Consider the following 144,179-nt stretch of genomic DNA (forward strand, 5'->3'; position numbering starts at 1 on the left):
TACCAGCACCCATTAAACGAACCCTTTTATCAGATGGGCCCTTTAGTTTTCCTGGAGCTTAGTACATGCAACATCTGAATGGATAGATTTCCCACAATAAAAGCATAAACTTTTCCATGGCTCTACACTGGAGCTTCTGAGAACTAATCCATTTCTTTCCAATCTTCTTTGGTTCCTGTTTGCTGAAATTGGAAATGAGTATCGTTAACAGAGAAAACATAAAAGGTCTAACTTGTTTTTTTCCTCCTTTATGCTCCTTATATTTAGACCCGATAATGAGCATAGTGCTAAGTACCTTTCAGGGTATCTTCCAAATCATATTTAATTAATTCATCTTAGTTTTTTCTCACTAACTTCTTCTAAAAAGGTAACTAATGTAGCATCGTTCCATCCTGAATCTGCCTCAAGTGTCTTAAAGGAAATAATACAATCTCTCTCAGACATATTACCCTTCCTAGGCTTTAAAAAAACATTGCGAGTTCCATCCAGGATGTCAAGAATTTTTGCAAACTCTGTCAATTATGTATCCAAATTAAAGATCATGGCGGATGGCTGGGGATCTTACCTGGCTCGGACACCTGCATAGTGGTAGGACTGGGGGAGAGAACTTGCACAGAGCACTCACTACCTGTCTTGGAGCGCTAGATGGCAGTCCCCCTGGGCTGCTGCAACACCCCATATTCCCACAGGACACGCTGGGACTTGGAGTTTTTGGGCTCAGCACCATTGGGTTCTGGAGGTGCTGTCAGGGGGTGCTGCAGGAATTGGCAAGCCCTATGTCATCAGGCTTCTGCCACACCCAGGAGTACTTCTCGGGTGCAAGATAAAAGAAGATTGCTGCCACTGGTACAGGCCCAAAGGTAGGAGGTGGAGGATAAAGCTTGCAGGATGAGGAGGAGTGGAGGTGAAAGGAGTGGCAGAGACTGAGAGAAGAAGGTGAAGAAATGGCCATGTGCAGCTTTATTTGTGCATACAGTTCTAGAGCCTGGGACTATGGTTTATTGTGGGGAACGATTGGGAAGAATTTCCCACAGCATAATATAAGCTGTGTTTTGTGCTGGACTTGTGTGTTGTGTCTGTCTGTGTTGGGTTTGGGTTACTGGTGCGCCCCCTGCAGGCCACAGAGTGCTTGGATGTTTATTAGAGTGCAAGGCAAAAGCCTATTCTGGAGGCTTGTCAGTGAGGAGGGGAACCATGAAGGCAATGTTTGTGTGATTGTTTGTAAAAGGGCAAGGCTGTTGACAAAAAAATAATTTACATTGTTCAACATATCCTTGAAATTTCTTATGGGTTCCCAGGGAAACATTCCAGTTGGGGAATATGCAGTTCAGCGCCATTAGCATCCTGTGTAGTAGTATTAACTGCCTGCTTTAGTGTAGTGATTTCATTGAGAAAGTGTAACACAGTGACAGTTCATTTATTTCATTGCTCTTTAATCACCTCTTGCTCCTAAAGTTGGCAGTGTATTTCTGTAACCACATTAATTATCTTGGTGTTGTTCATTAACCTTTGATATGCTAAGACTCAAAAGAATGACCAAAGATTATTATGAGATGTAAAACAACACCAGGGGCATTATGTATAAAATGTGCATACACTCGGAAATGGAGTTGAATAGAGACTTATAAAGCAACTTGGGGCAGCATGTGGCGTACATTCTGGTTTATAGATCATATTTTTTGTGTGTATGCCATTTTTGCTTTTCGAGCATGAGCAAAATTTTTGTATGGAATATAGGCAAGGTTTTTTTATATGAGGCTCCTGGAGATGAGAAATGCTGTTTGACCAGAACATGACAGACAGGGGTCAAAACAAGGAAATTGAAAATAGGAACAAGCAATCAGAGCAAAAATTAGAGTTTTGAGCCAAAGACAAAAGCAGAGTTGAAACCAGACCTAGCACTAGGTATCTACCTAACTAAGGCTTTTCAAGACATTGTTCATCCAGTGAGGAACAGGGCATATTAGAATCGGCATCATATTGATAGCATTATTTCTTTGACATTATTGACATCATAATGGTTGTGATCACACACAAATAACAAAAAGCAAGCTGGGATAGAAACAACATTTTGCCTAAATGAATCCAAGCCAACATCATATCTGTGACATGGTGTGTTACTATAGACGAGAAGGAAAGCAAAACTCCAGCATATCTGGAGATAAAAAATATCAGGGGAAGGGTCCTAGGTTTGTATTGCCAGATAAAGCCACAGTTCTGATGATCTGTCAATTCTGCAAAATTATAATTACATGCTGAGCAGGCTAATAAGATTAAATGCTTGCACCTTTGGATTCCAAAGCCTGCACTGTTTCCTGGGGTAGGAATAGCATCCTGGTAATATGGCAGTGACTCCAAGTGCCATGACAAGATACTGAGTTGAGCAACACAATATAGGAGGCTTGGCAAAGGTTTATAATGAGGGTCACGCTTGTATTTTCCTGCAAATGACTAGCAAACAGGGACGCAGTATGAACAGATAATCAGTAGCTCTAATCAGACTAAGCTAAACTAAAGTAAATTTTCAGTCTGGATTTAAATGAGGCATCCCTGACACAAGCAGACAGATCAATTCTAAAGCTTTTAGGCCCCTGAAGCTGAAAGCTTGAACTCCCACTTTTGTTTTATTAAGCCTTGGCATCCTAAAATCATACCATGTGTACTGTATGTAATGATAAGTTCTGGTAAATCAGTAAAGCCAAGGCCATTTAAAGCATAGTATGCAAAAAAAAAACAAACATTAAAGGAAATTGAAATCCGCCCTAAACATTACCAGAAGTCGTTGCTTTGTTGAAGTCTCTTATAACAATAAATAATTCGTCAGGATTCAAATGTTCACATTGTATAGATCGCTCAGTGCAATGCTGTTTTTGCTTGTGGCAGAGGTAGAAAGTAATCACAAAACCGCTGAACAACTCTCTCAGAACTTACATGGGGGCACTTAGCAGTAATTTCCCCTGTTCTCCTGTCCCTTGATGCCTCTCTTGATTGCATCGATCGATCCTATATTCATTCCTTCCAGACTCATGTCAATAACTCATTGTATCCCCATGCATCGTCCTTCAGCTCTTTTAAAAGCTCTTCTTCATATTGACAGGGTGTGATGCTCAGTTTCTGATTATTCTGCTTGATCTCTGTGATTTTGCCTTGAAGTCAGTATTACTACCTCCTCCAGTTTCATTACTTTATCATGGCTCAACTCAGATAAGTGGAATTTGCTTGAACTCTTGCAGGCCTTGTCACTCTAGTGTTTTCCCTCCCTATTCCCCATCCCTTGTTTATTCTGTTTTATTGAGTTGTTTTGCTTTATATAATATGCATGGTCCAAGTTTTCAGTTCTTACCACGTCCTTCATGTCAGTATAACCTGACTTGGAGAGTTCCTGTCTTGTGCCCCTTGTTGCCACCCTAGGTTCAGAGGGACTCCTTGAATTTTGCTATTATTTCTTATAATGTGTATATATACGAGGTGCGATCAAAAAATATGGCAAATGTAGATGCAGAGCACCATCCAAGAGCAACGCAAAACAATTCAATGTAGGTTCTGACATGTCCATCCTAGAGCCTAGTTTGTGACAAGTTTCAACTTGGTTGATACTGTCAGTCGTTTGAGAGCCACTGTTGAGTTCAAGTGTGATTTTCAAGTTTGTCGTTAATAATGGATATCGAGCAACACATTAACATGAAATTTAGTTTCAAAGATGTTAAAATTGGCTTATGATGACACTGCACCAACAGTCAAGACTGTTTACAAGTGGTTTGATCGATTTCGTAATGGATCTGACTCGGTTGAAGACGAGAAAAGATCAAGACATCCTTCAACATCAATAACCGAGGAAAATGTTGACACGGTTTCATTCTTCATCATGACAACGCTCCTTGTCACACATTCCTTCTAGTATGACAATTTCTGTCGAATAAAAACATTACGCTGTGTTTGTATCCACCTTATTTGCCAGATCTGGCACCGTGCGACTTCTGGCGGATCCCTAAATTGAAAATGACCATGAAAGGCAAATGATTTCATTCCACTGAGGACAGCCAGGCAGCCACGGTAGCCCAACTAAAGACACTCTCAAAAGAAAACTTCCAGAACTGCTTCGCAAAGTGGCAGGAGCATTGGAATAAGTGCATTCGAAGTGGAGGAAAGGGGAAGTGAAAGGGGCCAGAGAGGTGGGCAGAGTTGGCTGGAGGTCAGCAATCTTCTTCTGGGTTAGCTACTTTGTGATGAAAGCAGACCAATGGTCTCTTCCACATCCTTGTCCTCTGGCTTCATTCACTTAGCTCTGTTGAGCTCATCTGAATAAGCACATCACTGACAGCTTCAATGAAGATATTATCTCTCATAATGTTCCTACTTGAAGTGGTGCTCAGTCATAACATACTGTAATCTATCTGAAACTAGAGCATCACCATTGATAGAGATGCTATGAGAAACCAAAAAGGACCATACTTGTATGTATGTGTGCATCCTCAGCTCAATGCTGTTGAGCCACCACCCTTCTTCTGTCCTCTGTTGACTTCACTGACTCCCCTCTTGTTGTGGTGTGATCCATCATTTGTGACAGACTTGCCTTACCTTTCTCCTCTTGCACAGGATTTTCAGCCATGTGTTACTCTAACTCACCAGTCCAATGCCCAGAGTTATATGAGACAGGGTCTCTGGAATTATTGTGAGGGCTGAAAAGACCAAGAGATGATCACGTTAACCAGAACTGTAGTCATTGGCAGGGGAAAATGTCAAAACCAAAAATGAAAGTAAAAAAATTAGAAAAACCACAAAAATAACCTAGTACTTAGTTTACTTGAAAAGCATATATACAGTATATACCCTGTGTGTGTATATATATATATATATATATATATATATATATATATATATATATATATATAACACGGAGCTTTCAGGCCAGAAAGACACCTGACATGAATGGTAACGTTAAATGTCAAAAACGTTACAGCAATGGTTCTAATTACTGAAGATGTTTGGAGCTGGTTAGCCATTTTAATTTCATTAATACTTAATAAAGTCTGGGTAGACAAAATGGCAATTGGGATTACCACCTGCCTTTTTATTTCAGGGTCACCACAACCTTATCCCACCAAAAAATCCACAGACACTAATATACATTCATATACATACATATTTAAAGACATATCTATTCTCGATATATAACAATTCCATAAAATATGTCCACAGAACAAAACTAGTAAACATTGCCTCTAGTCCCACCAATCCCAGTCACACCAGTATTAAAATTCCACACAAAGGGACAGTCGCTCTGTCCACAGCTGCAAGAACTTTTAAAGAACTGTCTGCTGTTTCTTGTAATCCAGTGAGCACAAAGCATTAAACTTTCCATGTTGTTGTCCCACACCATACTTTAGGTTATACAGCGTGACAAAGTATTCCCCTTGTAAAATAAGCAGAACAAACACAGCAAAAAGGTTTGTGGTATCCACCCTGTATACTTGGTAATCAAGAAAGTGAAAAACATGGTCATTATAGAGTCGGGTGATAGGAAGAGGTGGGTTCAGAGGTCCCAGAAGTGGAAGTGAAATCTTTAGGAGGCAGGGTTGACAGGACCAGAAGCAAAAATGATGTCTCTAAGAGGTGGGCTGTTCTGTTGGTCTTCATGGGAAAAAAGGAGAAAGATTTAGAGTATAGCGCCAACCCCTGGTCTGGCGGTGGAACATAATTATTTAATCCCTTAAAATGTCGACCATGTGCACATATGTGTCACCCTATAGCAGCATAATCCTTAAAATGATAAATGGGCACAGCAAGGGCATTATGTGCAGGCCTTCTTGCTCAAACTCAAGCTCAACCTCAATCACATGCTCAACCTAAAGATAAATGTGAAGCTCAAGCTCAAGTTCAAATAAGCCCCATATTGCCCTGTTTTACACAATGAAAATAACCCTTTTATATATCCCAGTCCCTGTATCCCATTAAGCAGCAGGATTTGCTTGCTTCTTATTAATAGGCAACCCAGTCTAATCAATTATACAATCAACCACTCTCATGCAGATCACCACAATTCAATGAACTCTTTATTTTGGCCAAAAAATGTATAGGCTAAAAATTATGTAGAGCTGAAAATACAAACCTTAAAGGGCACATTTTGCAATAACACCTATTTCTTTGAAACTGGAAAACTGATGAAAACCCATCTTTTATTATGAGTATCATTTAGACCCTGGGTTGAGATCTTTCCACCCATTCTTTAAATCAGCAAGAGGGCTCCGTCCCCTACTCACTTCGCTTGCCCACCCCCGGGTTTGGTTTACCGGATGTACAATTTAAAGAGATTGTTATTTTCATGGGAATTGTTACATATGCATTATTTTCACTTACTTTAAAACTTTTGTAAAAACAATAATTGTCCTTTATTTCCAGTCCCGGGTGTGGTTAAATCTTTCTCGCAGTACATATAACGCTGCTTGTGTTGTGAAGAGGGGCGGCTGAAAACACGCTAAGGAGTTGCAGTCAGATCATCTGCTGGTTTGTTGCTCTAGCGAGCTGCGTTTTCTGCTTGTTGCACTGCGCGTCGATCATTTTAAAGCCTATACAGCAGATGTCCTTTTGCCACTTCGCGTCTCTGCTGCTCACCTTGTGAAAGGGGTGGGGGAGCTGAACACACACTAAGGAGAAGTGGTCAGATCATCTGCTAGCTTCCTGCTGCTGCTGCTGCTGGCAAGCTGCATGTTCTGCTTGTTGCTTGTCGATGTTTTAAGAGCTGGGAGCACATGATGTCTGTCTGACCAAAGTATTCCAAGGTTCCAAACTTGTTTTAAATGTTGTCTCACTGCCTTTTCTTGTGTGACGTTAAAGTGTCTTCCAAGAAGATCATATCTTGTCTCCCTAGTCTCCCTCCCAGGATTTTTTTTTTTTTTATAATAGAGAGATGAGTACTCAAAACCTATTCAGGCAACACTGGGCCCAAAGAAACAGCCATTCATGGATGGAGGGGAAAATCATAGCAGTACAACATCTAAACACAAACATACAGTACACTAGGACATTTTAAAGATGCCAGTTAACTTGACACACATATCTTCAAGAGCACAGGGGAACATGCTTATGAGAGATTATCTTAGTGAGGTGGACAAAATAAACTGGTCACTATATTTGTAAATGTATGTATTGCTGTGAAGAGATATTTGGCTTCTTTTGATGTGAGTCACAAATCTGACAGCTTAAGGTTTAAATACATATACATTTACATCAAGAGAGGTAGCAAGTTAATCTTTTGTCTTGTCTCCTTTGTCTTACCCTGTCTTGACATCATTCACAGGCTTGTTCTACAGAAGTGTAATCTACCATACATACATTCACTCCAGTGGTGCATTGGTTAATGCTGCTGTTTAACTTATCCAGAGTCTTTGATTTGATCCACAGACCAGAGCTTGAAAATTTAGCTCTCTTGCAACTTTGTTGTTTTTTCGATTTGATATTGAAATTTTCCTTCCAGATTCCAAAGACAGAAGTGTCAGTTACATTATTGACTCCTGAAATGTCCTGTTGGGAGTTTGTCCTGCCATAAAATGGTGTCCAACCTGGTATTAGCAAGTCCTGTAACAAACTGGTGCCTACTCTGGTGTAGTGTTCCATCTCTGATGTCTGGTGCTGCCCAGAGAAATGCAAGTAAGAAATTCCACATGACCGTGTATAAACTTGACCTGACTTCAGAGGCTGTGGCTCACCCAAATCCAGAATTGGATGGATGGCTATTAATGTAAAGGACATCATGGTAAGACCTGTTTCAATCTTACCCTGGCACAAACACCATCTGTGTGGAGTTGGCATATTCTCCCTGTGTCCTGTCCTATATGTCTCACCTCTAGAACCACAAGAAACTAGAAAATAAGTAAAAAATTGGTCAGGGAAGCAGACATTTACATAGAATTTCACCATTCAAGCTTCTCATTCTGTACAATTCTAAAAACATCCCCACCTTCATGCCTCGGCTCTCTCAGAATTCTGCTTGAACAAAGTCAATGCCTGTAGACGCTTTATTGTTCCTTAGGCCATGAATTTCAAGCAGGTGACTTTCTTTTGTCTTTGTGTTTACACATTCCTTTTACTGAGTGCCGCCCGTCCCCCGCACCCCCCACCTCTCTCCCCTCCCACTGCAGCAGGAATGTTAATGCATTTGCTCCAAGCTTCTTATCCCCATATTGATTTCTAGCACACAGCTCATCTCTTCAGAAATGAGACAGCCTTATCTTGTTTGGTGCTCCCTCTTAGCCTCTTGGCTCCCTTAAAGTTTTGTTTTTGTAGACAAGTCCTGTGAGATCAAGCATCTCTGAGACAATATTCTCTAGCGAAGGAATCACTGCACCCACCAGCCTCCCACAATAACCCAAGTCTGAAAAATATTTACACATTTAGAAACTTTACAAAATGATGAAATTCCTCATACGGCCATATTAGGTAGTCTTTAACGTGCAGTTACAGTTCATATTGTGAAACATTTATTAATTATTTGTAATGTGTGGTATATCTTGTAAGCTGAAGCCTGTAATTGGAAATATTGTTACTGAAAAAATAATATATATATACAGTATGTATAAAATGCTTTTTAAAAACCACACTTATATTAAGTTAAAAAGTGTACTAAAAGTAAATAATAAGTCTCTCATACATCACTCATAAAATAAAAGGGCGAGCACTTTTACTAAGATTTTAAGAAGAGTTTTTTGAATGTTGATTGATGAAAAGCGCCCACACTTTTATTTTACGAGTGATATGAGAGACTTTTTTTTTACTTTTTAGTACACTTTTTAACTTAATATAAGTGTGGTTTTTAAAAAGCATTTTTTTATATATACATTAATTTCAGCATTTTAGTATTGGGTTTGTTTTAGTATAATTTTGTAATCAATATTTTAACACTTCCTTTAATATTTGTATCCGTTACTAGCGCCATCAATGAAATCTTTAACTATTCTTCATATGAAAATTTCATTTCTTAATTAACACGGATTAATAGATCAATTAGTGGAACTGATTATTGATTCATGTATTGTCATCGGAAGTGAGTAAGTGTGCAAAATTTCAAGTAATTTGGACAATAGGAAGTGGATTAAATATTGATTACAAGATTTGTACCAGGCAACAAATAGGTGAAGTTAAAATATCCATGGTAATAATAATAATAATAATGAAGAAGTGAGTCTAAACTGAGAATGCTGGAAGTGAAACCATGAAATTCAACATGTGATCATTTAGATGTTATTTAACATGATGTGATATAGAATATTTAGAGTTAATAAATGATCATTCCTAAATAGGGCTATCATTTTTTTCATGATTTAAGTTTGGCTTATCTTTGCATCCTTGGTTCAGATCCCATGTCCAGTTTCAGTTTCTGTTGTTTGCATGTTCTCTACATGACTGTGTGAGTTTTCCTCTGTGTACTCCAACTTTCTCTTACAGCCCCATGCTAAAGAACAGTAGAAGGTGAAGAGTAAAGCTGCTACGGGGCTGATAAGAGTGCACCCTTAAACTTGTATGGATTGCATTCTCTTAAATTGACAGCTCCCATCAAAACTCCACAGGAGAAACCTTCCCACTGACACAACTAATACCATTTTGGAGCAGAGTGACACGCCCACTTGTCCACAGCTTGAACACCCCCACAACTGCCCTTTGGCCTTAGAAGCATTTTGATGTCAAGTATCCATGGACACTTCAGGCAAGCCTGCATGAACTGATAGTGCCAAGCGTGTTAAAATCTTCTTATTTGAAATGCTCCTATATAGTATGCACCACCACTGACTGCTAAAGCATTTGTATGACACGATTCAAAATATGAACATCTTAAAAAATGAAACACCCAGTTTAATGCTGGCCTTGTGTTTGTTGACTTCGCTTTTTTATCAAGATAGCAGATGGAGACTCTTTCTTTATGTAAGCTTGACATGTCCAGCTTAGGGAAAAGCCCTTTCAGAAGAAATAAAAAATACTTCAGAGAAGCTATTGAACATTAATTGTGTATTCAATAACCATTCTAATGCAAATTATATACTGTATATGAGTCTATTGGTATCTTTCCATTATTCAGCATATACCTTCAACTAGAATACCTATTGTGGAGACACAGACAAGGGAAGAATTAACCCCAGGAAAATACTGGGGAACATAAAAAATTAAATTAAACTATCCCTCTGAGTCTGGCTAACATAGTTCCAGTCTACAAGTTAGGGCATCTCCTTTCTGAATATTCAATCTGTCAAGATTCATTATACCTTTGGCATTAAACCCACTCCTGCAGTCACATCTATGGGTCTGAAATCCCTTTGATGATCTCTGGTGTTCCTGAATTCCTTATCCCTTCAAGGACAGGTCTCTTTGCAATCTTTGATTTTCTTTCTTTCTTTCTTTCTTTCTTTCTTTCTTTCTTTCTTTCTTTCTTTCTTTCTTTCATTTGCTTTCAGAATAATAATGTCTGGGGCACCCAATAGACCAACAGATGTGCACTTCCATTAGCTGTGCTGTCAAAAGCACATGAGAAAAATGTGTTCACCTAATGGGCTGCTTTTTCCATTTCAGGCAGCTATTGTGGAGAAAAGTGCATGAATTTAATTTTGTGGACACATCTAAAAATGACTTAAACATCCCCCCTGCATGTTGTAATGTTATTAGTTTTAACTTTTTGCCTTGTGCCAATGTGCCTGCTGCTTTTGAAGAGCTTGTGGCTATTTTCCCCTCCAGAGCTAGAGGTGTGCAAATAAGAGTAGGCAACAAACCGATAGATAGATAGATAGATAGATAGATAGATAGATAGATAGATAGATAGATAGATAGATAGATAGATAGATAGATAGATAGATAGATAGATAGATAGATAGATAGATAGATAAACTACCTTTGCTGAGATGGTACAAATGATCATCCTAAATAAAGGAGTAACTTGTACACATGCGAAAGCGAGCTGGCTCCTCGATATCTCAGCTGGGTTGAGACATTACCTTTCTCCTTTCAGATTAGGCCCTTAACAAAAGAAAATTCAATACCTCCTGCCTCCCAGGGTCCACATAATAAAATGTAAAAGAATGCCCTCAGCCGCTCCCCCTCCTTCCCCCTGACCCCTGAGTGACACCCAGCATCCACGTGAAGCACATAGCTGTCACTGAGACGTGCAGCCGGTCATTTCCTGTCAGATGAGCCTCTTTGATCCAGAGTTATGCACTGTCACATCATTCAAACCTTTTTGGACTCCTTCGTCTTTGATCTCTCTGTTAAATTCTTCAAAAGAAGCGAAATTAGTACAAAACCAAACAAACAGCAGGGGAGGAATTAGGTCCGAGAAATAATAAACTTTGCATAAATCCATAAGCCTGCCCGCTTGATTAGGGTGCCAGCCCCTTTTTTCCTTGGCTCTTTGAAGAAGCATCAGCAGGTGCCTCTCTGTTTGTCTTTTTTTGGGGATCAGAGTGGGCAAAGAGGCTGACTCCTTTATTATTTACTGGTTCATTTTGAAAGTGTTACAAGAAGGCTCCGTGGAGCCGCAGAGAGAAGCCATGTGTGGTTCCCATTCAGCACATCAGATGAAAGGATTATGGCACTTCAGTCTCAACAAAAGACTGTGTTTAACTTTGTACCACCCCTAGAGCAGCCATTCTTTCCAATGAAGGGACCACCAAGGTTTCAAAAATAAAAAAAATTAAACAAGACTCATGGAATTATTATTACCTTTCGATGTACACAACAAGCTTCATTCTTCAAGATTTTTTTGGATTTCTTTCATTTACTTGCGTTCTGTATGGTGAGTTTGTTAGAGAAATGATTTAAACATTGACTCATCTACTGACAGTATTATGCTTTTTACAGTATATTTTTGAAAGCTTCTAGTGACAGATGGATCATATTTTAGACTTCTCTGGATCCCACAGATTTATTTTGCTTAACACAGTAAGTTATATGCTTCAATGTTTGTATTAAAACCAACCTTGAGGTAAGTTTAAATTCAAAAGTAACACGAGTAACACATTAATGCCTAAATGCTAGAAATATGAAAAAAAAGACAAGTTAGTTGGAGTTGTATGTATAATATTATTATAATATTATAGCAATAACAGAAACCTGGCTAAACTAAAATGGGAATGAGTATAACAAAGAGGGATACACATTTTTATGAAGAATAGACAAAACAGGAAAGGAGGTGGGGTTGCTGCTTAAGTCAAATAGAATTTAAATGCAAGTCCTTTTCAATTTGATCAGGAATCCCATCTTAGAAGTTCATAGAAGTTATCAGTGACTGTTTTTCAACACAGTATGTAAAGCACCAATGTGGGGTGAAGAATTTTGTAAAAATCAGGATAGAAGTGAGCATGTAGAGGTGATTAAACCACCAGGGTCAAGTGACCATAATATAATACAGTTCTCAGTGTTTTGGAAGATTGTGGATGCAAAAACAAAAACTGATAAGTTTAACTTTGGTAGGGCAAATAATGAGCAGATGTGACAAAGTCTAAGGAGGATGGACTGGGATAAGCTTTTAAGTGCAGAGACAGCCAAGAAGCAGTTGAACAGAATTAAAAACAATTCATATATAATGCTGGATAGGTACATATTTAAATTTGGAATTAGTAGGAAATTGTAAAAATCTTTGCAGTGGGTGCAATGTGCAATGTGGAATCATTGAGAACATGAGGGAAACCATTAAGAAGGATATTAGGGAGGCTAAAAGGCATTTACAGAAGTATATAGCAGGAAGATCGAAAGATGGCCTATAGAGATTCTTTTAGTAAACTATTTCTGTAGTAAAAGAACAGTCAAGGAGATGAAGTGCATCAGGAATGAGGTAAAAGGAATTGAAAAATACAGATAGTGAAATAGCAGACGCCCTAAACTTTTTCTGAGGTCTTCATAAGTGAGACAGTGGATAACCTTCCAACATTAAAAGTGACTACTAAGGAGGTACTGAGTAATTTAGAAATTGTAGAGGCAGAAGTACTGCTCAGATTAAATAGGCTGAAATCAAACAAATCACCAGGACTGGATAATTTATCCTCAAGTTCTTAAGGAGGCCAGCGTGTAAAACTATAAAACTATAAACCCTTGATGCATTTTTACGAAGTCACTATGCACTGAGGAAATTCTGAAGGACTGGAAAATGGCAAATATTATTCTGCTATATAAAATGGGTGATCAGGCTAATCGAAGAAACTAAAGGACAGTAACCGTAACGTGCATCACAAGTGAATTAATGGAAGGAATTATTAAGGATAAGATTGAGCAGCACTTGGCAACTACAAGAGTTTTACTGAACAGTCAGCATGGGTTCAGAAAAGGGAGGTCGTGTTTTACTAACATGTTGGAATTCTATGAGGAAGCAGCAAAAGGATATGATCAAAGTAGAGCTTAGGATATTATGTATCTGGACTTTCAGAAAGCATTTGATAAGGTGCCACATGAGAGGTTGGGCATCAAACTAAAAGAAGTGGGAATTTAGGGTGTGCTGTGTAGATGGGTGCAAAATTGGCTTAGGCATAGGAAGTAGTGGGTGATGGTGAGAGGAACCTCATCAGAATTGGCTGATGTTAAGAGTGGTCTTCCACAGGGGTCAGTGCTAGGGCCACTGCTATTTTTAATATATATAAATGATTTAGATAGGAATATAAGTAACAAGCTGGTTAAGTTTGCAGATGATACCAAGATAGGTGGTCTGGCAGATAACCTGGAATTCATTGAATCATTACAGAAGGACTTGAACAGCAAACAGGCTTGGGTAGATTTGTGGTAGATTAAAATTAATGTCAGTAACTGTAAAGTATTACATAAGTAAAAAATGTTAGGTTTGAATACACAATGGGAGGGCTGAAAATCAAGAGTACACCTTATGAGAAGAATTTAGGAGTCACAGTGAACACTACTCTATGAACTTTCAGACAGTGTTCAGAAGACATTAAGAAGGCAAAGAGAATGTTAGGTTATATAGCACGATATGTGGAGTACAAGTCCAAGGAAGCTATGCTCAAGATTTATAATGCACTGGGGTACTCCTCATCTGGAGTACTGTGTGCAGTTTTGGTCTCGAGGCTATAAAAAGGACATCACAGTGGTAGAAAAAGTCCAGAAAAGGTCGACTAGGCTCATTGCAGGTCTACAGGGGATGAACTATGAAGAAAGAAAAAAGAGCTGAGCCTTTTCAGTTTAAGCAAAAGAAGATTAAGTGAATACATGATTGAAGTGTTTAAAATTATGAATGGGATTAGTATGATGGGATTGTGGCTGTTATTTTAAAATGATTTCACCAAGAACAAGGGGACACAGTTGGAAAATTGCTAAGGGTAAATTTCGCACAAACATTAGGAAGTTTTTCTTTACACAGAGCGCCATAGATACATGGAATAAGTCACCAAGTAGTGTGGAGACAGTAAGACTTTAGGGACTTTCAGAACTAGACTTGATGTTATTTTAGAAGAATTAAATGGATAGGAATGGCAAGCTTTGCGTAGCTGAACGGCCTGTTCTCATCTAGATCATTCTAATTTTCACCAAAGTTGCCTGAAGCACAAAATAAGAAAATGGTGGTGCTGTATGAGTGCAGCTTGTATATTCTGTCAATGTCTTTTTTGTTTTTTCTCTGGTTTCCTAGTTTATACACACACAAACACACACACACACAGTAGTGGCCAAACGTTTTGGCAGTGACACAAATGTTGTGTTTTGCAAACTTTGCTGCTTTAGAATTTTCAGATTTTTTTTACATGTTTCTATGGTATGCTGAAGAACAATTTTAAACATTTCATAAATTTCAAAGACTTTTATTATCAAATACATCAAATTTAAAGTCAATATTTATGGTGTTGACCCTTCTTCTTCATTACTTCTTCAGATTGCTAAAGCCTGTTGGATATCATCTTCTTGCCCAAATCCTGACTGATGGTGATCCATTCTTGACTTTTTAGTGCTTGGAGTTGATCACAATTTGTGGGCTTCTGCTTGTCCTCTCACTTTTTGAGAACTGACCACAGGTTCCCAATGGGATTAAGATCTTGCGAGTTTCCTGGCCATGGGTCCAAACTTTCAATGTAATGATCACTGAGCCACTTCGTTATCACTTTTGCTTTGTGACATAGTGCTTTATCATGCTGGAAAATATCCAGATCATCACCAAATTGCACCTGAATTGTAGGGAGAAGTTGCTCTTGGAGGACATTTTGATGCCATTCTTTATTTATGGCAATGTTCTTGGGCAGAATTGTGAGTGGGCCAACTCCCTTGGATGAGAAGCAACCCACTGCATGGACTGTTTCAAGATACTTCACTGTTGGCATGACACAGGACTCATGGTAGTGTTCATCTTTTCCTTCTCTGGACAATCAATTTTCCAGATGTCCAAAACAGTCAGTAAGGGGATTCATCCAAAAATAACTTTGCAACAGTGTTCTGCTGTCCAATCCTTGCATTTCCTGCATAATTTCAGTCTGTTCTTGATGTCTTTTTGGAAAGAAGTGGCTTCTTTGCTACCCTTCTTGACACAAGTGCAACGGTCAAAAATCTTCACCTCACTGTGTGTGTAGATGCACTCACACCCAAGTGTTGACAATACTGAGCATGCTCTGCAGTGGTGGCAACACAATTCCGCAGCTGACTCCTCAAGAGGAGACAGCCCTGGAGCTTGCTGGATGCTTTTAGCTGATCATTTTGTGTCAGGGCCAAAATAAGCGAAAATATTTTTTGTGATAAAGTTAACGTTTTATGCTAATAAAGCACTTTGCAATGAATTATGACTTGCCACCAAAAATAATGAAGCCGCAAATTTTGTAACATTTGTGTCACTGCCAAAACTTTTGACCACTACTGAACAGTAGTATAGTATATGTATACTAGCCGTCCCCCATGGCTCTGTAGTGAAAAAGGACAAACTTTAAAAATCAATAAACAAACAGGTATCACTAGTTAAGAGGAGGCAAGGTCCGCTCCAAAACGTGGCCAGAGGTAGAGCAATTCTAAGGGAGGTGGCGCATGAGTGAGGAGGGCCCCACCTGGCTCCCCAATCCTGATGTCATGCTTCCCCCTCCCCTTGGCCTGCAGCCTCTGTCTCGGATTAGTGTGAATAAATCGCACCTGCAATCGAACTATGATACTTAGTGCAATGACAGAAGTCGCAAAATCAACCGGAATGTTCATGCATATTAACTAAAAAAATCCAATTTAAATCCGTTAAGTAGTTCTCTCGTGAAAAGCGGACAGACAGACAGATGTAGGATTTTATATATATATATATAAATAGTTCAGACCTAACCTTTGGATACTTTATGTCAACGATACATTCTACATATTAACAAGCTACCAGCTAAAATGTAATTCCCTGCAATTCAATTCACAATGGGAAGGAACTGAAAGGAAAGGAACAGACTCATCAACTTCCTGGACATCTGCATTTGAAGATGTAATGATGCCACTTTGATTACAAGTGTGTATTAAAAAGAATGTTATGCAGAAAAAAGGTTACACTTTAGTAGCAATCACCCCTTATTGCATAAATATAGGTGTGTTAAGACATTGTTCAAATGGATATACACATACTTTAATACAAAGGAAACTAAAAATAATCAAATCTGTTTACATCAAACAGCGACTCCAAATCTTTCATCAAACAGTGCTTACATGGGGGATGCCACTGTTCTCAGCAAACAATTGGCACCAACCCGATCTTTCAATCTACCTAGTATAGTCTTCCTTAGCTTTAGTGTACACTTGGGGTATGAGAAACCACAGTGAAAATCCTCCCCTTATCAGGCATTAAAGTAGTGCAAACACCAGGAAACACTCTAAGGACAGTTCTTATATGTACACAACACACACACGTACAAATATATATATATATATATATATATATATATATATATATATATATATATAGGTTAAATAGTGACTTGAAAATATCTGTAGTATGTGTGTGCCAGAGTATTCACTGATGGACTGCCATTCTTTAATGCTTTGAGTTTATTACTTCTGTTTGGCTTCTGACAACTGCAACCTACAACTGGATTGAGTGGATCATAATAATGGACTGAAGGATGAATGAGCTGATAAAATGGAAGGAGAACTGTGTAACCACTGAAAAGCAGAGATGTTCTAACACTGATAGACTTGTGTATTTCAACAGTACTGAATAAGCAAAGAAGATCATACATGGTTCTGAGCCCATGATGTTGCAATTAAACATGGCTTAATAAAGACATGGGACCTGGACCAATCAGAGTAGCTTGTTTCTTGGAGTGTAAGCAGTACAACATATGAACAATGGAAGTCAACACTGGAGTCCAATAGAGTACTGTCACAGTCTTTGAAGTTTCAGCCGTTTACAGAATGTACAAAATGCCATGGACTTTAGATACAGACCAAGCACAATGAACACATTACCTGTTGACACATGTGACAATAGTGACTTGTGGTGCAATATCATTGTAATGGTAAAGTTATTTTATGGACTTAGATTGGCATCACACTACAGGAGTTACTAAATCTTTTTGCCTCAGATGTTGTCAGATCATACGACTGGGAATCGCAGGGTGTGACTGATTTTATAAGGGAACATGAGCTCCACAGATTGACCAGGTTAAGTGCTGAGAAATTCACTCTGTAAATGTTGTTCCTCTTATAGTACTGCCTCAAAGCCAAAATGACAAAAAGATAACCACAAGAATGGAAAATTATCATTGCACAATTGATAAATTCAATTTTAAGCATGTATTAAATAGACGTTCAGCACAATCCACATTCACAGTAAATGTTAACGGAGATGAAGGCAACACTTAGCTCAGGTGCTCTCATTGCCCCAGCTGTTGTCTTCTACAGATGTGGTCATGGCATGCAGAAGTTTGGAGAGTGGAAAAGCCAAAAGTCCACCCTGGCCATCGGACCTTACTTATTCTATGTTAATTAATATTGACTTATGTTTATTTTTTATTGTGTCTTCTATTTTTGTATTCATTTTGTAAAGCACTTTGAGCTACATTTTTTTGTATGAATATGTGCTATATAAATAAATGTTGATTGATTGATTGATTGATTGATTGAAAAGTTACAATTCAAAAGTTCGAAAGGGTTTTGAAGTCTCTGGTGCTTTAGCATTATTGGAAGTCCAGCTGTGTGGCGTCTCAAATGCTAGAGTGCGCAAATACTGCTTGTAACTTTATGATAATACTTTCTAAATAGCTGCTTCACTAAATTCATCTTTAAGTTGTTGGAAATAAGGAACAGTCTCAGTGTTTTGAAGATTATCATGGAGCATTAAAAACAATAAAAAGGTAAAATAATAATAATAAATATACACACTGGTAATAATACAGCACAATTTGCATACAATGACTCCCCCAATTAATTGCTCAATCAGAGCAGCACCTGATTCAGCCTCAGAGCCCGGACAGCAGTTGACCATGTTTAAAAATCTACTTGTGATTGGGTCAATCAGAACATATACAGAGGTGGCAAGAAATTAATATACATCATAATCTTACATCATGAATACACCTTGAAAACAGGTGGGGAGTCCTCTCAATGGCAGTCAATATTCATCAAGCATTCCAAAATAAACATTAATAACAAATATGTACAACAGTTAAGACAGAAGACATGTGATATGAATTGAGGTTACATTCATATTGTGGCTGCTGGGCAGTAAATATGAAACTTCATACGGTTAAATGAAAATGACGTGATAAGTCTACTGTCATAAAACTGAAGCACGTCAGTATATGCTATGAGAAGAGATGTTTTCTATTTTACACTTGGCAATTTGAAATGTGTCCTTCAGCTCATTAACTTAGTAGCACATACGTTGAAAGTAGTCTTCTAGTTAAAAACTATGAAGAATTCAGGAATGTGCAAATACCCACCATGATATTTTTGCCCAGGGAAAAATGTTTCTGCCCAATGAAAGAAGTCACACACACTCATCAGTAAACGTGAATGTTTCGATTTTTTTTAATGTTTACTTCCCTTGAAAGTTTACAGTGTGAAATGCAAAAGAACTAACTGAAAATTGCAACAAAGTAACGAGGCATTGTCTGATTTGGAACGAAGTAAACAGACTAGGAGTGTGAAAACACCTCAGTTAGTCTTGCTAATGAGTTTAATTTGCGCAATCCCAACTCCCAAAAGAGAATAGAAACTTCTTCTGAAGATTTAATGACATCTGACAGTGCAATGTAAGGTGCTTTACTTTGGAGCAGAGAAGGATTAGGCACATTGAACTTTAAATTATTAACTCTTGATATTCAATTTACTTAGACTCCAATATACAGTATATTGCCATTTATTTAAGTCTTTGGATTTGATTGAAATTAAAACTGAAATCATCTCTCTGTTAGAAAAACTGTGTCAATGCATTACATCTAAAAGAATAGCCTTTGACTTAGTTTTGATGTCACTACACTGGCTACCTGTGTCATTTAGAATTGACTTTAAAATACTGCTTATGGTTTACAAAGCCTTAAATAATCTCGCTCCATCTTATATTTCAGAATGTCTTACACCTTACACTCCAAATCGTAACCTTAGATCTTCAAATGAGTGTCTGCTTAGAATTCCAAGAGATAAACTTAAAGAGGTGGTGAGCAGCCTTCTGCTGTTATGTACCTAAAATCTGGAATAGCCTGCCAATAGGAATTCGTCAGGCTAATACAGTGGAGCACTTTAAAAAACTGTTTAAAACACATTAATTTAACATGGCTTTCTCATAACTTCATTTTAGTTTAACCCTGATGCTCTGTATATTCAATTATCACTATTATTCATGGTGGCTCCAAAATCCATACTAACCCCTACTTTCTCTTCTGTTCTTTTTCCTGTTTTCTGTTGTGCTGACCTGTGCCACCACCACCTAATCAAAGCACAGTGATGTCCCTACATTGATGGATCAAAGGCTAGAAGTCCACATGACCATCATCATCAAGTCCTTCCATGAGAACCCTGAATACAATGAGGACTGATCATTTATGTTAGGTAGAATGCCTAGAGGGGGCTGGGCGGTCTCGTGGCCTAGGAACCCCTGCAGATTTTATCTTTTTCTCCAGCCGCCTGGAGTTTGTTTTTTGTTTTTTCTGTCCTCCCTGGCCATCAGACCTTAAATTTATTGTATTATGTTAATTAGTGTTCCATAATTTAAATTATTTATTCTGTCTTTTTTCTCTTTCTTCATCATGTAAAGCACTTTGAGCTACATTGAAAAATGTGCTATATAAATAAATGCTGTTATTGTTGTTGACTCAATTCATTCCACTTCCAATTCAATCCATCTGAAATATCTCATCAGTCTCCACAGTAAGACTGGGAATACTCAGCTATGCAATCTAAACCAAGTCCTTGCGAGATGAGCCCTTATGTTGCTACCAGCTAATATGTGAGATTAAAACATCCTGTATTTTAAAAAAAATGGATATTTTAAAAAGAAAACCCAAAAAAGCTGCTCCTGCTTAGAAGAGACCCATCTTAACAGCTGAAGAAATAAGGACACAGCTAGTCCTGTGTGGACATATTAGCCAATTCTTTGCTGTAGAATAACAGTATGAAATATATATATACACACATACACACACACACTTGTAGTGGGAGCCACATGTACTATTATCTTTTTGTCAGTTTACGTCTCCTTAGGGAGTACATCAGGAAATGAATTGCTGATGGTTCGACAAAAATGGGGAACTACACCTTTAAGGGGAAAACATATCGCAGACAGGACAGCTGGGCTAAAGGCAATTTAACCCGGAACTGAAGGGGGAGAGAGGGAGACATTGAGCAATGAAGCAAGGAGAAGCAGAGTGTTAGTGTCAAGAATCCACCTGCATGCCACCTGCTGGAAGAAAGTTTTATTTTACTTGAGGATTCAAGGGAGACGCATCTCTGAAGATGATCATTTTTGTGGTTCATTGCTTTAATGCTTGTTGTCTTATGCTGATCTGGGGCTTGTAGTGAGTGGGTCAAAAATATGGCAAGCATTGGTAAAGTTACCCTGAAAGATTTCAATAAGGAACTGCTTTTCTCTAGTGGTATTCTGATTGTGCAGCGGCCCTGGGTTTAGTTGTTCTACCGGGGAGGCAGTACACACTATTGGCAAAAAAATCAGCAGATGTTTAAATTTAAAGTTTAGGTTAGAGAAAACTGAAAAAATGAAATTTCAGATATTACAACTGGGCATTCGTCAGGAAACAACTAATAGGCTACAACCTACTGATGTTCTGCAGCAATTCAAGTAAATTAAGCTTTACAAGCTCTGTCTGTCCTAAAGCAGAGTTGGAACAGACTGTGTCCCTAAACCCTCTGAAGTACTACTTGGACAATATTACACTGTAGAAAGTTGTAAATGAAAATCGTAATTAACAAATGCAATGAGATAGAGCATTATTACCCTTTTTCATTTAGAGAAACTGCAAAAAAAATCAAAGTGTCAGTGAGTGCAGTGACCCACACAATCCAAAGGCAACTGGAAACTGGAAGAAACTCTGATAGGAACAGAACTGACAAAGTCACAAACAAATCAGAAGACAACTTTCTTAGGGCCACCATCTTGCCTGAAATGCGTCTCACAGCACAACAGCTTCAAGCACAACTTAACACTGGTCAAAAAGAGCAAGGCTCAGTTCTACTGTGGTGCAGGTTTGACAGGGCAAGTGTAGTAAGAAAGCCATTCCTTAAATGACAAAACAGGATGTTGCTTCAATTTGCCACCCTCCAACATATCTGAATAAGTTAACATATATAAATAGAAAATTAAAATGACGTATAGAGAAAAATTAAGATACATTTTGCATAGATTTATTCATATACAGTGGTGTGAAAAACTATTTGCCCCTTCCTGATTTCTTATTCTTTTACATGTTTGTCACACAAAATGTTTCTGATCATCAAACACATTTAACCATTAGTCAAATATAACACAAGTAAACACAAAATGCAGTTTTTAAATGATGGTTTTTATTATTTAGGGAGAAAAAATCCAAACCTACATGGCCCTGTGTGAAAAGTAATTGCCCCTTGTTAAAAATAACCTAACTGTGGTGTATCACACCTGAGTTCAATTTCCGTAGCCACCCCCAGGCCTGATTACTGCCACACCTGTTTCAATCAAGAAATCACTTAAATAGGAGCTGCCTGACACAGAGAAGTAGACCAAAAGCACCTCAAAAGCTAGACATCATGCCAAGATCCAAAGAAATTCAGGAACAAATGAGAACAGAAGTAATTGAGATCTATCAGTCTGGTAAAGGTTATAAAGCCATTTCTAAAGCTTTGGGACTCCAGCGAACCACAGTGAGAGCCATTATCCACAAATGGCAAAAACATGGAACAGTGGTGAACCTTCCCAGGAGTGGCCGGCCGACCAAAATTACCCCAAGAGTGCAGAGACGACTCATCCGAGAGGTCACAAAAGACCCCAGGACAATGTCTAAAGAACTGCAGGCCTCACTTGCCTCAATTAAGGTCAGTGTTCACGACTCCACCATAAGAAAGAGACTGGGCAAAACGGCCTGCATGGCAGATTTCCAAGACGGCAAACCACTGTTAAGCAAAAAGAACTTTAGGGCTCGTTTCAATTTTGCTAAGAAACATCTCAATGATTGCCAAGACTTTTGGGAAAATACCTTGTGGACTGATGAGACAAAAGTTGAACTTTTTGGAAGGCAAATGTCCCGTTAAATCTGGCATAAAAGGAACACAGCATTTCAGAAAAAGAACATCATACCAACAGTAAAATATGGTGGTGGTAGTGTGATGGTCTGGGGTTGTTTTGCTGCTTCAGGACCTGGAAGGCTTGCTGTGATAGATGGAACCATGAATTCTACTGTCTACTAAAAAATCCTGAAGGAGAATGTCCGGCCATCTGTTCGTCAATTCAAGCTGAAGCGATCTTGGGTGCTGCAACAGGACAATGACCCAAAACACACCAGCAAATCCACCTCTGAATGGCTGAAGAAAAACAAAATGAAGACTTTGGAGTGGCCTAGTCAAAGTCCTGACCTGAATCCAATTGAGATGCTATGGCATGACCTTAAAAAGGCAGTTAATGCTAGAAAACCCTCAAATAAAGATGAATTACAACAATTCTGCAAAGATGAGTGGGCCAAAATTCCTCCAGAGCGCTGTAAAAGACTCATTGCAAGTTATCGCAAACACTTGATTGCAGTTATTGCAGCTAAGGGTGGCCCAACCAGTTATTAGGTTCAGGGGGCAATTACTTTTTCACACAAGGCCATGTAGGTTTGGATTTTTTCTCCCTAAATAATAAAAACCATCATTTAAAAACTGCATTTTGTGTTTACTTGTGTTATATTTGACTAATGGTTAAATGTGTTAGATGATCAGAAACATTTTGTGTGACAAACATGCAAAAGAATAAGAAATCAGGAAGGGGGCAAATAGTTTTTCACACCACTGTATATAGAAACAAAAATAATTTTTCACATATAATTATTTCTAAGCATCAACTAGACAAGAATATACTGTAGTATAGACGCACTGATAAGCTGTGTTCTAATTATTAGTTTAATATAATTACGCTGCAAAAACCAGAACCAGTGTAGTGTACAAGTGATAGGAGGGGATGTTTTCTGCCCAGAGCAAAAATGCAGTTTGATAATGAAATGAAATTATAAATTGAAAATTAGTTGTTTATCTTCCTAGAAATTATTATCGGTGTAATGTTGATGTTTATTTTTGAAGCATTTGTGAATAAAAATCAGAGGATTTTCCTTTTTTCATTCATGTGTGATATTTTTCTGAACCCTGCTACTTACATACAAATTATACTGAGCCTTTTGGCCAATAATGCCGTCCCCAAAAATGTGCCAGCCACAGCGGACCGCCCCTCCACCCGCCCCTAGCTATGCCAGTTATGGACCAATTAATCAAAACCTGAAAGTCTTGGTTCATCACACACTACACCATTGAGTTGGTGAAAGGATGTTTCCACAGTGTGTGATACCAACTGTCAAACATGGAGGAAGAAATGTGGCGGTCTGAGGTTCTTTTGCTGTAGGCAGTCTGAATCAAAAGGGGTAATACAGTTTGGCAAGATGGCTACTTTGATGACTCAAAAATCTGAATAAAATTTTGCACACTTAATGATTCCTCAACTTATATTTTTAGGGAGGAGTTTATATAGGGGGTTCGCTCCTTGCTTGCTTAGCTCACCAGCCCCCAGGCCTGTGCTGCACGCCAGCCACTTTGTGTCTCTGCCGCTCGCATTCTGAAGAGGGGGGGCTGAACGCACCCCAAGGAGACGTGGTCACTCCTCCGAAACCCCCTCTTAAACGGTGATACAATGGGAAACAAATACAGTTTTTTTTAACCTTCTTTTTGGTCAATCAGCTGCTGGCTTGCTGCTGGTGCTGGTGGTGATGCTGCCAACTGCTGCCTTCGCTGCAGATCATTGCACAAAATCGTTGCACTTTTAGGCATACGATTATATATATAGAGTAGATATACAGTATATCTATACATACAGTGCATCCGGAAAGTATTCACAGCGCATCACTTTATCCACATTTTGTTATGTTACAGCCTTATTCCAAAATGGATTAAATTCATTTTTTTCCTCAGAATTCTACACACAACACTCCATAATGACAACGTGAAAAAAGTTTACTTGAGGTTTTTACAAATTTATTAAAAATAAAAAAACTGAGAAATCACATGTACAGTACATAAGTATTCACAGCCTTTGCTCAATACTTTGTCGATGCACCTTTGGCAGCAATTACAGCTTCAAGTCTTTTTGAATATGATGCCACAAGCTTGGCACACCTATCCTTGGTCAGTTTCGCCCATTCCTCTTTGCAGCACCTCTCAAGCTCCATCAGGTTGGATAGGAAGCATCAGTGCACAGCCATTTTAAGATCTCTCCAGAGATGTTCAATCGGATTCAAGTCTGGGCTCTGGCTGGGCCACTCAAGGTCATCCACAGACTTGTCATGAAGCCACTCCTTTGATATCTTGGTTGTGTGCTTAGGGTCGTTGTCCTGCTGAAAGATAAACTGTCGCCCCAGTCTGACGTCAAGAGCGCTCTGGAGCAGGTTTTCATCCAGGATGTCTCTGTACATTGCTGCAGTCATCTTTCCCTTCATCCTGACTAGTCTCCCAGTTCCTGCCACTGAAAAACATTCCCACAGCATGATGCTGCCACCACCATTTTTCACTGTAGAGATGATATTGGCCTGGTGATGAGCGGCGCCTGGTTTCCTCCAAACGTGACACCTGGCATTCACACCAAAGAGTTCAATCTTTGTCTCATCAGAGCAGAGAATTTTGTTTGTCCTGGTCTGAGAGTCCTCCAGGTGCCTTTTGGCAAACTCCAGGCAGGCTGCCATGTGACTTTTACTAAGGAGCGGCTTCCTTCTGGTCACTCTACCATATAGACCGGATTGGTAGATTGCTGCAGAGATGGTTGTCCTTCTGGAAGGTTCTTCTCCCTCCACAGAGGACCTCTGGAGCTCTGACAGAGTGGCCATCGGGTTCTCAGTCACCTCCCTGACTAAGGCCCTTCTCCCCCGATCGCTCAGTTTAGATGGCCGGTCAACCCTAGGAAGAGTCTTGGTGGTTTCAAACTTCTTCCACTTATGGATAATGGAGGCCATTGTTCTCATTGGGACCTTCAAAGCAGCAGAAATTCTTCTGTAACCTTCCCCAGATTTGTGCCTCGAGACAATCCTGTCTTGGAGGTCTACAGACATTTCCTTTGACTCCTTGCTTGGTTTGTGCTCTGACATGAACTGCCAGCTGTGGGACCTTATATAGACAGGTGTGTGCCTTTTCAAATCATGTCCAATCAACTGAATTTACCACAGGTGGACTCCAATTAAGCTGCAGAAACATCTCAAGGGTGATCAGGGGAAACAGGATGCAGCTGAGCTCAATTTTGAGCTTCATGGCAAAGGCTGTGAGTGCTTATGTGCATGTGCTTTCTCAATATTTTTATTTTTAATAAATTTGCAAAAACCTCAAGTAATTTTTTTCATGTTGTCATTATGGGGTGTTGTGTGTAGAATTCTGAAGAAAAAAATGAATTTAATCCATTTTGGAATAAGGCTGTAACATAACAAAATGTGGAAAAAGTGATGTGCTGTGAATACTTTCCGGATGCACCGTATAAAAGTCAAAGCCCTCACTGACTCATCATTAATTCTCCCACTTTCCATATAGGTGAGAAACTGCAATTTTGCATGCTCATTCCTTTGGAGTGTACTTACAAAAGTTAGGTATGTTTCATGTCCTATTTCAACAACCAAGAGGGGAAATGGGTGATCCCCCTAAACTGTATATATAGAGAGGGGAAACTCCTCCTCACTATTTCTGTGACTTCCAATATATGTAGGAAGCCCAAATTTCCCATGCTCATCTTTTATACTGTACTTACAAACGTTAAGTATATTTCATTTTGTGCTGTGTCCGAACTTTCAAAAATAACATCTTGTTTTTGACAGTTCTCATCATTATGTCGTAAGGAACTTTCATAACTGACCTCCCATTTAGGCGGTTTCATTCCTTATTTCCTTTAACAGAGGATTTATTTCACGGCAGAGATGCACAAGGGCAAGGTTCCCACTTCCTTTTTCTGCATGGCCGCTGTCCGTGCACCTACTAGGGAATCCAATCCTGGATGGGTTTATCCATTCCCGGGAATTTGGGAATCTCCCATGTCATTCCCAGGAATCCCAGGCGCCCGGGGATGACACAGTGCATGGGCATCTCATATGTGAACGGTTTTAGAACGACCAACACTTATTTTTAATAAAACTACTGCAATATGTTGACACCGATAAAAGACTAACCTTATCCACAAGCAGTTCATGCTGTCATATAAGTACATGTATCTATTTAGTTGCTGTAATAAGAGTGTAGAAAGCACAACATGTCCAGCATGCGGTCGTTTAGGTGAGAGCGCACCTTCGTGCAGAGTGCGACAGCCGCTGAGAAAGCACACTGTGCCACCACTGAAGTAGGCGACACAGTCATCAGATACTGATAAACTTGTTCTAAACAATGCCCGCACTTGACGTTGCTCTGAAACACTGCCATTTCAGCTTTTACTGATACATCCAGTTTATTGTCATTATTTTTTGATGGCAAGTTTCTTGGTACATATAATGTGGATGCAACAGACTGACGCATTACAGTTTCAAGTTGCTGTTCGAAGCTGTTGTCTGACAGACATCAATGAAGTCTGCCCTGTCTTGGCATTTGTGAGCTGCAGAGTGCAGACTCCTCACAGTCCACTGTGCTCAGTCTTCGTGGAAGTCGGGAGACTGACTGCTGCTGGTCTGTTGTTCCCTGAATTAATCGGCAACACACTACACCGTGGGCCAAAAAACTGTGCCACTTAATTATTTTCAATTATAACTCTGCTATTTCTTGATCGATTTGTACACTTTTACATATATGCGAGCTTGGCCGTTCCCAGTTTCCCGGGAATTACAGCAGTTTCATTCCCGGGAATGCGGTAATTCCCAGTAATCGGGAGCCCGGGAATGGATTCCCTAGCATCTACCATGTGGTTGGCTCACTGCCCAAATACATTAACAACATCCCGTGCTCATGTGCCTCCTCACTCACTTCCTTACTTTCCTCAGCTGTTCATCGTGCTCACTGCTCCCTTCTTCTTTACTCCACCGCTTCAAGCCTGTTATTGTTCGCCTTGCTTCACGTCTTCCTGCTGGTTGCTCATGCCTTTTCATTTAGTTTCTTCACACTCTTAATCCTCTGGGCATGCCTCTGCCTACTCTACTTTTAAAGGTTGGCACACCAATTATGTTACCACGAAACTTACAACCACCAAAACTTTGTAACGGCACCAGACTTTAGATCAAATCTCTGCTCAAGAACCTCATTGAGGTAACTGTCTTCACTGGAACTGACTCAGGGGAGACTGTATTTATTCCTTGCATCTCTCTCATACCCTCTGACCACCCAATCCAATTCAAATGCCTCCAATTTCCAGTAAGGGTCTGCTTCGCTATTACAATAAATAAGTCACAGGGCCAGACTCTAAAAAAGGTTGCCATTGACTTGACACAAGATTGCTTCTCACATGGCCAGCTGTAGGTTGCATACTCAAGAGTAAGCTCAGCAGACATCTTGGTCATTTTGCAGCCCAAGGGCAGAACAGCAAACTCGATTACAAAGAGATCCTTACATCCTAAAAATGTGTATTTCTCATACATAACATTTACAATCATAAATTAAACTCTTTACAATCATCAAATTCACTCTCAATACTAAAATAAGCCTATGACAATTGTAATGACAATCATGTTACATTTTAAAAAATCTTTCCTTTTCTTTTTCATAACTTCTTTAACACACTACTTCTCCACTGCAAAGCGCGGGCATTTTGCTAGTATATATATATATATATATATAAATATATATATATATATATAGATATATAGATATATATATATATATATATATACATACACATATATCTAATAAAGATAAATATTATCTGTCTTGGATAACAAAGGGCTGCTGCCTTGTGTGTGCCAGTACAACAAGGTCAGACCAGTTTGTAGTGCCCACGAACACAATATGCGTAATAACCACTTGATTCCTTGTTTGAAGTCACCAATATTAAGAATGATTCATCATTAAAATGTTGGTACAAAGTAAATGATTTCTGTTGCAGAGACAGACAGGATGATTAAATGAGATACAGTTGTTTTTTATCCCAAGGGGAAATTCAGATGCATAGAGCAGCAGAAACATAAAAAACAAAAATAAAGAATCACAGGACCTACCTAACATAATTCTTTTTTTTGTAAAAACTTGATTGCTATGTATTGATTGTAATAAAATTAATAAAAAAAAAAAAAAAGAATCACAGGACCAATAATAGAGCCAATCGATCAATCAATCCATAAATAAATGTATATTGTGCAAATATTTCAAAATTAACTTACATTGGGAGGAAGCAGTAACTTGCCTGACAGCAGTGGGTAGAAAAGACCCCCAGAGACACTTCTTGACTCTGTTTATTTAGCTAATAGCTAAGCTGTGTCAAAATCTCATCCAGAATCTTCAGATTCCTTAATTCTGACCAGTCTCCCTGTCCGTGCCACTGAGAAGTACCCCCATAGTGTGATGCTGACACCACCATGCTTCACCATAGGGATGTTATTAGGCACGTGATGAGCAGTGCCTGGTCTTCACCAGACATTATTGCCTGACAGCAGTAGTTAGAATAGACCCCCAGAAGTGCTTCTTAGCACAACATGGTGGAATGAGATAGTGGCTAAAGTGCTCAGTAAGAGCGCCTCCTGGAGGGAATGACGGGGATTTTTCATGATGGCATCCTCTTTTCCAGGCAGTAATGTGGAAGAATTCAGTTTTCATTTCAATGTCTGAAGCACATATTTAGTTTTAATTGTAATGTGCTCCCTTTTTCACCATTGCTTATTCATGTAAATCCCCAATTCATATTCCTGCTTTTTCCACTCTGTCTGATGAAACCCGTTCTGCATCTGAAATAAGAGGTGTAGGCCAGCTGTCCACAGTACCCAAAATGTCACAGTACTTAAATTCACTTTAACTTGCCATGAGATCTAACAGTTTATACAATTTGCAGAATTGAATAATACATTGTTTATTAATTATAAATTTAATAATAAAAAATGATAAGTTTGGGCTTATCTTGACAGCTTTCGGCAACAAGGCAGAAGCCAGCCTTGAATGGATTGCCCACTATTTTAGGGTCACTAATGAATCTAACATGTGTTTAGGATTAGGAAACCAAAGCAAAAACCACTCAGGGGAACAAGCAAACTCCATTGAGATGAGGTCCAGATTTGAATCCAGGACTGAAGAGATGTGAAGAATCTCCATATAATTTTTGGAGCATTCATAATCAATGCAAATGTGCAGTGCTCAATTAACTCAGTAGCACTAGTAGAAATATCCATGAGCAAGCATTAAACAGACAGAATTTAAGAGAATCCTCAAGAGAAACCTGAACATCATCAGAAAAGTGCGGCAGGGCCCTTCACACCAGTCACTGGTGTTGGATGACACGTCAGGCTCATATGGTCGCTTCTGTCACCTTTTAGGATGTTATTAGCATCCTTGTCCTCAGAGGTCAAACAACGGTCAGTATCAAGCTGCTGCTGAGATGCACTCAGAGTATGATGCCTCGGTCCTGCGGTATAAATCCATACAGTTGGAAATGGACCATAAAATGATGCTCTATTGACTGAATCATAGAATTTACAATTGAAGCTGAAAATCCTGGTGGGCTTACTGTATATCAAGCAAATTGACTAAAAAAAGCTTCAATTCTAAACCTTAATTCTCCAAACAAGGGTATATTGACAAGGCTTTGTGAAAAGCCTGTGTGATAAACAATGAGGACATACGTCCAGCTAGGACATGCAGGAATAACACGATATCCTAACTGACCACTTGAACTGAGAATGTCAGTGGAATATTAATAAAAAACAATAAACATAACAACAGAAAATAGAAATTTTGTTTGAGGAAAGGTAATTTTCAAATCATAACAGCGGTTTAAATTTTTAGTTATGAGAACTTTACACAACATGAACTGTCCCTGAACTTTGAAATGCAGGCGCTTTAAAGAATTTAAACAAAATACACTAAAGAAATTCCTTTTAACATGAGAGAGGGGCTCCCCCTAGTGAGTCCTTCTGGAACAACAACCCCAGAACTTGAGTTTAACTTTTACATTTTGCCTTTGCCTGTGCGTTGGTGTATTTTGGTTTACCACACTATGGAGGAATATTTCGGACAAAATTAATTAAATAAATAAATAAATGCGTAAATAAATAAAAGTACTGCGAAATGTGAGCATAAATAAATAAATGTGTCATGAAATGAGAGCCTTAATAAATAAATGCATCATGAAATGAGAGCATAAATAAATAAATGTGTCGCGAAATATGTTTTCCGTTGCTTATTTATTTATTTATTTCATTTTGTCCGTAACGTTCCTGCAAACCGTCATGAAATACGACTTGAAATAAAACTGTCACTTTCACTCGTCAAAGTTGAGAGGGTGGGCTTTAACACGCCCTCTAGTTACTGATTGGTGAATCGATAACACAAGAATTAATTAGAAAAATGCTTACTGCTGCCGATGAAATGGATTCTGCCGAAAATATTACGTATTTCAGAGAGAGAACTGAAGATTTATCGGAAGAAATGACAATGTTGGCGGCCCTTTTAGACTCCGATATAGATTAAACTATTTTTGAAGTTATCGAAGAACAGGTGGAACGGACTCGACTACACTCCAGTTCAGGTGATGCAGTACCCTGCTCTGGACGTCCATCCTTTGACATTCCAGCTGAGTCAATAGAACACCTTCTGTTATGCGGTTTAAAAGTACGACAGATTGCAGATCTATATGGTGTATCGGAGAAGACGATCACAAGGCGAATGAGCCAGTTTGATATACGGTAAGCTGCAACGGCTGCATTACTTTAGGTACTTTGAAATGGAATGCCCAAAGCAGCTCCAACTAATATTTTGAACTGAGTATTTGACCCTCGTTTCACGAGTATAAAGTCAGGTGCATATTCGCAGCTACTTTTTCAAACAACTGTACAGCTCTGATCAGTGGCAAAGTTGTTCAGTTCAAAATATTAGTTGGCGCTGCTTTGGGCATTCCATTTCAAAGTACCTAAACTAATGCAGCCGTTGCAGCTTACCGTATATCAAACTGGCTCATTCGCCTTGTGATCGTCTTCTCCGATACACCATATAGATCTGCAATCTGTCGTACTTTTAAACCGCATAACCACATAACCGCATTTCAGTTGCGAGAAGCAGATCATAGAATGTTACAAAGTTAACTGTCAAATAATGCAAAGAGTACGCGACACGTTTTTCGCCCTATTTTGGGCTCATCAGGCATACACACTCCACTGCACCCTCAGTGCATATCGAACCTCAGATAGACAAACGCACTTCGATTGTGACATTGTGAGAAAAAAAATCCTTTTCCAATTCCATCTCCAGCCCATACCCTCCCCAAACATTTTTTATTAAATCCCTTCTTTAGTCAATATAAATTACAAGGCTAACTAGATCACATCCGGAGTTTTGCAGTTGCTCACGCGTTTGATCGTGCGTGTGGGATGACCAGTGTGTGAGAAGAAGAGAGATCTCAGACTGGCCTGTATGTCAATGAGGTGGCAAATGGCATAGGGAGGATATATGATAAACTAACGTTTAAAAAAATGTTTTTTGAACGCAACGCGATCTACCGGTCAATCGTGATGGACGCATTGGGCATCCCTGCTGTAGAAGCTGCTTTTGGAAGCCATTACACCTTCAACACTTCTTAAATGAGTCTCTATAAGCTTTGCACACATGTACTTGGACCGTTCATCCCATTTTTTCATGGCAGATCCTCTTAAGGTATGTTAGATTGGATGGGAAGTGCCTGGGAACTGCCATCTTCATGTCTCTCCACAGATGTTCTATGTGGTTTAAGACTGGCCTTTGAGTGGGCCACTCAAGGATAATCAAGAGACTTGACCCAAAGCCAGTCCAGCATTTTCTTGACTGTATGCTTCGGTTCATTCTCATGGTGAAAGGTGAAGCGTTGCCCCAGTCTGAGGTCACATGCACTCTGGAGCAGGTGCTTTGTAGACGCTAGAGGCTGTTGAGAGTTTTTGGTCTGTTCTGTGGTTTGGTGTGAGATTTAAATAAAAAAAAAATAAATACATTTTGCTTTTAAAAACTTGGGTATTGGTTGCCGCTAAGGACCCGTGTGGGAATTTTTTAAAGCTTTTTTCCCTTTAGTAGGGTTTTTTTTTTGCCTTTTTTTTGCCCGCACAAGAACAAAAGTAGTTGGGTGTTTGGAAGTGCGCTTGCAAAAGTTACTTGTACCTGCTCTTCTTGTTATCTTTATTTGAATTAGCATCGAGGAGTCAGGGTAGAAAGCAGCAGTAACTGATATCGCATTTGTAAGTAAATAACCGCGTCGTCGTAACAGCGATTCCTTAGTTTAAAGGAAAAGGAAAAAAGGCTGACTTCACAGCAGTAAAAGGGGAAGGCTCAGCAGTACCCAGGTAAGCGGCCAACGTTAAGACGCCGATCAGGCACAAGGGGCTGTAGGAGCAAATAAAGTAGTAAGTTTTATATATTAGCTTATTTTGGATTAAACAGACCTTAGCGGTCCAGAGGTAGAACAGTTAAGTGGGCGACAGCGTATTGGTTCATTAATATGAGTAATACAAACAGTACGAGTGGAGAGCTTATAAGTAAGAGGAGCGCAAAGTTAGGAGAAGAGACAGAGAAAAGTAAAGTAAACCTCATAGAAAGACAAATAGCAGGCAGCTGAGACGGAGAACAGTACAGGAGCTTAAGAGGAAAAGGTGTAAAATATCTGTAGCATATCTTAGTGTTATCATTTAATTTAAGGAGCAGCTGAAAGAAAAATAATTTTTAAGAAAAAAAAAGTTAAGGCAGTTTAATAATCCCAAATCAAATTTTAATAATGAGGCCAGTGAAATGCAAATCCCGTTGGATGTTGGACTTTTTAGATGATGATTTGGAAGAGCCAGTTGTCTATGAGGGCTACATCTGCAAGAGATGCCAGCTGATCCAGCACCTCAAGCTCAGGGTCGCTGAACTGTAGGAGGAGTTGGCTGACCTGCGTTGTAATAAAGAATTGGCAGACTTGGCCCAGGTGTCCTTTAGAGAGATACCCCCCAAGGTGGCACGGGAGGAGATTCCAGACCAGACAGGTAGGAATAGGTGGGTCACGGTCACAAGGCGTAAGGTAAAGGGTGCACACTGTCCGGCGGCATCAACCCCAGAATTAGAAGTGTCAAACTGTTATCATGTCCTTCCAGAGCTGGACGGTGACTCTGATAATTCTGAGGTGGCAGGCAGGGATGAGGAGCCCCAATGGGCCACCTCAAAACCAGTTCCCAAAAAGAGAGAGGTAGTGATAGTTGGGGACTCAATCATTAGGGAGTTTAGGACAGGCCAGGTTGAGATCTATACATGGAAGAACAACCAATGGTGTAGAAATAAAAATGCATAGTAATGTAAATTCTAAGCAAAAATTTAAATGTAGAAGGAGTAACACATTAAAATAGCTTGCCTTAATGCTTGAAGTATCAAAAATAAGGTAAGTGAGTTGGAGTTGTATGTAGCAGAGCATAATTATGATATTATAGCAATAATGGAAACCTGCTAAACCTTGCTAAATAACAAAGATGGGGATGAGTGTAACATAGAGGGATACACATTTTTTAGGAAGGATAGACAGAACAGAAAAGGAGGTGGGGTTGCTGTTTATGCCAAACAGGATTTAAATGTAAGTCATCTTCAGTTGGATGATGAGCCCCATCTTAGTGAGGACATGTGGCTTCGCCTGGAAAATATTAGGGAAAAAGGTCTTATTTTAGGAGTGTGTTATAGACCACCCAATTCAGACAGTAATTTCAACACACATCTTTTTAGTAATATCAAAAGGCAAGTTTACAGGGGATATTATAGTCATGGGGGACTTTAATTATCCAAATATTAACTGGGATAACCTTACAGAAGGAGGAGCACAAGAGCAGGAGTTTTTAGAAGTAATCAGTGACTGTTTTTTAACACAGCATGTTAAAGCACCAACAAGGGGTGAAGCCTATCTGGATTTAGTATTCTGTAATAATCAGGATAGAATTGAGGGTGTAGAGGTGATTGAACCACTAGGGTCAAGTGACCATAATATAATACAATTCTCAGTATTTTGTAAGAGTGCAGATGCAAAGACTAAAATTGTTAAGTTGAACTTTGGTAGGGCTAATTTTGAGCAGATGCGACAAAGTCTAAGTAGGATAGACTGGGATAAGCTTTTAAATGTGGAGACAGTCGAGGAGCAGTGGAACAGGTTTAAAAATGTTTTACATGTAATGCAGGACAGATACATACCTAAATTTGGAACTAATAGGAAACTGAAAAAAATTCCACGTGGATTAATAAAGATTTAAAAAAGAAGTTGCAAAGGAAAAAACTGCTGTATAAGGCATATAAGACTAATGACTGCAAAGTGAATCGTACAGCATATGAGAACATGAGGGTAACCATTAAGAAAGATATCAGAGAGGCTAAAAGACAGTTGGAGAGGAATATAGCAGATAAGGCGAAAGAAGACCCCAAGAGATTCTTTCAGTATTTTAGTAGTAAAAGAACAGTTAAGGAGGAGGTCGAGTTCATCAGGAATAGTAAAGGGGAATTAAAAGATACAGACAATGAAATAGCAGATGCCCTAAACTTACATTTTTCTGAGGTGTTTACAAGTGAGCAAGTGGATAACCTGCCAGAGGTAAACACAACTACTAAGGAGGTACTGAGGGATTTGGAAATTGTAGAGGGAGAAGTGCTGCTCAGATTAAATAAGATGAAATCAAACAAATCACCAGGACCAGATAATATTTATCCTTGTATTCTTAAGGAGGCTAGTGAGTACATATATAAACCCTTGACACATTTTTAGGAAGTCACTGTGTACTAGAGAGATTCCGAAGGACTGGAAAATGGCAAATATCATCCCATTATATAAAAAGGGTGACAGGGCAGGGTGGCATGGTGGCGCAGTGGTAGCGCTGCTGCCTCGCAGTTAGGAGACCCGGGTTCGCTTCCCGGGTCCTCCCTGCGTGGAGTTTGCATGTTCTCCCCGTGTCTGCGTGGGTTTCCTCCGGGCACTCCAGTTTCCTCCCACAATCCAAAGACATGCAGGTTAGGTGGATTGGTGATTCTAAATTGGCCCTAGTGTGTGCTTGGTGTGTTTGTGTGTGTCCTGTGGTGGGTTGGCACCCTGCCCAGGATTGGTTCCTGCCTTGTGCCCTGTGTTGGCTGGGATTGGCTCCAGCAGACCCCCGTGACCCTATTCGGATTCAGCGGGTTAGAAAATGGATGGATGGATGGATGGGTGACAGGGCAGATCCAAGCAACTATAGGCCAGTAAGCTTAACATACATCACAGGAAAATTAATGGAAGGAATTATTAAGGATAAGATTGAGCAACACATGGCAAGGACAGGAGTTATTCTGAACAGTCAGCATGGGTTCAGAAGAGGGAGGTCGTGTTTTACTAACATGCTGGAATTCTACTACGAAGCAACAAAGTTATATGATCAAATTGAAGCATATGATATTATTTATCTGGACTTTTAGAAAGCATTTGATAAGGTGCCATATGAGAGGTTGGACATCAAAATAAAAGAAGTGGTAGTTTAATGTCAGTAAATGTAAAGTATTACACATAGGAAGTAAAAATGTTAGGTTTGAATACACAATGGGCGGTCAGAAAATTGAGAGTACACCTTACGAGAAGGATTTAGGAGTCATAGTGGACTCTAAGCTATCGACTTCCCGACAGTGTTCAGAAGCCATTAAGAAGGCTAAGAGAATGTTAGGATATATAGCACGATGTGTGGAGTACAAGTCCAAGGAGGTTATGCTCAACCTTTATAATGCACTGGTGAGGCCTCATCTTGAGTACTGTGTGCAGTTTTAGTCTCCAGGCTACAAAAAGGACATAGCAGCGCTAGAAAAGGTCCAGAGAAGAGCGACTAGGCTGATTCCAGGGCTACAGGGGTTGAATTATGAAGAAAGATTTAAAGAGCTGAGCCTATACAGTTTAAGCAAAAGAAGATTAAGAGGTGACATGACTGAAGTGTTTAAAATTATGAAGGGAATTAGTACAGTGGATCGAGACTGTTATTTTAAAATGAGTTCATCAAGAACATGGGGACACAGTTGGAAACTTGTAAGGGTAAATTTCGCACAAACGTTAGGAAGTTTTTCTTTACACAAAGAAAGATAGGAATAAGCTACCAAGTAGTGTGGTAGACAATAAGACGTTAGGGACTTTCAAAATTTGACTTGATGTTTTCTTGGAAGATATAAGTGGATAGGGCTGGCGAGCTTTGTTGGGCTGAATGGCCTGTTTTCGTCTAGAGTGTTATAATGTTCTTTAAGAACCTCCTTTTATATTGTTGCGTTCATCCTTCCCTCATAAAAAAATCTGACAAACGGGAGAAGACCAGTCAGTCCATCCAGCCTGTTTGCTTAGCTAATAGCTAAGCTGTGCCAATATCTTATCCATATTCTTCAAATTCCTCAATTCTGACCAGTCTCCCTGTCCCTGCTGCTGAGAAGTACCCCCATAATATGATTCTGCCACCACCATGCTTCACCTTAGAGATGGTATTAGGTGGGTGATGAGCAGTGCCTGGTCTTCACCAGACATAACAATCACAGTTCTACCCAAAGATTTCAATATTTAAGACCGAGAAACTTTCTTTTTATGCTCCCAGAGTTTTAAAATGCTGTTTGGCAAACTCCGTTCAAAAATGACTTCCATCTAACCACTCTACCATAAATGCCTGATTGATGGAGTGCTAGCAGGATGGTCATCCTTTTGACAGGTTCTCCTATCTCAGAAGGACTTCAGCAGTTCTGTTTGAGTGACTGCTGGGTTCTTGGTCCCCTCCCTGATCAAGGCCCTACTTGCTCAGATGGCCAACTCTAGAAACTCTGGTGGTTCTGAACATTACTGAGGCCACTGTGCTCCTGGAAACACTCAAAGCTTTAGAAATGGTTTTAAAGAGTTGCCCTGATATATGCCTTGCCACAATTTGATTGCAGAAGTCTAAAGAGAGTTCCTTGGACCTGATGGCTTGTTTTTGTCCTGACAAGCAGTGTGAAATGTGAGACCTTCTATATACAGGCATGTGCCTTTCTAAACCATGTCCAATCCATTCATTTTGTCATAAGTGGACTCCAATCAAGTACATCTCAGAGATAATTAAAGCAAACAGGATGCACCTGATGACAATTTGGGGTACCACAGTGAAGGGTCTGAATATCTTTATGAATTGGAGACTTCATTTTTTTATTTTTAATAAATTTGCAGACCTTTCTGTTTTCACTTCATTATTATGCAATGAGTGTTGACTGATGAGCAAAAATGGAACATTTAGCCAAATTAAAATAATCCTACAGCACAAAGTGTGCAGAAGGTGTCTGAATATTTTCCTAATTCACTGTACTACACACACATAGTGTGCATGCTTAACACGTGCAAATGCATTAAACTTTCATGTTGATATATCCTTTTAAACCCACATGTCTAACGTTGCCTTGCAACAATACAATAAATTTGTTATAATTCTGCCTCTTTCCACAAATAAGGTTTATGAAGATGATGCTTGGATTGGACCCTACTACTTGTGTCCTCATATCTGTGTATGCCAGTATGAATATGTCAACACCATGCTGAGCCTAGCAGCAAAACTGACAGGTGACACCATTTTGATCCACAAAGCCCAGTTCAGCCAAATATCTTCAAAGTATACACATTTTTTTCAGTGCAGGCAACTGCAATGAATGGGAATCTTTTATACCATCTTGGAAATGTCATGTCAGACTTCAATACTATCCCATGCCAAAGACACACCATTTAATAAACAGGCACTCTTCCTGTAGCATTTCTTGACCTGCTGCCTTTTCAAAGAGTTCAGATTGTGTTGCAGGCATCTAAAGAATATGTGAAGGTATGACCAAAGCACTTCGCGACAAAGCTAGAAGTACTTGTGTAGTGGATTTAAGTTTTCTAAAACAGTAGCCTGGAAAGCAGTAATGGATGCTGTTTTCCATAAGCCATTTTGACCAGTTTACTTCAAATGTATTTATTTTTATTCAAAGCAAGTAACATCCCATGCAAGTAAGTCAAACTTAACAAAACTAAATTCAATTCAACCCTCATCCATGAGAAAAAGAGAAAGGCCAACAGCCACAGTAAAACTTTTGAGAGTAGTATAGAGGGAAATGAGTTTTTCTCCCCAATATAAGTGTTGATTCTAAAATATTATTGATTAGATCCTGCCAGGTTTTAAAAACGTTTTGCACAGATTGTTTAAGAGAGAATTAGATTTTTTCCAATTTCAAATAGTATATAACACCAGTTACTCACTGAATTAAAAGAGGTGGGTTAGGATTCTTCCAGTTGAGCAAGATAAGACCACATGCTAGTAGTGAAGTAAAAGTAATTACAGTTTCTTTGTCCTTCTCCACTTTAGTCGATCTGGAAGTACACCACACACAGCTGTTAATGGGTTAGGAGGGATTGTGACATCAAGGCTGTCTGATAGGCATTTAAAAATGTTTGTCCAGAATGATGTTAATTTGGTACATACCCAAAACATGCGGCCTAGTGAGGCTGGAGCTTGATTGCAATGTTTGCAGCTTGGAACTTGCCCTTGAAACATTTTGAACAATTTTAAGATAGATGTGCTCGATAACAAATTTTCAGTTAAATAATTGAACGCTTTGCGCATATGGAGCTTGAGTGAATTCTGTGCATGGATGTCTTCCACTCCTTTTCTAAAGTGTTGAGTAAGAGATCCTTTTCCCACTGTACTTTGGGATCTTTAAAAGGAAGGGACTTTAAAATGGTATTATATATTATAGAAATGCAGTCTGAGTCTTCAAGACAGATCAATATCTTTTCTGGAAAAGAAATAGGTGGGAGGTGAGAAGAACTGGCTAGATTTTGTTTAGCAAAGTTTCTAATTTGGAGATAGTATAACAATTGTGTTGATAGGAAATTAAATTTAGAGTGTAATTGTTCATTGGATGCAATGACATTATTTACATACAAATCTCTAAATGATTTAATCCAGGGGTCCTCAATCACAGTCCTGGAGGGCTGCAGTGCCTGCAGGTTTTTGTTCTAACCCAGCTGCTTAATTAGAAAGCAATTCTTGCCAATAATTTAATTTCATGGCGTTTTAATGCTTCAACTCTGCTATGTCAGGTAATACTCATATCCTGGATTTTCTTCCTCTTTCTGAGGATATCATCCAAATGATTTGAAAGCTAAAATGGATGAGTAATTCTCGGTCCTTCACTTTTTTCTCCTCATTTTCCTTCCAGTATTTAATTACACCCAATAGTGTATGATAAATACACACAGGTGTAAATGGTAACAAGCTAAATGGAGAAATGCTGTTTTCTTTTGTCATTTGCATGTTATTGCTAATTAGGAGCAATTAAAAATCAAGAATACAGCTGTTTAAGGCTAAAATAGGCAATAAGGGTTCAAAATCTTAACGACCGAGACAACTAAAGTGAAGCAGAAATGTTACTTGAGCATTAAGTGCTTCTTCTTAAGCAATTGGGTTGGAGCAAAAACCTGCATCCCTCCAGGACCATAATTGAAGACCCCTAATTTAATACCATATATTTTCCAAACATTAAAAACTGTGTAAGTTTGAGAGGGTGGAAAAAGGTGGTTCTCATGTAGAGGGGCTAAAGATACAATTTTCTCTAACTTGAAGTGCTTCCTACATTGGTTCCATATTCTGAGTGAATGAAGCACAATTGGGTTGTTAGTATATTGATGATACCTTGTATTTACTGGTGTAAAAAGGCAAGGAACATAAAGAGGTATTGCAGGATTTAATTTATATTGCAGACCAAGCTTCTATGTGCTCATCTGTTTGTGTCAGTGTTTAGGTTTTTATTGTTTGTATGTTTGCTGCCCAGTAATAAAATTGAAAATTAGGTAGAGCCATGTCACCTTCTGATTTAGATTGTTGTAGAGTCACTCTTTGGATGTGTGGATATTTCAAATTCCAAATAAATGAGGTTGATTGTATCTAACTTCTTAAAAAATTATTTGTTAATGTATATGGGGATGTTTTGAAATAGAAACAGAAGCATAGGAAGCATATTTATTTTGATAATGATAATTATCCCTGCTAAAGTAAGATGCAAGTATGCACGTCGTCTTTAATTTTCGCCATGCAAACAGCAAAATTTTGTTAAAAAAGAACTTTATATTTACTTGTGATGTTTACCCCATGATATTAAAACTGATCTGCAATGATAAAAGGGAAGGTGTCCAATCTAATACTGTTTGCCTGAGAATTCACTGAAAAAAACACACTTTTGTTCAAATTAATTTTGAGTCCAGGTATCTTTTGAAATTCTGCTAATACAGTTAGGGCTGTAGGCACTGAATTCTGTGGGTCTGATACAGTACTATATCATCTGCATATAGTGATATTTTCTGCTCAAGTCCTTCTCTGAAAATCCCTTTCATCTCGGATTCATTTCGACAGTGAACTGCCAGTGGCTCAATGGCAATTACAAATAGCAGTGGTGACAAGAGACATCCTTGTCTAGATAGATAGATAAATAGATAGATACTTTATTAATCCCCAAGGGGAAATTCACAAAGTACCACATTCCAGTTTGAAGTAGTCTGAGATAATGTTAATACAAACTGAAGCTACTGGTCTTGTATACAGTAGTTTGATTCATGCACAGAGGTTAGGGCCAAACCCAAATTTATGCAAAGTGGTGAATAGGTAATCCCACTGAACCATATCCAAGGATAAAAAGATCTCTGGAGTGTTGGACTTTATGGGTGAATATCAAGAGTGAGCCTGATATGGCCGTGCAATATATAACAAAAAGAATGGAAAAGGCAGGTGCCATCTCCAGGCATGGAAACCACTCGTTAAGTGACAGTTCTTTGATCAATGATGATCACCTCGATAGACATGTTAATAGGGGTACGGTTGGAACGATAAAGGAAATGGGTATCTGAACAATGTAAAGTAAGTCTAAAATACCTACACAATAACTATAATCGTAATAAATGAACAATAAAACAGCGGAGAAGCCGTGGATTAAATAAAAAGGCTGTAGTTATCAGCAGGGAGACATGAATCCCATGGAGAAGCAAGGAAGGGAATGTAGAGACCGGAGCGACGGACGGCCTTATATAGGCAGGCAGCCAACAACGTGGGAGGCGTTGGGATGGGGGACCCAACACCGCCTCACACGGTGACCGAGCTGCAGGCTATGGACGTATATATATACGTAAGTAGGATTCAGTTAGCGTTGAGAACCCACGTACCAAATTTTTTTGAAGATGGGCCTATAAGTAACAAAGAACATTAGAAAATTCAATATGGAGGCCGACAGTGGCGTCATACCACCGAAATAAGTACGTACATCAGTTTCAGTTAGCACAGGGAAGCCGCCTACCACATTTTGTGAAGGGGCCATAAATAAGAAAGTTCAACATGGCGGACACTGTCGACCGTTATGACCATTACATGTAGAATTTCGAAATGAAACCTGCTTAACTTTTGTAAGTAAGCTGTAAGGAATAAGCCTACCAAATTTTTGCCTACACGGGAAGTTGGAGAATTAGTGATGAGTCAGTCAGTCAGTGAGGGCTTTGCCTTTTATTAGTATAGACATATTATATTAAATAGGTGTTGAAGATTGGAAGCCAAATGTCTACCTTTAATAAATCCAGTTTGGTCTTGTGATATTACTGAAGGGAGTACTTTCTCAATCCTTCTAGCTAGGACTTTAGAGAGTATCTTAACATCATTATTCAGAACTGAGATTGGTTTGTATGATCCACATTGTAATAACCCCTTTTTTTTTCTTAGGAAAAATGGTAATTAATGCTTGGTGAAAAGTTTGAGGTAGAATTGTAATGTCTCTGGCTTCTATAAAAGATGTTAATAAAAGGGAAGCTAACTTGACATTTTTTTTTATAAAATTCAGCAGTAGGTAGGAGAAGGACCTGGTGCTTTCCCACTCTGAAGTGTTTATAGATTCTAGTAATTCTGATAGCATCAGAGGTTTATCCAATTCCTCTGCACTGAAAGTATCTAGGTGCGGTATCTGTAATATATGAAAAATGCATTAGATTGTGTCTTGTATTCTTTAAACTCAGTAGTACTGTATATAAGGACTTACAGTAGTCTCTAAATGTGTGCATTATATTTTTATGGCCAATGATACTATCTCCGTCTGTGTTGGTGATTACTGATATTGCATTGCAAACTTCCTGCTTGTGGATTTGTTAAGATCTTATTAGATTCTCTTTGTGTTTATAGTAATGATGTTGCAATTTAAAACAACTTGTTCCATTTCTTTTATTGTTAATAGGTATAATTCTGATTGCAAAGCTTGTCTTTCCCTAAAAACTGCCTCATTTGAAGACCTGGCATGTTCTTGATCTATTCTGGTAATTTCACTGATTAACTCTGAGGCCTTCTTGGTTTCTGATTTATTTTTGTGGGAAAGATACTTTTAAAAATGCCTTCAGAGTTTCCCAGAGTATTCCTGCAGAAACATCTGAGGATGCATTTGTCTCTTTTAAAAAGAAAAAAAAAAATCAATATACCTGGATGAGAGATGAGTATGTGGGGCATAGTGATGTGAGCTCCATGATCAGAGAGGCGTGGTCAGAGATAACAATAGCGTTGCATTTGCAAGATTTGACGGCAGGCAAGAAATTGTTATCTATAAAGAAATAATCATTTCTTGAGTAACAATGATGTACTGGTGATGCACTGGTGAATGAAGGAATATGTTCTTAAGTATGGATTTAAAAAACTCCATCGGTCTGATGTTATGATCAATTAAAAAAACCATGTGATTATTTTTGCATTGTTAGATGTTGTCTCCCCTGTAGTTGAAGATCTATCCAGGCCTGGATTTAAAACAATTAATGTCTCTTGCCATTATGATTTTGTGAGTGCTCAGGTTAGGAATTGGGCTAAATACATTTTGGATAAAGTCTCAATCATCCACATTGGGTGCGCAGGTATTTATCAAAATTACTTTACAATGAAATAAATACCCATTGCGTATCACCCTTCAGGATCAGATACTACATCTGATACTCCAAATGAAATTGCTCTATGAATTAAGATTCCCACACCTCTAGTTTTCTTTGTAGAGCTGGAGTGGAATACTTGGACAGTCCAGTCTCGAGGCAGCCAAAACAGATCCTAGCTGATTAAAATTACTATCTTGATGTTTATACCCATTAGGTGAGAGAATACTTTCTCTTTAACTTGTGATTAGGACCTTTGACATTCGAGTCTACAAAGTTCACCGTTTGGTCATAGAGACATTGCTTCTGAACTTTTGTTGTAATTTTATAATTTTAAATTAAGGCTGTACATTATTGCATATGATAGCTTTAACCTTAATTTCCAATATTGCCAGGAGTTATAGCTGTGAAGCCTATTGTTGTTTTGGCACTTACAATTGTGAAGATGAAAAGGACAGATCAGAAATAGCTTGCACTCTTTCTCTCCTCCCCCAGACAAACAAACACACACACACATACATACATACATACATACATTTTAGGGGACAACTGCATACAGGATGTTTCTGTAGAATATTGGATGTTAGAAACAATATATATAATTTGAGTTACATTCATCATTTCTAGTCTAATAATGTGCGTATTTTAATGCAGTTAAGAAATGTTGTAAAATAAATTTTAAAAAAAAAACGCACACTATTCAACTGAGCTTCTCCATAATTATTTAGTTAAATCTCCAAAATATTCCGTGGTGACATTTATGAGTTACAAAAATTTCCTGTCAGCAATCTTGCACATTGTCCTCCCGTGTCTTCACTGAAGAACTTATTTTAAAATAAAAGTCTCCATCAATCAGTTTCTTCCTTCACTGCTTCATGCACGTCTATCACATCATCCTGTAATCTGTCTTGTAGTTTGCCGAGGTTCAATTGAAGCTCCTTTAGTTTCCCTCACACCTCAGTCTCCACACTTCTAAAATTAGTGTACTATAAACTGTCTTTTCTTTTTTTGCAATATGAAGACCAAAACTGCCCAAAATGTCATTTGACACACAATCACCGGAGTAAATACTTTGTGCAGGTCCATCAATAGGGGTTTTGCTGGCTCCTACTTATCTTGTAGCTGACCCACTTCAGTGTTACCTGCATATTTAAGCAACTTACATTTTCATTTTTCCCCATTTAATTCCAACATCATCATGGATGCAAAGTGCAATCTGGCAGTGTTATTTGTTGGTTTAGGTAAATTTAGTCTAATAACACTAAAATTAGCACTAGGTTTCTATAAGCTAAGATTGAAAAAAGTCACAGGTGTATTTTCTTTCACACGGCACTGCAGGTTTTATGAAGGTTTATGTATGTGGTGAGAGAGGACATGCAGGTGATGGGTGTAACAGAACAAGATGCAGAGGACAGAAAGATATGAAAGAAGATGATCCGCCTTGGCAACCCCTAATGGGAACAGCTGAAAGAAGAAGCAGCAGCAGTACTGAAGGTTTTTCTTATTCTATGAACAAGACAGATTGGATGCACTCTAACACTGACAAGAAAGCAGCCCTCCCACATGACACAAAGGAAACTTAAAATATTTTTTGAGTAAACATTTATTTTGGTAACCAGCTGTAATTTGAAGAGTGAACCGGGGAACTTGTGGTTATTAAAACTGCATATTGGACAACTCCAAAGAGAAAACACTCTAGCAATGCCTAGGCACACAATTCACAGAGACAGAGTGACACTCACATGACACAAACATGAAAGTGACTACAAACGTAAAGTGCTTCAGGTCTTTATGGCTAAACAAGCAGTTACAGCAACACAGGCTTGTGGATTCTGTAGTCAATTCAGTGAAGGACAGCTGTGGGGTCAACAGCTCAGGCACTGTTTTTCTTGATAAAGCTGATAAGCCCATTGGTTGAGCAGTCATGGGAGGTCACCTCGCTGGCATCCACAAGCTCTGGTTCAATTTTCTTAGCCAACTGTTTGCCGAGTTCCACACTTTAAAATTAACAAAGAAATAATATTTATGAATACCAAACAAATTTTCTTAGCCAACTATTCGTGAAGTTCAACAGTTTAAAGTTAAAAAGGAAATTATAGTTCATGAATATCAAACAATATTTCTTGAACTTATTTTAATCTGTAAGTACTATCACATTAATATTTCAACATTTTATACTGTTATCAGCCCCCAATCACCACACATTATCACCTTAATATACTTTTGTCATTTATTGATACTTCTACTTGTGCTGTTTAGGGCAGGGTTTTGAACATGAACTTGACACACAGATATTTTGCCTATAATATTACAAAAGACAAAATAATTGCATAAACAGAAGCATAAGTTCAGCATTTTTCAAGTCAAAGTTATTTCTTCACATTCATGTTATATATTAATTTGCCACTAGAAATTTTGAAGCTTTTTATGTAAAAAATACCTTGCTTGTTTTTACTGTTTACATTGGGGCTTTAGGGTACCCGGGTCCATAGGTTACAGAAAATGCCTTAAAACTTCCGATTTAAGAAAATATGTCATTACACATTTGAGCCATCATTGTGATAAAGGAAGGCAATTAGAAATAAATATTTTATCACTCATTCTGAGTACTAGTTTATCAAGGTAAAGATATTACTTGTCTGTTTGCAGCAGCCATCAGGGTGGAATTAGGACAACCCAACATCAAGCTCCAACCCCATTCTGTGTTATTTTAGCCATTGGAAGCTTATTGAAAAGAGCATATATAAATTTCTCACAACAATACATCTGAACTGAATCCTCAGAAAAATGAAAACGGCAAAGTGTGTGACAGAGCTGATTAAAGTGCCACAAACCAATTTTGGATTTGTTTTTTTTTAAACTGCATGATGATGAGTCGCTCTTGCTGACAATATGGTAATAAAAGCTCAATGTTTTTGAATGAGAAATTTCACTAACACTGATGCCATAAAATCCATAAATACATGGCGAGAATAAGTGTTACCCGATGCCATAAGGAAGTAATGACAGCGGACTCTGTCTTTATTAAAGCATCTGTACTAAACTTACAATACTTTTTAAAGCTATTTATTGTCTAGTTGTCTACAGAACTAAGACAGCAATTCACATCTGGGAATCAACATTCAGTGTCAATAATGGGGTTTGACAAAGACTTTCTCTGCTGGCAATAAAGAGTGTCACACTGCCAATAGAGTAAGATGAACAGTGTTGTAAAGTGCAGAGTCTCTTTTTAAAGTGGCTGAACCCCACAACTATGGTTTGCTTTTTTCTTTTTATTTCTTCCTAAATCCTTATGGCAACACTGTTTTGTAATATGTGTGTAAACTCAGGGTGTGGATTAATACTGGATAACATTTGGGCTTGAAAAATGGATGTAGGTGGTATGATTTAAAGCTTCTTCTCACACCTATGGACCTGTGTACCCTAAAGCCTGTAAGGTGCAAGATCACACAAGGCATTTTTAAAATTTATTAAAAAAAAAAAGGTTCACTTTAGAACACAGGTTTATATGGCACATATACACCAAGAATGCAAAGAAATAACTGACTTCAAAAATAAATCAATTTTTATTTGTCACATACAAATTATACATACAGTACAATATGCAGTGAAATGCTTAGTTGCTCAGCTCCTATGACTGTGCCTTGAGACAAATATAAAGGAACAATAACAATCCATGACTTTATAAATTCAAAAATCATTATTACAATTATATGTAATAAATTTAATAAGTAATAAATAATAATAGAAGTATTATTTATTAAGTAAATTAAGATTAGAGATATTATATTATGAGCATTTGATATTGTATTATGTAGTTAATGTCTATCAAAAAGAAATTAAAATACTGAATAAAATATCCTTTAAGTGTGCAGAAAAGCACATGTGTATCAATAATAATCAAATGTGAAAGAGGCTGCTTCATTTCCACTAGATATCTAAATAATGCCCACTATTCATACATCCCTAATATTAGTCATATAGAATTTCAAGATGAAAAAATTTACTCTGATCTGTTTGACTAACAAAAGCATTTCACTAAGCTCTTCAGGAAACTGCACCTTTCTTACTTATAGATTAGCTCCGAGATTTTTGTCCGTTATTTATTCCAGGAAGGTCAGAGAAACCTGAAAGGATAATGCGTCACCTGGAAGCCAAAAACTCATGAATTCCTTTGACAGGTAAATACAGCAGCATTAGAGCCGAGTCTGCATCAGAAGACCAGTTATGCCTCAGGCCACATACGCTAGTCTTGCTTTGGTTATATGCCTGTCAGAGGACTATTCAGACATGGCTTTTACGAGTTCCACTGGAAATTCACTGCATTCTCTGTGCTAGGGACTATACTACTATAAGCAGTTCTCTTTTGTACACTTTGTATTTCATAGGGTAAATTAATAATCAAAAAATAAATTAAAAAAAACTTCTGTGGTAATATGGCACAATTCTTTGGAGCTCCTTAAAGCCTCTGTTACATTAGACGACTTTTCCGGTGATTTTCAGCTGTAGCCTTAATTTAAGCAATCTTAACTAAACAGAGGAAGTTGGTGGTGAGCGCCCGTGAAGCTGATCACCTAATGCGACATACCCAGGGGCTCAGTTCAACTAGTCAACAACTTGCCAAGATAAAATCAAACAGGTTTGATTTTGTATTTAGTCAAAAGTGTGGGCTGTGCATACCAAATAGCTAACAACCAATGAAAGCTTATCCGGAAATAGTGTGTATTTAAAGTAGCAATGAGGAATAAGGAATGAGAGTGTTTTGAACCTCGTAAACGGAGGAGATTGTTTTCTGTCTGATGTCTCATGTTTTAAGTACTAAATAGAATGGAAAAAGAAAAAATAAATGGCTGTGGCTGAACTCATAACGCCTATAAACGCTTCATACAGTGCCGGCAACGTCAGACAGTATGCTATTGGCTGTCAGAAAAAGGGGCAAGCACAACTGTGCTGGAAGGTCAAAACACTATTGCTAAATGTGACATAGGCAGCGATTTTCAGGCTAATTTGACATACCCCACAACTAGAAGTATATTGATGTAACATAGGAGAGAAAAAAAAAATGTAACGTGGGGAGAAAAATAATGAAATACTGTACTTTAGTGTTCTCTTGCAAAAGTACTTCTAAGTCTAACATCAGGCACTGGGCGTCTGAAGATATTATGAAAAGATGTAAGCATCCCACATGACAATTAGACTGAAACAAAGCATCTGCTATAAAGAAAAACAAAACAAAAACCCTGAGATGAGTGCTGGTACTCATCTTCACGATCACTCCAAGTACAGATTGCTGCAGTGTGCAGCACAGACAGGGACTGGATATTGGTGACTAAAAATCACAGAATCAGTCCTTCTCACAGCAGATGTTGTGTTCACCTATGTGTTCTCATATTATTTTCAAAATTTAAGCATCTGACTGAAGAATACTTTTGCAGAAGAATGCCAAAGTTTTATGAGAGAACACAAAAGTGTGGTTATAACACTGTCTGAGTCTGAGAGGTCTAAGGTAGTAACTTTGGGGACAATATAATTTTTCACTTATTTAACTATTCTCATCTTTCACATTCTTTTTGGTTAACATTTATGTTATTTTTCTTTCAGATGTGATTGAACAGCCTATTCTTCGGTAACTGTCGTTTAAAGTACAGTTAAACATAGGAACAAAATGCTTACCCCCACTGGTCATAGCTGTTGATATCCCAAATGACTCCTTGAACAAAGATCTTATGTTCATACATGGCTAGCAAGAAACGATAACAGAATATAAGTATTGTAATTTTAAAACAAATTCAAATAATACTGCTGCAATAAAAACTGTGACATCTTTTTTGAGAGCAAACATTTGGAACAAAATTATTTTTTGAAGAGATTATCTTATTTGTTTAGATCTGGGAATATATGGTTATGGCAATACAAGAATTAAAATTAGTACTACACTTTAAGTCTTTGAATACTTAAGAAAAAATTAAGGGAAGATGTTGTCTTCATTATTTTGCTAAAATGTTATAACATTGCATACCAGTACCAAGTTATATTTTTGAGAACTATGCATTTTTTCTACTTCAATATCTGAAAATTATAGTCACAACATAATTATAATTTATAACTGTTAATAGTTATAACAACTCAAAGAACCATAACAAAACTGAAATGCAGTGCAGAATTCTGCTTTGTTCACAGATATTAGTGAAAGACTGAAGGAACAAATAAGCAGAGTGGCGCGTGTACACTAAATTTAAAAGGAGAACATTATGGAAAAAGTGTGGAAACAAATTTACTGAAATGCTGACACATGGAAAGTGCCTTAAAAATGTTTATATTTTCAAAAGTCAGTATTACTGTGTTTTAATAAACGCATGCAACCTGGTATATCTACTTAATATAACTGGAGATTGCATTTATATTTTTAGTGTAAATTCATCACAAAAACTGATACAAGCATCAGGCCCATTTTAAACTTACCAATCAGTGCACCTAAAATGAAGGGTGTCAGCTTCTTAAAGACAATTGAATTTGTTGGCCGATTTCCTTCAAACACCTAGGAAAAGAGGCAATCTTTATGAAAAAGAAGTTGTATATACATATTTCTCATTATATTAATGTTATATGCAGAGTAAGATCATTTGGACCATAGCTGATTTCCTTACTGTGTTGCATTCTCTATGGATTTAAAACATTCAACACATTTCCATGTAAGTTTCCAAAAAACAGTTCAAATAAACAACGTAAGATAAATGGAGAGACACTGGACTCGTCTGCACTACTATATTTTTATTTAAAAATGCAGAGATTTTTCTCCTGTTTCACCATTCATCCACACCATATTGGCAGTTTCGACCTACTAAATATATAGATCTTTTTGAAAATTCTCTGCAGAGCTAGAGACTTTTGAAAACGCCAACCTGACGTTTCAGTGTGGACAGACAAAAATGAAGATTCTTGAAAATGCAGACTCCATCGCATTGTGGTTGGTTCACACTTATTATGAAGCTCTTCACTGATTGGTTCTTGCTCATTACAATGTCACACTTCACAGGAGAAAAACATATACCAACAGAGCAGGCATAAAAGAGTTGCTTTCCATGGTGCTACTTGTGTTGCTTAAATGTATGCATCTAAATTTCCTTTTGTTGTGATTTCGGGAAATCATGGTCAAGTGACTACTCACACTGCATGATAGAGTCTCCAGTCATACAGGTGCGCAAACTGCACAATCGTTTTTTTTTTACATGCCGCAACGTGAGTGCTCAAATTATGTGTACAATGCACACTCACTGCAGTTGCTGAACAATTAATTTCGGGAAACTTAATGGTGACATCATAAAATTGGTTTGTGAGGCTGCTCACACTAAAAGACAGGTGAATTAAATTTCTGACATGACAGTAGTTCTTCAGAATGTACAACAATCGTGTATCGTAACCACTCTCATACTGCCCATGACATGATGACTGAAGAAATGGAATTTCATACTCAAAAAAAAAAAAAAAATCAGTCAGCAACTGCAAATTGGACTTGAAATTGTTCTATGCTGCACATATGCCCAGTGTAGGTGCACAATTATGTCATATGTTTTTAGCCATGTGTGACTCTAATTGTTTGGGTTAGAATGCCCATTCATGCATTGAAAACTGATACTGTTACGATAGCTTGCATCAGATAAAGTGCAATAAAAAATAATTAAATAATAAAATGTGTATGAGTGCTATGAAATGTTCAAACTACTATTGTGGGAGATATACAACCAATTAAACAAGGGTTGTATTTTAATTTTACAGCATTGTATCCCAAGTTTGTTTTAGTCTTTTCCCAAAAGCAGATCATGTAAGGGTACACGTTAACTTGAAGCTTCAAAATGACTGTACTGTGACAAACCAAAAGAAAATGAATACAATAAATAAATAAAAAAAAAAAAAAACTCAAAATTAATACGACAAATTAAAAAAAATTAGTTATTAGAATATCAGATTTTCTTCTCCATTTACTAACTTTTTCCATTTTTCAATGGTATCCCAGGTAAGACTGAAGCTTACCACCTTTTCTCCTCCTGCCAGCAATGGTAGATGGGGCCCACTACCCGCAGTGAAGACATTACCTGTATTCTTGCAAATACTTCCTGTATTTGAAGTCAACTTTTATCCTTGTGTGTGTCAACCTGCCTTGCCTAGTGCTTTTCTCCCGTGTCAATCACATTCAACTGAGCAACCAAAGTAAAACTCACTCATACCTTAGCGTTTTATGGCTGGAGGAACTGAGGTAGAGGAAAACGAGGAAAACTCAGTCTGCAGAGAAAGAATTTTACTTCTGTTCTAAAGTCGTTGCCAACATTGTATATATGTGTTTTCTATCCAGTAAAAGCGGACTACATAATATTTTTAAATGGTAAAATTGAAATGAACTGGCTGCATTTCTTTCTTGATATAACCTTACAAATGGGTTTTAATGTAAGGAGCAATGACAAATAAAGTTATGAATACAAATTATCAACATTTAGGGGACTAGCAAAGGAAAGTAATTCAGCAGCATCTGCTTTCATAAGGTGGAAAAAGGAAGTTAAAATATTGTCTTCTGTTGCTTCTATAGCATCTATACCATCAGCTGGAAAATTTAGAAATCCACAAGTGAATTTCATACTGAAAAACCTTCAGGTGATTTTCTGAAGAAAATAATGTATTTGTTTGTAAGCCCATGTGCTTTCTGGCTTTGTCAATGGAAAATTACCTTAAAAAAATCATACATGTATTGTACGAAAAGTCATACTGTATTTCCTTTTATGCACACTGAGCAATTTGGAGACATGTGTGTTCCTTTGTCCAAGTGCAACTTTGAAAAGCCCCAGTATATATAAAGTAGACTAAAAGCAGAGCAAAATTATTCTTGTGCATGTACCTTATGAGGCAGCAACTTCTCCAGTGCTTTGCCACTTAATCCAGCTCCTTCAAGCTCTTTACGTGCTTCTTCTGAGGTCTTTCCTTTCATCAGGGCTTCTGTCTGAGCCAGGAAATTGGCCAAAAGAATCTGTCAAATGTTTGATATAAAAAGTTAGACATAGCGTTAAAAGATTTTATTTTATGTAGTTATTAATATCAATTAAACAATTGTTTCTTTGTAACATCTGAATCAATACCAGGAAAGCAAAAAACTATATATATTGAATATATAATTTTACAAAAAGATAAATTAAGATCATCAGTTCCAACACAATACTTACACTAGGATTAAAGGAAGTCATTAACCTTTCTACCAACTTTGATCTAAAATGTACATAAATAATAGATCAATAGAACAAGATCTTTCTTTAAAACCAACAACAATTTACCTTATGATGAAGATTGTTCCTGATTGGATGTTGGCTCTGAACAGGGATATGGAAATCAGCAGGCACCATACGTGTTCCTGGGTGAAGGGGAGGGGGAGGAAAAAAAATGAATAATGAATAATGAATATAAGTAAAACAATAAACATTTCTGTTTTCCCTGTAAATGAGTTTTATGAGCCTGCTTAATCAATTTCAGCAGTACAAAGTACAAGGAATGAGCCAACTATAAAGGAGATGTCACATTTATTGGTACAGAATTGATATTGTTTTAGTTTTTTTTAATCTAATGTAATTGGGCAATCATCAACATACTACGTAATACTGACGTCAGTGGTTCATAGTTCACACCCGCCTTTAACATTACATAACTACAGATGGTAACTTGAAGCAGAACTTCAGTAATTAAAGAAAATTGGGTTATTTCTTTAACAAAACATACTTCATAATTTGTCCACTTGAAGAAATAAATAAAAAAAAAAAACATAAAGGAGCTTGGACCGGACCGACCTGACTGATGAATCTGAGGATGAGCTTACACACTGACTTTTTCCAGCTCTTGTTATGACAAATGAAGTTGGCTAATTGGGTATGATGTAAGCAATGCCTTTTTTTGCTTTCCCAGTTTGTTTCAGTGTTAGAACAAGATCTAAAAGATCTTTCTTAAAAACACAAATAGCATGAAAGTAAACAATAGCATGAGGCAAATTTTTTTGCCAGGCTTAGTACTGCTGAAAAGCTAGATGAAGGCTACAGGATTAGCATTAGAAGGCACAATGAAGACGTGACCAAAAATTGAAACACAATTGCTGCGATTTGTCCATAACTTGCTATGACTATGTATGTGTATGAAGGCGATAACTGAAAACTGACAGAAAATTCATGGTGTGTGATGTTGGCCCTAATAAAAACTGACAAACAAAATAACTAGTAATAAGTACATCACACTTCTAGTCATTCTGTCTAAGCTTCATAATCCTAGTCACAAAGGCCCAAACAAAACAAAAAAAATAAATAAAAAAATTCTATTTATGTACATGGTTTGGGACAAAAAACAAACCAGAACTGTTATGCCATCCTAATGTATAATATTAGCGTCCATTTTTTTAATGTCATGCATTCTTATTTAAATTTTAAATTGCAAACAAGCAAGTTACACTTTTTCGACATCACCTCCTCTCTTCTACAATAAAAATATTTATGATTTTTTTAATTAGTGTTTCATCATTTCTGAATTAATTTACCTTGATGGATAAGCTGATAGAAGGCATGTTGTCCATTTGTTCCAGGCTCTCCCCAAACAATAGGCCCTGTGTTGTAATTCACTCGGGTTCCTTGGCTTGTAATGTATTTTCCATTGGATTCCATGTCGCCCTAAAAGGAAAAATACATACTGTATATTATTATAACAATAAATATGTACTGACTTTTTTTTTGTAATTGGCGTCATTTTTATTCTGGAAATAAAGTTATTCTGGAGCCCATTTCACTTAACATTCAACAGCTTTTCTCATTTATACTCAAACCCAAAAAAAAGTACTGTAGCTACTGTAAAATGACCATTCCACATGATATACTACCAGGTATGAGAATGTAATTCAAGGTAGAATAGAGACTTGATTACTTGATCTTTTACTTCTGACAGATACAGTATATAAAGAATTACATAAATGACCCACATACAGAAAAGCATGCTACTCTACCGTTCATTGCCGATACTGTAAACAATGCAAAAAATGAAAAAAAGAAAAAAAAATAAGACTGACCTAAACTTTGAAAAAGTTGATAAATAACAAAATTAATTACAAGAGGGAGCAAGCATTAAGACTAACCTGCTGGAAGTAAGCAGCAAAACGATGCATATACTGGTCATAAGGTAGCAAGGCATGGGTTTCAGCACCAAAAAGGTTGATATACCAGACCCCAAGAAGGGCCAACAACACTGGGACGTTTTTATCCAGTGGTGTATTGTGGAAGTGATTATCCTACAAACAAACACATAAAAAGCATTTAAGATTATGAACAGTTTACCAACAAATTCCAATTAAAATACATCCAAGATGTATCTCTGACAGGATGTATAAACGAAAGATTAAAAAAAAAAAACAGGGAGTAAGAATGAAATAACTTTCTAAGCCATAACAAAGGTCATCTTTGTCAAAAGATCTCCAATGACAGTCTTTCAAATGATCTATTAAAAGAATCAGGTTGTGAAATTTAAATATGATAGTTTGTACTGAAAGGTTGTTCTAGTGTGAAACTTGTTTTATCTGTATTTGGTAACTTATTCCAAGTTCCAACATTCTTTCTCCAGATGCTCATTTGTATGTACTTACCATCCAATGTGCACCACTCAAAAGTTGTTCAAAATTTTCAAAACCTGTAAAAAATAAACCATAGTAGACTGAAGACTTTTAGCCCAAGACACGAATTGCCAAAGTGCACAGAACATATTAAAATGTTTTTCAAATGGTCCTAAGAACAAAATTTATTGGACTTGCATAGCACATTACTATTTTATCTTTCACAGTAAGGTGAAGCAGACCCATTTATATGCTGTACACATCCAAAACAATAAAATCTGATGTTTTATGAAAAGAGTTAAAACATTAATAGTGTGCTGTACAAAATAAAGATTCAGTAATTGTAAATTAAAAGTGCAGAAAAGGTAACCACAGAACAGGACGTTTCAGTTTTTATTTCTCATACTAGGTCGTACCCTTTTTCATAAGCAAACAAGAAGATAAAATTTTGACCCTTCAAACAAGATAAGTAAATATGGAGATTTTCAGATGTTAAAACCATAATATTTGTACAAATAATTATTTTGTACCACATTATCTCTTTCATCAGTAGCTTACAAAGTTGTGGTTAGGGAAATAGTGCTTTTACGGGATTGTAAAGCGTACCTTCATGGTAGCTTACAACACGCAAAGTAAGTCCAATGAAGGTTAAATAAAATTAAAAATTTATAGAAACACAGTATAAACGGATAACAAACCCTTTCTGCCTCTTTGGACCAGTATAAGTGGGTATGGATCTTTGTTAGCTGAGGTAAGTTGATTTAAGCTTTCCCATCCCTCTTTCTAAACCACCAAGATCCCCTCCCAGCTCCAGACTCAAAAGTGCTCTTAGCATGAGGCAACTTTAAAAATTGCCTACCTGAAATAAATACAGTGGTTGGGACAGCCCAGTTTTTTGCTCAAGTGACAACAGGCTAAAACTTTCTCTAGCATATACTGATGTCTCTGTACACTCAAACTTCTGCTTCCCTAAAAGCAGGGCATCCAGAGCAGCTGCATTACTGATCATTACCACAAAGAGCAACAAACTTCACCCAAAGCATATGGGAGAATTCAAGCTTCTGGTCAGTCCTCACTCTAGAGTATTCTGACACTGGTATCTCCAAATAGCACCTATGTGCTACCATCCAACAGCCTGAGTGTACTACAGCCCTTAACCTGCCAATTCTGCCTGGTCACCTTACCTCTCTCTGTATTTGTAATGAGAAAAATAAAATTACCCGTTTACACTTAGGCAGATGCTCCGTTTTTCACATGTACTACTATACTTGCCTGTTGCACTCTTGGAGCATTTGGCAAATTCTTGGAGCATACTGCCAGCTAACAGTCCCTGCATTCCAAAGAACCATGACAAAAACATTTCCTGCTGTCCTGTCCTTGTGGGGTTGTAAGTTACCCTTTACCAATCTGGTGATACCCTTGCCATGGTAACCTTATGCCAGCTGGGCATTACATTTTCAACCTAATAGCACAGTATTATTTTTCTGTAAATGATAAAACAAACACAAAAATCAATAAGCAAATATTTGTTATGGCGCATTGTGCAAAGTTCCAATTAGTTAGGCAGTTTAATATCAAGTCAATAATGCAATTGCAGCACATTGTTATAAAGATACTGTGAGTTTTTAGCATAGTTTATTTGAGGTGGCCTGTATGAAACTGCAACAGTATGAGACATATTCTCATAGGAGGAAATACATCAGCTCCAAATGATGTTTTACAGTTTTTACTTTTTTTGATTCAGTAGTGCTGTTTTATCTGCAAGTAACTGCTTACACATGTGCATATTTAACTATATAAAAGCTAACAAAAGTATTCTGAGAATAAAGGCTAGACACAGTCACATAACTTCATAATCCATAATAAATTGCCATGAGTCAGTCATCAAGAATAAATGCCTATAACCTTTGTTTAGACATGAATAATAATGAATCATTACAGGAAAACTGTATATGCTTGTAAACATATCTTCAGATTTGAATAACCTCGTACTTACCAATATGGAGGGCAATAGACAAACCAATAGCAGACCACAAGGAATAACGGCCACCAACCCACTAAAATTAAAAAAAGGAACAATGAGATCAATCAAAAAAGAATCATAAATAAAGCACTTTAAATACCATTTATTCCCAAGAAACATATACACATGGAGTGTTTTAGTTGCTGGTAAGCTTGTGCCTCACATATTAAGTAAATATTATAGTTCTCCTATATCCATACCTTCAAATTCCTTTGTTAACTATGTATTGAAAGAAGCAACAATGTGTTTATTATGCCACTTTGCATTCTGGGCCTAGATTTTTTTCTTTTATTCTATGTGTCTGACATAAGTAGATTATCAAAAAAACCAAGATACAATGGTGATTATGAAACAGGGAGGAGCATTTAGCAATTTTAAAGCACTTCTATTACTAAGACGACATTCCATTGTGAAATGAAATCTTGTGATAACTGATGCATACCTGGAGAACAGAGAGTATACAGTATGTTGTAATGATGAAAGAAAGTACATTAATGGCACTTTATAAAGTAAACTTGTTAACAAACACTGCTGTTCCCGTTCAGCACATATGCTATTCATTATGCAGACAGTGTCACCTCAAGTTAGAAATCAAACCACAAAAAGGTTAAAAATTAATCAAAAGATCCAAGACACAGATCAGTTAAGCTGACTACAAGGAAAACAGAGGGTTGACCAATACTGAAGGATATAGAGTCTCTCTGGTCTCTTTCCTGAATCATGGTGACAAAAGGAGGTGTATACAGGAATCAAAACAAATACTCCAGCTGTGTTTTTAGTCACGAACATTAATCAATTAATTGATTAATTTTTGCTTTTATCTACGTCAGTCTGGCAGAGTCTGCTTAAATACTGATCCTGGTCTTTCTAAACATGTCATTCTGAAAAGTTGTCTTCACTGCTTATAGAATATTAGACAAGACAGGTCTTCTGGTGGTAGTTTTTTCAATGTCCTAAGGCCACATAGCGAACCATAACTGTTGTCAAGATATTATTAAGGTTTATTATTTTATACTGTTCCCTTTAGTAACAAAAATTACATTATGTTTAGTTTGTGGCATATACTGAGTGATATATTCAAAGATCATTCCAAATCCAATGGCTTAAAGTACAGAAAAGTAGTGTTTATGTGTAAGTATGAATAAGATCATAATTTTTTTCTCCTTGGGGGGAAAAAAAGGAAAATAAAATCTGAGCTAAACTTTTATTAGCTTTATCAAACAATTTTGTGTTCCAAATAATGTAATTGTTATGCATGAGATGGAAGACTTTAGATACATTGAATGATCTCAAATATTCAGGACGAAAATTAAAATTAGGCTACAGTGCAACAAGTTTTGGATGATCTTTGAGTTCATAAGATACTAGTTTAACTCTTAGAATGATAGGGTTTATAACATAGCTGCAAACTTGTAATACTGTATATATAACGAAAGAATTTTTAAAAAGTATGCTTAAACAATGTAGTTAATGTTTTTTTTTTATTTGCTGTCTATGTTTACATTTTTAGTGAAGAATATTTCAATGCTAACTTAATATTTCCTACCGAGTCAGTAAAAAAAAAAAAAAAAATTAGGAAAATCATGCTATAAAAAGAGCAGAGCAAAAAAACAAAACATATGACACAGTAAAGCAGCGTTTCTCAACCTTTTAAGTATTTGCAACCCGAGTTTTCATAACAGTTTTAATCGCACCCCCCCTAACATTTTTTTTGAAATGTAGATGCATATTTATTATACCTACTTAACTTTTATCGACATTTATCTAACTCTATATTTATTGTTCTAGTATCAGAATGTAGTTTAAGTTAATTTGTTTTGGTTTCAACAGATGTTTTTTTCATATTTTTGATTCTTGTTTTCTTTTTTTCACATCTTCGCGCTCCCCTGGGGGGCCGGCCTACAGATTGAGAACCACTGCAGTAAAGGGAATCATAAAATTACATTCAAGCTATCTCATGTTCACGTAATTTCATATTATGTCCAAAGGTACAGATGTTCAAACTCATATTTTTGTCTTATTAGACCTAATTGAACAGAATATTGCCAGACACCCCTGACTGAACCAGAAAACAGTTGTTTAGAATAAGAGAACACTATATTACAATGTATATACTGGTTCTTCCTTATCAATAAGCGCATCCTATACAGGTATACAAACAATCCTCCATTTACTGAACCACTTTGAATTAATCTATCTGAGCCACACCATTAGCAAAGCAGGAAACAAACTTAGCCTGGTTTAAGTTCAAAACAGGGCACACCTATACACACATTTACACTCAGTAATACTGGATCCATGTACAGGTCCCAATCAAGTTAAACTGCAAATCGTTGGTTAACACCTAGTCAGATTGCAAGGACTGTACAAACAAACTACTGACAAGCTGAAGAAAGCAGGTATATGCATGCACATAAAGTCATTGATAAGTCAAATGGAGACCAGGCAAGATGAAAAATATTGATGTTACTTGAAATGTGTCAAAGTGTGCATCATGACCAGCAAGCTTTCAAACATTTTGATAGAATAGCATCATAGATATATCAAGAATGGATCTTCACACATAAAATATCCAGACTATTGAGTTTCTCTATGCAGCAGTCGAATATCAAGTTTGCCATAACAAATAATAATTTGGCAATATTCTCTGTAAACCAACTATCCAAGTGATTCTACACAAACAAATCTGCCCCAATAACAAGGACATCTTGCAGTAGCCAACCTTCTTGTTCACACCACTTTATAGTATTGCATAAGAGTAAATACAAAATGAAATCTTTTTTGCTTTGTCCCAAGTCATCTGTATTGTGACATATGTATGTATAAGTCATGTAGCTTTACTCCCTGTTGCTATTTCAGTAGTTGTAGAAAAAAAAGGTTGAAGAAAAGCAGTATCAAGCCATGCTGCCTAGCATTTGCACTAAGTAACACAGACCAGTATGACCAAATAGTTAATAAAAAATAAATAAATAAATAAAATTAAAAAATGTTCAGACTGCAATCTTAAGGTACAACATGACCATGATAATGGTCAAAAGTACAAGAGCTGAAAAAAAACAGTACAATAAAATTACAAACCAACCTCAAAGAGTACAAAGGTGAGATTATGCCATTTTCTTAAAACTTACTAAAATAACACAATATTAAGGTACTAAACCATAGTACACTATTTAGAATAACAGCCAAAGGAACATTTAGTTCTAAATGGGTCTTTAAAACTGTTCCATAAATCCCAATGACCTTTATATCACATGGAGCAGAGTAGACCGTAACCCCAGATAAAGAGAAGGTCAGATACTTTAAATAGCAGCACCAGTGCTTAGGTAGAAGCTGAAAGAAGCAACTCTTGATACTTAGCAGCTGTCCCAGAGCCAGTGCACACATACTGTGTGACTCAAGACTGGGGCAAGAGAGGTTATTTTTATTTTTAGCATATCTTTGAAAGTTTTCTAGTAATGGCATTATAATTTTCTGCAGGCAAAAGGCAACTAAGCGCTATACTTACATCCCAAAACTCGAACATATTGTTGGTGTCAATGCCAAAATCCTTTACTTTGGGCTAAAAAGAATAAGAGAAATAGAGTTTCCCTGAAACGTATGGGTATTTTATATAACAAATAAAAAATACATACACGGCATATAAAATGTATTTACCATATATAAATGTATACACAAATATAAACACACATGAATATATTGGTATACACAAAACATACATTACAGAAATGGTGTCAGCAGTTTCTTAAATGATAAGACGTGAAAATTTTAAAACTGTGGGTCTTATTGCATTTTATATGCTGATACAGTAACTATTTTTGTAACCTAATTACAACCAATATTTACAGTATATTATTGCTTTTATATTCAGTTTGGCTAGTTATGAATTTTACAGGAGGACTACATAATGAGCTACAAATCAGTAAGGAAAGTTAATCTATATATCCCAGTTAGCAAAGTCATTAACAATTCAGTCCATCGAACAATTTAAAAGCATAGCCCAAGTATGGCTGCACAAACAAATCTTCAATGATCAAGCCTTTCAACTCCTAAAATATATTTTATCATTTATTGTTATATTGTGACCAGTCAACTGATAAATTTACTGACAATACCTAGCATTACCATTACTGTATTTCAGAACCTATGTAAAAAAATAAACCCTTGAAAATATTTAATTAAATTCACATACAGTACACAGATCAACCACAACATTAAAACCACCTGCCTAATATTGTGTAGGTCCCGGTGCCATCAAAACAGCTCTGATCCGTCGAGGCAGGGACTCACCAAGACCTCTGAAGAGGGACTATGGTATCTGGCACAAAGACGTTAGCAGCAGATTTAAGTTTCACATTGGGGCATCCTTGGTTTGGACCTGTTTTCCAAGTCCATTCCACAGATGCCCCCATCAGATGAGGCCAAGTCAACACCATGAACTCTTTGTCATGTTCTTCAAACCACTCTTGAACAATTTTTGCAGTGTAGCAGGGCCCATCACCCTGCTGAAATAAGTCACTGCCATCAGGAGATTCACTGCCATGAAGGAGTGTACATAAATCTTTAGCTAGGGGGTACATGTCAAAAAAACGTCCACATAAATGCCAGGACCCAAGTTTTCCCAGCAGAACAATGCACAGAGCATTATTCTGCCTCCGCTGACTTGGCTTCTTCCTATAGTGCGTCCTGTTGCCTTCTTTTCCCAGGTAAACAATAAACATCCACATTACCGTTCATATGATCTAAAAGAAAAACGTGATCCATCAGACAAGACCAAATTTTTACACAACTCCACTGTCCAGTTCTGCTCCTCATGTGCCCATTGTGGGTTTTTTCAGTGGTGGACAGGGGTAGCCCCATATGTAACAAGATACAATACACCGTGTATTCTGACACCTTTCTTTCATGGCCAACAATAAGTTTTTCAACAATTTGTGCTACAGTAGCTCTTCTGTGGGATGGAACCAGATGGGCTAATCCTTGCTCCTCACGTGTATCATTGAGCATTGGGTGCCTGTGACCCTGTCACCAGTTCCCCAGCTATCCTTCCTTGGAACACTTTTTGTAGGTACTAACCACTGCATTCCATCCCACAAGACGTGCCATTTTGGAGAGGCCCTGACCAAGTCACCAAGCCATCATAATCTGGCCCTTGTCAAAGTCACTCATATCCTTATGTTTGCCCATTTTCTTCCAACATATTACCTATCACCTTCAAAACTGACAGCTCACTTGTTGCCTAATATATCCCTCCCCTTGACAAGCGCCATTACAACAAGATAATTGATGCTATTCACTTTACCTGTCAAAAGGTTTTAATGTTGTGTGACTGATTTATGTAAATCTATATGGTATTCAATTCATGCTTGAATGTTTTAGTCAGGGATGTCACCATTTAATTTAACTAGGTTTTTATTTGAAATATAAGGTTAAGTAAGCTTAACAAAGCCTTAGAAAAATTAAGATCCTAATTTACTTTAACCCACTTTCTCGTGAACTAGCAAAATTAAATCTTACTAACACATAAATAGTTGAATCATGTCTATACAAACTGAAACTGCAACTAAACCCCAGGAACAGCCACTATACCATGTATGGCACCACAGGGAAAAATACTGAAAAAACCTGAAAATTACCAAACAAAAAACTGAATACCAAATACTTACAGCATTGGTTGACAGAGCTACAAAGTGCTTCGCAACAGCTGATTTCTTAAAAAAAAAACACAAATAAATATATAATATATATGGAATTTTATCAAAAAAATATTTTTAAATAAGTTAGTTCCACTTTTATTAGCAATGTTTATAGAAGCTAAAGATATATAAAATAAATATCTTGTACACATAATTAGGAAATTTTGCATTTAAAATTAATAGATTTGTAAAAAAAGCATATCTAACACTTTTCTAATGCTATAGTTGTGCTACATACTTATTAAAAAAAAAACAAAAACAAAAATGTGTGACATGCAGATCTGAAATTACATATGCTATCACGTTATGATTATGTTCAGACTGCAAAGGTCTAGCAAATTTATGAAGGTATCCTGGTATCAAGCTGTACTTACATCCACTGCTGCCTGCAAGAACCACTCTTTGGCAGACTCCGCATTAGTAATGGTCTCCTGAGTGGTGAAGGTCTGAAACACAGAGATGATAAGCATTTCAGAGCTTGCAATACTTTTAGTGTTGGTGAAACAGAGTTAAGAATTCAATCAATATTATTGCTTCCTCATAGAATTCCAGGATGTTAGTAAAACAAGACCTCCCTCAGAATAACTCCTGTCCTTGCCATGTGTTGCTCAATCTTATCCTTAATAATTCCTTCCATTAATTTTCCTGTGATGCATGGTAAGCTTACTGGCCTATAGTTGTTTGGATCTGCCCTGTCACCCTTTTTATATAATGGGATGATATTTGCCATTTTACAGTCCTTTGGAATCTCTCCAGTACACAGTGACTTCCTAAAAATATGTGTCAAGAGTTTATATATGTACTCACTAGCCTCCTTAAGAACACAAGGATAAATATTATCTGGGCCTGGTGATTTGTTTGATTTCATCTTATTTAATCTGAGCAGCACTTCTCCCTTTACAATTTCCAAATCCCTCAGTACCTCCTTAGTAGTCGAGTTTATCTCTGTGAGGTTATCCACTTGCTCACACGTCATAAAAATGTAAGCTTAGGACATTCTCTATTTCACTGTCTGTATCTTTTAATTCCCCTTTACTATTTCTGATGCACTCTACCTCCTCCTTTTATATTCCTCTTTAGAATTCTATATTCAGAATTTAAAGAAGCTGAAGACCCAGTATTTTAAAATACTACACCACTGTTAGACCTACTTATAATGTTTGATATACCACCTTTTCCATTCTTTTGCCATTCAATTTGCTTAAACTTGCATCTTATCATTATTGTGATCAAATTACTCCTTCTAGCACTGAACAACAGCTTCACAATGAATATCTAAATCTTCAAAGTAAAGGTTAACACTGAATTTTTGCAGTTTTTCGTAGGTTTATCAATGTCTGCATTATGGGGTACTGTTTGGACGCCCCGAAATGAGGAAAGCAACAACCTGGTAATGTCTGAAGGAATCTGTTTTGAATGGATATTTTTAAATTTCTTCTCAGTTTCCAGGTGATCTTAGCTTAAGAAATTTAATTTTTTTTTTAAATTTATGCAAGTAGCTTTATATTATATCCGTGTCTATTTCAATATAAAAGGATAAATAGATGGATACAGCACTTTTAGTTCTACTTTTATTATTTTTACTTTTTAGTATTGTTTTCTGTGTTATTTTAACTACATCTATAAATGTGCACAGGCTCTGGGCTTGTCAAGCTTGTTATATATAAAAATATAATATAACATTAAACTAAACAAAACTTCTTTAAATTTAAGATTCTTTATGATCCATACCTTGGAAGCAATAATGAACAGGGTAGTCTCAGGATTAAGTTCAGCAAGAGTCTTGGCCATGTGAGTGCCATCTATGTTGGAAACAAACCAAACTTTGGGACCTCCCTTAGAATAAGGTTTCAGCGCTTCCGTCACCATCAAGGGCCCCTAGGAAGAATAAAAACACATTCATTCTGAAAAACTGAAGAACCTGTGCCAAAAAAAAACAAACTCCTAGTGTTTGTGTAGATTTTACTCAGGCTCACCTCTGCCACCCCCAAAGACATGCTGGTAAGGTAAATCATCAGCAGTTTAAAAGTGTGAGTGTATGAGTGAGCGGGCCCTGCCCTGCAGTGGACTGGTGCCCCATTTAGATCCATCTACTAACACAAGAAAAGGTAGCCTAGGCATGATGAAAGTTCAGTATTAGGTTATGCCAACCTAAGAACTGTAATTGCCGACTCTAGGTATAATAATAACAGTAGAATAAATATGATCTGGACTAGGTCTACCTCTTCATTTGGTAACATTCACACTTGATACTCTTAATTGACTCATTTCCAGACTAAAACACAAAGGTGAAATGGATCAAGGCACACAAATTTAATAGTGGATTGCATCTTATGACAAAGATTTTCATTATTTATTAATGCATACATTGAAGTACCAATAGTCATATAGATTTTTAGTGTCATCTTGCTATGGCTTGTCTTCAGATTAAATTGTGCCTAAGCTATAAAACATAAGTAACACTCATCCTGGAAGAGATGAGCCGTGATGAAATTTTTGATGCAATCCTAAAAAATAAATTACTACAGCTGCCTTTGTTTGTTTGTGAAACTGAAATGGTTAAGTTCCATTACTTAAATGTGTCACCACAATAAATTTAGCATTACAATTCTGAAACAATCACACATTTATTTCTGTGATTTAATACACAGCAACAGCCTATACGACTGTAACCACTGAGTGTCAGCACAAATCCTCCACCCTGGTTAAAGTAGGAAAAGGTGGACATTTCTGATAGAAGTTTATATTTATAGAGTAATTTGCAAAAAAGCTATTGTAACTTATCATGTATGTATTGTTCCAAGTTATTATAGTTTTGCCTTTTTATATTAGTTTTTATTTCTATATTGTGTATTTCTGATCTTACTTGGAAAATTGTTTAGTTTTAGTTTTCTTTCATCATGTAATTTTAGTTTTTATTTCACAAAGACATTTCTAGTTTATTTTTATATATATTAGTTTTTTTTTTTCATTTTAGTAATTATGGTATGGTTAAAGAGATACTAATTTAGTTTTGTGCCACAATCAGACAGAACTATACACTTAATGGGTTTGGATAGGAGTTTAATGTTAGTGGAAGTTTACTACACTACATGGATTATTATCTGGTTTTGTTTTTGTCTGTTAAAAACAAGCATAATTAAAACTAGATACTTAATATGGACAATTTTATAATTTTGAACATTTTCTATGTCATTTCTGCTGAAAAAATTACAAATGTGTACTGACTGTTGGCATGTTTCATGTTTTCCTTTTCTTGCCCAGAATAGTCCAATTTGTGATGAAATTTAGCTGAATTTTAAGGTTTGAGGGTTTTTTACTCAAATGTCAACAGCACATAATATATCAACAGCACATAATATATCCTGCTTCAAGACAATGTGTTTACAATTATTGCCTTCAATATTGTATTCAAAAATCTCCCATACTGGGTTATTTTCTACCAGCCATATTGATATGATTCCATCTCGGGCACATACAATTCATAGTCAGAATTTTGACACCTGCATTCCTGAAAATATATCAAAAATCAGAAAAAGGATGTGTTCTGACAGATGTGATCATGAAAATCATGGGGCTTAGGAAGAACAGGGCTCTTAGGCTTGAATCAGTGTGCATATCCCCACCTAGCTGTACTGAGGGAAACAAAGAAAGCAAGCATGTAGTGTTAAAGTTAGGGTAGTGAGACTTGAATAGCCCAAGCATAAAAACAGTATACCCTTAATGAGCTGAGTAAGAGCAGGTAATAGGAGTATGGACTGCCACAAAATGACAGAATCAACATCTGAAATTAGGAGCAATATATATTTTTTCTATACTCGTTTATCCAGAGCAGGATCTCAGGAAACTTGATGACTATCCCAGAAGCTTTAGATGCAAGTCAGGAAAATTCTCTGGACAGGGTGCCAGCCTATTGCAACAATACTATACAGTGGAACCTCGGGTCATGACCGTAATTCGTTCCGCAACCGAGGTCGCAACCCGATTTGGTCATGACCTGAAGTAATTTCCCCCATAGGATTGTATGTAAATACAATTAATCTGTTCCGGACCATACAAGCTGTATGTAAATCTATTTTTTTTAAAGATTTTTAAGCACAAAAATAGTTCATTATACCATAGAATGCACAGTGTAATAGCAAATTAAATTTAAAAACATTGAATAACACTAAGAAAACCTTAAACAGAGAAAACTAACCTTGCAGTCTCTTTAAAAACAAGCCCCGTGCACTCTTTAACTTCCCTCTCATGCTCTCTCTCTCACTCGTTGCACAGGTAATGCATAGGGAGAGAATGAACACGTGCGGAAATCATCAGCGCATACGAACCGGAAGGAAAACTGGCTTGTTCATCACCCGAGTGTGTGGTTGTGAACAGATGCAAAAGTTTAGCAAACTTTTTGATCGTAACCCGATTTGTATGTGGTCCGAGACATTCATGACCCGAGGTTCCACTGTACTGTACTGTATATATATATATATATATATATATATATATATATATATAGTGATTGGTCAGCAACGACATGCTGATCTTATATGCTGACTTAGTCAATCTCTTGATCTTAGCCATTTTAATTTCAGAAAGGATTTCTCATGTGCGCAGTGGCAGGGGAATTATTGTCAACAAAAAGCAAATACCTGAGAGGCCCATATTGTAAAGTTTTTGTTGACCAGCACATTCCGACTTCAGGCATTTGAATTCCATCTTGATATACAAAAAGCACCAAGAATTGCGGCAGCTCATCATAATGGACATCAGACTCAATCAGCCTGGAATTTGGCTTAGTGTGTGCTGCTGTATTAATTGCCGTGTACATGCTGTATCTTGGGCTCATTCAGAATTACACCTAACATGCCGTCATTTGTGCACAGACTGAAATTCTGTAAAGGATTATCTGTATGTAACACTTTTCTCTTGAGCCCTGGAGATTCAGTGAATGGCAGCTTTGTTCCTGAGCACATTCAATGCAAAACCATCACCTATCATGCTGTCACTATTAGCTACTGAAAAACTGTCACTGTTATCACATAGTCAATGGGCTTTCTTTGTGACACTCTTTATACACACCCATATTTAGCTTACTCTGTCACTGCAAATGCTATGTCAACACCTGCCATTCACTGGATGTATATATGCGGGCAGCTCGTGGTGAATGACTTTCTCTTTTAGAGTTAAAAGTTCACCAACGTGAATAACTGTAATGGAGAATAATTATGTCTCGTTCAATTCTTTCTGCACATGATACAGTATATTGTACTAACTGTAAGCAGTACTCCTACTGCAGAACGTTCAGTGTTTGTCACACCATGCTGCGAAAGGTGGAAATGACAAATAGACCTGTGAAATGAGAAAAGAAAGAACCGTATAGAGACAATCGGTAATGGACTGTAACGGCAAGTGGAAAATTATTGTGCTCACCAGAATATTCCAGTTTAATCATCATCTTCCGATTCGCTGCTGGATTCGCCACCGCTACTGACATCCCATAAGGTACACGGTACGCCGCTGCTTCTCTCTGCCTCCCGTGCGTACTGGGACACTCTTGTCTCCGACTGCATTAACAGTAGTGTTTGAGGGGTTCTCAAAATAAACTGCTGTTTGATCAGCATTACCGATTTGCCCCATTAAATACATTTTCTGCTGCCTTAACTGAATAACGTATTTTTGGAAAGCGAGTAGCTTTTCTTTATATGCGTCTAGTAGACACTGTGAAATGGTCGTGTGGCATCTTATTGATAAGCCATTCCTTCTCATGAAGCGTGTAACCCATCCGTGGCTTGCCTTGAACTGAGTGATGGGTATTCCATGTTCTTTCGCTATATCACAAGCTTTCACCTGAATCATTTCCGTGCACACTGCATATCCAAGCTGACGCCTGCCTTGAATGTAATCAGCGAGTGCAACTTCAACTTGTGGGAACTGGGCACGTTTTTTGCGAAATGCCCGTCTGTTTATGTTGCATGACGAAAGTTTTTCTTTCTTCTGTCACCAATCTCAAACACATGACTCTGGAACACTGTACTTGACCTGCTGCCCGATTTCCTATCTTCTCTGCTTCCAAAATCACTTTTAGTTTCTCTCCCGCCATGAAGGAGCGTAAACGCTTACTATCCATGCTGAATGATGACGCCAAACTGATTCAAAAACAAACCTACCCCCCTACCGTATTCCTCGTGTATAACGCGCACCATTTCCTCGTGTATGACGCGCACCTTATTTTCTAATGCTCATTTTCAAGAAAACGCGTGGTACACGAGTAAATACGGTAATAGATTCAGTTTTGATTTTAGTTTTTGTTAACTATAATAACCTTGGTACAGTTCAATGCATTCTTTTTTGTGAACAAATAAAATATAAAATATATCCCTGACCGTGAATTTTGGGGTCTATAGTTCAAGGTGTTCATTGTAACACCAAACCTCGCCTGTAAATGACAAGACTGTCATAGTTTTTCTTCCTGCATTTTATAAACACAAGCAAATTAATGATCATGCTGCCTATGAGTATGTTTACTGTAATGATACAGGCTGTGTTAAAAAAAAAAAATCACTAAATATAAATTAATTCAAGAAGTGGAAGCCACTTAATCTCCACTCCACTTAAGCATCACTCGGACTGTAGAAACAGTGCCAAAAGTGTTAGTCCCGAGTGTCATTCGGGCAATAGTATAGACACATCTTACGTAAGTCATGAGGTTTATTCGTACCGTAAAAGTGCCAACAGAATTGGTGCCAAGTGTTACTCGGGCACCAGAATAGGCATGTCTTGCGTAAGTGTCAGGCATGAGCATTACCCGGGAAACGGTGTCGATGCGTCTTCTTTTAGCCTCATAATGGCGTCTTGTAAGAAACACCTTTCAGTATCAGTTATATTGAAGTCAATCTGCCTTCAGGCAGTGAAACTGAAATGGTCAGTGAAACCAAAAGTAATTCTAGGAATACAAAAGTGATACTCGTGTCACTTATATGTGTGCTGTTCATATTATTATTATTCATCATCATCATTATTATTATTATTATTATCAGTAGTAGTATCATTACTATACATCTGACTTTGTACTTTTAGTGTTCTGCATGTTTTACAGTTGAAATAAAAATGTTATTTTTGAAGCCAAATAATGCAACTCATTTTACATGTTTTTGAGGAAAAAATGCAATGCTAAGGAGGCTACGAAATATTAGACAGAATGTTTTTTAATATAATGAGCCAAGGGTTCCAGGGTATTAATCAGTAATTGACAGGGAGAACTAACAGGAAACAAATTACCCAAAGAATTCATTAACAAATTAGTTTTTCTTATTACTTACCAGATCTGACCCACCAATACCAATATTGACAACATCAGTAATGGCTTTTCCAGTGTAACCCTTCCAGTCTCCACTACGAACTTTCTAAAAATGCACCACAACAAGATTTAAAAAGAGATCACATAAACAGCTGTTAAGTGTAAGTAAAAGAAATATACAGCATATATTTAAATATGACAAAATCTGGCAAAAACACTCCATGCTTTACTAATTACCTTAAAAGTAAAAAAATCTTTAATAAAATGTTTGCTGGATACACTGATTGAATACTAAAATCTGTTTAATTTATACAAAAAGAAAGTAATAAGGACCAGTACTATAGTTATCTGTATTGACATGCAAACATTGTCCCACCAACACTTGGATCTTTTGCTAAAAAAAAAAAGAAAATTCTTCTTTCCCCCTAAGTGACTTAAAATACATAAAAATCATACAGTCATGCTGTTAAATGTTGTAATACCAAATGTTCACTAGCATTTCATTAAAAAAAAACTTTTTTTTTTTTTAAATAAATGATTCATAAAATGCCCTAAATCTTAACAGAATGAATATATTCGGTTTCCACATGCAATCTTGTTTATACTCTCGAAAGGCTGGATAAAGCTTAATTTAATATTGGTCTTCCTAGGAGAAATAAAAGGATTCCTACAATACAACTTGATTGATCAGTTGATAATGATATCAAATTTATGTTCAAACATTTACACTGAAATTTTTCTGCACCATATGATTTAAAAAAAAAAATCTATCTATCTCTCTCTCTCTATATATGTCTAAATCTATCTATATGACTTAATATTGGCAAATGAAAAAAGTAGGAAAAAGAGTTAACACCTTGTCCGCTGGTACTCTTATGAATAATGAGTGGGACTGAGCTTTTTGCCATACCCCTTGAGTAGATTTCTATTGGTTAGTGGGGAGTAGCTTAAAGAAGAATGAGCTCAACAACTATTGGCACTCTTACAAAAGCTGAAACAAAAATCCATACACAATAAAATAAAATAACATGTTTTAATACCAATGGAATTATTTCCCAAGTAAAATTCATGCCCATGTCAGAGCTAAACACTGATATTAGGTTAATGAATCCTGGTATCATGGCCAGGTGACAAGAGGAGATATATGCATTCAATTATATAATTATAATTAATAGGAGTCAAGGCTACTATACAAAAATAATCAAGTTTAGGGTACTGCTACCCACCTTCCTGGGCACCTACTAAACTTAATATATCACCTTTGAGGAATATTCAATTTATGGGATGTGTAATGCACCTATGTAAAACCATTGCATATTTTTTTCTAGTTTCCTCATATACAATTCTTGATTAAAAGGGTGGCAACCAGACAGAAGATTCTGCTTTTAGCTATGTTGGGAATATAAAAATTATGGCTACTGGACAACACCCTATACTTTGGCCAGCTATGCACACTATAATCTTCAACTTCCTCTATGACAGCAGATAAGGCAGAGGATCTCTTTCATTACACATGAATACTGCGCTAGAAAGTTCTAAATATTCCTGAGTAATAAAGTTGCTAAAAGATACCTGCTTATAATTAATACTTTATCTCCAGCTTTACGTCATGAATACAGTCTTAGTAATAGTGGAAACAATGCATCCTTTAACAGGCTCTTCCTTTAAGGATTCCAGCAAATGTAACGTATTCAACATTAAAGAAGCATAATGAAGTAATGATTGCACAGTGACAAAGATTGTATATTAAGCTATAATTAACACCAATTCATTAAGTCTTACCTGGCAAAATTTCTTCATCTTCTCCAAGACATTGTTAACTTCAGGCATTACATCTTTGCCATTAACAAGGATAGGAGTGTTGGAGCGGTTTCTCAGAGCAATGTGTAGTACAGCTCGATTCTAACAAAAAAACCCAGAAAGTAACATTTAATCCACTTCAAAAACACAGCAGTAAGAATAGTGAAAAAATACTTTATAAAAAAATTATAATTTTGCACAGCATGGGAAAGAAGCAGAAATATTTAAGAGCATACAGCAAACAAATCTGTCATTTGAACCCCTGCATTAATTAAGCAAGCAGTTTCTTTGCGTTTCTTGCATCAGTCCAGAAATTATGAACTGATCATGCTGCATTTTTACTGAACAAAGTAGTAATACAGGTGCATAAAATTTTTTTTTCTGGTTAAGTTTGCTATTATTTACTAGTAAGCAAACAAATGGGAAACACTTAAATAGTTGCCTTTTAGAACTTTGTGAACTCTTTCCCCTGTGACCACTATGCTTGTCACTAATTATCAGTATTTGGATACAATTAAGAGATCAAACTATACACAAAATGTATATTAGAAAGTAAGTCACAGAGTTAAGCATCTAAAGACATGTAAAAAAAATACAAGTATTTCTTCATTTCTTATAAATGTATATTTTAACACTTCTACACTTTCCTGACTGCAAACTAAGAAACTAATTGAAACAAAACAAATAAAAAAAATAGCAAATTAAAAAAGGATTTCAACAAAATGTAAAAACTGCTCACTGATTATCAAACTGGTTCAAACAAATACCAGAGGGCTACAGAACCAGAGAAAGACTGGTTTGGACTTTGAGTTAAATTCTCAAATGAGTGTCTTTTGTAAGTAGTTTCTTTTTCTCCTTATTTGTATGGGACTCCTCCAGGGACTTCTACTCTCACAGTCTAAAAACATGCTGTTAGGTTGACAGCCAAAAATAAATGGTTAGAGTGCATGTGAACTTTGGCCAGTCAGGACAGGGGCAAAGACGGCATTTGCAGCAGATTGCCAAAACTGCAGCTAAATGCGATGAGAGATTTCAGTTGAGGTTTTTTGCTCTTCTGCTCCCTCTTTGATTAAATTGGTTTGCTCAAATAGAATAATCAGCTTTAAAACACTCCAGCCTGTAGGAGTTGAGACCTAGTTTCTAGTAGGGATGTCAGATCGAACATTACAATGCTTACATCTGAATATAAAAAAACGGTCCTTGATTTAACCTCAAAACTTAATTCAACATCATGCTACTCCAGACAAGTGTTTTTGTATTTTTCACATCATTTCCAAGACCACCGTCTTTATAATTTTTATTTGTTAGTTTGTGTCGTTATTTATAAAATGGACAGATTTTTCTACTGCACTGCTCTGCTTTTTGGTTAACGGGTGGACTAAAAACAGATTTTAAACACTTCTCCAGGGCCCCAAAAAAGTATTATTTTGCCCCAATCCTGTACCATTCCACTCTTGAACCCAAGACCTCTGATTTGCTGTTGTTTTATATTAAAAAAGTTAAGGATTCATCATCTCAAACAAAAACTGCTTTTCTTTTCAATTAAACATAATGGGCAATAACAGCAACATTTCTGATTTACCTTGTAGCATTATAACAGCTTTTGTAGCATAATTACAACACAAAACTTGATTTTTTAACAATGCAGTAAATTTAAGTTATATCAAAATATTTTTATGGTTTCATAAAAGGGATTCCACCTATATATAAATAAAATAAATATATATAAATATATGTCTGATTATATATATATATATATATATATATATATATGAATAAAAGAAATATATATATATATATATATATATATATATATATATATATATACATATATATATACACACACACACACATACATATATATATACACATACACACACACATACATACATACATACATACACATACATATACAGTATATATATATATATATATATACAGAGAGAGAGAGAGAGGTAAGCAAAATAATACTGTTATCAGCATTATCACTGTAATTGCTGACAATTGTAATCTACAAAGGTTTCATGCTGTAAAAACATTTTGGGCATTTTAAGGGTTTCTGCAAGGCTCAATTCATTGAGGATCAAGGTGGCATTCTTCAAATCAACATTTTTGTACTGTATTTATACATAAATGTAAAATAGAGTTTCTGTCTAGAGTATCTGACAAAAATCTATTTCTACAAAAAATTGCTGTTATTTCAGGTATGGTCTAAACTAGAACACAGACAAAAAAAATTTTAGATCTTCAACATATAAATATCTCAGCTGCTCAGAATGGCGCCTTCTTTATTTAGAATCTATCTTACATCTTATTCTCAGATGTATATATAAAAATGAACTTATGCCTGTCTGAAAGAGCATCACACGAAAATGACTGCATAGATTTTTACAAAACTATTTGCAAGTATTTCAAGTATAGCCTAAGTTTAAATATAGCCTGAAAAAAATGTTTAAAAAAAACTCACTAAAAGTTGCCATTTTTGCTGGAACATTGTGCCTTCTAACCTCAATATCTCCAGAATACAATATGATATTGACTTGATTTTTTTACTTCAAAAGAATTTTGAAGTGATACAATCTCCATTTTGGGTGTTTATGTTGACTGAAATATTACTGAGAATTTTTTATATTTAAACATGTTGAAGAAGAATTTGATTTTGTCTGCCACTCAATAACTCTTTGTCAGCTAAGCACATTAAAAAGTCAGTTCCCTCTTTTTTGAATGCTCTTTTTACAATGAACAAAAAAGGCATATTCAATTTTTGTCTGGGGCAAATAATTATAATAATTACCCATTTGTGATGAAATCCATGCTTTATCTGGATTAACAAAACTCTTTTAAGAGAACAGGAAAGACAGGTGTCGACAGTTTTTTTTCCTAATACTGCCTTATGTTCTACTTTATGTTTCCGTTATTCTTAATTGTGAGATGCTCCCTACAGGGTAAACAGAATGTAAGATGATATGGTTGATCCATAAGTGAAGCAATTCATAAATATTTCAGTATAGTTGTATCAAGCCTACATAGCACTAAAATGGGTTTGCTTTCTTGACTGACGTCAATATATTATAGGGACGACTACGTCTGGGAGAACCCCACCTGGTAAGAATTCCAGCTGCCTAGGGCAGGCATCATGTTTCTATCATGACTGAAGCAGGAAGTGGGAGGCTTCAACGAGAATTTTTTTTTTTTTTATGGGAATGGCTGACCAACAGGGTAAAAAAAAAAAAAAGAAGCAGAAGCAGAAGGCAAGGAGCTCAGCTATCTAAGCCTAAGAAGACAGTGAGATCAAACTACAAGGACGTCTGCTATTAGTGGGTGGTCACCCAGAAGATAAGAAACAGCATGGTGAATTCCTGTGAAGAGGCAAGGGTTTTGTTATACGGCCCAGTGGTTCTCCAGGTACTCCAGTTGGTGAGTCAGACTCGCTCTTAAATTTTTCAGGATAGTGAGAAAGCAGCCTCCCCCCCCCCGTCCCCCAACATCATACAATGAGAACTGCAAGTCCGAATTCATCATCATTTCACACTGACTAGGCTTAATCATCCCATTTTTCATTTCATTTTCTTCTGGTGTGTGTATTATACCAGGGAATTATGTGTTTGGTCGCTGTAGGTAGGGAGGTTGGGGAGGATGTCCAGGGAAAAGGGGATGACAAAATGAGCACCAGTCACCTTTCATGTACATGTATAAACAATGGATTCTGGATTGCAATACACTTGCATATTTAATCAATTTAACTACAATCTGGGTTTCTTTTAAGTACTGTCAGGTGCGGAGATGGGTCAAAGACTGAATATTTTTAATGCTGATATATCTTTCGAACATTGTTCACTTCCCTCTAGGGTGGTGACGTGTAGTGATAGCACCCCTGATAAGGCAATTGTTACATAGTTTACTTTAAATAAATTTGTTGTATCATGTTCAGCTGTATTTAAATTATATATATATATATATATATATATATATATATATATATATATATATATATATATATATATATATATATATATATATATATATATACACACACACAGTAATCCCTCGCTATATCGCGCTTCGACTTTCGCGGCTTCACTCTATCGCGGATTTTAAATGTAAGCATATCTAAATATATATCACTGATTTTTCGCTGGTTCACGGATTTCTGCGCACAATGGGTCTTTTAATTTATGGTACATGCTTCCTCAGTTTGTTTGCCCAGTTGATTTCATACAAGGGACGCTATTGGTGGATGGCTTAGAAGCTACCCAATCAGAGCATGTATTACATATTAACTAAAACTCCTCAATGATATAAGATATGCTACCCGCGTGGTGCTCGATTGTTTGCTTTTCTCTCTCTCTCACCCTCTCTGACATTCTCTGCGCCTGACGGAGGGGATGTGAGCAGAGGGGCTGTTTGCACAGAGGCTGTTCGCCTAGAGGATACGGACGCTCCTCTACAAAATGCCGCTTTATCGCGGTGCTTCGGCATACTTAAAAGCACGTATTGATTTTTTGATTGTTTGCTTTTATCTCGCTCTCTCTCTCTGACATTCTCTGCTCTGACGGCTCCTTTGAAGAGAAGATATATTTGCATTCTTTTAATTGTGAGAAAGAACTGTCATCTCTGTCTTGTCATGGAGCACAGTTTAAACTTTTGACTAAAGGGTGTTATTTTATGTCTAGAGGGCTCTAATAATGTTAACAGTGTGGGAGAGTTTATAAGGGCTTAAAATATATAAAAATAACCATACAAACATATGGCTTCTACTTCGCGGATTTTCATCTATCGCGGGGGGTTCTGGAACGCAACCCCCGTGATTGAGGAGGGATTACTGTATTCACACACACCATGCACACATTTTTTCCCGAAAATTAGCATTAGAAAATCAGGTGCGTGTCATACACGAGGGAATGTAGTTCTGTAATGTTTACTTCTTCTGCTTGGGCTCACTAGCTCGCGCTCTCTCTCCCTCTCTCTCTCGCTTACTCGCGCACTCACGCTCTCTCTCTCTAAATGCTTCCTATACAATCACAATGCGCGTCGTACACGGGGCAAAACAATTTTCACGATTTTCTTTGTAAAAATTAGGGTGTGTGTCTTACACGAGGGCACGTGGTACACAAGTGAATATGGTATGTGTATGTATACAGTGGAACCTCGAGATACGTTCACCTCTGTATACGAGAAATTCAAGATAAGAAGAAAGTATGAGCGAAAAATTCGGATCTAAATACGAGCATTGGCTCGCGTAAAGAGCCACGAGCCAGGCTGTGGGTATGCGTGACGCGTTTCCCGATCCGCCTCGACTCGGGGATTCACCCAAGCTGATGCTGCCAGCCCGTCAGCTCACTCAGTGTTCCTTGTTCTCCCATAGCGTGAGGATCTATGCATGTGTGCGCTTGTGATTTCATTGTTTCGCTGTAGCAGTTCGCCGTATAAGCATATCCAAAAATATCGCGGACATGCAGACAGAGAATAGGAGACGATTGCCCTCAACAGGAGAGAGAGAGAGAGAGAGAGAGAGAGAGAGAGAGAGAGAGGCGAGCGAGAGAGATAAGGAGAGAGAGACGCGCACGAGAGAGAAGAAACATCAGCTCAGTTATGATCACATGACGCTCAGCAGACAAAGTGTATCCATACTACTTGTATTGCAAGACATCGCTCATTTTATCAAGTCAAAATTAATTCAAAAAATTTAGCTCTTGCAAAACACTCGTAAACCAAGTTACTTGCAAACCAAGGTTCCACTTATATATATTATTTATCAGTGTTATTTGTTAGGAAAATTGATTTTTATGTTGATATTTTTGGGGGTGCGGAACGGATTAACTGGATTTCCAATGGGGAAGTTTGTTCTAGATATGAGAAATTCACTATACGAGCTCAGTGCTGGAACGAATTAAACTCGTATCTCGAGGTTCCACTGTGTATGTGTGTATATTATATATATATATATATATATATATATATATATATATATATATATATATATATATATATATATATATATATATATATATATATATATATATATATATATATATATATATATATATATATATATATATATATATATATATATACACTATTTATATTATATAAGCACTAAATGCTACATAAAATTAAAATAACATCATCTGCATTTTATTTATTTTGTGCATGTATCACACATTTTAACACTCCAGGAAAAGCCAGTTAAAACATTTTCTGTTCATGTTTAATAAGAGTTACAATGCATTTCCTTCTACATTTTACCCAATAGGCCAAACACAAGACACACATAAATGTTGAGCATTACCTCTGTAAAGTTAATTTTCTCTCCAGTGAACATTCGCTCTCTGGCTTTCTCCACACCCCGGGACTTTGCCTAAACAGAAAGAAAATAAGAAAATGACTTGCATAGAAAACTACACATTCACGAAAAAAGTTTGTGTCATTTAACATTTGATTACTCTACATAACATTTAAAGTACCAAAAAAATTTTGGGCAAAATAGTGACAGAAATTTTTTATTCTATTTCTGAATGGCAATTATTCTGCTCAAAAACAAATTTGAATAGCTGTTTTGCATCACAATTTAAAAGTTTTCAATGTTCTTTCACCTAGTTACACATTGCATCAGAGGACAACAACTACACTGCCACTACCGATAAATTATATGAATTTCATCGTAAAATACTTCTGGCCAAGGAAGAATTCAAAGTTTCCCAGGTAAGATTCACATTTGTCGAATAATACTTGCTGATAAATACATCAGAGTGTAGTGATGTGTTGCATATTGGACAGACATTCAAGTAAGAATTCCAAAATATTCGACATGTGTGACAATGAATTTAATTAAAATTTGGCTTTCTTGTGGTAGGTCTATACAGATGTTTTGTGTGATGATACATGCTCCTTAGAGTATCTATGAAAAATACAGCAATGAAATTTGCAGTTTTTATCAAAAGTACTGATGCATTCGCCAGGATCCTACCAAAGCATTATACATAACATTAAAAGTACACTTACTTGGCTGTTAAAAATCATCAGTCTGGGGGACTACCCTCTCTAAACCAAAATGCTCTGGGTTTCCATGATTCTTTAACAGTTTTTTACAGTGGGTAATATGGATACGATATACTGTAGAGGTCTTCTGAGATATGTTGGTGGGAAAATGTCAGAGCTAAGTTAAGGAGTAACTTTTACTTATGCTGGTTTTCTTTGATAAAAGGTACAGAATCACTATGACACTGTAGAGAATAATCACTTTTGTAGCAGCCCTGAAGTGCTAAGATTCATAGTATTAAAAAGCCTGGTCAACAGAAATGCTGCACCAAAGGTAAAAGTCCAAAAGAAAATACTAAGCAAACTATTTACAAAGACAACCATATGCTATTTACGTAAGCCACCCCAATAACCCCTGCCAGTGACAAATAAAGCCTATTAATACATACAAACACAGTCTTGTTTCCAGAATAAAGTTGATGGTGATACATGGAAAAATGCCCAAGTGAACACCCTTCTGGAAAAATAACTTTGTTCTAGCATGATATGAATGCCTGATGCAGATCTGTAGTGAAGGAGCATGCTCCATTGGATAGTAACACTAAACAAACTAACCTCACAAGAAAAATGAACGATAAACAAATGAAAATAATGTACATCCAATAAAGAACTGTAAAACTTCTAGGTTATATAATTCTAAAAATAAAGGGAGATGAAAAGTTTGCTGCAGTTTTGTACTGAAAAAAGTGCAAAGAAAAAAAAAATTACCCTCTGAGCAGAAACAGCATCCTTTTAAATCATGTGCCTAAAAAGGTGTCTTGCAGCAAACCATGTACAAAAAGCAGAGGCAAACTAGTACTGCAGTGATCTTACAAAATGCTGAAAATTGATGTCCCACTCAGGTAGCACTGCTACAGTGTGGCTATGGTCAATGCACATAAAATGATCACAATGGGTCTGAAGAGGTAAATGAACTTGGTAACTCTGATATGTTACCTGATGTAATCTGCAGGCTAACACACTCATCTACAATATGCAAATAGCTTGGCCAGAAACACAGCAAAAAAGATAACGTACACTGGATGTGTTTTTTTTTTAATTGTATGGATTGTTATTTTCTTCCAATCAAGTCAAACTTGGACAACAAATAACAAAATCGATACAATTAAGTCAAACTTAACAAAACAGAATTAAGAAAGAGAGAAGAGCCAGCAGCACGAGTAAGGTTTAAAAACAGAGAAGGAAGAATGTCATTTTCCCCAATATAAATGCTCATTTTGAAATTTTATTAATTAGATCTTGCCATATTTTTAAAAAGTTCTGAACACACCCTGTGCGCGAGAATTTGATTTTTTCCAGTTTCCAACAGTATAGAACATCAGTTACCCACTGATTTATAAAAGGTGGGTTGGGATTCATCCAGTTAAGCAGGATAAGTCTCCATGATAGAAGTGAGGAAGTGAGGTATACGCAATTATAATCAAGTTGTGCTTCTCCACTTTAAGCCCATCACATGTAGGCCTTCCAACCTGCAGGGAAAGACTTGGGGGTTGATGGCAGAACTGGCACTCCAGCCACCAAAAAAACAAAAAACACTGCACACTGCTCCACTACCTCTGAACTAGTGTGGTGCTTTGGTATCACCCGTTGCATGGCTACACTCGGGTCCTAATCTGGATCCTGAGTTGGTTTGTTGTGTGGTGGGTGCGGCCATGCACGGTATCAGTGCGTGCTCCTAACCTCTCTCTAGTGAATATACCAAACATAGCCGTTGATGGTTTTGGAGGGATTGTCACACCAAGGCTGTCTGATATGATGCAAATGACAAAAGAACCAGCACTTCTACATCTAGCTTGCCTCCATTTCCACCTGTGTATATTCATCATTCACTATTTGATTTAAGTAATCAGAAAGACATTGAAGAGAAAGTGAAGAACTGAAAACTACTCATCCGTTTTAGGCTTTAAATCACTTGGATGATATGTGCATCATTAAAAAGGAAAAAAAAAATCTATGATTTAAGAATGGACTGACATCGTACAGTTAAAACACCAACCAGCCAAGAAATTAAATAAGATCGGTTATTTGGGAGTAGTGTGAATCAATGAATTTTGCCAAAGCGTTTTTCACAGCGAACATTTTTTCCAGCATCCCATAATGCTTTGCGAGGCCAGCTTAACTTCCCCTGGAGCTGTAAGAGCCAATACTGGATGTCCCTGAAGGGTATATAATGCTGATCATTTGCAATACAGACTGGTTATGAAGCTTGCACATCTCTCACTATGTTCTTCCTCATTTGATTTCATGGATGCTAGATCACACAGTGGTTGACACTATGAAGAACACCTGATCGTGCTCACATTTAGCATCACTAGTCTACTGACCAACACACTGCAGATTTGAACACTAGGAGAAACTCAAGGTCAGCAGAGAAAACTCATGGCGATATAAATTGAACATGCAGACTTCACGGAAACCAAATGTGCTAAGGCAGCTGGTGAACTACAAAAGCATCAGTATTCATACCAGTTTTTTTTACATTTTCCACAAAAACAAATGCTACAGAAAGGCACATTAATAATGTGTATAGTAGGTGAACTCAATGTAAAAGGGACTTAACAGATAAGCAAATAATACAGGTTCTGAAATTTTATTTTTATGAAACATATACAGCACAAATGAGGAGTTATATCTGCTTGTTACCAAATGTGCAGATTGATCTTCAAGTTCCACATCAATATAAGAGAAGGCGGCGCATGCCCTATGCATGCATAATTAGCCAAGTGTCGAATGAGTACAAACCTTGAAAGAGCCCGGCACCATCCCCCTCCCAACACAGGAGGCTCTAAGAAATAATAATAACGAAAGATTTATTACTATTTACAAGACGTTTTAATCTTTAACATAGAAGAAAAAGTGCAAAGCATCAGCATAGACAGAAAATACAGAAAGAACCAGTGGCTTCAATCACGACATGCCACTTTGAACTTTCCACCGTTAACACACCTAGGGCTGATTTAGTTTATTTTTTTCCCCTTTTCTCCCAGGGCTGAATATTTTTCCAAAAACCTCTGGTTTTCTGAAAAGCACACAAAGCAATAGATTATCGTATGAATCAATATAAAACATTTGTTGCTGCATGCATTGCCCTGTGTGCTACCGCGGTAGTGCGGATGAATGGCGCGTTGGGGCGATAACAGCGAGCTGCTGCCGGGCTGTTTTCCGAAAAGCCTATGTATTTTTTCTGACTGTTGACTACGATTTTGGCATTTCCACTTTGTTGTGATGAAATATATATTGGTGCATTTTTGACTGTGTTCTTTCTTCTTAGATCTTACAGAGGCATTGTGGTGCAGTGGTTGGCACTGCTGCCACACAGCTCATGCTCCCTTTTTGGCCACAATAATCGGTCCAGTATAAGTTAGCAGACATACACCTAACTCCCAGGGACACCTTTAAGAAAATCGCATCATTATAATCCAGTCAAATCTAATTCAAGTAGTCTGTCCCCATTGACTTCAAAACATTTTGTCAAGTTTGGTGATACTCGCAAACACTTCCATGATTTCTCCAAACTCGAGGCGAAGCGAACACCGTAGAGTTTGCTCATCATTATTGGTGAGGATTGGCTTCTAATTCAACAACTGGGTTGGAACAAAAATCTGCAGCCACTGCAGCCCTCCAGGATCAGAACTGGCCACCACTGGTACAGACTATTTTACTTTTGCAGCAAAACAAGTAGTTTCATATGTGTGAAACTCAGTTCTTTCTTTGCTAAGTAACATGCAGAGTTTATTTTAACTGAAAGTTCATTATTTTTTTGCATCATCCCTTGTCTTTTTTTGTGTCTGGAAACCTTTTACCACTGCAGATTCTTTGGCACATTTGTTTACAGCCAACACACTGTCACAGCCTGCTGTATGTCATTTGATGTTGGGTGTGTGCCGTTAGTTTTTCACCTTTGAAACTGATGGATCCTGCCACAAAGTCTGGCTATGCCAAGCTTGCTGCAGCAGTACTTGCACATTATCATGCTTTCCTCTAGTCTATATAAAAGCCAGCTGAATTCAGATTGCCAAATACAGTAGTCTGAAACTTTCTCTTTGCCACCCCGCTACTATCTTTTGACTCTGAATAAATGACAGGCCTTTCAAAATGTGGTTGATGTGCTGTTAGATTCACCTCCACACTTTTGCAGAGTTTTATATGTGACATATGTACATATGAGACTGAAAAGAAAAAAAAAATGTTTTATGCTCAGACAGGGTCTTACACACAAACGCGAATGTAACACGTGTCTTTGAGCTTGTAATGCAGCAGCATACTTTAGCATAGTGACCAACAAAAAAACACCCAAATATGGCAAGAGAAAATCTGCACATTTACTAGCTAGTGGCTGATGACACATTTTTAGTCGCCTATCATTAAATTCTGTTGCATGTTTTATAGTGCTGGGCGGTATACCTATTCATACCAAAAATGTTTTTTATTTTTGTTACGATATGGATTTTTCTTATAAACAACATTTGGAATGTGGCGCAGCGGGAAACTGTTTAAGGGGGGACCTTTTTCACTGCTGCACTGCTAACCACGCATGCAACAGAGTACAGTACACGTGTTAGTGGAGGTTTTGAGAGGTAAAAATGGACAGGGAACATTCCGAAACTGAAGCTGTAGTAGAGGATAAAGTTGAACATGATGACACAGAAGAACTTTTGCCGAAAAAAGGAGCAGTGTCTGTTGTCTGAAGATACTTTGGTTTTAAAAGGTTGGATGTGGACCATTATGTTCAAATGTGTGAATACTGTTTCTATACTACTGGATAAATACTGCAAGTCAAGTTGTACTTGTTTTATTTTTTTTCAATACTATGTAATGTACAGTACCTGGGTACTGTGTAATAGTGTGACGACTTTATTCTCGACATTTCCACTTTACTCTCGACTCTTATGACGAGAATAAAGTCGACATGCTGACTTTACTCTCATAATTTGTCATTAAAGTAGAACATCGCAAACTAAACTTCATCTTAAAATGAAAATTTAAACTTACTAGATTTTCTCAAACCCCATCATAAGTTATGTAGCACATTAAATGCTTTGTGTTAAATGATCCCCGAGCCATGTTAATCGCTACGTGCTTCTTAAACTGACTTCCTCTTACACTAAGAGGAGGCGTAGGCAGCACTCGTCACACAGAATACATTAATTTTATGATATTCCTGCTCCCTGAACATTTATAATGATAAATATTTGATACAATTTTCATGATGAAATGCATAAAGCATGTATTAATCATGAGGAGGCACGGTGGTGTGGAGGTTGCACTGCTGCCTCACAGCAAAGGGGTCCTGGGTGTTCCTTGCCTTGAATTTGCATGTTTTTCTGGTGGGCTTACTCGGCAAACTTCAGTTTCCTTTCAAAGTCATGTAGAATGTGGGGTGTTGTTATGCTATATTGACCCTACTAGTCTATGTGTTGCTCGTATTCACCCTGCGATGTACTGGCGCCTTGTTCAGGATTTGAGCCTGCCTTGCACACAATGCTTGCTGGGATGGGCGCAATCCTGAATGGCTGACATATTTAAACATGTATACCGAAGATTTTTTTCAAGTTCTGAACACTCTGTGGTCTAAGTTTATAACTAGTTTTAATTTCACAAACACGTTTATTATGTGGTGATTGGTTATGTGGAGAAAGAAAAAGGCTAGGATAGGAACTGGGGGTTCGATACGTCAGATAGCGACAGCAAGCATGCAATAAAGAAAGCCTGCTCAGAAGAACATCCATTGAATTCTGTGTTCGTGTCTCTGACCTCCAGATCATGAACCCAACATTTCCGCAATATTTAAGTTAAACCTGTGCAATACCCAGTCATACTGTACATCCAATTTTTTGAAGCCTCGTCAGACCTACCATAAACTTCTCTACACTGAACGTACACCTCGGGAACCCTTACTGCGAGGGAGCAGCACTACCGCCACACCACGGTGCATGTTTAATACCTGCTTTAATGCATTTCATCATGAAAATGATATCAAGTATTCATCTTAGCATTCTAAATTTTCAGAGAGCAGGAAAACCATGAAGTGAATGTATTCTGTGCAGCGATCGATGCCTGTGTCTCCTCTTAGTGCAGAGGAAGTCATTTTAAGATGCGCATAGCGATTAACAACTGGGTCGGGGAACACTTAACACAAAGCATTTAATGTGCTACAATAACTTATGATGGGGTTTGAGAAATATCTAGTAAATTAAACATTGATTTTAGGATGAAGTTTAGTTTACGACATTCTACTTTAATGACAAACTATGAGAATAAAGTGGAAATGTCGACTTTATTCTCGACATAAGCGTCAAGATTAAAGTGTAAATGTCTAGAATAAAGTCAACATGTCGACTTTATTCTTGACATATAGTTTTTTTTTCTTCACTGTGGCCCAAATATGCTTCCTTAGGGCTATTACACAAATAGCATTATAAATGCAAGTTGCAGTTTTATTGTTTATGTATATAGCTTAGCTTGAAGCAAGTTCCATACTAATATAATTTGCCTTAATGATGGTTCAGGTGGTAAAGATGTCTCACCAAGTTGCATTTGGTTTATTTTATTTTAATTTAGTGAATACTGTGCAATGCACCTGGGCTTGAAGTTTTGAAGTAATAGTATTATTACTGGAAGTTGCACTATTTATTTTATTGTTATTATTTAGTAGTTTAAATATTATGCAGTTTAATGATGGCAAAGTTGTTTAAAAACTCACTTTAACGTGTCAGTGGACAGAGATTGTTAACATTAACAGAAAGTGTAGCTGGTTTACAAAAAATATTCACTATTTATTCCTTTTCTAAGGCATGTTCAGAGCAATACAACTTTTGACAAGCACCTCTGAATATTTTACTAAGTCTAAATGCCTCTTTGGATGGTTGAAAATATGTTGTCAAAATTTTAGTTTAAGTTGTTTGCAAAATATGTTCAATAAAAAGGTTCTATATTTTGACTGCAACTCTCCTGCAATGTGATTCTTTATGATCATTAGTGCCACCCCCTTAAAAATGATCACTTTATGGGGCTATGCAAATCTGTATTAATACTTGTGTGCACATTAAAATGTTTTTTGTACAATGCTCATGATAGCGGAATAGGTTATTCTTAGCCAGTCTTCTGCAGTAATTACAATGGAAAATGTGGTTAACATCCACTCATGCATGGGAAAAAAATACCATCAAATACTGTGAAACTGGTATAACTGGTATAAAATACCATGATATAGAATTTTGGTCATACCGCCCAGCACTAATATTTTAGTGTTTCATTTGTGTTGTAGTGGTCTGGACTGTGACTTAAATTATTCCTCACTTCAAACTGAAAGTCGTGTCACTATGCCTAACCTAGCAAATATTTTGTTCAAGTAACATTGCTGAAGTAACATTCAACTTACTGGGATGGTGGAGAGTCTTCCTCTTCCACAGAGTGTTTAACAGTGTGTTTCCTATTCAAATGTTTGTGCATTTCTGTTGTGCTCTCAAACCACACGAGGTCAGATCTACATTTTGTACCTCACAACCATTTTTTTCTGTGTTCAGAGTAAAGTGCACTGTCTTTTATGGCTTTTGCCTACCATCTGCCTTTTTTCAAATGCGTTCACAACTGAATAAAGTAGTGATGCAAATGTGTGGCACAACGTACTTAGCCTAAAACAGTAATCAACAAATCAATGAAAGTGATAGCTGCCAATATTTTTAATAATCAGTGATCGATAACAACAATTAGTTGTTGCAGCCCTACTTTGAAGCACTCAATCCACATATGCAAAAAGCTGCTGAGATCTCAGCATTTGATTTAAAGTCCTCTCCTATTAAATTGGAAAATAGTTCAGCTATGAATTTAACTGGGTTTGGGCATTCATGGTTTTTAAGAAGTCTTTTAATTCTGGTGTTATTTCTATATCCACCTTTAAACACTGCTAACTTATCACATGGCACTTTGCATTCGGATTCTATAACAGTTAGTTTTTTGTCAACCGTGAGTGTCAAATGTTCTACTTCTTCAATATGAGTCATAAAAGTTTTCTTAACTTCTTCCAAGTGGGCACCAAGTAATCCGATTTTATCCTCAATTCTGCTCATAACTTTGTGTATTTATTTAATTCATTTTTGCTGGATTTTTTTTTTTTTTAAGTTTACATTAAAGTGGTCCATTATATCCTGAAGCAGTTCGTCTATTCTGTTGTGCATTTGTGTTATATCCTTCTTTATATTTCTTTTATTTTTACCCCGAGTACGGTGATCAACACCTGTACCTCACACAGTTCATTTCCATCTTCTCTATGCTCCGAAAGTGGAGTTTCTTATCCCATTGGAGCTGATGCTCTTGACTCAATGAAGGTTCTGGTAGTAGTTGAAAGTGAGGATGAAAAGGCTATACTTGGTTCCAATCTGCTGCCCAGTATTGGCAATTCATCATTGCCTGCCTCACTTGCATTTTTGCTCCCACATTCACTGTTGGCCAAAGCAAATGCTGCATTGCGAGATCCTGGCTGATCCATTTCTTTGCCCGTCTATTCCGGCTCAGTCTGTGGCAGGCCATATTGGGAACTTGAGTCCAGCTTAGGCTTGGATGAAACTATAGCTATAGTGCTTTCTTTAACTTGCGTCCAGGCATTTGCAAGAATTTCAATAGCTTCTTTCATGATGATAATACACTTCCAGGGTGCAAATGATGCCCATATCCAATGGCTGAAGCATTTCAGTTGGGTGGGAGGAACTCAACACGAACATTATCTAAATGGGGAGGCATGCTGTGGGCAGCACAGTTATTAATCAGAAGCAGAATCTTCCTTTTCTTCATCTTCTTCAAACTGTGAGGTTTCTGAACTCTTTTGGGACCCCTCATCCTCCCACAATGGGACAACACGCCAAAGTGCGTCCCAAAGCACGATTGTTGCGTCTGTGGAAAATTGCTTGTCTGTTGCCAGGGCAACCGTGTGCTCACAGCACTGCAGCAAAGCGCTGTGGAAACAAATCCAAGCCAATCACAGTAGTGCTATAAGCACCTGTCATTGATGGGCGATGCAAGGAACACTGTAATTACAAGAAACAGCATTACCTGGCCACGACCCTGCCTAACTGCTGTGTCTGTGTATAAGAGAGTGGTAGATCCCACTACAATAAAAAACCGTGCTGTTCCTGTTTCAAGCTGAATAAAGCTGGGCTTGTTAAATTACTGAGACTCAGCCTTGTGTTTTGGGGTGCAAGATTGAGACTCGCACGTTACAATATCGTCGTTGCAGCCAGTTTCCCAAAATGTCATCCAAGCACACTGGTTTGCCTTATACTCACAAGGAAGGAATATAATGCGCTTAAAACACCAAGGATTGGTCGACCTGCCAGTGATGAGTGGAATAACTTTGTGGCTGCCAGTTGAATTGCAGGAAAGTAGAGCTGTCAACCTTTGTTTACAATTTTTTCCTCCACGGCATGGATCACCTTTGAGTGCTAAAGTCTCATCAGCATTGTAGATGTCTTCAGGCTCATAAGCTGAAATGATTTTCCTGATTTCCCCTGCATGCTTTTCATTTGCTTTTTCAATTGGAACTGCAGATTCTTCTCCACAGATTGCTTTGGCTGCAATTCCAAAACAATAACGAAAATGAATTACCCAACCCTAGCTGGCAGTAAAATCTTCGTGCCCCAAGGAGATTGACAATGACTTTGCTTTTTCTCGAATGCGTGGCCCAATAATAGAAATGTTTCTTGAACGAGCATCACTGAACCACATAAAAACTGCTTTTTCGACATCTTCAAATGCAGCAGTTCACATACGTTTATGCTGAGGCCCAAGGTTTGCAACCCAAGATTTTTCTTCTATTTTTGCTTGGTCTTTCAAGAAAGTTGACAGTGTTGATGGTGAAATTCCAAATTCACTGGCAACGTCTTTTTTCTTTTTACCGGAATCAAGAGCCGCAAAAATTTCAAATTTCTTTTCCCAATGTGAACAGTTGTCATTTTTTCGTGTCTGCTGTTTCTATGGGAGGGTGACAAGGCGTTAAATTTCAATGGATGCCTTTCAAATGTTGATGGGCAATAAGCAAAGGGTATCACTGAAAACCACAGAAAACAAAAACAGCAAAAAACCAGTATAAGAAAAGCTCAAAGAAAGAGAAAAATTTCAATGTTTCTATTTGGGGATCGTTGTGCACAACTGAGCTGCAACCACAGAACTAACTGCTCTGTGGATGATTCATTCAGGTATTTCAAGGTCTTTTGGACACTTTGTTGTAATGAAAGTGTATGCATTTCGTAGTAACAAGATTTTTATAGACTCTCTTATAGGGAAACCGTCTGGACCGTAAAAATACTTCGTTGTAATGAAAATTTCATTGAGACGATATTCCTTGTAATGGAATTTGACCTGTAATTTTAATTGGTTCTTCTCAGGTTGATTGAATAGAAGATTATCTTGGACAGATAATAAAAATGTCGAATAACACCAATGCCAGTGAAGCACTGTCTCAGACATCCATCTCTCACAAAAACAACTCCTGTTCAGTAAAATAAGGCAACGGTAGGGTTTCCAAAAAAGGAAATAAAAATCTGTAAATTGGTAACATTAAGATTTTAGATGAAGGATTCAAAACCTAATGGCAGATCAGTCATTTTTTTTTTGTCACCAAAACCTGTTTGTTTTCGGGTGAATATTCTTGGGCCTAGGTCAAGCTTTTTGTCGATAATCTGAGAAGGGTATTCACAGTTGATGCAATGACTATGCATGGGGAGCAATTTGCTAATTAAAGCTAGTTTCATTAATGTTCCTTGATATGTGTTGTTGGAGGAGTTACAGGAATATGGGGTAACATGACTGCTTGTATACTATTTATTTACTAGACAAATACAGATAATGTCTGATTACCTACCGTTAAGTTAAATTTGTTCACTGTGGGTTTCAGACTTCATCAAGACTGTGTCTTGTCACCACTTCTGTTTGTGGTTTTCACAGACTGGATATCAAGGTATGGCAGAGGATGTGGGGATGTCCGGTTGGGGAGGCTAGGGGGGCATCGTTGCTTTATGCAGATGATGTCTTTTTGCCTCTTTTGACTATGATCTTCAGCATGGAATTCACTGATTCACAGCTGAGTGTAGAACAGCTGGCATAAGGTTCAGCACCTCCAAGGCCGGGTTTATCCTTCACACGACGTCACGCATGCGCCTGCATATACTACTGCTACACAAGCAGTGTACTGTTTATACTTGCATGCGTACTTTATGTAAGTTTAGAGGACTCCACCGAGTGGCAATGCAAGATATCATCATGGTGAGAAAACGATGTTTGGCTTTGCTATGTTGTGAATTGCCCAAATCATCCATTAAATTCAGGACACCTTGCACACAATATTTCTGAAAAGGATGTATGTTTAATGATTACATTCATCAATCCAGGGACATACCCAGTCCAGGAAGCATCGAAGCACAAGGCAGAAACAATCCCTAGATGAGGAATAAGCCCATCGCAAGGTAAATACAAGCACACACATACACTGGTGTCATTTTAGCATCACAATTCCCCAAATCTGTATGTCCTTGGAAGGAAATTGGAGCACACTATGGAAACCCACCAGGAGAACATACAAACTCCCTGCGAAGCAGCAGTGCTACCACTCCACCACCGTGCTGCCCACACATCTGTAATTATTAACATTATTCAATATTTAAATGAAGTTACCGATTTACCTGTAAAATGGAATATATAAACTTTTATACTTGATATCACTTTTATGATGAAATGCAGTAATCTAAGAATTCAAAATGTGCAGGGAGCTGGAATATTGTAAATTTAATGTGTTCTGTACACAATTTCTACCTGCCACTGCTGTCAGTGCAGGAGGAAGCCACAGCAGCATGTAGCGCTTAAAAAACAGGCAGAGTTTACTTTAATGACAAAGTGTGAGATTAGCTTTAATCTTTAAATTTCCACTTAATCGCAAAATAGACCTTTTCACTGTGTCCATATTTTTTTTCCTCTGTGGGTCAAATACACTTCCATACATTCCGATTCTGTTGTGAATGTACAAAAAAACAGCACAGAAGATGCTATTGTGTCATTACGATGGGGAATATGCAATACTTGGAAAATAAAGCACCACGAATATATTTGTATGTCGACATTTTGCTTCACCGCATTGAACCATTCATCAAACACTGAATCACTTACACTGATCCTGCAGGATCTGCAAAGCAGCTTGCCGTTGTATGTTGATAGTAAACAGAGACTCTGACGTCAAGTTCCAACTTGAGCACACTAAACCTCTCAATTTTTTTGCTGATGCTGCAACTTGCAAATGTGTCACATTAATTTCTGAGGATGTGCTCAGAGGACGCATCAAATGAATGCTGGGAACGAGTGGCAAGATTTAATGCTGCTCAATCTTGGGAAAGAGTGAATTGGTCTCTCTAGGTGGGGAGGGAAGGATAACTGCCCTTATTGGTGGAGTTAAAGAACCTCAGGATCTTATTCACAAATGACAGAAAAGAGAAAGAGAGATATTTGACTACTTGATTGAAGCTGTGGCAGCTCTTTTGCGGACTGATCTGTAATCATGAAGCAGGAAGTAAGTGTAAAGACAAAACTCTCTACATCCCTGCCCTTAACTATAGTTATGAGCTTAAGGTACTGATCGAAAGAATGATATTGCAAACACAAGTGGAAAAAATTGCCTCTTTACAGGGTGCCTGGGCTAAAAATCCATGATAGGTTGACAAGTTTAGAGATTCGGAAGAGCTTCAGAGTAGAATTGCTGTCCCACCATACTGAGTAGAGCCAGTTGATATGGTTGGAACGACTCCAACTAGTGCTGCTCTGGACATGCCCCATTAGGAGGAGACTCAGAGACATTAGTGGATTTACTGCAAAATAAGCAATATAAAAAATTAAGGCATTATAACAAGAGGTTGTGAGCATGTGCCGATTTTAAAGAGCGCTGACGCACCAACAGTATTGGGACTCAAGTGCAGATGTGCAATGAGTGACACCTCAGCACCACATGGAACAGTTTGAGGTTTTTTTGCAGTGCCTGGAGTGCCAATCCTGCCACCAACTCCCAGGTTTTCCCTGCAAGTTGGAGGAACTGATTGGAGACATTATTACAAGTGAGGTCTTAATTTAGTCAAGGTTAAAGGGACACAATACTTTACCAAAAAAAGTTAAACTGAAAACATAACAAAAGTCACACACTATTTCAACTTTCTTTGTTAGGAAAAAAATACATTTTGGTCAATTTATTTAAAAGAAACATTTTTTAAACAATTTTTTGATAAACATCTCATTTTATGTCGTTTTTGAGAACTGTAATAAACTAAAAAAATGAAATGATTTCCTTGACAGCAAAAGAAAGAACAGAATTAGCTGAATGAATGAAAGCAGTGAGAAAAACAAAACTACAAACAATGTCTGAGAGTAGCAGTTCACAAATAGCAGGGGTGATGAAAAAGTACCAAGTATTAACCAAACAGATTTATTCTAAGGTGTTGATCATGGAAGCGCACAAAGATTAGGTCTTATGTTATAAACATGTGAATAACAAATTTCTAGCATTTTTGTTTGTAAAGTATGTTTCTTTTTTCAGAACCAAGTCTACATGAATGATGAAACCATAAAAATTGAGTATAATTTTATCATTGAATATTTAACATTAGACAGCAAAACACCTTCAGAAACTGATACTCTTCTTGTCAGCATTTAACCAGAACCGGTTCACTTTGTATGCTAAATTGAAGAATTCCATTGTTGCTGGACATCTTTCAAAGATGACTGAAGGTCTGTCCGACCTCCAGCATTACTAGAAGAAAATGTTACAACTGTGGAGTGAACCATAATGGAGAACCGGTAACTAAAGATGCATGTGAAACTACACACTATATAGGGATTAGTTAAGCCCATACCCAGATTGTTAACAAATGAGAATCATCACCATTACATCTAACATCGCAATGAGAATCTTAAGCTAATGAATTGTAACTCAGATAAATTTCCAAAGTGTTTCATAACTGGTGATGAGACTTAGACAGTTCAGACAACAACTGAAACAATTAAACCATGATGATTTACCAACACCTAAGAACCTTTAGGTGCAATCCACTAGGATCACATATAATTTTTATGGAGAGTGTAGTCCGTATTATTTACAAGCCTCAAAAGGCCTTCATAAATATTTTAATATAACAGAGATTTACTCTGACATTTGCAGCACTCTATTAAGGAAAACTAAGAAAGAAAGACATCAACCACCACTTCTGCTCCATCACAATGACCATGGTCCTACCACACAGCTGTCAATATTGGCCTGCAAATCTGTGGGTTGAATAACTGCCTCAGCCATCCTATTGTGCAGACCCAGCCCGGTGTGAACATCTCCTGTTCCCCAACCTGAAGGGTTCTTTCCATTGGCCAAAATGTGCCAGTGATTGGGAATGGTCACACAAGCAATACAAGATGTCTACTTGAGTTTCAGTAAGGTCTTGTGTAATAAATGTATTAAAGTTCACAAGGGTAATTTTACAAAATTAAATTGGTTTTCAGGTTTTCATTTTATCTTAGTAACAAAAAGATCAGATTTTTTGTAATGATTCCTTTTAAGTCTTCCTCATGTTAATAAATACAAGTTGTGCTAGATTCTAGAAAGGTAACGTGGTTTATTTTAGAGAGAGAGAGAGAGAGAGAGAGAGAGAGATTAGGAGCACACACTGATACAGCGCATTGCAGCATCCACCCCATGACAAACCAACTCAGGAACCCAGATTAGGACCTGAGTGCAGCCATGCAACGGGTGACACCTCAGCACCACACGAGTTCAGATGGAGTTTTTACACAGAACTTTAAATGTTAAACAAAAACTGTCAAAGAGGAATAAGCTGGAAAAAATATTTCTAAAGAAACAAAGACAAACCATGCATTACTCATAAGAACAGAGTGCTTTCTTGAAAATGCCAACAACAATATACTTATACTGGAAAATAATGTCCATATTTTTAATTCCTATTGCTCCACAGTGTTAAAGCATACACCTATAATTTATATGAAAGTTTAAGAAAAGAAATCATTACCAGCTCAACTAGCATCTTCATAACCTCCTCAGTGATGAGATTCTTTGAATAATCAATGAGGATGTCTCCATCACTAGTCTGCAGAGTAGTGCTGTAAGAATAATAGAAATAAGTTGAGGTTATAAATTTTACAAACATACTTGTTAAAATTAAATAAAGCAATGCTGCCACCTACCAATTCTTATTATTTAATGCACATTGTGATATCATCCATCCATCCATTCATTCATTTTCCAACCCACTGAATCCGAACACAGGGTCACAGGGGTCTGCTGGAGCCAATCCCAGCCAACACAAGGTGCAAGGCAGGAAACAAACTCCGGGCAGGGCGCCAACCCACCACAGGGCACACACACACACACACCAAGGACAATTTAGGATCACCAATGCACCTAACCTGCATGTCTTTGGACTGTGGGAGGAAACCCACGCAGACATGAGGAGAACATGCAAACTCCACGCAGGGAGGACCCAGGAAGCGAACCCGGGTCTCTTAACTGCGAGGCAGCAGCGCTACCACTGCGCCACCATGCCGCCCCATTGTGATATCAGAATTTTTGAAATTTTAATTTAAGGAAACCTGCTTTGTAGAAAATTCAAAAGAAAAAAAACACATTTCCCCTTGTTGGACTATAGCTTTTAAATTGCATGCATTTGAATTTGCAGTTTAAATTATCTTTTACAAAAAAAAAAAAACCATTCTGTAAGCAAGTCTTGTATAAATTTCTAAACTGACCGAACAAAACTGTTGCAATTGACACCACAATGATTTAGCTGTATATTGTAACAGGATTTACTACTCACAGCATGAGAAGAATGAGCGAACACAAAAAAAGAGAAGCAAACACAAAACACCCATTACCTGTAAGAAAGGCAGAGCGATCCTGACTCACTTTGTGTGCAGGCTTAGGCCGAACATTCAAATGTTATATTCCTCACTTCTGTCCTCTCTGCCTTCCTAAACACGTAATATTATTACCTGCCTGCCAGCAAGTTTTTGCCACAGCCCATTGCCTGTGTTAGTCAAGAGCAGAGTGGACTGTATTGGGACCTAATCAATGGTCTTCAATATTCTCAAATACTAAAGTAGCTCAGGCAGAATTCTTTCATGTTAAGGGTGAACCCGTACTCGAGGACACCAGTGAAAATTAAGGAGAAGTGCACAGACTGAAGCCAGGAAGCTTTACTTTACTCAAATATTATGGGCTGTGGTAGGCTGGCGCCCTGCCCAGGGTTTGTTTCATTCCTTGCACCCTGTGTTGGCTGGGACTGGCTCCAGCAGACCCCCCCGTGACCCTGTAGTTAGGATATAGCAGGTTGGATAATGGATGGATGGATGGAATTATGATGGGAATTTGGATCAAGTTACCAAAATATGTAGCTGAAGCAAAAACCTTGAGAACAATTAAGTAGTACCTAAAGGAGATATAGGAACAGCTTAGCTATTAGCTAAACAAACAACCTTGATGGACTGAATGGTCTATTACTTGTTAAATTACATTCTAATACTGTATCATAACTATATTTTACAAATGAGTACACAAAAGGGTTTCAACATAAACGTCGAACAATTGACTTTATCAGTAAAAACATTTTACATTAAATATGGTTAGGAAGACCTTGTAGCTCTTACATTTATATTGACTATCACTAAGTCACTAATATTTTCTCCTCCAACAAACAATCTGATTTAATTAAAGCAATCTAGCAACTGGCTTCAAACACTATAACTTTAAAAAGGTTGAATACTACTGATTTTGCTACATTCTTATCAAATCTGATCATAAACGTATTAAACCATGCTGTGTCATGGATTCACCTAAGCCTCAATGAGTGGTTTACCAAAATAAATGCAACACTGAAAGCTTCTGGTCTTCTGTCGGACTGGTGTACTTGATTACTTGCAATATAGACATACCATCCCTCCTATTGATATTCTTTTTAGCATATGGGACATGAAACAATGTCTGTCTGTATTTTCACAAGCACACCTACAGTATATCAAAGAAACAATTGTGGTTCCATTTTCAGATCAAATTCAACACAATTAGTAAAAGGATCACAGATATCCACATCCAAGTAAAACTGTGTATTACAAAGGTAATGAATCGTCAAGGAACTTGTAAATTGTTAAAATTTACTTTTGAAAAAGTTGAAAAATTGTCAAAAATTGCGCTCAAGGCGGTGGCCGATCCATGTATCCAACTTAATTATCCTTACGACTGAGGACAACACTGTAATAAAAACCGTTAGACGACAGGTTTTTTTTTTTTATTTGTATTCTTTAGTTTTAATATTTGGTACCCACTTGTGAACTTCAAAACAGACTGAACCCTGACCTGTAAGGCACTGCGGAGAACTCAAAGCCATGGAGTTTTAACCTCCCAATGCAACACCAAACTAATGAAACAGCAAAATTGCACCGGACACGATATGATTACATGGCCCCATTTACATCTAACTTTCTCAAAAGGTGGATCGCATCGCTCTAAATCTTCATTCTGAGATGAATGGACGGGTGTGCCAGCTGTTCAGTGCCGTATATAACCTCTCATTCGAGCGTCTTAGCCACAAACTGCGGTTCCGTCAGCTCCGAGTCTACAGTTCTGGAAAGTACGGGGCCAGATATGTCAACTTTGAGGAAACTGCGAATACATACAAGTATTAAAAAAAAAATACACCCGGCAATAGTGTATTGCTGCTGTATATCAATTGAGACAGTGACTCAGCTATGCAGTGAAATGAATAACTAAAAGAAGGGGGGGAAGCTAGCCGCTGTGCCCTCTGGCACGTAGCAGAAGCTGTATTAATGACAGGGGTTATGTCTTCCGCATCAGTAGACATGGCTCGCCGCCTCGCGTGTTTGCGATGGCATTTACAGTGGGCCAGCCGTTCCAGTTTAGAAACTGACTATACAGTCCAACATACATGAGGTGCTCCTACTGGATTACGCAGTATAGTAAATGCGGAACCAAGGCCACAAGGCAATCCCGGTGGCGAATTACCATGAATCATGATAAAATTAAATAAAAATATTTCCAGACTTCATTACTGATTATATTACTGATGTTAACGAAGTATCCGGTTCAGCACAGTAAAATTTTAGGCCTTCCTTTTAAATCACATCATCGCGGTCGATATTCAGGATGTACCGATGACCTTGTCTCCTGTCTTTCACGCATGTCGAAATACAAATTGCTACTACTAGAAATCTCTGCAAGAAATTAATTCTGTCACCTGATTTAAACAAAGGAGTACAATATCACACTTAATATAATCTACGGTGTAGTCAGCAATGAATTATGATGAAGGTCAGGATGTTGAAAATCACTATGAATTAAACGTACTAAACTGCATTGAATATCAGACTTGCGCAGTTACGCTGTAGCGTATTATTTCAGCTGCTAGTCGACGCGCACGGGGAGTTTTAAGTAGATCGAGTAAACGGTGATAGCAAAGGTAATCTACTTAAAATCAGAGTTAAAGCTCGCAAGCAGGTGTCTCTCTCTCACCTGAACTTCTTGAACCGGTCATGGTCACTGTCAAATAACTGTCTCAAGTTTAGAGCTGCGCCGTTAGCCTTGTACCACTGCTCCAATTTCTGGAAGTTTGGGTCGCTGGTGAGGCCTCCTGATGCCATAGTGTTTATCTGACCCCACAGCTCTGCAAGGCAACTGTTGCGAATGAGTAAACCTGCGCGGAGAAAAGGAGAAAAGCGAAAGATAGAAGTGGGTGTGTATCCCGATCGCCGCGCCAATCAGCATGGAAATCGTCACCACCCTGCGTGATGTGCTACGCACGCATGCTCATTTGTACCCAACGGCATAGACAGATGGTACTGGCTTTACTCACTTTTGCCATTTATTCTTTTCCGCGGTTTAACTGTGCAGTAGTGCAAGGAGCGTGAGGGGCGATAGCTCACTGGAAAAGTCCTCTTTATTTCCAGAATATTATCCTCCATTTATAATTTCTTTCCCCCCTCGCCTTATGCTTCCACATTAACATGAAAAAAAGATAACTTTCTCAATTAATGTAAAGAAAGTATATGTAAACCCTTGTTTAATTTTGTGAGTTTTTCCAAGTGATAAATTAGTGTCCCAACCGTGGCTGGTTCCTGCCTTGTGCCTGGTGCTGCCAGGATAGGCACTGGCTCTTTGCAACAATGAATTGCAAAAGCAGGTTAGAAAACAGATGGATGGATTAATGGATATTTATTTGGATGGTTATTAGGAAAACATTAACTGTCAATATTTTATGTGTTGTAAGAAAATTTAAATGAGAAAAATCAATTGATTTCAATTAATTATCAGTTGGGGACTTGATCACTTTGTTCTACAGTGTGTTATATTTATCTTACATATCCTGAGATGAACCAAAATCTTGATTAGCATTTACTAATCATTGTTTTTCATGAAATGTATCACATTCTCCTTTGTCTTAGGACCCAAATTTAATTCCTTGCTATTTGTATTCATAATTTATAGCATCCATCCATCCATCATCCAACCCGCTATATCCTAAATACAGGGTCACGGGGGTCTGCTGGAGCCAATCCCAGCCAACACAGGGCGCAAGGCTGGAAAAAAACCACAGGCAGGGCACCAGTCCACCGCAAGGCACATAATTTATAGCATAGCAGGGATATGTTATCCCCATGGTATGGCAGCTGCTCTGCAGCAGGCAGTAAGAACATGGAGCAGAAGATTATAACGGCCCTGTATATCACAGAGTCTTCAATCCCAACTATACAGGACATCTACATAAATAAAACCATTATATGCTCTAGTGTAGGGGATGAATTCTGTTTTATTAGGCGTCGTCTGTTTTGTTCCTGCTTTCTTTTTTTAACTTTCTGATGCTCTTTTCTTCTTTTTTCTTGTTTGACTATGAAGTAATTTGTTGTATAAGTTTGACTTGATTGTATGCAATGTTATTTTCTTCAAATAAAAGAAAGAATGTAAAAATAAAAAATAAGAACCATACCATTTGAATTTTGCATCTTTGTTTGATGTTATGTATCCATTTTACACACACCTTATTTCAACCCTCAGATCACATCTTTTCTGTCTTTTTGTTTGTTTACAGATCATGTAAAAACAGCTAACCATATCTGTCTTGAAATGCTGCGTGTTGGCTGTCATTGAATCGACTTAAAATATAAGTTATATGGAGATTTTGGATTACATCCCCTGTAAAGGTGCAAAACCAAAACTGCATTATCATGCCAAAATGTTTCACACAATGGTAAGGAATTTGGTGTTTTATTTAGGTTTGGTTCTACTTACAATAAAGGCCACATTCCACGTCTGTGACTCAATGGAAATACCGGCAGGTTGTGGTATGAAGAGGGACCAACACAAAAATTGTGCATCACTCAAAAATGTCTAATATAGGCTCAGCATGTTTTTAAAATTTCACTGATAAATCAAAATGAAAAAAAACAAGGTTCAGGTTGGGGAGCATGCACTGGAACTGCGTGTTGCCACACCCGCCACACAACAAAACAGTTTGGCATCCTGGTTGTCACTCCCTAGGCAGACACACAGTCCAGTCCCACACTCTGGAAATGACCCTGTATCTGCCACAGCCAGATGTGCTGTGTGGACGTCCCCTTGGCCTGGTCCAGCCACTTGGGTCATCAACAATGAGGATCCTACAAGCCGGATCACCCTTTGGGAATCACGTCATATGGCCATAGTGCCGTAACTGACACTCCCTCACAATGCAGATAATGTGCCTCATTCAATACTCCTTAAGCAACAACTTATTCGGCACTAAGTCAAAGCAGCAGATTTTCCGGAGAGACACAGTACCAAAGGAGTACAGTCTTTGTCTCAGGTTACTGGAAAGTGTCCATGTCGCGCAATCATATAGCAATACAGGAAGCACCAGGACTCTAAAGACTTCCATCTTTGTTCTTTTGCATAGGTATCAGGAGTGCCACACACCCCTTTCCAGTCACCTCATGACCCCCCATGCTCTCCTAATCCGTCTACTGATTTCATAGGAAGAGTCACCAGAGACATGAATGTCATTGCCGAGGTAGGTAAACCTCTCAACAAGGTCGAGGCTCTATCCGCTAAGAGACACAATGCTGATGGCTGTGTCTAAGAGGTCATTAAAGGCCTGGATCTTGTTTTTTTATTCAGGACACTCACAAACCCAGACACTCAGACTCCTCGTTCAGACTCTCGAGATCCCCAATCAGAGCCTCCATTGACTCCGCGAAGACAATGGCATCATCTGCAAAGTCAGGATCAGTGAATCTTTGTTTGCCAACAGATGCCCCACAGCCACTTGGACCCCAAGACCTTGCCCACCACTCAGTCCATGCAAATGTTGAACAGAGTAGGAGCAAGAACACACCCCTGATGAACCCCAGAATCAACTGTGAAAAACGCAGAGGTTCTACCTCCACTCTCCACAGCACTCACAGTACCAGTGTACAGGCCAGCCATGATATTCAGCAACCTTGATAGGATCCTGCAAAGTATCATCACTGATGAATCATAATGAAAAAAAAAACATACATTGCTCCAAAACAGCTGAGTGGGATGTTCATGAAATATTGCATTAACTTTACTGTTAACCCAAGTCAACATACAGTGTTTATTGAGCGTCAAGAGATTTGTCATGAATAGTGTGCAACAGAGGGAACAATACAAAAACTGAAAGGTTTACACAAATTTCATGCCATTTCAAAGATACAGTTGTTCATCAGGTCAACGAGTTTATTAATATGACATTACATATCTATTCATGAAACTATAGTAGGCCATGAAAAAATAAGTAATGCTCATAGTTCTAACCCAGCAAGAGTTAACACAAATATAAAAGCCAATCACACACAAAAGAACAAATCCTCAACTCATGAGAGCTAATAATTTAATAGAGAGGTAGTGTAGATGACAGATGGGTCACTTACATTTCAGACAGCAATAATAAAAGGGTGAATGTTTAAAAAATGCATGCATATTTGCATTATTATATTAACCCATTATTCAAATATACCTGGGCAACACTAGGTACCTCAGCTAGTTTATAATAAGAGATATTTAAAGAAAACACTTGCCACTGTGTCAGAACTCAAATACCCTAGAAGCAATCTGTTTGACCACACCAAAAAACAATCAATATTATAGCATCTGATGCTCTGCCACATAGGTTTTACCTGTGAATGATTAAACTGCTAAGTCGCATACAGTGTCATCAACTTAAAACACCATACCTCTACTCATATTTGCTATGTTTCCACTTTGTTTTTGATTGTTTTGAACAAATTTGTATCCTCATATGTGATAGTTCTGTATGTAATGAGTGGTATAATCGATTCTTGAATTTTACCTTGTAGTTTGTATTGTATTGTATTTTTGAGATGGCAGTGATAGACCATCTAGCTCTGTGAAGGGAATCACTTGTGTTCTGTTTTGTGTAATGTATTTACCCCATTTTTGACACCTGTTGCACCCCCAACCTACCTGGAATGGGGTGGGGGGGGGGTCTCTCTCTCTCTCTGAATTGCCTTTTCCAAGATTTGTTTCATTTTTGTTTCCTACAGGGTTTTTTTGGGGGGGAAATTTTCTTGTCTTCTTAGGGAGTTAAGGCCGGCATGCTGTCAAAACAGGGCCTGTTAAAGCCCATTGAGGCATTCCTTGTGATTTTGGGCTATAAAAGAAATACATTGTTGTTATTTTTGTTGTTGGAGGATTGCAGTTGAAAACATTCTAAGCTTGTCTGATCAGGCCATTCAGATCTCTCCCAAATTTTCCAGCTAATTCTATATACAGTAATTTCCAGATGCACCTCTCCAGTGTGTGCTAGATCTTCTCAAATTGGGGTTTGCACTGTACAGCTCTCCCCCAGTGGCAGCCCTAACTATATGCCCAACTACATGCCCATCTGGTTCCGACTACTTGGTCCTTGCATATTGTTGAGCTTCTTGCCCTACAGAGAGTAAACCCAGCAACGCTGCACAGAAAAATAATTATCTTGGCCAATTGTACATGCAATGTTGTTATTATGATGATAAATGAGTGCTTGTGCCCATGTATGAGGATTAAGATATAGGCTGACCAGAATATCAAAATCAAAATTTCATTTCCAGAACTCATATCCTGATTCACAACTACAGCCTGCAAACCAACTGCCACTATACCAGTTTATTGGTCATCCTCATGATAATCTCTATTCTCGCAAGTAAATAAGACCCAAGATACTTGTACTCCTCCACCTATAGCATCCTCCATATACTGAGCACTTTACATCTAAGCAACAACAGTGTTTTAATTCTTAATATATTATTTAAGCATAAATAGCCTCTAGAATCCCCGCTTAGCCACCAACAGATTGCTTTGTGGCTGTTTGTTGCTTTCTCTGCCACTTTTCAACAGATGGCTTATTTCTCCAAGTTTCTCTGAGCTGTCAGCCCCCATCTCTACAGACAGTAAGGTGTAGCCTCTGGTGAATGGACCCTTCCATTTACACATGAGGTGTGTGACGAGGGCTTTTTTTGTGTGAAGGAGTCTTTACAGACATGTCAACTCTTTCATTAACACCTTTCCTCAGCAAAAGTAGAAGTCATGTGATATGATATACTTGTTTTACATTTTTTTCAACTTTTCTTTTTGTTATTAGGAACACATTTTTAAACCACATATCGCTTTTAAGTAAAGAAAATGAATTTCTTTTAGGTATTTTTTCTTTCAGTGTCATTTTAAAGTCATTACGTTATTTTAACACTCTCCAGCAACACCATGTTGTTTTTTAATGGTCACTGTCAGCTTGGCATTATTTGTCATCAATTTCCATGACAGAGTGATAGTAGAGCTACCAGAGATTGTATGAGTTTATGAATCAAATATTTTTCTGCGTTTTGCTTTGCTATTTTTCCTAGTAATTATTTTTTGCATGTGATTTTCTGACTATGATTTTGGTATAGCATTTTGGGTTTTGGCAACTTGATTTCCTGTTCTTTTTGGTATGAAGTTGGAGGCATGTTTTGACCGATGTTTCACTTCCCGATCATTAAAATGAAAAATGCATGGAAAATAAAATCTTCCTTCTGTTCTGGGTGTGATAATGGCAAGCTGATTTAATGTTACTAGAGCTGCAAGACGTTGCAACAACACAAAAGGAATGCTGTTGGGTGCAGGGAAATTGGCTTTTTGCATCTCTGCTAAGTCTTGTGTGCCACTAAAAGTCTGACTAAATAGGGCAATGTCAACTTTGGCCTACAATAGGGGTGAACTGTAATACCACTTTGCATAGGTCCTTTGCAAGATATCATATGATATCAGACCAACTGGCTTATTCTGAAGGAATGCAGGGCCTTTAATCTATGGATTCTTGAAATTAAAACTTGAGACAGCCCCTGGACCTGTCTGAAAGTCATCACAGGCGTTGATTTTAAAACATGAAATGTACGATGAACCCAAAATATGTACCATCTCAACCTATACATGACATTTCCGACCACAATATTAATGTGGTCTGATACATCTGGGTGTTAACTTCCACAATGGAACTGTAATTCAAACCCACTGGCCAAATCTTTACAATGACATTTAACAGGTTAATGAATACTCCAACCCAGGTATGTCTAAGATGACATAGAGCTAATTAACATTTGAGAACAGATAATGGACCTGGAAATACTGATAGTTCAACTGGTTTGTATCCAATGTGACCTGGAGGGGGTGTTGTAGCACCCTAAACCCCTGAAAACAACTTCGCCACTCAAGTCCCATGTCCAAGTCAACGTGTTATTATGAAATAATACTGTGACAAAGGGTTGAAGTAATGAACACATCACAATTCATTTTTCCCTTCTTCTTTCTCTCTTCTCCTCAACACCTCCCAAGCAACCTCGTCCACCTCCTCTCAACTCTGACCCCAGGTGAAGTGGAGCAGCTTCTTTTATAGTAGACCCGGGAGTACTTCTGGTGCTATCACATTGCATACTGAAAGCCCTTCCAGGTCAAGTGGAACCTTTCTGTGAAAGGGAAGTCTGCATCTAGTAATTCCCCCTAGCAGCACCCAAGAACTTCAACAGGGTTGTCCACCAAAGCTGCTACTCCCATTAAGGCTTTGCGGGTGTTCAAATGGGATGCATGCCATATGGATGTCAGCATGCAGTACCCTGGGAAGCAGTCTCCCCCGTATCTGACTGATACAGAGGTGCTGGATACATACACACCAGCTCTGTGGCTGCTCTGGAGCTTAAGCACCATCAGTATTTCTGACAGCATGTTTTCATTTGATGCAAGACTTTTAGAAACACTTTGTTGCTTTCCAACTGAAAAAACAATCTTCTTACTGGAAAGGCAACAACATCTGCCTGCTGGCTCTGTTCATTTTGAACCTTATCACACACATGCAAGTAGGAAAATGTTGTATGGACCAAGCAAAGGTAATTCCACGCCAGGCCAGGGGGTGGTGGGGTGCACTAAACCTTCTCCTGTTATCTCTACAGACCAGCCACAGGAAGACCTGTCTGATTCAGAGCTGATGACGTCGCTTCCAGCACTCAGCATGACGTCACTTCAGGCACCCAGACTGACGTCGGAAGAACATCACTTCCGGTTCCCTTACATCATTTCTTGTCTTATCCCCTAAAATCCGCCATCTTTGCAAACCTTCAGCAGTTCTGTTTTAGACTCAGTATTGTGGACATCTTTGTGCTATTCAAACCCTTTTGCAGCCAGGGATATTATACGAGTGGCTGTAAAACCTTTTTAAGTGTGTCGTGTCTGTTCATTTCCACATCCTGTTTTGTCTTTTGTATTCTTAGTTGAAATGGTATTATGATGCAACCACAATTAGACTGCAACATTTAGTTAATAGTTAAGGGCATTTCAATTCACTTTACCAGTATGTTTAAGTGAATCGATTAATTTGATTCTTTTGATTCCTTAACAGGATACAGGGCTGTGCATGTATATATTTAATAAAAAAATTCATATAACAATCATGGTGAATGTTAAATTATATATTTAACAGAAGGGCGATAAGCAGGGCAACATAGTGAAAATTGCATAAGTAGTGTAAGAAAATGAGTCCACCTTACAATTCTACTTACAGTAGAACTAGTACATCTGTGAACCCTTTAGAATTTTCTGCATTTCTGCTTGAATATGACATTAAACGTGATCCGATTTTTATGCAAGCCCTAAAACTAGATAAAGAGAAGCCAAAAAATAAATGACACAAAAACATTATTCTTGTTCATTTATTTATTATTGAAAATTATCCAATGTTACATATTTGTGTTTGAAAAAGTCTGTGTATCTTTGCTTTCAATAAGTGGTATGACGCCTGTGACCAGAAGGGGGCTCTCCAGTCATCAAAGCCCAACACAAGTTTTGCACCCAACACACGTTTTATTTAAGAAGGAAAGTGCTTTTCCCTTGCTCCCCACAGTAGCACAGTAAAAAAGCACCGAATGTACAAATAAACACAATCCTTTTTATCTTCTTCCTTCTTTCTCCCTCTTTCTTTCTCCACTCCTCCTGCAGCAAGTTTCCTTTCTCTTCCTCCCAACTATGGATCTCGGAGTAGTGGCAGCTGACTCTTTTCTTTCTGTTACTGGGAGTGCTCAGGGGGCTCGTTACCTGGGTCTGGAATCACTCCCGGGTGTGGTAAAAGCCCAACGTAGCAGTGCTCTGCCACCTTCACAGACCCCCCGGCAGCATCCACAAAACTCAACAGGGCTACAGCGAATTCCCATGAAGCCCTGTTGGAATCTGTGACACTGTAGCAACCTGGGGGACTGCCACCTAGTGATCTAGGGGGAAGATAATGCCCTGACCACTCTCTCTTCTTCCCTGGTCCTTCCACAACATCGGCATCCCTGCTGGGCAGGGCCCCTGGCCATCTATGATGCACCCTTGTGCAGCAATAGCATCAATGCTTCTGATAACTGTTAATCAGTCCTACACATCCATTTTGAATAATTCTTATGTTAGGTAGATTGCCCAGAGGGGACTGGGTGGTCTCTTGGTCTGGAACCCCTACAGATTTTATTTTTTTCTCCAGCCTTTGGAGTTTTTTTTTGTTTTTTCTGTCCACCCTGGCCATCGGACCTTACTCTTATTCGATGTTAATTAATGTTGACTTATGTTTATCTTTTATTGTGTCTTCTATTTCTCTATTCATTTTGTAAAGCACTTTGAGCTACATTTTTTTGTATGAATATGTGCTATATAAATAAATGTTGATTGATTGATTCCTTTATGCAGAACTGCTTCAATGCAGGGATGTTGATGGGCTTTCTTGTATTAACTGCTTGTTTCATGTTCTTCGGGAACATTTCTATCAATTTAGGGTCAGGACTTTGACTTGGTCATTCCAAAACATGACAACATTCCAAAACATTTTTTTGCTTTAACTATTTGCTGGTAGAACGACTTGAATGTTTAGGGTTATTGTCCTGCTGCATGACGGACTTTCTCCTGAGCTTCAGTTCACAGACTGATACCCTAACATGTTCTTGTAGCATTTGCTGGTACAATTAAGAATTCATAGTTGCATCAATGATGGAAAACAATCCTGGTCCAGAGGCATTAAGGCCATCACCATGTTTCACAGCTGAGATAAGGTTCTTATGCTGGAATGCAGTGTTTATTTTTCACCAAACATAACACTCTTCATTCAATCCAAAAAAGTTCTGTTTTGGACTGATCTGTCCAAAGAACATTTGTCCATTAGTCTTTTGACTTATCTTTAGCAAACTTTAAATGGCCAGCAATATTCTTCTTGGAGATTAGTTGCTATTTCCTAGGAAGCCTATTATGCAAGCCATTGTTTCAGTGCTCTTCTAATAGTGTACTCGTGGACAATTGCATTATCCAATGCAAAGAGGCCTTTAAATCCTTAGATGTTACCCTGGGGATGTTTGCAATCTCCTGGAATATTACACACCTTGCTCTTGGGATGATATTTATTGTTTGACCACACCAGGGAAAAGTAAAATGTTGTTCAATTTCCTCCATTTGTACACAATCTGCCTGACAGTGAACTGGTGGAGTCCAAACTGTTTGGAAATGCTTGACACACTTCCACAAACTGTGATAGTCAAGACCAAGACTTATATTCTTTAAATAGGGTAGGGGTACCATGTATGCTCCTGAAAGTCATCCTATTGATTACAACACCTTCAAATGAACTGATAAATCCTAGTGTTTCACTTACTTTTCATACAGAAATATTTAACACTGGATCTCTTTGCTCAATAAATAAATGCAGTATAATGCTTTTGCATCATTTGTTTAGGGTGGCATGGTGGCGCAGTGGATAGCCCTTCCCAAGTCCTCCCTGTGTGGAGTTTGCATGTTCTCCTCATGTCTGCGTGGGTTTCCTCCGGGTGCTCCGGTTTCCTCCCACAGTCCAAAGACATGCAGGTTAGGTGCATTGGTGATCCTAAATTGTCCTTGGTGTGTGTGCCCTGTGGTGGGGTGGCGCCCTGCCCGGAGTTTGTTTCCTGCCTTGCACCTTGTGTTGGCTGGGATTGGCTCCAGCAGACCCCCATGACCTTGTAGTTAGGATGTAGCAGGTTGGATAATGGATGGATGGATGGATCATTCATTTAATTGGTTTCTCTTTATTTAGTTTTAGGACTTACATAAAAATCTGATACTGTTTTAGGTCATATTTATACAGAAACAGAGAAAATTGTAATTGGTTTACAAACACCACTTTAGATACCTTTAATCTTATTGTGCTGAATGCATCTCATTACTAATAATAATTCTGTGGTTTCATAATTTGCTGTGTAGCTTGAAAGCTAAGAGTTAAAGATTTCATTCAGTTTGTGAATTAGAACTGAACAAGAATTGTGTGACTCATTCTTAGATCTGATTCAGTTATCAACGCAAAAGAATCAGTAAATGACATCTGCCAAATACAGTTAGTCAGCTATAAAAAGTCTGCTTTAGGGTTTACATAAACAATGTAAAGTTGAAAACATATAATTGTTAGAAATCACAATAATATTTTATAAGGTTTAGTTTTATGTGTTTTTAGTTTAGTTTGTTGAATGTACAAATGGACATAAACATAATTTAGTATTATATTTTATACATTGTATTTAAAAGAATTCTAATAATGAATTGTACAACAAAAAAAGATGCATTTTAATATAAGCATACTCAGTGTGTTACTACTATGTTGTACTTGCATGAGAGTTTCATCAGTGTATGGGTCCTTTTTTGAAGGTTCAGTTCAAATTTAGATTAGATTAAATTAGATAAACTGCATTAATCCCATGGGGAAATTCAGGTGCACACAGAAGCACAACCATCAAAAACAAGGATACACACTCACAGGACAAATAATACAGCCAATTAATCAATCAATAAAAATAAACAAATGCATATTCTGCAAATATTTCAAAATTAACTTAATGAGTACATTGGGAGAAAGCATTGGATTGTGTTATAGTAGTGGGAAGAAATAACCCATAGAGGTGCTTCAATGCACACTGTGATGGAATGAGACTGTGGGGATTTTTAATAATACTACTAGTACATTTTATTTAAAAGCAGCTTTCAAAGTAACCAAGAACATTGTACATCAATACACATAAAATAAAACAGTCCACTATACAAACAAAATTAATGAGAACAACAAAATGCCAGATTAAAAAGATGGGTCTTAAATTTAGATTCAAAAGCAGAAAATAAGGTAAATGTACGAAGCTCCAAATGAGGACCATAACTGTGGCCCTGATAGAATAAAAGCCCTATCACCCACAATGCAAAATCTAGATGGTGGAATGGTTAACAGCAAGGAGTCAGAAGAACGAAGTGAACATAATGGATTATATGGACATAATAAAGAAGACAAGTAAGGTGGAGCCAGAAAATAAAGAGCATTAAAAACTAAAAGGAGAAGCTTATATTGAATGTGGAAAGGGAAATTTTGCCAGTCTAACTTGTGAAATGTAGGAGTAATGTGTCCTTGCCACTGAAATTTGTACATACTGTAACTTCTTTAGGCTCTGAGTAGAGATACCAAACCACACTGTATTGTAATAGTCAAGTCGCGAGGTGACAAAAGCATGAATAACCATCTCAGTTGCAGTAACAGAGAGCAATGAACACAGCCTTGAAAACTGCATAAAGGTGGAAAAGGGCAACCTTAGTAATATTATTAATATGTGGATAAAATGACAGTGTAGGATCAAGAACATAACCAAGATTTTTAACCTGTGCAAACAAGGATGTAATAAAGCCCAGAATTGTTTTACTAAGAAATTGCCTATTTTCTTTAAAAAGGAGATACAATGCAATAATTAAAGCCTCAGTTTTATCACTATTCAGTCTGAGAAAGTTTTCAGACAACTAGTGTCTGATGTCAAACAAAGAGGCAACTTATGTAGAAGGAGGTCATTTTTGCATAAGTCTTGTGTGTAAATAATTCTCTTTATGGTCAGCTTAACAGTGAAATCGTAGACTGTGCTGTCTAATAATGGCACAGAGAGGAAGCATATCAATAATAAAGAGCAGAGGGCCAAGATCTGATCCCTGAGGGACACCCTGGAATAAATAAGATAAAGATGAGTTAGACCTAAACTTACCAACGGCAACAAATTGCTGTCTGTCTTTAAGGTACAATTTAAACCATGCAAGAGCATTTCTAGCAATATTTAACTGATTCTCAAGTCTAAACAAAAGAATGTCATGATGTACTGTATCAAAAGCAGCACAGACGTCTAAAAAGATCATTAGTGTTAAAAGACCACGATCCCTTTTGTGAATTTCCCCTTGGGGTTAATAAAGTATCTATCTATCTATCTAGCTATTAGTCACTTTGAAAAATTCTGTCTCTGTACTGTGATTGGCCCTCAAACCAGACTGAAATTCCTCAAACAGATCATTAGAGGCAAGACGGTCTTTCAAATGGCCCGCATCAGCAACAGCATGTTCTAAGATCTTACTGAGAAAAAGAAGATTTGAAATAGGTCAATAGTTTTTAAAATCCACAGGGTCAAATCCAGGTTTTTTGAGGACGGGTGCAACAATAGTTGTCTTTATGCTGGAAGGGACCAAGCCAGTATAAAGAGATGTTTTGATACTACTGATGATAAAAGTAAGAAGGTAAGGCAAAGCAGCCTTATCCTAAGAAGAAGGAAAGGGATCTAGAATATAGGTAGCTGGCCTGGCAGTCATGACAAGCCTATGGACTGCAGGATCGTCCAACAATGGGAAACTGGATAAACAGCTTTCTGTTAAGATCATAGATAGACAGCGCTTTGACTGAAAAAGTGGATCTTTTTGGAAGTGAACCTTTTCAGAATCATTCTTATTATTAGAAAAGGACATACATTTCTGATAAAGGTCAGAGGAGGCAACCAATGGAGAGGTATTTGCAGGTTTAAGTAGCTTATTCACAATAGAGAAAAGCATTTGGGTACTATGTTGACCACACAGAATACTATTTGTATAATAAGCAGTCTTAGCTCTCTGTAGTGCCTGCTTATGGAGGACAACATGTTCCTTATAGGCAGTGGTATGGGCAAACAAGCTTGTTTTCCTACTAAGTCATTCAAGCCTTCGTCCACAAGGAGAAAACCAAGGAGCAGAGCACACAAATGTCACACAATGAGTTTTAAGATGAGCAAATGATCCAGACTAGTTGAACATGTATTGGCATAAAAAATTAACTAAGGTACCAGGCGAAAAAACACCAGATGAAGGAGGACACCACTTCAATGTACTTATAATAGCAGTGACACTGATATTTTTTGTGTTCCTAAAGGTGATATTACAAAATGATCGTTGCCCATGCGACTGACCAAGGACAAGCCTATCAAAAAGAATAACCTTATGGTCAGAGATAGATAAATCTATACAATACAAATTAGCAGGAGTAATACAAAGGTACACACAACTTTATTTCAAGATAAAAATAGTGGTTTAGAACATATTTAATCCAAAATAGTCATTAGGTTGTTGCCAAGTTTCTGTCAAGCACAAAAAAACAATATTATGCCCCACAACAAAGTCTGCAATAAAAGCTGATTTGCTATTTAGAGAGTGGACAAGTGGACATGGAATAAGGCAATTTTAGCATTTTACATTTAGCTAGAGGATTCTGACATTTGACACAATAATGATATAAATGGCAAGCTCTCAAAATTTATAGCTGGGGCAGTCCAGTAGTGATAGCAGAACAGTTCTGTAAATAAAACAGCATCCAGATCAAGTCAATGTTATTCTTAAAATAATAGTCAAACTTCTGATACAAGCTTCTTTAACAGTAACTGTCTAAATGGAAGGAGTGATGTCGGGGTTTGGTGCCCAGTATGCTGATATACAGTAGTACCTCATAGCCGTAATTCAACCGAAAATCCACAGGAATTCAAGAAGAAGACAAGCAGACAGGCAGCAGACCATACAGGCAATAATATCCAGAGATTCATTTTTCATGATGGTATTCAATTTTGCCATCATCCTTTTTTCTACTATAGCTTCCATTGTGTCCGGGTTTAACCATGTGATAGTGTAGGCTTTCCTGATAAGTTTTTCCAGGCATTTTGCCTCTTTTGAGAGCAAGTTACTTCCCCAGGAGTCCACAGTGTAAAACACCACATTGGCTTCTATAGACTGATAGAGCATTTCCAGCAGCTTGCAGCACACAACAAAAGACCTTGGTCTCCTTAGGAAGTACAGTCTGCACTTGTACGGCACCATTGTGCTGTCAGACCAGTCCAGTTTGTTCTTATGTGAACGCCGAGGTACTTGTGGCTCTGCACCACTTCCACATAGTCCTCTGAATGGTGACTAGTCTCGGAGGCTCCTTGGCATGGCAGATGTTTACTATAACCTCTTTTGTCTGGCTGATGAAGAGTTGCAGGTTGTTGTCTCTGCAACACAAGACAAAGTCCTCAATAACCTTCCTGTACAGTATTCTGACTCATCTCCATTATTAGTTCAACCTATGATGGAGGAGTCATCTGAAAATTTCTGTAAATGGCAAGCGCTTGTATTGTACTGGAAATATGTTGTTTAGAGGGTGAACAGTGAGGGAGACAGGACAGTTCCCTGAGGTTCTCCACACAACCATTTCTGACACACAGTCAGCCAAACTATTGTCTGTTGGTCAGGTAGTCCATGATCCAGGAGATTGCGGGGGCATCAACATTCAAAGTCTTGAACTTTTTGCCAAGTTGATGAGGCAGAATGGTGTTGAAGGTACTGGAAAAATCAAAGAACATTATCCTGAATCTGTCCAAGTGAGAGGATGCTCTGTGGAGCATGGAGAAGAGAGCATCCTCCATACCTAGATGCAGCAGACAAACTGCAGAGGATCCAGATTTTCTGAAACCAGGGCTCACAGCTGCTTTAGGAACAGCCTCTCAAAGGTCTTCATGATGTATGAAGTAAGAGCAACTAGTTTGAAGTCCCTGGGATTACTGGAATGCCTATAAACCTGTAAACTTGAAATAATCTGAAGTGAACGAGAATCATGAGAATCGTGAATTAGACCAGCATAAGAACTTTAAAAGGGAAATGGAAAACACTGATGACACCACTCATGCACCATAGCACTTGTATTATCCTCCACTTAATCAATTCTGTTGAGTGCATGAATAAATTTGTGGCATTCATTAAAAAGATTTATTTTAAAAAACAGTTTATTTGTGAATTGCCCATCATAATTAGTTGACAAGGGTTTGTTGCAATGAACAAGAAGAACAACATCACAGCAACAAAAATATAAATCATGGATACATTTTTATTATCGCAGTTGTCAACAGCTCAGACAGACCCAAATAACAATACAGAAAATATAAAGAGACATTGTATGCTGCCAAAGTGCTAGTTACTGTAGTAAAGAAGATGTGAACATCGAGTAAAAACAAATGCAGTAGGTCTTATTATGTGGATGCCATACTTGTGTAGACTGTTATGGACATGTATCTTAGAAATGAGCACCCATTAATTGATCTTAAACATTTTCACTTATGACTGGACATATTTACTTACCTTCCCTAGAAAACTTTCATGTAAAGCAGGGGTGTCGAACTCCAGACCTGGAGGGCCACAGTGGCTGCAGGTTTTTATTCTGACTTTTTTTCCTAATCAGTAACTAGTTTTCACTGCTAATTCTCTTTTTTCCCTTCATTTTAATAGCCCTGTTTTTAAGGATTCAGTCTTCTGAATTTATTCCTTTCTTCATTAAATGACAGCCAAACAGAATTGAGATGGGAACCGAGCTGACAGAAGACCAATCTCTTAATGAGAAGCTGATTCTTGCTGTTAATTGGCTTGTTGTTGCTCTCATTTTGCCACAGCAGACATTTCTAAAACTGTTGATTTTTCTTTTTTTTCTAAGAACACCATCAAAATATTTTGGTGACCTGAGAGATCAACCTTACCGAGACCATCACCTTTCTTTATTTTCAGATATTGTGTGATGTGCTTGTTTTGTGTCTCATTATTGTTTGGCTACTAATTAAAGAAAAAGAAAAAACTATGGGGCCTGAGTCAAGTTAATTAAAAGAAGTAATCAGCATCAAAAACTGGTTACTAATGAAGATGGTAAGAATGAAAACCTACAGCCACTGCGGCCCTCCAGGCCTGGAGTTCGACACCTGTGATGTAAAGGAATAGGTTTACTCAACAGCAATGATACCTGTGATATTATAGTGTGGTCTTTTCATGAATATTTGTCCCATAATAGAAATTTTCACCAATTTGATTTGTTATTCAAAATCCTTATTGCCCTGTAAAGTTTGAGGGTCACTGTTATAATGCTTAATATTCAAGCTATAAATAAAAGCCCTCCAGAACAATAACATGACCTTGTAATCTCTGTCAGACATCATAATAGCCTGGAAATGTAGATAATATAACATTCTCAAACCTACCATTCAAGTTCAGAGTCACAGAGCAGGAGCTAAATCTGGAATCGGGAACCAGAACATCTTTGTAATATGGGAGGTAGACTGGAGTATCCAGAAAAACAAAACATACACAGACACAGGAAGAACTTGCAGAAAGTGATCAGTTGTGATATATATTCCGGTAATGACAGATATGAGAAGCAGTAGCTCTGTTCTCCACACCAACATTTCACCCAGCCTAAAACTATGAAAAATACAAATTAACTTTAAAGATGGGAGCATGTGTAAATTAATTGTCTTTGAAAAATGGTTGGTTTTCAGTAAAATAATTCCAACAACTATAGATGCCCAGAGGTAAGAAAAGGGGAGCTGTGTTCATGAATATTAGGCACATGCAATGGGTGTAAGCCCACTAGGCATCAATGACTATTTTTTATAACATTTTTATTAATATCATCCAAGACGAAATACATAAGAGCAATAAATGTAATGTCTATGATAAATAAGAAATAACTAACCCAAGCAATGCTACTCACTCACTTTTGCTGCCCCTGTCCCAAGTTCAACGTCTTTTACTATGAGCAATGGTGATGCCATTTTATCACTGTCACCACTCCCAAATAAAGGGCCACTGCTTCAAAAATTTCTGGAAGTAAAAGATTTATCCACAGATGCAGCAAACTCACATCTTTGAGTGTATTCATTGGATACTTTGATAATGTGCCATATTGATAACTCCAATTGAACCAGATAATTGAATGAGAACAGCTAATTCCTCAAATGATTAAATCAGACCTTATACACCAGGAAGTGACTTGTAATTTTAAGTAGCTATTGTACACAATCAGATAAGTCAGCCTCAGAGAACTAAGAAAGCATGGCTAGAGATATCTAGAAAATCAAGACATCTGAGGCAAAATTGTAGAACTGTAATAAATGACATCAAAGAAAGTGAGCAAGATATTAAAGGCGTCAAAATACTAGAAATAAAGGACATACCTGGTAAGTGTCAACAGATTTGATGGGGCAGAGATTACAGAGAGGATTAAGGCAAAGGCCTGTTAAGTGTTGTTTACAAGAGTGAGATAAAGTCTCTCTGTGTATTTAAATTGAGTAAACTAATGATTACATGGTTAGAGATGTCACAAAGTAGGTGGCAATACCTTAACCATGTATGTATTATAAGGCCACTAGGACCACTTCCATCATTGTCAAGGGGAGTGCTATTCTTCTCTCGTTTCATACAACACATCCTGGTTATGATGTTTAACTGCATCCAGCCCTGCAAGCTGTCCTCCAACTTGCTGGGAAATCTTGGGGGTTGGTGGCAGTATTGGCACTCTGTCCACTGTAAAACCTTCACACACCTCCAATACGACAGACAAGATTCCTTTCTACTCTCTGCGGGAGTAGCTCTGCTGCAGCCGCCCATACAAAGGCTGCTCGCATTATGAAGGAGATGAGGGAAAGCCCTCAGGAGCCTCATCCCCAGAAGAGTTGAAGCCACTGGAGAGCCAATGGGGTCAGGCCTGTTGGGGACCGGAACTAGTCTGGTGCTAAGGCATCACCCACAGCACTCAGGTCCCAGTTTTAAGTGGCCCATCTGGCTAGTCACGTGGAACGTGTTGTCTCTCTGGCATGATGATCATCCTTCACTGCTGTCAGAGAAGCTTTGTAAACTCCATATGAGGTGCACAGACTGGCACTGGCCAGATCCCTGTAGATGGGTAAACTTTTTATTGGTCTGGTCACTCTAATGGCTATCATGCAAAGGAAATACCTGTTGCTGTGGCGGATCAGTTCCTTCCAATGCTGTCCAATGTCACTCCTTTCAACAAGCGTATTATGAGACTCAGATTAAAGCACTCCCTGTGTGCCTTGTCTCAGCATTTGATGGATGGCTGTGAGGTGACACTCCTCTGTTCTTGGGTGACTTCAATGCGACCACTGGCACTGAGAGGGCTGGCTACTAGGACTGTGTCGATCCCCATGGGTCTGGTGACCATGGTGAAAGTATCTCCATGTTCCTTGACTTTGCAAAAGATCAGCGGCTGCAGATTGCTGGATCCTGTTTCTAGCGCCCTGAGCCTCACCATTGGACTTGGTACTCCAATAACTGGAGATCACATCCTCATGGGCAGATCCCAGAGGCTCCTACAGACCTGCATGGTCTACAGAAGTGCCCAGTTTATGAATTCTGACCATAGACTTGTTTTTGTTATTCTGAAGATCAAATTGAGGTCCAGTAGGCTACCACCTACTGGGAGAATGGGGCTGGACCTGACTAGACTCCAAGATCAGGCTGTTTCTAATGAGTTTACATGCAATTTGTGTGAGGAACTTGCAGACTTGGGTGCAACTGCCAATCTTTATGTGATGTGAGAGACCTTTCGTGGCAAGACCGTAAAGTTTGCTGAGGGTTGTGTTGGTGTTACCAGTGTTCCCAGAAGGATGTGTTTCATCTCACAGATCAAGGGGAGTTTCAGCACATGGTGTAATGGCAACTTCGGCTTTGTACTGGGAACTAAGAAGGATGGCTGCAAGGGCACATAAGGAGGCATTTGTTAGAGGAATCTGTGAGCAAGTGACACACCATCTATAGTCTAGTGACCCATGTCCCACTTACTGATTAGTCAAAGCATTATGCACAGTTGAATCTGTTCCTTGGGGAGTCGCTGTAAGGGTGGGTGATGGAATGGTCCTTACTAATGATGCTGCAATTGTGACCCAATCGGCTGGCTACTTTGAAAAGTTGTTTAAAGCTGATCCAATGGCTAGGACATTGGATATCTCTGGGTTCACAGTTCCTGAAGCTGATCCTCCAATTAGCTGTGATCCACACTATCTCACTGAGATTGCACAGGTGGTGAACCAGCTGAAGGCAGGGAATGCTGCAGGGATCTGGGATGAACTTCTCCAGGCTGGTGGTAAGACTGTCCTCCTTGCATTGCAAGCAATCTTTGCTTCCATTTGGGAGATGGGAGTAATCCTAACTGACTGGAAAACAGGACTTTTCATCCCTACCTGGAAAGGGAAGGGTGATTGCCTGAATTGTGGCAACTATAAGGGGATAAAACTGCTCTAAATGCTGGGTGAGGTCCTTGCTAGGGTCATCCTCAGTAGGTTCTGTGATCACTTTCTCACCTACAACCGACTGGAGGTGTTTGATTTTACACCAATGAAGTCTACCATCAACTGCATCATAGCACTGAGGGTTCTTATGGAGCACAAACGCGAATATTGGCAGAGTTTCTTTGCAGCCTTTGTGAATTTTCATAAAGCGTTCGACTCAGTTGATCGTGCTGCCCTGTGGGATAAACAGGGACTCTTGTGATCCCCCAAGGTTGCAGGATATCACGGCCAGCCTGTACACTGATACTGTGAGTGCTATGCAGAATGTAGGCAGAACCTCTGCATTTTTCCCAGATGACCCTGAGGTTCGTCGGGGGTATGTTCTTGCACCTACTGTGTCTAATGCTTGCATGGACTGGGTTTAGGGCAGGGTTGTGGGGCCCAGTGGCCATGTGGCATCTTTTGGTGATTAAGTGTTTCACTGATCCTGACTTGCCGATGATGCTGTGATCTTGGGCATAGCCTATGGCTGTGTGTGTCTATTTGCAGAGAGAATGTCGACATTGTTGAGAAGTTTACTTACTGTACCTCGGCAGCGATATTTATGTCTCTAGTGACTCTTTCTATGAAGACAGTTGATGGATTGGGAGAGCATGAGGGGTTATGAGGTTGCTGGAAGGGGTGTGTGGCGCTCCCGATATCTCTGCAAAAGGACGAAGGTCCAAGTCTTTAGAGTCCTGGTGCTTCTTGTTTTGCTATATGGTTGCAAGACTTGGATGCTATCCAGTGACCTGAGACAAAAACTGGACTCCTTCTGTACTGTGCCTTGGATACTGCTGGTTTGACTTTGTGTCAAACAAGCTTTTGGTCACAGGGTCCCAAATGAGACACATTACCTTCATTGTGACGAAGCATCAGTTACGGCACTACAACCAGGTGGCATGATTCCACAAGTGTGTTCCAGCTCACAGGATCTTCATTGCTGAGCACCAGACTGGCTGCGGCAGCTAGACGGTCATTTCCCCTTTGTTTACTGGACTGAGTGTCTGAACAAAGGGTTGCCAACCAGGATCCCACATTGTTTGTCATGTGGTGGGTGTAGCAACGCACTGTACCAGTGCATTCTCCCCAACCTGACCTGACCTGAAAGTAATGATTAGTATTCCTTGACACATTTCTCAAAAAAGTGATTAGGGTATGGTGAGATCCTTGGCCTACTGAGAGGTGAGAAAAGGAGGTATGAAGGAGGACTCATGTAACAAGGAGGAGAGAAATTAAACAAGCTTTCTGAGTGGGAAAAGAGAACTTGCAATAGAGCAAACAGGATATTTTTGCAGAGGAAATAATAAGACAGACCCAATAGGCCATTTGTTTTAAGTGAAGTTGCAGACAGAAGAGAAAGATGAAGGAGAAGTGCCAAAATTAGAATGATGATTTTGAATGAGTCAAAGCCACCGTCTCTCACACTATTATACTGTATAAACCTGTGTACAAAACTGTCATATTAAAAGAAATAATTTTGCTATAATTTTGGCCTTTTGTTTGCTTTGATGGAGCAATAAGAAAAAAAAAATGAAACAATCCTCACTGAAGGAAGCTAAATCATAGCACTCACTCCAACATTTTTGTATGCCATTTTGATTCATAATTTTGTGTGACCCCCCCCTTCCCTGCTAATCATATTAATAAAGAGGTGACCTTATAGTGAAATATGTGAAATACTGTATGCAAATGAAGGATATTCTTAAATCACTGCCGTGATAGTTCCCATGTGAGAACTGCACAGATACATAAAGATGGATTGATCTTCACAAGTGAGAGACTATCATATACAGACAAGTATCTTTGGTTTCAGGGGACTAAATGGTAGACACAGAGAAGCATGCCCTAGGCTGAGAGTGAATAAATAAAAGTAGTGTGAGTAGAATGGAATTAAAGGCAATGGAAAATAAAATAGAGAAAGGCTTCTTGTTGTTGAGGAGGGTAAACCTTTCTTCAGAAGCAAGACGTTTTCGATAAATACTACCGTCTTTATATTAATTTCATAGAGTGACATTTCTGGGCTTGTCTGTTAATAAAATCCTTTGACTCTTGTAATCGTCAAATTTCATACTGCTCACGGAGTTATTGTGCTAGTAACGTTTTAACTTTGATCTGTGGTAGCATTTCTGAATTTGGACTGTAGATGGCAGAAGAGGACCACTGTAAATATGACGTTTTATTTTATTATTTAGTTGTTTGTAACCTCCAGTGATGCAGGGAATGGCTGCTTATTTACTTCAGTGTTTTCCATGTTTTCCGTTAGCCCTACTTTCTCAAAGCTCAACAGATCAGATCCTTGTCTTTCAGCTATTTTCAAAGTATCCTTCAATTATCTCTCTAGGTCCTTTAAATTTCTTTTATATTTCCAAAATATATGGTGGTTAATTCGACTAGTGAAGCTAAACTATGTGAGTGAGCAAGAATGTACTGGGGTAAATTGCTAAATTGGTAACCCATCCATGGTTGATTCTAGTCAAGTGCTAGATGATGCTGTGATAAATTACAAGCTTCCATGATCCTTTATTTGAACGGATGTATTCAGAAAGCAAAAACAAAAATCATGCATAAAAAAAACAGAAAACACCTGACTGATCTGGGGCCTCATATATAAATGGTGCGTATGCACAAAAAAGTTGCATACGCCTGTTTTCACGCTCACACCATGCATACGCTCTTTTCTGCTCAGTTTTAGAAATGGGCGGTACCCAGTGCCAAAGCAGTGCTACTGTTTCTCTATTATCTCCCTTTCGTTTTTAGATTCACATCCATGACGCAGACTTTATCAAATACACAGAAATATGTTTACAATTTAAGACACTTGATTGTAATCATTCTGTAACAATATAATTTTGCAAAGAATGGCCAAACTATTCCAAATACGATAGCTGCTTTAGAGTTGTTACTTTTAGTGCACCACTGAGAGTGTTTTCACTTTTGTAAAATAAACATCGATTTTAAGATGACGTTCACAACGTTCTATTTTAATTACAAAATAATTAAGCTTTAATCTCAACATAGACATTTTTTTCTTCACTGTGTCCCTATTTTTTTCTTCTCTGTGGCCCTAATACACTTACTTATGACACTCAGACACTCGCCTTTTCACTACGACTTTGACATCTAGCGATTTCTTTTTTATTTCGGGTACTTTGTGACATTCTGAACTTGTACTTTTGAGTGCCACTCCATCGATGTCATTTTATTGCTCATACCATTGCCTAAGCCACCAAATTGTATGATTTTCCCTGCCTCAAAATCACTGAGTATGACTTCCACTTTGCATTCAGTGAAATTCTTCTTTTCTCCACATGCTTTTACCATTGTTTTTGAACAAAACACTGAATGGAAGGGGCTATTAATATTGATTTGCATATTCAAATATGTGAAATTCTGGGAGGAGTCAGGGTGGTGCTGTAGGCGCATGCATGTGCATTAAAATTCATGATAATTGGGATTTATAAAAGGAAGTGTGTGTACCTTTGCTTATGCACAGTTTTAGTCATCTGAAGGTTTTTGTCCGTATACCATGTTTAAGTGTGAATTCTACACAAAGCGTTATACATGAGGCCTATGGTGTTTATGAAGTTTGTGGTTTATTCTCTTCATCTACATAGTTTAAAAGTACAGACTTTCGTTCAGGGTGCTTTCTTATTTGATGGATTCACAAAACCTACTGTATGTGCTACTCTGGAAAAAGGTTGCAGCTACTCATTGCAGTTCAGTAGATTTTACCTTAGATATGTCTTCATCAGGAAGGAAATGTCTCTACCATTTTGAACGATTCTGCTTATTCCTTGCTAAATTTTGTTTATTGATTATCATGGTTTAGAGCAAGGCAGAATCATATAGGCCTGTCAGCATATTATAAGTTATTAGTAGTTAGTGCACACCACCATCACATTAGTTATATTAAATGTTGTGCTCTCACAGCTAAAAAATGGCATTCAATCAATGAAAATTTTCCATGGGCAGACAGCCTTGTCGATCACGAGTTATCACGGGAACTTAATTATTGTAAATTTGATTGAAATCTTTATCCAAGGAAAACTACAAGGCTAGGATGCATTACATACCTTGGGATGTAAAGTGCAGTGCCTTAAACCCACTGCAACTGTACTGCCTGAACAATATTGGGAAGAAGAGAGTGGGGCTAACTGCTGTGAGAGGTTTTCTGAAGTTTCAGGAAGGTGAAGTGAGGAAATAACACACACAAGGCAGCAAAGTTTGAGACACTATGGAAATGTAAAGTCCCTGATATGGAAAAGGTCACTGTTTCAAGTGCCAACCAAATTAAGTGTAATGACCATCTATCTAACGAATTGGATTTGGGAGATAGAATGAGGTCATAGTAAAGTCAAGGTCTTAATCAGAAGTTGACAAAACTAATAAACATAGCCCAGGAAACAATAAATGTGGTCAATGTGGATATTAAAGGTTCCCCTAACAACAAAAAAATCATAGATCCAAGAACAAAAAAGAATTCTAATTCTAAAACTAGTAAACCTATAAAAATAACAATTCACTGGTTTTAGGTTGAATTTACAAACTTAGTCAAAGCAGGAAGCCCAAGCGGCTGACATTTATACTCTTTGACCTGTAATGTGATGCCATCTGTGACCCCTGATGTCATCCCTGACAACCACATAGCAACTAAATAACACTAAAATCTCAAAATGACAGTGGACATAGAAAAAACAAAAGGTACAGAAAGGTAAGCCCCTTTTAGAGTTTATTCAATTTGTTTTTGATATAGTTAAATTAGTTTATTGTTATGACGATGATGTAGTTTCAATCCCTTAGGATGTTTGTTTTGTATTGGGGTATTACCATTTTGCTCTGATTTTGCTCTGATTTTGCATAACCATAACCATATTGTTTATGGTTTTAATGTCTGTAATTATGTCCTCATGCCCCTCCTTGCTGATGTCTTCACTGAAAAAGGCTTTATAGGGGTAGGTAAATAAAGCTGGCGTTAGACATTTTGATTATGACTACTTTGTTGACTGCAACTTTGGTTCTGTGTTTTTGATGTCACAATTTTTCTTTTGATTCTTACTGTATTCCCTTCCTCTGCCTTATTGTGCCTGTCCTTTCCCAATAAATGTCATAGTTCAGTTGCAGCATCAAAAAAGCAAGCCTTCCATCTAAAATATAAACCAGCACAGGAACGATTCTAAAGGATTCTAAAAAAAAAAGTGTTCCACCGTAAGTAGGAAGATTTAGGCTTGAAATAAATGAAGGATCAGGAGATGATGGTTAAAACTTCTTGCCAAAATTCACAATTAGGAGATTTAAAGATTCATCATTTGCACCAAAACGCTAAACAAAATTATAATCATGAAGCATCAGCAAAATGTAAAGAATGGAACACAAAATCTCAAAGAAGCATTAATAGAATTTTCATTTTGAACTCATAAAAACAGTGCCAAGTGCTGATATTTAAAGTTGTGTCAATGACATCACACATTATGCACTTCTGCTCACTTCTGTATGGCAACAACTTAGCAACAGTTAACAAGTTCTGGTCATAATGGCAGCATTGATAGAATAACAGCAGCACATGAAATATTTTCAGCACTAAGAAAATGAAACTAAAACTAAAAATAAATGAAAGAATTTATTTCTGCATAATAAAAACCCTACAATGGATAAAATTATGTTTCTAAATATGAGGGGCAATGCAGAAAATATTTCAAAATGCAAAGATATCAAAACCCTGTTATGATACTTCCCAAACACAAAGTCCCAAAAACATTCGAAAATGCCCACTAGAGGGGGATATTACCCTCAAACTCTGGCCAGTAAGAAGGGGAAAGACAGAATTTTAAAGTAAAAAATATATTCTTACAGAAATGCTCTATTATAACACGAAGCTCCATGTAGTACAAAAGGCAAAAAAGAACTTGCCAGCCAAGACAATCCAAGGCAAAGACCCAATAAAAATCCAAAGGGTGGTCAAGTCAAGTCAAGTTGGGGAGCATGCACTGGTACAGTGCATTGCCGCACCCACTACATGGGTGCTAGGATGCAGTCGATGGTAGACTTCTTAGGCATAAAACCAGACTGCTCCGGTCGCTAGTAGGTGAGCAAGTGATCATGGATCCTATTGAGGACGACCCTAACAAGGACCTTACCCAGCATAAGGGCGGTGTTATCCCACTGCAATTGCTGCAATCCAGGTGATCATCCTTCCCTTTCCAGATAAGGACGACAAGTCCCATTTTCCAGTAATTTGGGATGATGCCAGTCTCCAAAATGGAAGCAAAGATTGCTTGCATTGCCAAGAGGACAGCCTTACCACCAGCCAGGAAAAGTTCACTCCGGATGTTACAGATCCCTGCAACCTTTCCCCCTCCCCTCAGCTGGTTCACCACCTGTGCAATCTCAGTGAGATTGAGTGGTTCACAGCTAATTGGAGGAATAGCCCCAAGGACCGTGGACCCAGAGATATCCAACGTCCTAGCCGGAGGATCAGCTTTGAACAACTGCTCAAAGTAGCCAGCCCAGCGGGTGCCAGTGCTAGTGGCCAGTGCCAGTGGCTGCATTGAAGTAACCCATGACCAGAGGAGTGTCACCTTGTGGGCACCCATCAACCACCAAGCGAAGCTGCGAATAAAATGTCTCCCTTGCCGAGACATCACATTTTGAGTGGTCAGAACAGAATAAAAATGATCAGTAATCGAATAAATCACAAAATCTCAAAGAACTGTAAAAATTACAACACAATGGACAGTTGACCCTGCCTACATAGCATTGAGGGCAGCCACTTGCCGTGATGTGCAGGTGGCCTCACCTCTTGGAACCACCCACAAGAAATAAGGCATATAACAAATGCACGAATGAAGGTACATAAAAAGCCACAATAATGCAAATCAAAAACAAAAGCAATATTTACATAAACAAAGGAACATTAATAAACAAGAAAGACATAAAAATAGCATTTCAATGCCAGATACAAGAAACTCAGCTAACAGCATTAATCTTTGACCCAATATAAAAAATACAAAGTATGTTCCAGGAGTCACTGCCAAATTCTTTATTTCCAGTGATAATGTGTATGATGAGAACTGGGAAAACCACATGAGGGAGTTTATCATACAACATCTTATTTGTGCTGTTAACAACAGAATCAAAGCAAGTGTAGCAATAAGCATGAATCAAGTTGTTGGTAGGCCTAAGGCAATGGTCATCACATCTGAGTGAAGTGACATTTAACTTGCTCAGATATAGCAGTCCATTATGTACTTACATTATGTATTTATTTATAATGATCAGGCTGCTGCCCGAACTCCATGTGTCAGAACTGCATCTGTGCCTTGCCCTAGTGATAGTGAATATGGTGGGAGGGCCATGACCTTAAGTACAATTGGGGCTCACAGGTGCTATAGTTATTAGGGCAGCAGCCATCTGAAAGAACTATAAAAAACTCCAACTGAATGCTTTTCTAAGAATTACTTTCAACTGCCTGTACCTTTTGCCATTTTGTGTTATTTAACTATTGGCTTACATCCTAGGTGCCTCTGTTTTTTGAGTACTTGAACTTTAGATTCAATTTGGTTTACTAGTAAGTTGTTTGCTGTTTTCATAGTCCTTTTTCTTTCTTAGGACCTTGCTTAGATAGGCTTTGCTTATTGAGAGTTCTGTTTTTGTATAATCATTTTCGTAATTGTCTCATGCCTTAAGTTTTTTACTTTTATTTTGTTCATGACATAATTGCTTCTTTTATTTGTTTTAGTTATATTTAATATTTTATAAGCATCTTTTCATAGTATTTTATTTTAAAATCAATTTTAAATATTCAAAAATGTAATAACAAAAATAGGTATAAATATTCACACTGCCCAAGTTTGTGGTTTTGTTGTACCTTTAAGTAACTAAAACACAAACAAAAAGTCAGTCAAATGAAAGCAGCAAAAAGACTTCTTTGAACTGCCTTTTAGCTTCATCTGCACAAAAGAAGACTAAAGTAATAAAGAAAGTAATCTCATGCTTGGATATCAAGTAAAACACACTGCTATCTTAAATAGGTGGGATGTGATGAGACAATGGTGGCAGTCATACAAAAACAGAACATAAAATGGTATCCATGGAATAACAATGAAAAATATAAAAAAATAACAATACCAAATTAAGCATTTTAAAAATAAGACAAACTGCATCCCAGTTGTAAAAACCCCTGATTCATTACACTGCCAACTCCAGAATGCTACAGACGTCGCAATAAATGCATTTTACTTGAATTACTGTCAAAACAAAGACAAATGCTAAAAAATAAATGTATTGCTTTAGTAAAGCAAAATACAGGGTGAGAATGAACATAGGGAGAACACATCTATATAACTATATATGGATTATTGGGAAAGTAGGTTGTAATGGGGGGAAACCCAAAAAACAATGGTGAAGTGGGGACTAAAATTTCCATCAGGTAGCAGAAGTGCGATGGGGCTGATTTTTATATCTATACTAATAAAAGGCAAAGCCCTCACTGACTCACTCACTCACTCACTCACTCACTCACTCACTCACTCACTCACTCACTCACTCACTCACTCACTCACTCACTCATCACTAATTCTCCAACTTCCCGTGTAGGCAGAAGGCTGAAATTTGGCAGGCTTATTCCTTACAGCTTACTTACAAAAGTTAAGCAGGTTTCATTTCGAAATTCTACACGTAACGGTCATAACGGTTGACAACGTCCGCCATGTTGAACTTTCTTATTTATGGCCCCATCTTCATGAAATTTGGTAGGCGGCTTCCCTGCGCTAACTGAAACCGATGTACGTACTTATTTCGATGGTATGACGCCACTGTCGGCCGCCATATTGAACTTTCCAACGTCACTAATTTTCCAACTTCCCGTGTAGGTAGAAGGCTGACCCCATCTTCACGAAATTTGGTAGGTGGCATCCCTGCACTAACCAAAACCAATGTACGTACATATTTCGGTGGTATGACGCCACTGTCAGCCGTCATATTGAACTTTCCAACGTCACTAATTTTCCAACTTCCTGTGTAGGTAGAAGGCTGAAATTTGGCAGGCTCATTCCTTACAGCTTACTTACAAAAGTTAAGCAGGTTTCATTTTGAAATTCTACGCGTAATGGTCATAACGGTCAACAACGTCCGCCATGTTGAACTTTCTTATTTATGGCCCCATCTTCATGAAATTCGGTAGGTGGCATCCCTGCACTAACCAAAACCAATGTACGTACATATTTCGGTGGTATGACGCCACTGTCAGCCGTCATATTGAACTTTCCAACGTCACTAATTTTCCAACTTCCTGTGTAGGTAGAAGGCTGAAATTTGGCAGGCTCATTCCTTACAGCTTACTTACAAAAGTTAAGCAGGTTTCATTTTGAAATTCTACGCGTAATGGTCATAACGGTCAACAACGTCCGCCATGTTGAACTTTCTTATTTATGGCCCCATCTTCATGAAATTCGGTAGGCGGCTTCCCTGCGCTAACCGAAACCAATGTACGTACTTATTTTGGTGGTATGACGCCACTGTCAGCCGCCATATTGAACTTTCCAACGTCACTAATTCTCCAACTTCCCGTGTAGGTAGAAGGCTGAAATTTGGCAGGCTCATTCCTTACAGCTTACTTACAAAAGTTAAGCAGATATCATTTCGAAATTCTACACGTAATGGTCATAACGGTCGACAACGTCCGCCATGTTGAACTTTCTTATTCATGGCCCCATCTTCACGAAATTTGGTAGGTGGCTTCCCTGCGCTAACCAAAACCGATGTACGTACTTATTTTAGTGGTATGATGCCACTGTCGGCCACCATATTGAAGTTTCAAAAGTCACTAATTCTCCAACTTCCCGTATAGGTAGAAGGCTGAAATTTGGCAGGCTCATTCCTTACAGCTTACTTACAAAAGTTAAGCAGGTTTCATTTCGAAATTCTACACGTAACGGTCATAACGGTCAACAACGTCCGCCATGTTGAACTTTCTTATTCATGGCCCCATCTTCACGAAATTTGGTAGGCGGCTACCCTGTGCTAACCGAAACCAATGTACGTACTTATTTCGGTGGTATGACGCCACTGGCAGCCGCCATATTGAACTTACCAACGTCACTAATTCTCCAATTTCCCGTGTAGGTAGAAACTGTAATTTGGTACTTATTTCGGTGGTATGATGCCACTGTCAGCTGCCATATTGAACTTTTCAACGGTCTTTGTTACTTATGGGCCCATCTTCAAGAAATTTGGTATGCGGGTTCCCAACGCTAACTGAATCCTACTTACGTACATATATACGTCCATAGCTTGCAGCTTGGTCACCGTGTGAGGCGGCGTTGGGTCCCCCATCCCAACGCCTCCCACGTTGTTGGCTGCCTGCCTATATAATGCTGTCCGTTGCTCCAGTCTCTACATTCCCTTCCTTGCTTTGCCACAGGATTCACGTCTCCCTGCTGATAACTACAGCCTTTTTATTTAATCCACGGCTTCTCAACTGTTTTATTGTTCATTTATTATGATTATAGTTATTGTTTAGGTATTTTAGACTTACTTTACATTGTTCAGGTACCCATTTCCTTTATCATTCTAACCGTACCCCCCATTAACATGTCTATCGAGGTGATCACCATCGATCAAAGAACTGTCACTTACCGAGTGGTTTCCATGCCCAGAGATGGCACCTATCTTTTCCATTCTCTTTGTTACATATTGCACGGCCATATCAGGCTCACTCTTGATATCTGGAGAAACATTGTGTCTTATGTATTGAATGACTGGGACAGGTTCAAGGTGTGGACTGATGACGGTACAGGAGATAATTATACTACACAGGAGCACTATAAGAGTGAAATGCTTAAGCCCTTCACCTATGCATCTGCATGTGAGTTGATGGCTGCCGCTAAATTGTTCAGTTGTTGCTTTCAAGTGTACCGAAATGGCCAAATATTTTACAATTTTCGACAACTGCCAATGCCTTTTAAACATCTTAGATTGACAGGTGACGATTTCAGTAGCGAACACTTTGATATTTATGAATGTTTAAACTCTCAAAAGCTGGATGTGAAGTTATCGATGAAACCAGTTGTATACTTACAACGCTTGACAGATACTAAATGTCTCTTCAACTCAAGTCCTGCAAATACTGTCATAATTGAAACAAACCATGCAACTCAAACCGATTATGACAGCAGCAATCCAAGCTGTGAGATTTGAAGCAAGATTACTGTTCACATGGCCAACTGTACGTTGCATGCTCAAGAGTAAGCTCAGCGCACAGCTTGGTCATATTACAACCGGAGGGCCGAATTCACAATGTGGTATACAAAGAGATCCTTAACAAATAATTATTGGTATATTTTCACTTAGTTTAAAAAGATTTAATTTTCTTCTTAATACACATTTTAAGGCAGTACTTCGCCGCTGCAAAGCGCGGGTATTTTGCTAGTGTGTTATTTTTCCTGCTGCTTGCTCATTGGCTGCCGGCCCACTGCTAAAAAATGTAACATTTTGATATGCCTAGTCACAGAGTTTTAAGATGCCACACTACATGACTGTTGCTAAATGACATGTTCTATGTCTGTCCACAACTCACTAAGATTACATAAATGGAGGCCTAAATTGAGAATTGCTGGGAAGGATGTGATGTGACAAGGACTTAACAAGAAGATAGGATATGCTAAGAAATCTGACTGGTGCAATGCTGTATTCACTCTTCATTAGACAATAATGTCTGCATAAAATGTTAAACTACCCTTAAGTGGAATTCTTTATTTTTGTAAGCATTGTATTAATGTCACATCAGTGCAAAGCTACTGTATATCATACAATGTACAGTGTAATCGACTTTATATTCTTGTTTTACACTACATCTATATTTTTAACTAGAGGAGTAGATAGGACGGGATATCATTTAGGTTTAAATTATAAAAACACACAGTACCTAATTTAAAAAAACATATTGATTTATTTGTTTATAGAATATGAATAATCAGCTAGATTGCACTATAGCATGAATACACACACACAATTAATCACACACATATTTTAAGCTTTTTTAGGGTTGGAAGTCACCTTCATTTTCTGTGTGCTAATCAGTAAACAACTGATATCCTCAGGGCACAACTTTCTTCTCAACAGTGCATGTAAGGTAGATTAGATTGATTTACTGATCTTCTTTAGCATTACTAGAGCACAAAAATTTTGTTCTATAACAAGTGTTTGCATATTTGCCATTTGTGACTTCTAATTCCGCATAAGAAGCATAACATGGAATTTGTAGGAGAACATTTTTAAAACACATGCTGTTATACCAGCTGTGATGGAATGCCCCTTTATTAGCTCCAGAGTATCATACCACTGGCGAAATGTTCAGGACTGGTTCCTAATATTGACAAATTGATATTGACAATTTTGGTTCCAACAACAAAAGTCTCTCCAAATATTAGGCAGATTTGGAAAATGGATGGACAGATGAATGGTTGGTGTTTTCATGCCAGCCAACCTCATTTTAAAGCCACCCACATGACATCACCTGGGAACAACAACTAATGTAAGTCACCTGAGGTCCTCCTGGGTCTCATTTAAAACTATTTTAACAGACACCGTAGATTCAGTAACCATTCTTTCCCCTGTTGTGTCATCCCTTCTTCTTGACCTATGATTAGTTTTCCTATATGTTTGGGACTTCTTCAAATATATAGTATTTTTATGACAGTTTTTACCTTGTACCTTTGCTTATTTTTTGGTTTATTCTGCCTTACAAACACCTGGCCTGGACCTGAATTTAACCTTGCCCAATTCTTTTGGTTAGTTTTTGCCTGATCACTGTTATAGTGATATTTTCTATTATCAAATTTACATTTATGTAATACACATCTCATTGACTGGTAGAGTCCTATATCTTCATTTCTGGATTTCCTTTTAAAGAATAAAGGTGGGTGTCATTTAAGCCCCAGCTTTGGGTCAATTCATGTTTAAGAGCTTTATTTCTAGACTGTATAACAGTCTAATAAAGCTGCCTCTTTGTATCAGGAACTCACATTACATACACCACGTTCACTGTGTGTACAAATTAAACTGGCAGACAGCCAATCATTCCTCTTGTGCTGCTGTTTTCATCACTTGTTGTGAAATGGAGTCTCGCTCATGGCAAAAGGGTTTGAGGCCTCCAAGAATTGCCATAAAGCTGGCCAGAATGTTAATTTGCCTGCTTAGAAGAGTTTCATCCCAGCCCAGCTAGTCCACCAACCATTAGCTGCAGGCTTTTGGCCTAACAGGCCCCAAAATGGATGAACTGGCTTTTAAAGCTCAAAATTATTTTAGCAGTCTCAAAAATACAGAAATGCATGCTAAAAAACTTCAACTTGTAAACAAAAGACAGCAAGTGTTCTTTCTAAATGAATATAGTTATTTACCAAAAATCAAAATAACAAAAAGGATTCAAAAAGAATTGCCTTAAAAGGCAATCCTGGGTAATCAAGTCCTAATTCACAAACTAAGAGAATAAACCAAAGACCAGAGCAGAAAAGATCAAAACAGAAAAAAGTACTTCCAAAAGAAACAATAATATGAGGGGGGACCCAAGAATAAACAGAATTTTGTTGTTGTTAGGTTGGTACTTTTCGTACGTGGTTGGGCCGCTAGGGTGATCCAGTTACACTCCTCACAAGACAGTCTGCCAAGTGCCATCAGTCTGGAAGGTTGTGCTTGTGTTCAGTGAATTTTTTTGTAAAAGTAGTTTTGTGCAAGCGTCGTTTTTTTACGATGGCCAATTATCGTGAGCAACGTGCGGCAGTGAAATTTTGTTTTCTTCTTGAAAAAAGTGTTGCAGAAACTATTGTTGTTGAAACGGTATGACAACCCTGAACCACCCACCCTACTCACCGGATTTAGCTCCATGTGATTTCTTTTTGTCCCCTCGGATGAAAAAAGACTTGAAAGGAAGGCGTTTTGCTGACGTCGAAGAGGTAAAACAAGAAACGACCAGAGCATTAATGAGCATTACTTCAGACGAATTTAAAAAATGTTTTGAACAATGGAACAAATGGTTAGATAAGTGTATTTCCGCCAATGGAGAGTACTTTGAAGGAGACTAATTGTAGTTTGTACAGAAAATTAAATTAAACACTTTTAAAAAAAATTTTCCAGTTATTTTTGGGTCCACCCTAATAGAAAAGATTCCAAGAACTTCAGCACACCAGTGCTTGAATTCACTCTTTTCTGGACTTAAATAGTCAGAGGGGACTCAGGAGTGGGCGGCACAGTGGCGCAGTGGTAGCGCTGCTGCCTCGCAGTTAGGAGACCCGGGTTTGCTTCCCGGGTCCTCCCTGCATGGAGTTTGCATGTTCGCCCCGTGTCTGCGTGGGTTTCCTCCAGGCGCTCTGATTCCCTCCCTCAGTCCAAAGACATGCCGGTTAGGTGGATTGGCGATTCTAAATTGGCCCTAGTGTGTGCTTGGTGTATGGGTGTTTGTGTGTGTCCTGTGGTGGGTTGGCACCCTGCCCAGGAATGGTTCCTGCCTTGTGCCCTGTGTTGGCTGCGATTGGCTCCAGCAGACCCTGTGTTCGGATTCAGCGGGTTGGAAAATGGATAGATGGATGGATGGACTCAGGAGTGATGGCATCACGGCGGCCCACTTCCCATAGAGCACACAGAACAGACTCACATTGAAACAGACAGTACATAATTACAGAATAATAAACAATACCAACAGTAATCATAAAAATGCATGGAAAAAAAATCACTCAAAGTTAACAAAACTGTACATAAAATACACATAATCCCAAATGAATGCATAAAATCACATGTCTGGCAACATCTCCTATTTGTATTCCTGGAGCTACTTGTAGGTGTGGCTCCTAGAAAGTTACCAGTTTCCTCCAGACCACAGTGATCCTTAAAATGCATCTCTTATGTTTTACTCAAACAGGAAGGCAAAATTCAAAAACAAATTTCCACACAAAAAAGCCAGCAAAATACTTTTCATAAATTTATTTGAATCAAAGTATGCACTGGAGAAGATTAATAAGACATTCTTCAAATAGCAGAAAATAAACAAAATAATTTTACTAAACAGAAAGGAAAAAGAAAGAAATTAAAGAATCAAACATCCAAATAGAAAAACTCCCTCTATTACCATTAAATCAGAAGGACAGGTCAGAAAACAAAAATATCTGAGATATGCAAAATTTTTAAAGAACACCAGTAATCCTGAACAATATGTCTGATTTGAAGCTATAACAACAATACCTAGAGATACCAGAAAACATTGAAAGAGAGTATAAAAAGGGCCAAAAACAGATAAAGGATGCTAGTGCCATAGTAGCTGGCTCAGATACGTTAACATTTTAAATTGTCCTCTTTTATGGTTTATTGTGGGTCTTGTCCTTTTTTTTTTTCTCTGTTCATTCTGAGATATTGTCTATATTTCTATGAATTGTTTTAAATTGTTATGTATCTTCTTTCAGTTTCTTTTGTTAGTATACAGTATTTTGCTAGCCCTGTTAATTGTATTGTTTGTCATTATGGAGGTACTGTACTTTAATTAGTTTCACTATAGCACCTGGAATTAAATAAAGTTCCATCAGCAACTGCATTTTACAGTGGCATTAGTTAGTTTACCTGACAGTTATCCTTGAGTCTTGTAAATTTAATGATCTTGTGAATATTTTGTTTTGGCATTGTTATCTTTTGATATTTGGTTTGTTTTTTCAGTTTTCTTTTTGTTCTATTTTCTTTCTTTGGGTTTTCTTTTTGATTTTTTTGTTTATTTTTTTGTATTTAGTTCATTTTGTACACATAATTTAAAATGAATGCTTGTTCTTTGCATTATTTGCTTGATTATTTAAATTGTTTCATAATCTTGTTAAGTCAATGCCATTTTGAGTGAATTTTTTGAAGTTCACATTACCATTTTGCAGTTTTTTCTGATGGTGATGGTCATGTTGTTTATTGGTCATTAAGGTTTTACTATGACATGAGAGGACACATCATGTGGTATCATACTGCAATGACTGTTTAAGATGGTGTCAAAAGTAAAGGACAATCACCACAAAAAGGTTTGGGGTAACCACCCTGTATTTTGGAAGTTGGGCTCAGGAATCAGAAGTGAAATCGTCTCCAACACTGAGTTCAAGACAGAACTGGTTCATATGAGACAAAATGGTAGCTTTTAAGTCAGGTAGAGTAAATAAAGTCATCGGGGCCTGGAACCGAAAGGGACGTCATCAGGACTGAAACCGGAAGTGTCGTCATCAGGACCGGAACTGCAAGTGACGTCATCGGGGCCAGGCGGAATTTCCCATAACTGGTCTGCAGAAGAAATAGAGAGAGGGCACTCAACCACCCCCTGGTCTATATTTCAACCAGCATCACATACATTACATTTTCCTAGTATTTGGGTAATGAAAACCCTTCATTTGAAAGTCCAGTAACTCCCAGTAATTTAAATCTTCCTTAGTCTTCTGTTTTCTTTTTTCAAAGAGAATAAGTTTTGTGCCATTTCATTTGTTCTTACAGTCCCAATCTCAGGTTTCAGTTTTGACCACATTTATCTCCTCATCTTTTCTATTTTGCTGTGCCTTTTGGGCCTGACATGTTTAGTTTTACAATGGCAGAACAGTTTAGGGCTCTCTCAATGTTAGTTTGAATTCTAACTTTTGTTTTTTCTTCCAGGTTATAAATTAGTTCTCATGTTTCTGTTATGTTTAAGTCAGGGTTTTTCAAATTCCCGTTCTATGTCTTCTGCCCCTTTTTGATTATGTTAATATTTTTTTTATTTTTGTTAATTATTTGTATTAGTCTGTGTTGTTTATTAGTTTTGCATATAATTTTATTTTTGTTTATCCATCCTTGTGCTACCAAGTTCCTTGCTTTTTGTGGGTTGTTCCCCAAGAGGCAGGCCACATGTCCGGCACCAGCACTATAAAGGTAGAGAGATCATATTGTCCATTGCAGTCCGTTATTTAAACTTGGTGGTTTTGGTGAGTTCTCTTCTGATAATTTTTTTACCTCTATGCTCTGTTTTTGATTTTGCTTTCTGGATTTTTGTTTTTGGGACTTATCTGCCTTGGGCTTCCTTTATTGTGTAGGCAACTTCTTCTGGGCCTGTTGTGCTCCTTGGAACTTCTCTAGCTGCAGAGATTTGCATGTTGTCCTGTATAACTATGTATATGACAAATAAAGAATGAACTAATTCATTTTTTTAATCATTATTTTTATTTTATAAAGATACTTTTCTTCTCCTTATGTTTCACAAGACAAAAACTGATGGATCCTTCCACTTGTGGAGTTTTTTGCAAAAAGTTTAGGACATTGTTCTAATTTTGTTTTCCAAGTGTTGGTGTGGTTCTTCCAGGTGTGCTGGTTTCCTCCCATAGTTCAGGGACATGAGGGTTAGATGACTTGATGTTGTTAAATTGACCCTAGTGTGAGTGTCTGTGTGTGACTGCGTGTGTGTGTTCGTCGTGTGATAGACTAGTGCCCTGTCCAGGTGTTGTTCCTTCCCTACGATTGCTGGAATAGGCTCCAGCTTCACGACACTGCCCTCCATAGGCAGGTTAGGAAGATAGATTGATGGATTGTGTGATTTCACAAAAATATTGTCTCTTTTCCACTAGTATCATTGTCTGCTTTGAACTTCTATTGCCAACTACCCAGAGAGAGTCTCAGCATGTGTCTAGCTTGCAATTAAGAGACAAGAACCGAACCAACATTATATGAATAAATTTAGTTTTCATAACGCTAAAGTTTAGGATATCATGCCTGTGTCAGACTTGGCAGTTGGGGGCTTTCTTCATCTGTCCTGAATGCCCATTCTTCATGTTTCTTCCCATTAAGTTTAAAAACTCTCAGTTAATTTTGAGAATAAACCCCCAGGTGGATGTTCTGCCCACTGGCAGTATAATTTTTGAGTAATTTAATGGAATAGATTTACTAACAATAACCAAGGAAAACGTATATATTTTATTTTCAGCACTGGTGAAATGCTCTGCTGTGGCACAAGTCATGAAAATTTTATTTGCTTCAGGAAGTGAATAACAGACAGGTACTTTAAGTACAAACTTCTGGAATAAGACAGAGATCCACATTAATCGACAACCAAAGATCTGGTTAGGGAGATAAATTAATCATCTTGAGTTTCCAGGCCAGTATTTTGAGTTCAGTGTTTCAAGATTAAAACTTTGTTTTTTGACTATCAGTTTTGTTTTTTATTGTGTATTTTCATGATTATTAGGATTTTATTTTTGTTCAAGTAATTGTTATGTTAGAACTCAGCTTTGTTGTTGGAAAATAGTTTTTGCCTAGTCTTAATTTTTTTAAGAGTCTGTTTTTCTGACCTTTTTGTTATGAGAGCTTGCTCTGTCCCTGACAGTTCCTTCCAGTTATCCACAGCACTAGCTTTCATTTCTCAGTCAATTTACTACTCAGTCTTTTGCCTTTTCTTTATTTCTGTGGTCGGAATAGATAATGCTCAGTGACAACTACCCAACATGGGTGAATCCTAAAAATGTTAGGTCATTTTCTCACCTGCTTAATCCAGACCAGGGTCTTAGGACTTTTCGGGGGAAGCTGGAGCCTATCCCAGCTAGGACAGTGCACAAGATCAATCCCTGGACAGGTCCAAGTCCATTGAATGGCAAACATATACCCCAAAAACACACTAGGGCCAATTTAACATTGCTGTCACCTAAGCTGCATGGGCAGTGGGAGAAAGCAGGAGTACCCAAAAAAAACTCAGACAGACACAGGGAGAACATGTAAACTCCATGCCGTGAAGATGCAGGACGTCAACCCTGGTCTCATTACTGTGAAGCATCAGCGCTACCACTGTGGCACTGTGCCACCCATTAATCTGGAAAATGGCTATTAAATTGTCAGAACTGACTACTCAAAGACTAAGTAATTGGAATCTACCAATATGCCTCAATTTATTTTACCAGTACGTGTGCTCCTCTGCTGGAGGTCTCACAGTAGGTGGAAGTCAGAGTAGGGTCATTCCAGCTGGTGAAGCATTTTGTTTATCATAATCATCTACACTGAGGTGGGCTGGTGCCCTGCCCAGGGTTTGTTCCCTGCCTTGCGTCCTGTGTTGGCTGGGATTCACTCCAGCAGACCCCGTGACCCTGTAGTTAGGATATAGCGGGTTGGATGATGGATGGATGGATAATCATCTACATATCTATTATTAGTCTGTATATTATTATTAGACTGTAATGTTACTTTTGATTTAATAGGTTTCCCTCCAAATTCAAGCATATTTATAATTTAGACTTAAATCTGCAACAACATTTGGTACATGAAAAGTTTTAGAAACCAAAAGTAGTCTAGTAAATATTTTCTCTGCTATAGATTTAATTATAGCTATATTTTCAGATGAGTTGCAACTTGGAACTACACAGTACATAGTACACACAAAGCATTTAGTCGCCAGCTATTTATTCCCTGATGGGACCCCCACAGGAGGCTTTTTCAGAAAATAGCCTGTCATTTTTCTTATCAACTGATTAGCAGAGGCAGCAACATAATCATTTGTTTAAACACTCATTCAATTAATTTGTTCAATTATTTTTAAAACCCACATAATCCAATAAAGAATAATAATATCAAATGTAAAATGATGTGTTCAATTTCTTTCTGCCCTGTAATGAACTCAGACACCATGCCAAGATGTCTACTTAAGTTTTTGAGGCACTGTGGATGACCAGCAGTAAAGCTTGTATGATTTGTCCATACTCTGAGGAGACAATAACAGAGAGGCCCAAAAGGAAAGGTAAAGGACTGGCAGTACCAGAATTTTCAATGTGAATGTAGATCTTGTATGGTTACCAAGGGCTAGGGGGAGGTTTAGTTAAGCTACTGGCTATTAGATGTCTGTGTTCAGCAGGGAGCATTAGTACCAAAGATCTCCTTCTTCTTTCAGCTGCTCTAATTAGAGGTTGCCACAGTAGATCATCTTCTTCCATATCTTTCTGTGCTCATTATCTTGCTCTTTTACACCCATCACCTGCATGTCCTCTCTCACCACATCCATAAACCTTTACTTAGGCCTTCCTCTTTTCCTCTTGCCTGGCAGCTCTATCCTTAACATCCTTTGCCCAATATACACAGCGTCTCTCCACTGCACATGTCCAAACCAAAGCAATCTCGCCTCTTTGACTTTGTCTCCAAACTGTCCAACTTGAGCTAACCCTGTAATGTAATCATCCAACAGGGCATACAATAAAGAATGCTTTTAAAAATTACTGGTATCTCTTCAGTAGTCTTCCTTGCCATTGGGTTATTATAATATACAGTATATATAGTGACCAGTAGAGCAAGTTGCACAACCCCAAACCCCAGAAACAACTTCATAGATACAAATCCCAGGTGCAAATGCAAGGTGTTTTAATAATAAGGAATGTTTGTTCCCCCAGGATGCTAGATGGCAGCAGTCCTGGATATTAGTGCCCATTCTGACACCAGCACTGAATACTGGGAATTGGACTCCAATAACACAGCCTTGCTGTGGTCCATGGGGGCCACAAGAGTGTGCTGCAGAGAGATATACTCCCTGTTATTGGGAACTTCTGTATTACCCAGAAGGGCAAATGGGCAAAAGTCCTGGCACTGGAATTACTATCAGGTCCTCAATAAAGGGGTCCATGCTGCTTTGTCCAAACTAGTTACAGCTGGGAGGAAGGAATGCAACATTCAACTGGAAGAAAGTAGTGTGATAGAGGAGAGGAGAGGAAAGAAAGAGAAAAAAGACAACTAGTTTTGGTGCTTGTGAATGCAAGGCATTTGTGTAATAAAAAACTCTTTGTTTGAACTCAGGACTGTATTGTGTGTTTGTGTTTGGGGTTTGGGGCTCACTGGTGCCCCCTAGCCTTTACAATTCATTGCATGTGTGGTATGTTCTGTAAGAGTGTGGGCTCATTAGGAAAGTGACCTTTTCTTCATTTTTAATAGTCTAATCATTCAAGGATCAATACACATTAAAACAAAATGGTGTGGTCAGGAATAAGACATACATCAATCTTTTTGTTTAAGTGCATTAGATGACATTGATTCCACTATGATCATAGACACAATATAGAAGTATTTTGTATCAGGAGCTAGATGGACATTTCATTTAGGTTAAATAGACTTTACCTTTTCCTCAAGGACCAATGTAGTTTAATATTTGAGCTCCACTGTTATCAAATTACCTTAAGTTGCCATACAAACATCAAGAGCATTAAGAACCATAATGATTATTAAGCCATTTAAATGTAATAATCTCTGTGAAAATACATTTGTGAGTATGGTAGACGATAGATAGATAGATAGATAGATAGATAGATAGATAGATAGATAGATAGATAGATAGATAGATAGATAGATAGATAGATAGATAGATAGATAGATAGATAGATAGATAGATGTGTGCTAAAGTCCTTAACTGTATTTGTAAATCTGTGTAAGGTTTTGGGCCTGACATATCAAAGGGCTATATAAAAAAAAACATTGAATTTATTGCCGTTCACAGCTGGAGATAAGGAATTGGCATGACATTATTTTTATTTTGGTGTGGGTACCATATAATTGACCACCTGTTGTTTGCCCCCTTCTGCTCTGCCAACCTCAAAAAGTATGATTTCAGTTGACCACCTCCCCACTATCTCATGTCTCATTAATGTCACTCATTGTTGGGAGTTATACATTTGTCAGGCACAAATCAAGAGCTCTACAGTTGTTGGACGAACTGTGTGTAATATAAAGCTTGCTTGTTCAGCACACCTGTCTTCAGCATGGCTACATTTGTCAGCTCTTTGTGCTCTTGTCTGATCATCAATTCATGACATTCTTAGTCCATGAAAAGCTCAGGATTTAGGCTCCACACAGCTACTGCTCACTGCATTTCTTTTCTCAAGATGCTTGCTTTAATTTTCTTTGCCATTTTGTTAACAATTCTTCCATTTAAGAGGCTGTTCTGATCTTTTTAGTGCTTCACCATATGTTAATATTTTAATCTGTGTATATTTGCTATGCACAGATTTCCATTTCAGTTCACTCTTTGCAATTAAATGTGATTGGATCTAATTTTAGTTTCTGACAAGTTTAACAGAGAGGAAAGGCTAACAGAGAACAGAAATATGGCTCAGCAAAACCTTAAACAAGAGAGAAAGAAAATCCTGTAATGGCAGTATGAATCCACAGGAACATGCCATTATTGGAACAATAACACTAGAAAAAGAGGCGAAGAGCCCAGGAGAGGCAGTAGGTGCTCCATAAATAGCTAACGAAGGACATAAGAGTGAGGCTATAGAGTGGCTACTTAAACCCATAAAATTACTGGCTCAATCATCACTTTTGATCCACTATATGAATATAAATCACAAACAGTGCTACAATGGGCTTTAACAGTTCCTGTTTTTTGACAAGCCCCCCAGCCTTGACTTCCTAAGAAAACAAGAAAAAACTCCCAGAGTTTTTATATAGATAGTAGATTATATCACTCACTAAATATAGAACTATCACATATGAGAATACAGAATTATTCAGAATCCTGGAGACGTCAGCCAACAAGCCACCTCCAACCACTGGCCAATTCATAGCTGATTGAGTACTGGGCAATCTGATGAAAGGAGAAGGGTGCGCCCTTCTACCCAATGATTCCAGTGCTCCTTTGTCAGAGTGACTTTTCCATAGACAGGCAAACAACTTAACAGTAGAGCACTGGCACCAACTGTTGAAAAACATTATTAACAATAATAATGGAGAAAATGCTCCTTCTATGTTCCCAAGGCATTGTTGTGTATGGGAGATTCATTACACTGTTCAGGTTATTCATAGTCTGAGGTCTTACCAAGCTCAAGAAAAATTAAGTGCATGCTTTGAAGGGATATGAAGCAGGAATTTAGTGCTTTTTAATTGTATACTTCTGCATACTTAGCTAAGAATCTCAGAGAAGCAACCTTAAGTTTTGATAACAATGTCTGAAGCATTCATTGTACTGTGAAAAACTGCAAAAGATAATGTCAACATGCGGGTGTGTGTTTTACTCCTGTTACTGCATGTTATTACCAAGTTTACAGCGCCAATCAGCTCTCAGCATTACACACTTTCTGTGGTGTGACATGTGCATGCATGAATAAAAATACTGAGAAAATGAAAAAAGTAGATTATGAGATAGAGCCAATCCACAATGCAACACAATTAAGCACTACAAACAAGATGAGTCACTCTTGCTGAGGATATTGTAATGAAATAACTGAAGACAATCTTTCTGAGCGAGGAGACAAAATTAATAAGTTTCACTGTTTATTCCTGGTAGACTGGTACTGAATATTATGGCCTAGTTCTGTGTTGTGATACAAAGAAATGTTAAATCAACTTTTAATTATTTATATCACTGTGATTGATCGTAATATCAGTGAATATCGTCTAGTTGTCTGTGGAACAGAGACAACAATTCACATCTGGGCTTCAGCAGCACCACAGATGTAATGTTTGCTCTAAAGGTGTTGATGGAGAAGTATAGAGAAGCCCAGAAGGAACTACATTGCACCTTTGTGGACCTGGGGAAACCATATGACAGGGTGCTTCGAGAGGAATTGTGGTATTGTATGAGGAAGTCGGGAGTGGCAGAGAAGTATGTAAGAGTTGTATAGGATATGTACGAGAGAAGTGTGACAGTGGTTTGGTCTGCGGTAGGAGTGATGGATGCATTCAAAGTGGAGATTAGACAGGAGTCCCCTTGGACTATAATGTTTGCTGATGACATTGTGATCCGTAACGAGAATAGGGAGCAGGTCGAGGAGACCCTGGAGAGTTGGAGATTTGCTCTAGAGAGGAGAGGAATGAAGGTCAGTAAGAACAAGACAGAATAAATATGTGTGAATGAGAGGGAGATCAGAGGAATGGTGAGGATGCAGGGAGTAGAGTTGATGAAGGTGGATGAGTTTAATTACTTGGAATCAACAATTCAGAGTAACGGGGATTGTGGAAAACAGTTGAAAAAGAGAGTGCAGACAGAAGAGTGTCAGGAGTGATTTGTGACAGGCGGTTATCAGCAAGAGTGAAAGGGAAGGTCTACAGGACAGTAGTGAGACCAGCTATGTTATATGGGTTGGAGACAGTGGCACTGACCAGAAAGCAGGAGACAGAGCTGAAGGTAGCAGAGTTAAAAGATGTCAAGATTTGCATTGGGCGTGATGAGGATGAACAGGATTAGAAATTAGTACATTACAGGGTTATCTCAAGTTGGACAGTTGGGAGACAAAGTCAGAGAGGCGAGATTGCTTTGGTTGAGACATGTGCAGAGGAGAGATGCTGGGTATATTGGGAGAAGGATATTAAAGATAGAGCTGCCAGGTAAGAGGAAAAGAGGAAGGCCTAAGAGAAGGTTTATGGATTTGGTGAGAGAGGACATGCAGGTGATGGGTGTAACACAGCAAGATGCAGAAGACAGGACAATATTGAAGAAGATGATCCACTGTGGCAACACCTAACAGGAGCAGTCGAAGGAAAAAGAAGAAGAAGAAGAAGAAGAGCACCTGAGGACAACTTTTCAAGACAAATCTATGCCCCTAGGGCTGAATGATTGCTACACTGGTGGACAATCAGTGAGGTGAAGGACACAGCCTACTGCCTTTTAAGATGAAAATTCGCTTTTTTCCCTTTGTCAAGTGTTGTGGATATACTGTTTTTCAGTATGTGTGCAATCTCAAGTTGCAGATCAATACTTGACTAAAGAAATTTCATTGAGTTTTAATATTTTTGTTTTCATATTTGGATTCTGGATTCATTCCCAACATTTTAAAAGTAGAAATAGGCTTTTTTTTCATAAAAAATGCTTCACTTTAGAACATGATTTAATGTAGCAAATTAATATATGCAATGATTATGAAGGAATAACTCTTATCTTCAAAATACTGGCCTTATCCTTTAATATGTAAAACTCCCCTCCTTTATAATAATGTTTTTCGGTCTGGCAATTAAGTGACGTACAGTGTTAAGTCTTTTGGTCTTGTCTTTTTTTAAATTGTATAAACACATTCCATTTGTAGCTATTGCAACCTTATCTCAAAAATAAACAAATTCATCAAAAAGGGAAAATGTGCTCTTCATGTGTAACATTCCATTCTTTATGCAGCAAAAGACTTTTCCCTTTTGAATAATTTAGGATCTAAGGATTATGTGTCATTTCCAGTCATATTATCTTTAATGTGGTTTACTGACATTTAAATCTGGCAGGCTTACAATAGATTACACAAGTGTATTCTGCGCAGTCATGCTTTTCTTGTAAAAATGGCAAACTAAAATTAAACAAAGGAAAAAGTGTTGATACAGTCTGATGTGTCATAATAATATGAAAACTGCTGTGACGTTACAGAAATCCCTTGTGCAACATGTTTTTCATGTTTCTGATGAATAGATTTTCAACTCTCTTTCTGCTTTCATTTCTCTAGTATTTATTTTTGATTTTAATTAACCTTTGTTAAGAAAATTTTATATGCTGATTAAAGTAAAGTAGTGCCAATATTGTCCATCCATTTTCACCTTCTGCATCCATTTTCAGGACCTTGGGGGATTGGAGCTTCTTCTGGTATCACAAAGCAAAATACAGGATTCAGCTGTGGATGGGGCACTGACCTGTCACCATTTTAATATTGTGCTTTCATCTTTGAATTAAATATTGCATCAACTCTGTATACGGAGTGCACATTCTGGTATTCCCTGGCACTTGGGATGCTGGAGGGGATTCCAAAAATTCAATGTTTTGATTGTGTCTGCCAGTGCTGGCATTTTGCTATTAGAATTTCATGGAAATTGGAATTATTCTGTAAATTCAGTAAAACAAAAGTTCTTTTATACAGTATCTTTCTACAGTGATCACCATTTCAAATTCCTTAATTAGTACACAGTGTTAGAACAGTTGTTCCTGTGTATATTTGACAGTTGCAGCAGAGACAGATTAAATGACTTTTGGGATTGAACCATCTAACTGGTGGTTTAAAGTCCAATGGATTTAACGTCAGTTCATGTCACTAGAGAGAGCAAAGATCAGAGAATGTGGCCGGTGCAGTGGTTAGCATTGGTTCCTTACATCTACCGAGTTCTGGGTTTGAATTCCATGGCATTTACATGTTCTTGAAGAGAATGCATGAACCCTTCTCTGGATACTTGACTCACCTGTGTCTGAGGTTATTGATGATTCTAAATTGGCATGGCATGAGTGTGCTCTGTGGTGACTGGCATCCCATCAAGGATCAGTTCCAGCCTGTAAGCTCTGCTCCTTTCATAACTCTGGATTAAGCAGGCTTAATAAAAGCAGGATGAATTAAAATTGGCAAATTACTTAGTAATGTTTTTGAAATGTTTGCATTTTATTTTATGAAAAAGCATCTTCTTTGACACCCTCCAGCTTTTCCTGTACTGTCATTCTGTTAATGATTCTTAAAGAACTTGATGACTGCCTTTCAAAAGCAGACTAGGATGATACGGCTATTTATAAAAACTGGTTTTGGGGCTGTGAGCAAAGGTAACATCACAAAGGAACCACATGAATCTATTTGTTTTCTGACCTCTCTTTCTGGTGATGGATTCTAAATATTTTTTTACATAATTTACAGGTATCAACCTTTAGTTCCCAATGACAAACTTATCAGTGTTTTTTCAAAGTTACCTATCAAAAATCTAGCTTCTCTATATACTTTCTGCAATCAGCCAAGTGTGGCATGGTGCTTCTTCAGTCTCGTCATACTGAGTGATCTAGCTTTTAACATTAGAACATTAGAACACTCTAGACGAGAACAGGCCATTCAGCCCAACAAAGCTCGCTTGTCCGATCCACTTATTTCTTCCAAAAAAACATCACGTCGAGTTTTGAAAGTCCCTAACGTCTTACTGTCTACCACACTACTTGGTAGCTTATTCCAAGTGTTTATCGTTCTTTGTGTAAAGAAAAACCTCCTAATGTTTGTGCAAAATTTACCTTTAACAAGTTTCCAACTGTGTCCATGTGTTCTTTATGAACTCATTTTAAAATAACAATCTCGATCCACTGTATTAATTCCCTTAATAATTTTAAACACTTCAACCATGTCACCTCTTAATCTTCTTTTGCTTAAACTGAAAAG

General features: G+C 37.9%; 1 protein-coding gene and 1 non-coding gene across 2 annotated transcripts; both read right to left on the reverse strand.

Annotated features, from left to right (window-relative positions):
* Positions 1-45,221: 45,221 nt before the first annotated feature.
* On the reverse strand, positions 45,222-97,776 carry gpib (glucose-6-phosphate isomerase b). The gene is made up of 18 exons (XM_039763555.1): positions 97,649-97,776; positions 94,137-94,227; positions 78,347-78,415; positions 72,040-72,159; positions 70,280-70,363; positions 64,701-64,847; positions 63,344-63,415; positions 62,940-62,984; positions 60,782-60,835; positions 57,250-57,310; positions 55,287-55,330; positions 54,783-54,935; positions 54,195-54,324; positions 52,954-53,030; positions 52,524-52,652; positions 50,099-50,174; positions 49,310-49,376; positions 45,222-45,633 (listed from the first exon to the last, which is right to left on the reverse strand). Exons 1-18 carry the CDS (start codon positions 97,774-97,776, stop codon positions 45,510-45,512), a joined length of 1,671 nt encoding a protein of 556 aa, XP_039619489.1. The 3' UTR covers positions 45,222-45,509.
* Positions 97,777-115,103: 17,327 nt separating this feature from the next.
* On the reverse strand, positions 115,104-115,232 carry LOC120536147. The gene has a single exon (XR_005635053.1). It is a non-coding gene; the product is annotated as a U6atac minor spliceosomal RNA (small nuclear RNA).
* Between the last annotated feature and the right edge of the window lie 28,947 nt (positions 115,233-144,179).

This window comes from Polypterus senegalus, chromosome 9 (assembly GCF_016835505.1).
Source record: "Polypterus senegalus isolate Bchr_013 chromosome 9, ASM1683550v1, whole genome shotgun sequence".
Lineage (NCBI taxonomy): Eukaryota > Metazoa > Chordata > Cladistia > Polypteriformes > Polypteridae > Polypterus > Polypterus senegalus.

Bases quoted from the DNA above. Each gene is read 5' to 3' on its own strand.
- gpib (XM_039763555.1), bottom strand. From the start codon at position 97,776: ATGGCATCAGGAGGCCTCACCAGCGACCCAAACTTCCAGAAATTGGAG. The intron at 78,416-94,136 runs GTAATGATTTCT...CTTTCTGTTTAG, and splicing joins TGAAGATGCTAGTTGAGCTG to GCAAAGTCCCGGGGTGTGGA. The intron at 60,836-62,939 runs GTAAGTATTTGG...TATTCTTTTTAG, and splicing joins TAGCTCTGTCAACCAATGCT to CCCAAAGTAAAGGATTTTGG.